The sequence below is a fragment of the Neolamprologus multifasciatus genome, chromosome 5 (genome assembly GCF_963576455.1).
Source record: "Neolamprologus multifasciatus chromosome 5, fNeoMul1.2, whole genome shotgun sequence".
Taxonomy (NCBI): domain Eukaryota; kingdom Metazoa; phylum Chordata; class Actinopteri; order Cichliformes; family Cichlidae; genus Neolamprologus; species Neolamprologus multifasciatus.
Window position 1 is genome coordinate 22059430 of NC_140443.1, and position 143077 is coordinate 22202506.

At 40.2% G+C, this 143077-nt stretch overlaps 8 protein-coding genes across 13 annotated transcripts; 5 read left to right on the forward strand and 3 right to left on the reverse strand.

Moving 5' to 3' along the window:
- Window positions 1–2189: 2189 nt before the first annotated feature.
- Window positions 2190–19799, reverse strand: LOC146518631 (uncharacterized). Of its 3 annotated transcripts, none has more exons than XM_085160275.1 (3): window positions 18897–19799; window positions 14919–17336; window positions 2190–6885 (listed from the first exon to the last, which is right to left on the reverse strand). In XM_085160275.1, exon 3 carries the CDS (start codon window positions 5193–5195, stop codon window positions 3093–3095), a length of 2103 nt encoding a protein of 700 aa, XP_085016401.1. In that variant the 5' UTR covers window positions 5196–6885; window positions 14919–17336; window positions 18897–19799; the 3' UTR covers window positions 2190–3092. The 3 variants fall into 3 exon arrangements, with proteins under 3 accessions (XP_085016401.1, XP_085016400.1, XP_085016399.1); XM_085160274.1 differs by lacking the exon at window positions 18897–19799 and adding an exon at window positions 17438–17706 and having other exon boundaries at window positions 14919–17399; XM_085160273.1 differs by lacking the exon at window positions 18897–19799 and having other exon boundaries at window positions 14919–17706.
- A 4941-nt stretch (window positions 19800–24740) lies between these two features.
- On the forward strand, window positions 24741–29311 carry tsfm (Ts translation elongation factor, mitochondrial). The gene is made up of 6 exons (XM_085159923.1): window positions 24741–24888; window positions 25157–25309; window positions 25412–25540; window positions 25661–25783; window positions 27098–27179; window positions 28724–29311. The coding sequence occupies exons 1-6, from the start codon at window positions 24841–24843 to the stop codon at window positions 29113–29115; spliced, it is 927 nt and encodes a 308-aa protein (XP_085016049.1). The 5' UTR covers window positions 24741–24840; the 3' UTR covers window positions 29116–29311.
- A 1613-nt stretch (window positions 29312–30924) lies between these two features.
- myl6 (myosin, light chain 6, alkali, smooth muscle and non-muscle) lies at window positions 30925–35476 on the forward strand. Its single transcript, XM_085159924.1, has 6 exons — window positions 30925–31088; window positions 31363–31390; window positions 32300–32443; window positions 33147–33320; window positions 33483–33560; window positions 35146–35476. The coding sequence occupies exons 1-6, from the start codon at window positions 31086–31088 to the stop codon at window positions 35172–35174; spliced, it is 456 nt and encodes a 151-aa protein (XP_085016050.1). The 5' UTR covers window positions 30925–31085; the 3' UTR covers window positions 35175–35476.
- Window positions 35477–37139: 1663 nt separating this feature from the next.
- smarcc2 (SWI/SNF related BAF chromatin remodeling complex subunit C2) lies at window positions 37140–45999 on the reverse strand. Of its 3 annotated transcripts, none has more exons than XM_085159921.1 (26): window positions 45856–45999; window positions 45107–45226; window positions 44924–45009; window positions 44721–44796; window positions 44098–44190; window positions 43933–44002; window positions 43777–43846; window positions 43527–43602; window positions 42866–43110; window positions 42616–42740; window positions 42399–42452; window positions 42184–42221; window positions 41965–42095; window positions 41726–41797; window positions 41527–41640; window positions 41285–41438; window positions 41089–41205; window positions 40919–40981; window positions 40542–40800; window positions 39982–40143; window positions 39794–39855; window positions 39502–39622; window positions 39251–39414; window positions 39009–39143; window positions 38516–38884; window positions 37140–37864 (listed from the first exon to the last, which is right to left on the reverse strand). In XM_085159921.1, the coding sequence occupies exons 1-26, from the start codon at window positions 45964–45966 to the stop codon at window positions 37781–37783; spliced, it is 3171 nt and encodes a 1056-aa protein (XP_085016047.1). In that variant the 5' UTR covers window positions 45967–45999; the 3' UTR covers window positions 37140–37780. The 3 variants fall into 3 exon arrangements, with proteins under 3 accessions (XP_085016047.1, XP_085016048.1, XP_085016046.1); XM_085159922.1 differs by having other exon boundaries at window positions 38521–38884; window positions 44721–44802; window positions 45856–45998; XM_085159920.1 differs by having other exon boundaries at window positions 44721–44802; window positions 45856–45998.
- A 5569-nt stretch (window positions 46000–51568) lies between these two features.
- Window positions 51569–72562, reverse strand: c1ql4b (complement component 1, q subcomponent-like 4b). Of its 2 annotated transcripts, none has more exons than XM_085160277.1 (3): window positions 71592–72562; window positions 69713–70368; window positions 51569–54585 (listed from the first exon to the last, which is right to left on the reverse strand). In XM_085160277.1, the coding sequence occupies exons 2-3, from the start codon at window positions 70250–70252 to the stop codon at window positions 54406–54408; spliced, it is 720 nt and encodes a 239-aa protein (XP_085016403.1). In that variant the 5' UTR covers window positions 70253–70368; window positions 71592–72562; the 3' UTR covers window positions 51569–54405. The 2 variants fall into 2 exon arrangements, with proteins under 2 accessions (XP_085016403.1, XP_085016402.1); XM_085160276.1 differs by having other exon boundaries at window positions 69713–70859; window positions 71592–72561.
- A 37409-nt stretch (window positions 72563–109971) lies between these two features.
- On the forward strand, window positions 109972–120398 carry pfkmb (phosphofructokinase, muscle b). The gene is made up of 24 exons (XM_085158916.1): window positions 109972–110045; window positions 111527–111556; window positions 111985–112089; window positions 114299–114372; window positions 114776–114853; window positions 115129–115318; window positions 115537–115702; window positions 115791–115835; window positions 116252–116360; window positions 116452–116547; window positions 116631–116723; window positions 116813–116938; window positions 117075–117139; window positions 117237–117300; window positions 117424–117570; window positions 117715–117785; window positions 117888–117975; window positions 118823–118975; window positions 119076–119240; window positions 119338–119399; window positions 119485–119596; window positions 119698–119797; window positions 119904–120009; window positions 120138–120398. Exons 3-24 carry the CDS (start codon window positions 112005–112007, stop codon window positions 120277–120279), a joined length of 2337 nt encoding a protein of 778 aa, XP_085015042.1. The 5' UTR covers window positions 109972–110045; window positions 111527–111556; window positions 111985–112004; the 3' UTR covers window positions 120280–120398.
- Window positions 120399–121243: 845 nt separating this feature from the next.
- On the forward strand, window positions 121244–136894 carry espl1 (extra spindle pole bodies like 1, separase). Its single transcript, XM_085158910.1, has 32 exons — window positions 121244–121436; window positions 121580–121668; window positions 121827–122129; window positions 122224–122976; window positions 123090–123191; window positions 123865–123976; window positions 124261–124388; window positions 124609–124802; window positions 124937–125179; window positions 125338–125482; window positions 125977–126136; window positions 126257–126396; window positions 127131–127265; window positions 127353–127466; window positions 127593–127767; window positions 127901–128038; window positions 128128–128284; window positions 128467–128576; window positions 128808–129952; window positions 130047–130440; window positions 130695–130826; window positions 131148–131361; window positions 131449–131642; window positions 131838–131965; window positions 132504–132626; window positions 132806–132955; window positions 133054–133221; window positions 133375–133479; window positions 133678–133793; window positions 133877–133960; window positions 134737–134901; window positions 136497–136894. The coding sequence occupies exons 2-32, from the start codon at window positions 121588–121590 to the stop codon at window positions 136696–136698; spliced, it is 6510 nt and encodes a 2169-aa protein (XP_085015036.1). The 5' UTR covers window positions 121244–121436; window positions 121580–121587; the 3' UTR covers window positions 136699–136894.
- Window positions 136895–138582: 1688 nt separating this feature from the next.
- Window positions 138583–142307, forward strand: pfdn5 (prefoldin 5). Its single transcript, XM_085158930.1, has 6 exons — window positions 138583–138719; window positions 138963–139065; window positions 139899–139930; window positions 140048–140122; window positions 140230–140335; window positions 142010–142307. The coding sequence occupies exons 1-6, from the start codon at window positions 138654–138656 to the stop codon at window positions 142090–142092; spliced, it is 465 nt and encodes a 154-aa protein (XP_085015056.1). The 5' UTR covers window positions 138583–138653; the 3' UTR covers window positions 142093–142307.
- The last annotated feature ends 770 nt before the right edge of the window (window positions 142308–143077 follow it).

A 143077-nucleotide genomic window follows, 5' to 3' on the forward strand; every position in this document is an offset into this window, starting at 1 on the left:
AAATGTTTTCTTCTCTCTGCTCCTTTTCTTTTTATACTGACCTTATTTATTTTATCTGGCAGTCAAGTCAGGTGTGCATGCTGTTTGTGAGGCAAAGCAGAGGGAAAGGAGGGATTATAAATGCACAAGGGGCTGATTAGACCATGAGACACAGGAGGGCGCAAAAGTAAAGATGAAAGCCAAACTAAACCAAACCAAACTTTGTCCACCACTTGGTGAGTAGTTGGCATCCTACATGCAAACTGCAGGTGACCATGGCAATCTGATTGCAACCAAAGTAATCACAATCAGTGTTGGTCCAGTTACTTGAAAAAAGGAATCAGTAACTAATTACTGATTACTTATTTCCCCCCAAAAGTAATCCTGTTACTTGACTGATTACTTATTTTCAAAAGTAATTAGTTTTTTAGTTACTTTTAAAAAACATGATTTACAACCTGAATAGGTAATAAAGCAATAGATCTTTCAGCCCAATTCTACCTTTTCTGCATAATCCACCATATAAAATGTAATCAAATGAAAAAGTCTCTTTCTAAAACTAGTTTTATTAGTTTTAATCTTTTAACTTTATGCATCAAGCAAAAATTAAATCATATGCAACATTCTCTGACTGGAAGAAATTTGTTTAACATTTAAACCTGTTTTCTGCACATTCCAGCACATAAAATTAAATAGTTTTTTGTGTTTACACTCACTCTTTCAAATAGATGCAAGTAAAACACAGCAGAAAAAAAATCAAATCAAATCAAAGACTCAGTGGTCCTGTTGCTCTATTTTCCCCTGCTTAGCAGGAGTTAGGCAGGCAGAGGTTTGCCCTGGTGCAGGTGTGCCACATGTCAGTGGAGGAATCTTGGAGTTTCTCTGTGAATTTCGCATTCCCGTGGCAGCGTACTCGGTGCTTGCTCGGTAGTTTAGGGGGGTTTTCGCTGTAAAAAGAAGTTTTCTTCCCATGCAGTGTACAGCGGACACTAATGTTTTTGCCACTTTTTATGGAATCAAACTCGAAATAAGGTCAGTACTTCCACGCTTTAAACGCTGCACAGTCGTTCTCTCTCCCGCACTCGTTATATTATCCATTTTTGATCTGCACACAGCTGTTGCCACGAACGACGCTTACATCATTGTCACAAGACACTCTCGCAAACGAAATCACGGTTTAGTAACGTAGTAACGCAGTAACACAGCGTGCTAATGGGAAAGTAACAGTAATCTAATTACCTTTTTTGCAATAGTAATCCCTTATTTTACTCGTTACTTGAAAAAAGTAATCGCATTATGCGTTATTGCCCATCTCTGGTCCACATACAGAAAGTGTCATAGAAAGATTTAAGGTATCATGCCACATTTGACCTCTGACCTCTTGTTCATTATTTTATTATTATTAAATTAAGAGTCAAAGTGAAAGACAAATTTGAAACTTTGTTACTTACTACCGTTGTTTGGAATAGATAGGAATATAGAGAATTATATATTTTTATTTAAAGACAGCGTTGTCAAGAGAAAGAGAATGACCTGCCTAGTTAATAGGAAATATACTTTACTATGATATATAATAAGCTCAAGTTATTCATGTACTTTATTATTAAACATTTAAACAATGACATGAATGTTACACATGTAGTATATCTGCATATCTGTGTAAATCAAAAAGAATTATGTCAAGTATAGTAAAGTGGGTTTCATCAGGACAAAATAAAAGCCCTTGCACTTGTTTTTATTTCAATACAAATTTCTTAAAGAAGGACAAAAAAAAGGAAATAAATAAATACAAAATATCACACTATTGCCCTTTAATTAGTTTTAAAAACCTGACATCTTTGCAGACCACAACTAGAAAGATAAGCACATCGGATTCAGATTTGATTTAAACTCACACCAGTCAGTCTCTAGAAGTCTAAAAAGTCTGTTTCTACCATTAAACATCCAATATACTCAACTTCCCAGAAAGTTTTGACTTCACGTGTGAAAATAGGAACGATTTTTGTTTGTTTTGTACCACGTGATCAGCTCAGATATTAACCTGCATAGCATTCAGCCCATGTTTAAACAAAATGTGGCATTTTCTGCTATTTCCTGTCAGGACAAATGGAAATGAAAATGTAATTTGCTTTAATATGATGGAACTAAAAAAGCTTGATTTTCATCACTGACTGAGAATTTTGGATCTGTCTCCAAGCCCGGCTGTCCTGATTACGATGATGTATAAACCTTCAGCTGAGGAATAGATGCCAAAAGCCAAGAAGACCATAGAATTGTGCTCATTTAGCTGTCAGTAGACGACATGAAGAGAGCTGATACTGAGATGTCTTTATTTCCTTGATGCCTTGTTGGCATGTTGAGTTATTGCCTTCCCCGTGTAATGTTTGCAAGTTTTAATTTTGACTTTGTGAAATTCCCTCATCTCTGTGGTGAGAAATAACTTTGCTATTGCAGAGCTAAATTATTCAACAAGTTAATACCTTCACAGCGAGGTCACCTGAGACACGAGAAATCCATTTTCATGTTATTTAATGTACCTCGGTACAATGACAGTCCTGTAATGAAGTGCCTAATTTAAAATGTAACATCACCTATTGGTGAAACGAGCTTAGATTATAGGACTCACATGTTTTCATGTATTGTCTTTAAAACCTGTCTCTACCCATCTAGTATTAATTCTTTCTGGGATACAAGTTAAGTATGTATATTATGCACACACACAAACACACATGCAGCTATTACACATTTCTTGTTTTTATACCTAAGATGAATTATTGTTGAATGAAGACATTTTTCAAACACATGTAAAATGTGGCCAATTGTATTTATTGGGTAAAGGAAAATGTAGAAGGGGGAAAAGAGGTAAAAAAAAAAAAAAAAAAGGGGATAGAAAACCCCAACAATCCCCTCTGAGCAAGCACCAGGCGACAGTGGATAGGAAAAACTCCTTTAAAGTGAAAGAAACCTAAAGGAGAAACCTATGGCAGAACCAGGCTCAGGAGGGGGCAGTCAACTGCCGGGACTGGTCGGAGGGTGAGGGTGAAAAAAGAAAAGGAGGGAGGGGAAGGGGAAGGGAGAAAATTAAGTTGGAATAAAGGTGGAGGAAGACAAGGTTACATCAGGTGAGAAGCAGCAGTGTCCCTCCTCCAGAACCAGAAGAAGCGTTTTTTCTTCTTTTTAAGATATTCTTCGACGAGCACCTTTTTCTCAATGATGAGGGTTTTCAGCTCATCCATTGTTTCTGTGTTTTCTTTCTCAAGTTTGTTGCATCTTTTCACCATGTCTTCTAATTGTTCTTGTTTTTCTTCAAGCTTGTCTTTCAGTTCTTTAACTGTTGCCTCCTCTATTCGCTTTGCCTTGTGCACATCTGTATTTCTCTGTTCTACTTTCTTGTGCATGTCTTCCAACTGCTGGTTTCTCTTCTGGATTTCCTGAAGTCTACACTGCAGGTCTTTATGTGTTTTCTGTTGTTCTTGCTTTTGCACCTGGATTTCAGTGTTTTTGCACTTCAAGTTCTTTGAAAGTTCCTCAAGTTCGGTATTTTTTCTCAGCATTTCATTGATGCTACTCTGCATCGCTGAGCATTGTTTTTCCATTTCTTTCTTTTCTCCGTCCAGTACAGTTGTTTTGTACCTCGTTTCATTATACAATTCTTGGAGTTCTTGAATTTTCCTCTGGAGAATAAGTTTTTCTTCTTCCTGTTGCATTTTCTGTGGGTCTTTTTCTTGAAGCAACTCTTTATTTCCATGCACTTTTTTATCAAGCCTGATTTGGAGCCCTCTGTGTTTTTCCTCCATCTCTTCAAGCTTGGAGTCCATTTCTTTCTGTTTCGTTTCCAGTTGTTTCTTGTCTTGAAGCAACTGTTGATTTTTGTGCAGAGTTTTGTCATGCTTCACCTGCAGCGCTTTGTATTTTTCCTCCATGCCTTGGAGTTTGCTCTGCATGTCACTCTGCTCTTTGGACTGTTGTTTCTTGTCTTGGAGGATCTCTTTATTTCTCTCCAGAGCTTCATCAAGAATTACTTGCAAGCCTTCGTTGTGTTTCTCGATGTTCCTCAGCTTGCAATCCATTTCTTCCTGTTGTATTTTCTGTTGGTCTTTCTCGTCAAGCAACTCTTTATTTTTGAGCAGTGTTTCCTCAAGAGTTATTTGGAGCATTTTCAATTTTTCCTCCAAGACTTCAACCTTGGAGTCCATTCCTTTCTCGAGCATTTCCCGTTGCTCTCTCTCTTGAATGAACTCTTTATTTCTGTGCACTTTTTTATCAAGCCTGATTTGGAGCCCTCTGTGTTTTTCCTCCATCTCTTCAAGCTTGGAGTCCATTTCTTTCTGTTTCATTTCCAGTTGCTTCTTGTCTTGAAGCAACTGTTGATTTTTGTGCAGAGTTTTATAATACTTCACCTGTAGAGCGTTGTATTTTTCCTCCATGCCTTGGAGTTTGCTCTGCATGTCTCTCTGCTCTGTGGGCTGTTGTTTCTTGTCTTGGAGGATCTCTTTATTTCTCTCCAGAGCTTCATCAAGAATTACTTGCAAGCCTTCGTTGTGTTTCTCGATGTTCCTCAGCTTGCAATCCATTTCTTCCTGTTGTATTTTCTGTTGGTCTTTCTCGTCAAGCAACTCTTTATTTTTGAGCAGTGTTTCCTCAAGAGTTATTTGGAGCATTTTCAATTTTTCCTCCAAGACTTCAACCTTGGAGTCCGTTCCTTTCTCGAGCATTTCCCGTTGCTCTCTCAGTTGCTTCTTGTCTTGAAGCAACTGTTGATTTTTGTGCAGAGTTTTATCATACTTCACCTGCAGCGCTTTGTATTTTTCCTCCATGCCTTGGAGTTTGCTCTGCAGGTCTCTCTGCTCTGTGGGCTGCTGTTTCTTGTCTTGGTGGATTTCCTTAAGTTTTTCTAGAGCTTCGTCAAGCTTTTCTTGGAGCTTTTGATTCTTCTTTTCTTGGAGAGCCCATTGTTTATCCTCAATAATACCCTCTTTTTCTTGAAGCTGGTAGGATAATTTTTCTAATTCAGCGCTCTTTCTCTCATTTTCTTCCCTCAGGATCTTAATCTTCTCTCTGTTCATGAGATTTTCATTTTGCATTTCTTCCAATCGCTGTTCCTCTAATTCTACCTGTTCGTCCCAAGGAAGAGAGCTGATATAAGGGTCTAGGGACTCATACCACGGAATAGAGCTGGGGTCAACTTCTTGTCTTTCTTGATCTTTCTGAGACATGTTGGAGTCTGTATACCGTGACTACGAAAAGGATCCAAATGTTTCAAAATGTTTTACTGGCGAACGTTTGAATGCTGCTAACATAAGTGCCGCAAATAACGGACTAAAAGTTGTACATCCTCACCCCTATTTAAGGATTCATGAGGATCAAAGCTTCAAAGGATCAAAGCTTTAGAGGATTGTGACATCAGAATTCCATAAGTCACATGACATTTTTGAATGAGGTCATATTTTTGTTTGAATCTTTTTAAATAACATCAACATTCCGTAAGCCAATGAGGTTCTGAATGAGGATAATGTTTTTGCCTGGAAAATTACCAATGAAGTTTCAATCCCTGTTACTTTTGTAAAAAAAAAAAAAATTAATTAAAAATAAAAAAAAGTGTTATTGCAATAACATACAAAGTGAGTACAGAAAGTATGTAAAAGGTAAAAGTACAGTTTTATTTATATAGCACCTTTCAGCACAAATTCATTTTGTTTGAGTTGTATTGGTAACTCGTTGAAGTGTTACTGGCTATCATATCCAGACAGTTTGCACATACAGTGAGTGAAAGCATTGGGTGGACTGAATCAGGCTAAATTAAATCGATAGAACTGAGTGGAGTTCTATCGATTGTATTGATCAGAGAGTTAGAACAACAACTAAAAGAAACTTTGATTAATCTGAAAGCAACTAACATAGGTTAACTGGTAGCTGATACAAATCAGGATGTAAAACCATTTTTTGTTTTTTTGGGGGGGTTTTTTGGCTCCTTGTTTCATTCAATATTGCAATTTATATGATAGTATTATGGGTTTGTTAAACTGTTCTGTGAAAATGTTAGGAAATGAAATATCACAGCTGGAAATCAATGAAAGTCTAAATTCAGAAGAAGTTTTGTCCTTTTCCTCATTAATGCACATCATAGATAACTATTTAATGTGTCTGTTGCACACTTTGTATGTCAGGAATAACCATAAATGTGTTGTCTTACAAACGGCTGCATCAGGTCTTTGCATCCAAAATAAGCGAGGATAACAGAACTCCTGGAAAGCAAAAAGAAAAATCTGGTTCTTGTTTTTAAGACAGTCACCTTTAGTTTCACGCTGAGTAATGCTGGATTGTTGCAAACAAACCTGATTATGTTTCCCACAGGGTTTTATACTTCGGAGGCAACACAGAGTAAAGAGAAGCATTGTTATTCCAGTTTAACTTTAGTCTCAATTTAGTTTTATCCCCTTGTAAATTTGATAAGAGCCAAATTCAGGAAACAAACTCAGTGTGTGGCCAGAAAATGCCATGGTGGCTTACAAACACATGTCACAACAAAATATGAAAGATAAGACATCACAACTATAACGGAAACAGACGCAGAAGAATTCATCTCTGAAATTACTCACTTTGTTGAACTGGCATTTGCCCGAGACCACCGGAATTGGTGGAATGGACACAAAGAAAATCAAAGGTAGACAAAAATCCATCAGGAGGGATCAGGAGAGAGCAACGGTCTGCCAAGCCATTCCCTGTTTCAGAGTTTTGTAGTTTTGTACCTGCTGTCGCTTTAATATTAAACTAACGAGGTTGAAATAGATTCACAGTGGTTTCTGCTTCTTAATTGGACAGATGTATATCCGTTAAGTATCCCAGTTCTCCATCACTGTGTCCGATGGGACAAATGAGGTGAATGGCAGAAGATTTTAACAATACCTGGTAGCTTTTTTTTTTTTTTTTTTTTTTTTTTCCGCCTGTCCCATTTGGTTCTTTAGCCATCAGAATTGTTGTCTGAAGACCAACAAGGATACCCAATGGATTTATTTTGCCAAATGGATCATCATGGCATTGCCGTATTGGTCCATTTGATCGACCTTTGTTTTTATTATTTATTTTATTTTCAGTTGTTACAGACGGGACAGACATGAGTGAGGGATAGGAAAGGGAGAAAGAAAGAGGAAGGAAAAGAAAAACAGAAGGGGAGAGGGACAGTGAGAAAGGGGGGAAGAAAAAATATCTCCGGGATCACCTGTTGAGAGAAAAAGAATAGAAAACAAGCAAAAAAAACCAAAACAAAGCAACATACTATACACAACACCATCGCATTAATCTAGCTAAGTGTAAACAGCAGTAAATACTAAATATTGAATGTTGTTGTGCAGCACGCAGGACAGACAGCGCACAATGTGCTTTGAAGTAGCAGCCAAGAAAGGTGTGATTTAAGTCTACGAACAGTGAACACCCATGTGCACACCTGTGTGGATCGGCGCGCTTGTATTCAAATGGTTTCCCCATGTAATGGTCTGCTAGAGGATGTAGAGAGCCATAGCCCCGTCCCCCAGGGCATGAAGCAGGCATGGAGGAGATCCAGGCCCCAGACATCCAGAGGCCCCAGAGTGCAAGAGCCCAAGGAGGACCACCGGAGGGGCATCCGTGCCACCTTCATGGGAAGGGCTGAGGATCCCCAGACGAGGGGTCACCCAGTAGCCACTGGGCAGGAGCTAGAGGGGGCTGCACCGGCGTGCCCGCCGGCTCCGCCGGCAGCCAGCTGTGCCAGAGTGAACCGAGCCGCAGGCACAGAGGCCGGAGGCCCGAGGGCCCCCCGCGCCCCGGAAGAGGCCTGACCGAGCAGCAGGCGCCAGGCCCCGCCAAGTAGCCACCGGGAGTGAGCCGGTACATACCCGAGCGCCCAGCCCCGGACACCAAGAACCAACAATGCACCGACCCCTGAGGGCATCAGTCACCGGCAGGGAGTGTGGTGAGGGGAGATAGGCCTCCACACTTTGGAGGGCCTTGGAGTTCCCAGAGAGGTGGAGTCTAAGACCCGACCTGACATATAGACACAGACAAACAGGCACACACAGACACAGACATGCATTCCCACCCTCATGCACACATATACAAACACTCAGCACTCGCCCAACGTAGGAATAAACGTAAATGGACATGTACACACAATCACGCTCCCCAAACATACTCTATACCCCGGGTCCAGGTATCCTCACCCCCAGAGATGGAAACGGCACCCAGACCCAAGAGATATTACCCTTCCCTCCGGGGTGGAGGCAAGCAGACCGCCCCAGGCTCCGCAGCAGCAGGGAGGCCAATCGGACAGCCAGCATCTCTTCCCAGCCCCCCCGCCCCGATGGCTAGCAGAGAACGGGGGTGTGTTAAGACCCCATACCTAGGAGGAGAGGGAGAGGGAGTGACGGTAAGTGAGAGGGAGTGACGGTAAGTGACGGAAGTGACGGGTAAGGTAAGCGACCCATGTTGTAGGTGACGTCAGACGCCGGAGATTTGGCGGAAAAAAAAAAGCGAATGGTAGCGTAGAGTTTAACAAAGTTTCCTTAAGCTTCAGTACTGCCAAATAAACTAACCAACTGTCATATAACTAACAACATCTGTCTTATCATCTCTAACACCCTGGAGGACAACGGGGAGAGTTTAGACGCTCTCCAAGAATACATCGACCGCTGCTTCCAAGATTTAGTAATGAAGAAGGCCCAGAGTGCATCTTCCCCGGCCAAAACCGAGACGCCGTCATCGAAGAGATGTCGCCCGGCAGACTCCCCCGGCACAACATCGCCTGCCGGCAAAGACATCGCAGATATCCTGGAGTCAATCGACAAGTGATTGTCCAGTTTCGATGCGAGGCTGTCCCTGGTGGAGATTTTACACCGGGAATTTAAATCTCTGAGAGAATCCCTGGAATTCAGCCAGCAGCAGGTGGAAACGCTTGCCGCTGAAAATGCCACGCTACGGGAGTCGGTCAAATCTCTCGCTGATAACGTGACCCAGCTAAACACTGAAAATAAAAAAATAAAAGAGTCCGTTATCGATCTACAAGCCCGTAGCATGAGAGACAATCTTGTTTTTTCTGGTATTCCAGAATCTACCGGAGAGGACGCGGAGGCAACGGTGAAAAGCTTCATTAAAATCCACCTGAAGCTGCCGGAGGACACCGTAAAGAACATCGCTTTCGATAGAGTGCATCGCTTGGGGGGCGTGAGGTCGCGGACCGGGAGACCACGTCCTATTGTGGCCAAATTTGGTCAATTCAAACAAAAGGAACAGGTGAAGAGTCGCGGCAGGGAACTGAAAGGAACGGACTTCAGCGTGAACGACCAGTTCCCCAAAGAGATCCTGGAACGACGCAAGGTCCTGTTCCCAGTCCGACGTAGCTTCATGCAGAAAGGCTCCCGCGCTGTCATCGCCGTGGACCTGCTCTACGTGGACGGACAGCTCTACCGCGACCCCGGCACCACACCGTGGTTATATTGACTGCACTCCAGATAAGAACCCGCTACACTCTTTTCTTATTCATTCACACTTTCTCCTTTAACATGGGTTTAACCTAGTAATATCAGTATGATGTCATAGCAGATATAACACCGTCACCCTCCGTCATTACTTTAATTGGAATGTTTCCGTTTCTTTTCTTTTTTTTTGTTGTCGCTCACAGTTTATGTGGTTTCTTTCTTTCTCTTGTCTTTCACTGCTGTGATCACCTACTTCCCCACTCACCTACAAACAACACCCTCTATTTCTCCATATATTCGCACCACGATCACGCAAACACACACGCTCAACGGCAGCACATTTACAACAGCCTCACAGCAAGCACAGACTTACAGGACACATACGCAAGCCACGCTTGTTCATATTAGTGAATAGTCACACACATAGTCAGACTTATGGAGCCTATCACCACACTTTTTTCTCTTTCTATTTACAAACAAGTGATGTTTCCACATTTTCTCCACCCGTCTAAACGAAACACCCAGCTTACATCATTAGACATACACACACAATTATGGGCATGCTGAGGTTTGTCACATGGAATGTAAATGGGGCTGGCACCAGAGGAAAGAGGTTAAAGATATTTAACCAGCTTAAAAAACTACAGGCAGATGTTGTTTTATTACAAGAAACTCACAGACCTGTTACAGGTTTAAACGAACTTAAAACACCTGAGTTTCCTAATGTGTTTGCAGCTTGTTATAATTCTAGACAAAGAGGAGTAGCAATCTTAATACATAAAAATGTTAATTTTACAGTACTCGATACAGTTATAGATCCAGAGGGTAGATTTCTAATTATTAAACTATCAATATTGAACAAAAAACTATGTATTGTAAGTATATATGGTCCAAATGTTGATGAACCCTCATTCTTCCACGGATTTTTTAGTGCACTCTCTGAACACCTTGATTGCACACTCATTCTTGGAGGCGACCTCAACCTTGGACTAAATGAAGAAATGGATAGGCTCAACACAACAGGAACTCAGCGCAATTGGCAATCCACAAATATAATCAAACAGTATATGAGCGACTATGGCCTTTGCGATGCATGGCGCTCCCTTCACCCCAACAGTAAGGAATATACTTTCTTCTCACATGTTCATCACTCCTACTCTCGTCTGGATTATTTTTTGGTCAGCAGCTCACTGCTGAGTGACATTTCAGACACTGAGATTCACCCTATAGCTGTCAGCGATCATGCTCCTGTATCTTTAACACTAATACACAAGAATAATACTACGCCAAGTAAAAACTGGAGATTTAACACATCACTACTTAAAGATGAAGACTTTATTAAATATTTTAAAAAGGAATGGACTTCATATTTAGACTTTAATGACACTCCCGGAACATCTGCTTCTGTTCTATGGGAAGCAGGAAAAGCTGTGATGAGAGGTAAAATAATTTCTTTCTCATCACACAAAAAGAAAGAAGAAAACAAAAATATTCAGGAATTAGAAAAAACCATCAAATCCTTAGAAGAAGCCTACGCGTTCCACCAAGATCAAGAAATAATGAACAAAATATGCAAAACAAAACTAGAATTAAATGAAATTATTAATAGAAAAACACAATTCCTTGTACAAAGACTTCGCTTGCAGAATTTTGAACACAGTAACAAACCAGGTCGATTTCTAGCAAACCAGTTAAAAATAAATAAAGAAAAAACAACTATATGTGCTACTAAAGATTTATCAGGGAACACAATATATGACCCTGGAAGAATAAACAAGATTTTTAGGGATTTCTATGAAACTTTATATTCACCACAAATAAACCCGTCTAAAAATGAAATTGATTTGTTTCTTGACAACGTAACTCTTCCAAAATTACTAGACAGTCAAGCAATGGCACTGGATTCGCCACTGATGCCAGGTGAACTCCAGGAAGCCCTGATAAGTATGCCCATTAATAAAGCTCCAGGTCCAGACGGCTTTCCTGCAGAATTCTACAAAGAATTCTGGACAATTTTGGCACCAGTATTCCATGGAATGTTGCAGGAAATCAAGAAAAATGGCAGACTACCACCAAATATGAATTCTGCTAACATTAGTCTCCTGCTAAAACCAGGAAAAGACCCTTTATTTCCCTCAAGTTATCGTCCAATATCCCTTATAAATGTAGACCTTAAAATAATCTGCAAAGCTCTCTCAAAGAGATTAGAGAAAATAACCCCCCTCTTAATTCATCCTGACCAACCTGGTTTCATAAAAGGTCGGCACTCCTCAACAAACACTCGTAGATTACTTAATTTAATAGACTACTCATACAATAAAAACATTGAAACCATAATATTATCTCTAGATGCAGAAAAAGCATTTGACAGAGTTAACTGGAAATTTTTATTTGCAACTTTACACAAATTTGGTTTTGGAAACTCTTTCATAAATTGGATAAGAATATTATACAATTCCCCAACAGCTCGTATCAGAACAAATGACCAGACATCCTCCAGCTTTTGTCTCCTGAGAGGCACCAGACAGGGATGCCCACTCTCCCCTTCACTTTTTGCAATTTTTATCGAACCTCTAGCAGCAGCACTTAGACAGGCTACAACAATTAAGGGCATAAAATGTAATAACGTAGAACATAAAATCAGTCTCTATGCGGATGATGTGTTGCTTTTTCTGCAAAACTCACAATTCAACCTCTCTGAGGTAATTACTCTAATAAACTGGTTTTCAAGAGTTTCAGATTATTCAATTAACTGGCCAAAATCTACAGTTCTTCCCATTAACTGCTCCTTCCATAATTCATCTTCTGCCCCACTACAATCTGGAAATATTAAATATTTAGGTATTAATGTTTCTCCTAAGCTTTCAGACTTAACTAAATTAAACCACATCCCACTTCTAAAGAAAGTAGAAGGCGATCTGACTAGATGGAAATCTCTACCCATATCACTCATGGGAAGGGTCGCCACTATAAAAATGATGATCTTGCCAAAAATAAATTACTTATTTTTAATGATCCCTAACAAACCATCACAAGATTGGTTCAGATCTCTGGATTCACATATTTCTAAATTCCTTTGGAAAGATAAACCCCCGCACATCAGCTTAAAAACGCTACAAAGAACCAAGGATAGAGGAGGATTAGATCTGCCTAATTTTCACCAATACTTCTTAGCCAACAGGCTTCAGTTCATCTCAGAATGGTTAAAATGTACCCTCTTAGATGAGCCCTGGCTAGATGTTGAACAGGCATTATGCAATGATCTAGAGATTTCAGACCTACCATTTATTAGCTCAAACATCAAAAGACATGAATGCTTTAAAAGCATCAACATCAGCTTTTCTCTGACAGCATGGTGGGAGTTTCTAAAAATAACGGAGTCTTCATTAATCCCATGCAAACGTACACCTATCTGGAATAACCCTGACATATTACAAAACAAAAATATGATTAATTTCCCAGAATGGAGTTGTAAAGGAATTAAATACTTAGAACATATATTAGAGGGAACAGAATTTATTCCATTTGACAGACTAGTTACACAATATGGGATCAACAAGAAAAGATTTTTAGAATATCAACAAATTAAATCCATAGTAAAAAAGAAATTTAACCTCAGTCAAGTTGAATTACAAACACCACCAAGTGTGGTTCAATTTCTTACTCTTAAATCCCCCAAACTATTATCTAAAATATACAGAACACTTTCTAAAATAGATGAATCAATATCCCTTCCTATTGCAAAGTGGGAAGCAGATTTATCAGTCAGCTTAGACCAAAACGTCTGGTCTCAGATTTGCTTAAAAACCTTTAAATTGATTAAAAATCCCAATCTGCAATTAATACAATACAAAAATAGAGTGCACTATACAGGTCATCGAATGTTTAAGATGGGCTTTACATCCGCCAACAACTGCTCACACTGTCAAGGCAATACACCAGACAGTTACATCCACGCTCTTTGGTTCTGTCCACCAGTGCAGAAGTTTTGGCACGAGATATGTGAGGACTTATCAAAGTGTCTGAAATGTAAAATTCCAACCTCCCCTTTAGTATGCTTGTTGGGAAATTTGGATGATGTCACTACAGAAATTAATACAGTCCACATGGTTTTTATTGCCCTATGCATCGCCAAGAAAACGGTCCTGATGAACTGGAAAAATAAAAATAATCTTAATTCTAGCCAATAGAATTATTCTAGCCACCACATTAGATCAATCCCTCTGGGCTCCTTTGATCGGCTCCATCACCTAGCGGGGGTAGGGGGTCGTGGTTTGGTCCCGCCTTGGCTATTGTGGTTGATGTGGAGGTTGGGATGGGCTTAGGGCACCTGGAGGACCCCTAGAGACGTTATCCCTGGAGGGCTTAACCCGGGGGTTGTATTCATAACCTGGTTAGTGGCTCTGGTCGCTCTCAGAGGTTGTTCTCCTCGTGGCCGCGTGCAGCGGGGCTGGAGGATGGTCTGTGCTGGCGGACGTAGGTTACTGGCCTGGTGGCCTGGCTGCCCCTGAGTGGATCCGGGGCGGGCGTGGGGGTTTGGGGTTCGGGGGTGCTTCGCCTCCGTGCTGGGGCTCTGGCTGGGCCTTGGGGGCTTCGGTCCTCGTCGGTGTGTCGCCGAGGTTGTGGGCGGGTGGGTGCACGGGGGCTCAGCCCTGGCGCAGGGGGCCTCTTGTGCATCGGCCTAACCGGGGGGCTCTTGAACCGGCAGGGAGGTTGTTCCATCTTTGCAGGAGTCCACTCTGCAGGTGGGGGAGAGACATAGGAGAGGTGGAGAATAAACTTAACCTGGGTGTCTGTGTCTTGTGTAGTCTGGGAGATGATTGAATGTTGGGGTGGGTACAGTTTCCTCTGCGGTGGGGTGGGGTGGGCTGCCCCGGGTCCTGTGGGGCTTGGCGGTGCTGCTGCCGTAGGCCCCGGTCTGGATGGGCCTGGGCTCCCTTGCCTTGGTGGATACCGGAGGACGGGGGTGCATATTGGGGTCAGCGGGGGAGCTGGCCCTAGGGAGGGACACCCTCCCCTCCCTTCTTTTCCTCCCCATCCCCGGCTGCCTCCCTCTTCCCGCTCCACCACACCCACCCACACAGGTAGGGCTTTGGGGTGCAGGTGTGTCACCAGGGTGCAGGGGAGACATTCCCCCCCCCCTCTGTCCTCTTCTGGCCACCTGTGCCTCAATTTTATCTCACAACTTAGACATCCACATTACTTACACTCTCATAACACACACACATATATATATATATAGGGCCTTGAGGGTGGGCACGTTAACGGCGTCCAGTAGACGGTCTGTGTATTCAAACCTACCTCTGGCGCCGGTGCCCACCTCTCAATTTTAAATCCATGTAGACATTGAGGGTTCTCGGGAGGGGCCGTGCTAACACCTGCTGCTCTCTGGCAGCAGCACCATGCTCTCCCTTGTTTTAAATACACTTTAGAGCAACACGCAGCAACACTACACTTGAGCGGGAGGAGGGAGGTATGGGGTCTTAATACCTGGTAGCTTAACACATTTTAAAATTTATTCAAGAAGGAGGTCTTGATGGAGATATCTGCTGACTACAATAGAAGCTCTGAAATATTATTTGTTCTTCCTAAAGACTAATTGGGTTTTTAAAATAACTTTGTTCCCATTTTGGCCAAGAAATAAGTCAACAGTCTTTGTGAGTCCAAAGAGGGACCTTTAATCTCAAGTGCAGGGAACAACCTTAAATGGTGCAGAAAACAAGCTGTTGACAGGAATTAAGAAAGAAAGGTTTTCTGATCACTTAAATGCTTAGCTTAATTTAAAAAAAATTCTTAATGATGTCACTAAATTGAAAGATATGAAAGAAATGTGAAATCTAACAAACTCTACAGCTTTTATAACAGCAAAAAAGTGGCAGCTTTTTGTCCCGGTCACCTCATGCATAAATCTGCCTTGCTAATTCAAACTAATGAGGAAGGTGTGAGAAAGACCATCACTGAGTTTGAGCTGAAAGCCACTGATGCAGACACAGAGGTAACACACAGACTACATACGTTTTCTGCTAATCTTTCACAGCTTCAATCACAGTATATGCGTGACATCATGACAAGAATCAGGTGTCACCTTCTGTGGCGGGAACAGAGACGCTTTGAGCACTTCGTCTTAAAGTAAAACAAAACAAAAAAACTTTTCAAATGTGTAACTGAGGTCAAAATACAGCATTCGAGAACTGATTTCTTCAGCAAGCACACTCATACTTCTTTAATTAATGCGAAACTAAATCAAATGTTGCCCTCCATCCTCTGCTGCATATATTGTAAAGTTAATAATATGTATGAAGTAATTTAAATTGGCTTATTTGCCTTTTTCCTTCTTTAAGCAGCTGATTCTCGTTATGAGCTGCACAATAGAAACAGATCATATCTTTGAAGCTCGGTATGATTTGTGAAGTAATTGGCATCATGTTTGGAATCATCCCAACGTTACCAGTTTAGAAAAGAGCTGGACCTCTGAATGTTTATTTTGAGATCATTACCTAAATTGGCTAAACTAAGCAGCCAGTTTAAAGGATAATCCAACACTGTTAATCCAATAAATCTGTAATTCTCAGTAAAAACCTGAAGATTTATTTTCTACTGCCTATTGTACAATTTTAGAGAATAAAACTCAAAAGTAATGTTAAGGTTTGCCACTATAGATATTTTGAAGCTGATTCCTGAATTTGAGTTCCCGCTATTTTGCTGGTTTGTTGGTGATATCATTGAGTCGTCCTTTCTTTCCCTGCATTTTCCCTCCTATTACACGACCTTCCTCCAGGCGGAATCCATTGTCTTCAGCGTCATTCAGGCTCCTCGACACAACACCATCGACCGCACCATCAACGGCCAACACTACCGACAGATCAGCAGCTTCACCATGGATGACATCTACCAGAACCGCATCAACTACAACCACGACGGCTCCAACTCGCTAAAAGACCGCTTCACCTTCACCGTGACTGATAGCACCAACCTGCTCTTCATGGTGGAGGACAACAGAGAAGAGGTGTGTGTGTCTGTGTGTGTGGACAGTTTTATTACATTGGGATGATTAAAATGGTGAGGGCATCTCTGCGAGAGTGTGCATGCTCTGACCTTTTGTGAATTTGTGTATTCATGTGCTTCTGTATTTGTGAGGACAGAAGCTGGGCACTTTTGCAAAGGGCGGGCACCTCCGGAAACAGACATTGAAAATATTTTTGCAAAGGACGTGTTTGGAAGGACAGGCTATTTCTGTAGCATGGAAGGAGCAGCTTTATGTTTGCAGCTCACCACAGGTTGAGCAAAAGAGTGGGTGAAGTTGTGCCTTTTCCCATCCTCCTGTAAGATTTGATGTTTTTTGCTTTTCCTGCTTCAAATATTCATAATAAATTAGGATAATTTTCCTTTTGTGTGTCATAGTGAATACTAATAAACCATATACTACATGTGCATTTTAAAAACTCACATCAATTGGTTGATGGTGTATAATATTAAAAGGAAGTAAAGGCTACTTTTTGATAAGGTATGCAGCAAATGCTTATCTTATCAGGTTAGTGTGGGATCACCGCAGTCATGGTTGGGATATATTGTGTACAGCTGCAGTTAGTGCCAATTTATGTTTCCAAATCAAACCCTTATGACTCCTTAAAATGAAGCCATGGCTTTCTGACTCCCTTCAAGTTCAATCTTTTTTCACTTCTGAGATAGGACTTTTTAATGCCTGAGGATTAGCTATTCCTCAGAGCTGTTGGGACTCACAAATTGGAAACCGCTGCTCCTGAGCTTTCCTTCTAAACTCCCTCACTGTTTGACATAAACCACAAAGACTTCTGTATCAGTGTAAAAAGAGCCACCTGTTTCCTTCACTGCATCCAGTTCAGTGTTGCATTGGTGCCCTCTTCCGTTCATCCTGCATCCTTCGTGCCACTGCAAATAAAACTCTGTTACTGTTGGAAGGTAGAGGGGGGGGGAGACTCCTTTACATTTTGCCTTCACAGTGAGAAGGAGGGCCGAAAGCTTGACCCCACATTCTTCACTCTGATCATTTCTCCTGAATGACACCGCGTATCTGCTGTATTTTCTGTTGCACGTGTTTACTCAGCTAATTTGTAGTTTAAATCAGCAGTTCTCTCATTATGAGCCTGCTTATGTGCACCTCAACGTTGCAGATGAGGATTAGTGTCAGCCTGATGTTTTAAAATGTTTATCCTCCAGGCTGGAGGATCAACAAACAGCCACTTATTATTGTGGTAACAAGCACAGTAACTAGTTATGGCAAAATCAGGAACACGTTTATCATTACCAGGGACTAACGCGTTATTAAGTAACGCGTTACAGTAACTACGTTATTATTGTGGTAACGAGCACGGTAACTAGTTATTATGCCAAAATCAGGAACGCGTTAGTCGTTACTGGGATTTAGATACGGTCGTTACTCGTTACTTCGTGTGGTGGCTATCGCGGAGCTTCCACAGATTCTGTAACATTAGCAAGTGGTGGAGGCAGCAGGTGGATGAGGGAAAGGGGACGCAGAAGGAAAAGAGACCCGAGGCGGCCGCCGGTCCAAGTGTGAACTGAACTTCAGGTAAGAAGTTATGACCTGCAGGCTATCCGAGTCAGATATAAACCAAGTTTAGGTGGAGTTTATTTTCGTTATTCTGACTTTTTCCGTACTGCGTACTAGCTAGCATGACGGAGTTTCTATAGAGCTGGGTGGGTGCTATGAAGTTAATGATGTTGAACTTTATTTTGTTCATAAGTTATTAGAGTTGCCAACCGTCCCGTCTGGTATTCAGATAAAATATTACGCGTTTCTTATTGAGGTGAAAAGGAACAGTTTGTCCCGTAATTCAGCTACAATGAAAAAGGCACAAAGCTGGAGTTATTCTGTGTCTTTGCTGCACAGCTGCCTCTTCTTCTTTCATTCTCTCCCCTCTCTCTCCTGTTTCTACTTCAATCATGAAAACTGATCAATGATCAGCTGATCGGCTCTCTTGTTTGTTTATCGCTCACTTTGCGCCAGAAAGAGGAAACCAGCCAATGTCACGTTAAACAACAGCAGCACGTTTAAGCTTGATCAGCAGTTGTTAGAATTTAATGATGGTCATTAAATTCAATTCAATGACCATCATTAAATTCAATGATGGTCCAGGCGTGGGATTTCTCTCGTGGAAATATGCACATTATCTTTTCCTTTCTATTGGTAGGTGGCACAGTGCACTTGTGGCAAGTAAGCAAGCTAGAAGACTGGCAAAGTTATGGAAGCAACACATTAATAAGAGAATTCTGAGTAAAACCAAAGTTACTTTCCCTAGTAACTAGTTACTTTGAAAGTAACGAGTAACTTGAAGTAACTGAGTTACTTTTGATAGAAGTAACTAGTAATGTAACTAAGTTACTATTTTAAAGTAACTTACCCAACACTGATCATTACTGGGATTTAGATAGGGTCGTTATTCGTTACTTCGTGTGTTGCGTTCGACTTACCTCGGAAATCAGAACACGGACCTGGGAATGATGTCACACTCGAGTAAACGGCGTTCTGGTTAGCCTCGTCAGAGAAGTCGGGATTCCAATATGGCAATGCCCTCGAAAACGGTTGTTTTGCTAGCCCTCTACAAAAACAAATTACCAATAAACACATATGCAGCTCATCTGCAGTCTGGGGTTACCTACATCTTCCTACTCGCAAGGCAAAATTTCCGAGTTTCGAGTATAAACGAAAGCACCACGACTGCAGTTTCCGTGTTGGACGTAAAAAGCGCACGTGACGCTGTGACGTAGGCTAGAATATTAGACCACTGAAGCGCTTAATCTACCATCATATTTTATTTATCTACATGGCCTGGCTGGAGGAAATATTATTTTGGTTAAATATCGACTATTTATGAGGCTGAAAATACTTATTATTTATTTAATGTTTCTTTGTGAGGCTCAAAATACTTTAAAGTTTGCCCATCATTACTGAACATGTCTCCAGTTGGTGCAGTTCAGCTGTTTTCAGTTAAGTTTACAAAGAATGGACAAACCTCACTGTGTTTATGTTGGACCATTTTTGCACTACATTTTTGCACTATTTTGATACCTACAGCTCCTAAATGGTCTGAGGCACAGTTTAATGTTGGCACTGCTAAAAGTATACTTTCTACCAATTTCAATGGCAAAAATAAATATACTTTTCAAAGGTTTCAACACACTGTATGTCGTGTTTTGTCATCCACTGCTTCTTCCTAGTGATATTACGTACAATGATTAGATTTATAACACTGCTGCATCAACTCCAAAATGATGTGTTTGCATTTATAGAGGTTTGAAACAATAGAAATAGATTAAAACAGACAGATTAAAAAGTGACACATTAAAAAAACATTGTTAATTTCAAATTTAGTTTCATTCATTTCATCATTAAATTGCACTCAATTCAATTTCAATTCAATTCAATTTTATTTATATAGCGCCAAATCACAACAAATGTCGCCTCAAGGCGCTTCATAGATACAGAGAAAAGCCCAACAATCATATGACCCCCTATGAGCAAGCACTTTGGCGACAGTGGAAAGGAAAAACTCCCTTTTAACAGGAAGAAACCTCCGGCAGAACCAGGCTCAGGGAGGGGCGGCCATCTGCTGCGACCGGTTGGGGTGAGAGAAGGAAGACAGGATAAAGACATGCTGTGGAAGAGAGACAGAGATTAATAACAGATACGATTCAATACAGAGAGGTCTGTTAATACATAGTGAGTGAGAAAGGTGACTGGAAAGGAAAAACTCAATGCATCATGGGAATCCCCCGGCAGCCTACATCTATTGCAGCATAACTAAGGGAGGATTCAGGGTCACCTGGTCCAGCCCTAACTATATGCTTTAGCAAAAAGGAAGGTTTTAAGCCTAATCTTAAAAGTAGAGATAGTGTCTGTCTCCTGAATCCAAACTGGAAGCTGGTTCCACAGAAGAGGGGCCTGAAAACTGAAGGCTCTCCCTCCCACTACTACACTGGCATTTTAGGTTCAGGCCATTAGGTGGCACAGTGCACTTGTGGCAGGATAGTGCTACCATTTAAGCAAGCTAGAAGACTGGCATCCTTGCTGGGTATCCAGTTAGGGAAGCAACACATTAGTAGAAGAATTCTGAGTAAAACCAAAGTTACTTTCCCTAGTAACTAGTCACTTTGAAAGTAATGAGTAACTTGAAAAAAAACAAAACAAAACAGAGCGTATGACAAAATACTCTTGAGTCTGCCTGGAAGTGAAAATACAGGGTGTGAGCTGTGATTGAAATTCAAATTTCCAAAAACTTTATTTATTTAATACAATTTCGTTATACCTACTGAACTTAAGGGGGAGAGAAACAAAGTACCCACCCCCAAGGGCCTATATGTACATCTCTAATTTTGAGTGCCATGCTATTTGAGATAACAGTGTTGTTATTATATTTGAGGCTTTTGCTTTGCACTGAAGTAACGGTACCTTTTATGGACATCTGAGTTCAGAGACGAATTACATTAGCAGTCACTGCATTGTTGCTCTTGCCCTTCATGCATTCATTAGATTGCAGGATGTTGTGTGTTTTCAGGTGGTTTAATACGTTTACTGTGTCCGAACAAACTCGATCGTGATCTGCTTCTAGAGACAAATTGTTTACCGTCTGCTGTGCCAGACATTTGAATTTTGCTTCGATGGTCTGTTATCTGTACAATACAATACAATACAATTTTATTTATATAGCACATTTAAAAAACCACAGGTATGCCAAAGTGCTTCACAGAACGAGTAGTTTATCACTGCAGTCAAGCACATTTGGGAAATTTCAAGTTGTGCAGTGCAGGAAGCAGCTGTGACTGACACAGGCAAGCACGTCATCAGGTAGTGACATAGGGAGCACTTCATGTTTGCTTTATGTTCTGTTGACAGACCCTGCATTTTCAGTATCGATCAATCCATAGTTTTCACGTGATGTGACAGCTACTGGGACATGCCCGCCCGTCCTTTCACTGTGCAGCCATTCTTTTAATCTCTTTCAGTTTAACTTGGCCTAAATGCTATCAAATGCATTAATCAATGTTAGAGCTGCTAGAACAGCGTAGAGTATGGCACCAACACGTAAGCACATCTCGCCTAACCCCACCTTACAGGTTCAAATCCCACCAATCCCTGCTTCTCCACAGCAACCACACCTGTCAGTGGCGGCTCATTTAAACTGTAGGAATGATTTAGCTGACATTGGAAAAATACTCGGTTAACTTAATTGATATGGCACGACATTAATGTGCCGAACTAAAACTAGCATAACGTTTCTGGTTCTACACTTTAAATGTCTCAGTCAACAAAATGTAACCTGTAGCACTTAATTTTGTTTTAACCATGAAAAATTTCTTGTTTCTTACCTCCCACAGGGCATCATTATTTACCCATTATTTACCCATTGGGATCAAAAACATACGTAGCTGTTCGCACTTTGAAAACTTTTATCCCGGCAAGGTGAGCGATTCTCTACAAAATATTACTAGATGTCACCAAATTGAAACTCTGGGAGACACGTCGCCGCTTTCAGGAGTTTTAAATAAAGCTGCCAGGTCAGAAAACAGATCACAAGTCCCCAAAATATATAATTTCTCTTTATATCTTTGTTTTTCCTATGATGTTGTACCTGCCAGTGTAGCGAGTCGGTCACATGACTGAAAACTATTAAGAGAACCAGCTCTCTTATTGTGTGTAGTTATAATAAAACATGAAGTGAAATAGTTCGATAAAGATGTTAACAGACTGAAACCTTAATCTTTAAAGTTTTATCATTTTCACAGTCAGAGCTGGGGTCACGTTCATGCAAACTGTAAGTGTTAGATCACATCAAGCTCAAAAAAGGATTCATCCCTCTCAAAATAAAACAAACTGAGGTGTCACAGCAGCATACATACAACATACAACAAAGCAATATATGAGTTATTAATCTTTAACATTCACTAATAATGTTGTTGGTTAAACGGAAGCATCAACTGAGTCTTTATTTCAGTATAGGTGTGGAAAGTTTAGGTGATGCTGACTGGAAACCACAGATATCATGGTTGATAACCGACTATTAGCTCTCTAGTCAGTTAGTTTCTAATTCATTTAGTAAAAGTTGTCTGTCTTTACATTTACATTACTATGTGAAAAAGAACATTTAGGCCTGTGTTACATTCTATGGGACTCTTTTGCTCTGTTTGCACATTTCAGAAACAATAAAAATATTGAACCCGCTGGTTTAACGGACTATAAACGACAAGCTTCTTCAATGATGAATGCCGATGCTTCACTGGCTGATGAGCTGAACACATTTTATGCTCGCTTCGACGCCGCAGCAATTAAAACAACAAACGGCTGCGCGCGCTCGGAGTGCACCAGTGAAGAAAATGCATTCATCATCACAGAGCATGCCGTGAGGAACACCTTCAGGAGGGTGAACACCAGGAAGGCAGCAGGACCAGATGCAATCCCTGGCCGGGTCCTGAGAGCCTGCGCTGACCAGCTAACACCGGTGTTCACGGAGATCTTCAACCTCTCCCTGGCCCAAGCTGTGGTTCCCACGTGCTTAAAACAGTCCATTATAGTTCCTGTTCCAAAGAAACAACAGCCCGCTTGCCACAATGACTACCGTCCAGTAGCACTGACCTCAATTGTGATGAAGTGTTTTGAAAGACTGATGAGAGATCACATCACTTCTTCACTTCCTGCCACCATCGACTCACTTCAGTTTGCTTACCGGACTAATCGTTCCACAGACGATGCCATATCTCACCTGCTCCACACATCCCTGAGTCACCTGGACACTGGCAGAGGGAATTATGTTAGGATGCTGTTCGTGGACTACAGTTCAGCATTCAACACAATAATTCCCTCTAAGCTTTTCACCAAGTTGACGGATCTAGGACTCAGCTCATCACTGTGTCAGTGGATCCTCAACTTCCTCACAGACAGACCCCAATCAGTGAGGGTGGGAAAACAAGTCTCCCCCTCCATCTCACTCAGCACTGGAGTGCCTCAGGGCTGCGTTTTAAGCCCCCTGCTGTACTCACTGTACACTTATGACTGTGTAGCCACATCAGACACCACCTCCATTGTCAAGTTTGCTGATGACACTGTTGTTGTAGGCCTGATCTCCGACAACATCGAGACGGCCTACCTGGAGGAGATTAGGAACCTGGAGACCTGGTGCCAGGAGAATAACCTCCTCCTAAACATCAGCAAGACTAAGGAGCTGATCGTGGACTTCACCACAAAGCAGGCGAGGAATTACAAACCCCTCATCATCAGTGGCACGCCAGTGGAGAGAGTGGAGAGAGTGGACAGTTTCCGATACCTGGGTGTCCACATCACTCAGGACCTGTCATGGTCCTGCCACATCAACACCCAGGTTAAGAAAGCCCGTCAGCGTCTCTTCTTCCTCAGAAGACTTAGAGACTTCCATCTGCCACTGAAGGTGCTCAAGAACTTCTACTGCTGGACCATCGAGAGCGTCCTGACGGCAAACATCTGCACCTGGTTTGGGAACAGCACCAAGCAGGACAGACGAGATCTGCAAAGAGTGGTGCGCTCAGCCGAACGCATCATTCAATCAGAGCTCCCTGACCTGCTGTCCATCTACACCAAGCGGTGCAAGTCCAAAGCTAGGAAGATTATGATGGACCTCTCCCATCCCAACAATGGACTCTTCTCACTGTTGAGGTCTGGGAAGCGCTTCCGCTCCCTTAAGGCCAAAACAGAGAGAATGAGGAGGAGCTTCTTCCCCCATGCTATTCGGGCCCTGAACCAGGTGTAGGACTGTACTCTCCCACACACATCACTATAAGACTGGACTCTCACACACATCACATCACCACACGCACCACCACACATTTCCTATAATTTCCTATAATTTATAATCTTTATAATCTCTCTCTGCTGTTTGCACATTTTTATTTATTTTTATTTTTATTTTTACTGTAAATTCCTAAGTTAATTTGTAAATTTTGTAGTAAATTGTAAATACTGTAAAACTTTTTTCTGTCATTTAATGGTCGGGCATTGCGCAGCTACAAGCATTTCACCCCCATGTCATACTGTGTATGGTTGTGTGTGTGTGACAAATAAAATTTGAATTTGATTTGAATTTTTATTTTAACTCTTTTCACCATACTAATATATAATACATATACATGCTAATATGTATAATGCATAAACAATTAAGCATGGACAATATGTAGTTAATAGTAGGACTAGCTGGGGACGGTGGCCCAAAAATCTGCCCAAGGCTCCGCAAAACCTTGGGCTGGCTGCCCTCCAGTACTCTAGGTGGCGCAGAAGTGCAATAAGCAAATCACTTAAACGCTTTTGTCCCTGGACGGCTTCCTTCCACGGCGTGGACGTCAATGACATTCTGAGCTTTCATAAGATTGCTCACTTCTGCTGGATGCGAAGATGTTCTTAACCTTTTTGTTCAGAACATTAACAAGAGATGTCGCAAAGGTAAGCGCATGATTGACGTTTAACTTTAAACTCGTGTTGTTTGTCTCGCTGATTTAGCCTCCTGCGTTTGTGGGACATCTTCAGTGACTTAACTTTGCTAATTCATTCGCATTTCGTGCATTTCATAGCCACTTGAAATCACAACAGAAGCAAAATTTACTATAAATTGGTATTTACTGTGACCAAGGTCATCGGATTGGTCCTCAAATACATAAATGCGGCTGCTTTGTTGAAGTTGTGGTGTGTGTTCCTCATCTGTGTCTCTCAGGTCAGTGTTGGCCAGCATGTGCAGTCTTTACACACGGGATGTCAGCTGCTGGCAGCAGAGAAAGCCCTCCTCATGAAACTGCGGAAAAGCACCGGCTACACTTTTATTAACTGTAAGAAAGCCCTGGAGAAGTTCGATAATGACGTAGCACAGGTGAGGGCCTCTCGTAATCTGTCAGGTGCTGTTCAGCGTTGTTACGTCTTTGAAACTAATGAGCTGTGGGACTGTTTTTAATGTAATTTGGCAAATGTTCAGGCAGAGACATGGCTGCATGAGCAGGCCCAGAAGGAGGGCTGGAGCAAAGCAAACAAGCTCGAAGGTCGCAAAGCCAAAGAGGGCCTGATCGGCGTGTTTGTAGGGGACAAAGCTGCGGTAATGGTTGAGGTAAGCCCACTGGTGCGGGGATTCATTAGCCATCTCCTCCTAGTTCGTCTCCTTTTTCCTTTTTTTCTTTTTCTCAACAACTTGGTCTTTTGTCTCTTTGTTTGTTTGTTTTTGATGCAGGTGAACTGTGAGACAGACTTTGTGGCACGCAATGAGAAGTTCCAGCAGCTGGTTAAGGATGTGACATTTGCCACCTTGGCCCACCTCAGAAATAAAACTCAAAGTCAGTCAGGATATGTAAAGGTAAAGATGCATGCTGAGGCCTGGGAGTAGAAATAAATGTTTTTTGTTTTTGTTTTTTAAATTTCATAAATGTTAATGGAAACAGGTCAGTGGATTGTGTCACAACTTCACCTACCTCTAAGGTGCATGGAAGTCTAAACTAAGACATGATTTAGCATGTGGCCTTCAGACAAAACATAATAGAGTAAGTATGAACCAGAAAGAAAGCACAGCAATACATCAGGAACAGGGTACATCAACATGCACACCAACTAATGGGGCACCTACAGGGACGAGCATCGCAATTGGTCCTGAAGCTTCAGGCAAACATGAGCTGTGTACAGCCATGACCAAACACTGCTAGTTGTTCATGTAAACTGAAACTGGTGATTTGAACATCCTGTTATGCCACACAAGTACTTGAACTCTTAAAACTGATTTGTGCAACAACTTTTTGATACACCAGAGTTTTTAATGTGTCAGTGCTGACAGAGTAACACTTATGACGCGTGCCAGATGAGAATATATTGCAGCTTCCTTCAAGAATGCTTCAGGGAACCTGGGAAACAATGATGATGCTACCCATCTCCTTTATTAGATAGTTCTGTTTCCTCTTGACCAGGTCAACCTGAAGCTGCATAACCATATGTCCCACCAAAGGTGAAATGAAACACACAGATTACAGAAATTATGGCAGTGCATGCTTTAACAGTGTTATCAGTCATTCACTGGGTTTGGTAGGTTAAAAGTGCATTACTACTTCAGTGTTTTGGTTTTTTGTTGTTCTTTTTGTTTTTTACTACTTCAGTGTTGCATACTTTTTCTGTGGTCCAACCTTAAATCTTCAATCTAATCAAAATATGAGTTAAAATGTTGCATTTCCTTTAAGAACAATTGTATTAAAAAAAAAAAAATCAACCTCACAGGCCTTTGGCTATACATTTTTTATGCTACCCAGTCATATGCAAAGTATTAGGCTAATGGATGACCCACCTGCCACTGGGACACCAACTTTAATACAAAAGCAGTAAATTTAAGTCAGAGTAATGAGTGATATTGTAAAGTAACCACATCCCATTACCAGTTTAAATTCCCTTTTTGTATAAATAAATAAATTGTATATAAATAGGTAACTGTACATACTTGTGAGTAATTTCAAACTGAATTTGTGTCATTACTGCGGCCCACCTGCAGAACCTTCATAGCCCACCAGGGGGCCCCCGCCCACATTGGGAATCACTGCTCTAGTCACTTAGACACTCCTGAAGAAAAGCAAAACTACACATTAGCCTTGTTTAGCAGTCCTTGCACTAACAAACTGGCTTTTCTTTCCAGAGTGTCCTGTCAAGCGATGACTTAAGCAAACTCAGCGTGGGTGAAGGAACTTCACTAGCTGATCAGGTGGCTCTCACTATAGGTCAGTACTTTGCCTAAGGGACATTGCTCATTGTAAAGCACTTTTCACACATGGGACATATAACACTGCAGTGTTAAAATTATGGTTTTCTGTTATTCAGGCATTTCACTTTTATGCTCACAGCTTAATAGAAATATAAGATGGAGAGAAATGTTGTACACACATAAAGTAAACTGCTCAAAAAATATGTTAAACACATCAGATCTCAATGGGAGGGGGGGGGGGGGATCATGTTGGATGTCTATGTATCTATAAGGATGCAAAATTCTTTGATGGAAAGGAAAATTAGCAGCCTGCAGAGGGCTGAATTTAAAGATGCCCTTGAAATCAAAGTGAAAACATTATGTGGCAGGCTAGTCTGTCTTACCAAAATTTTATTGGAGCAACTCAAAATGGTACTCACTAGTTTGAATGGCTCCCATGTGCTTGTATTGCATGCCTGATAACGTGGGGGCATGCTCCTAATTAGGAGTCTTCGGGCATCTCCCAGATCTGGACCACAGTATCACTGAGCTCCTGGACAGTCTGGGGTGCAGACTGGTGAGGTTGGATGGACCGAAACATAATGTCCCAGATGTGTTCTATTGAATTTAGATCATGCGAGTGTGGGGGACGGTCAACTGTATCAAATCTTTCATCCTTCAGCAACTGTCTGCTAACTCTCGGTATTCTTTGGCTAATGACAATTGAGCTCCACAGTACTGGGCAGTGAGCACAGAGCCAGCTAGGGAACGTTGGGCTCTCAGGCCACCCTCATGAAGTCTGTCTCTGATTGCTCAGACACATTAACATTTACACCAGTGGCCCGCTGGAGGTCATTTTGTAGCTCTGGCAGTGCTCAAGTCCCTTCTTGCACAAAGGAGTGGAGACCGGTCCTGCTGATGGGTTAAAGGACCTTCTGCGGCCCTAGCCAACTCTCCTAGAGTAACTGCTTGTCTCCTGGGATCTCCTCCATGCTCTTGAGGCTGTGCTGCCACACAGCGGTCCTTCTGGCAATGACACATACGAGTGTACCATCATAGAGGAGCTGAACTACCTGTGTAACCCCCCCCTAGGGTCCAGATATTGCCTCATATGACCATGTAAATTTAATTAACACCAAGCAGCTGAAACTGATTAACAGCCCCCTCTGCTATTTGACTGACCAGATCAATAATATACTCTGATTAAAAAGTGTTCCTTTAACCTTTTTTGAGCAGTGTATGAAATATTGTAACTATAAATTCAGACTTTGGTTGTTAAACTGATGCAGTAGGCTGGATGTTATTAGGCAGTTAAAGTTTTGGAGAAAAGTTGCTAGGCTAGGTTGTTCATTCAAGTGTAAAGCTGACATGTTTAGATGCTGTCAGATTGTCAGGAAGGAGTGAACATCTGAAAGTTGAATAAATTTAGCTGTTTTGGTTTGAAACAAAAAATGTAAATAGAAATATAAGCGGAACAAAATTTTAAATTGTCAAGTTTTTGAATTGTTGCTTAATAGCATGAAAATGAACAGTCTGTTGCAGCAGGCTTTGGTTTTTATATCGGTGCCTCTTGCTCCTCAGGTCGCCTTGGTGAGAACATGTCTTTGAAGCGGGCAGTGACGGTGGGCATCCCTGCTGAGTGGAAAATTGGTTCATATATACACGGCGGCATCAGCACCCAGACAGAGGTAGCCATGGGCCGTTACGGAGCCCTGGTCGTATTTCAGGGTGGAAAGGAAGGAGAGCAGGAAATGCTAGGTCGCAAACTGGGACAGCATATAGTGGGAGAGTCGCCTTTGTCTCTGGGTAACATGGATGACCTGCCCTGTGGCGAAAGTGAGACACGCCTGCTGCCTCAGACCTTCCTGGCAGACCCCAGCAGGACTGTGGCACAGTTCCTCAGAGGTCAGCAGGCTCGAGTGCTAGACTTTGTCCGATTTCAATGCGGCGAGACGACTGAAGACGCAGAATGAAGAGAGGGAAATTGTTCATTCAGCTGAATTTGACATGTCTTCATTTCATGTGTGAATATAATTCAGTTTTTTGTGTACTCTGTAAGACTGAGGCATCACAGTCACACAGCATCATGAATTTGAAAGAGTGTGCGCCTGCAAACACTGGTACCTGATGAAATGACCAATCCAACAATAAAATCTTTTTCCTGAAAAACCTACTTAGTATTTTATTTTAAACACTATTCTGTATTTTAACACATAAATATACTTTTTTTTTTTTTTAATGAAAAGGTTTAGTGGTAATTATTTTCTAAAGTTCTTTATATATGACGAACCTCTTGCTTTGTAACCTAACTGAACTTACCATCCATCCATCTTCTTCCGCTTATCCGGGGCCAGGTCGCAGGGGCAGCAGCCTAAGCAGAAAAGCCCAGACCTCTCTCTCCCAAGCCACCTCCTCCAGCTTGTCCGGGGGAACACCATGGCATTCCCAGACCAGCCAAGAGATATTATCTCCAGCGTGTCCTGGGTCTGCCCCAGGGCCTCCTCCTGATGGGACATGCCTGGAACACCTTACCCAGGAGGCATCCTTGTCAGATGCTTGAACCACCTCAAATGGCTCCTTTCAATGTGCAGGAGCAGTGGCTTTACTCTGAGCCCCTCTCGGATGGCTGAACTTCTTGCACTATCTCTAAGGGAGAGCCCAGCCACCCTTCAGAGAAAGCTCATAAAGTGCGCTTGTATCTGTGATCTTGTTCCTGAGAAATTGCCCAACCTGTTATGCATCCTCATTGCAACGAACAACATTTTTAGCAAAATCACTTTAAACCTTATCACTAAATTTAGGTTAATTTATATAGTACCAAATCAAAACAACAGTCATCTCAAGGTGCTTTATACCGCAAGTTAAAGCCAGTACAGTATTGTGGAGAAAACCCTAACAAACAACCCCCTTACGAGCAAGCACGTGAAGACGGTGGGAAGGAAGAACTCACTTTTGACAGGAATAAACACCTCAAGCAGAACCAGGCTGAGGGAGGGCAGCCAACTGCAACTGGTTGGGGATCAAGAGAAGAGACAGTATCAGATGATGGGGCCAAACACAGGCTGAAGAAAATAAAAAAACAAATTTAATGATATACTTCAGTGAAGAAGTGCTCTGTGCACACAGTATATCAAATGCCTCATCAAAAACAAGCCTAGATCACCCTATAAATCATGTCAAAGTCATTTTATTGTGGTCCACATGCAGCCCACACTCATCGTAAGTGGGCTGCACCAGTGAAACTACATGATGAATTTGCAAAACTGGGGGGAAAAGCTCTGGCAGTTCAAAATATAAAGTTTGTATTAATTTACAGAAACGTTTACAGGGGTTCCTGTTAATAGAAAAAGCTATACATGCGTCAAGTGCTGTTGCTTCAATAAAAATAGAACTGAGGAATTTCACCCATTTGATAACCTATTGTCAGGGTAAGCAGATGCAATGTAGGCACAAAGCTGTCAAGCTGCCTGATTATTGGCTCTTCACTGAGCCCGGGATTAAAAAGCAGGCGGTGTTAGGTTAAGTCTAAAGAACAGCGTCATCTGTCACAGCTTTATACCATTAATGTGTGGCTATAGCAGGACTCAACGATGGGAATTCCCCGTTAAAAAATATTCGATATTACAGCGTTCACGCAGTAGCTGTGCTTTACATTTGTGTGTTAATGTGTCGCATCTTATTTTTTCAGAAAACCGGAAGGGGGTGTGTAGCGTGCGTGCAGGTTATGGCTCTGCAGCACCGTGCTGCACCACAAACGAGCTGCAACCCTGCAACTATGCGAGAAATGCAGCTGTGAAATGGAGGCATGTGATTGGCTGTTGCTGCCAAAGCAACGGTGACATCACCGGGGATGTACCACGCAGGAGCCGTTTGAGTCCTCGGAGCTCAGAGGAGGTCCAGCAGCTTGAGCCATCTGTCATCTAAACCCTCTAAAAAAACAAACATGGTAAGTCAAAGATTTCCGCAGAAAATTTTATGGAAATATCGGCATTTTGCTGTATTTATGGAAAATGATTTTACCATCTCCTATTCCAGCCCAGGTAACGCTAAATGCGAATCTGCTAGCCTGCTTCACTCACTCGAGCCTTTAGCTCCGAGCCGTTTCTTGCCTGTAATTGATGCCATTGCGGGATTAAGTCATCTGTAAATGTCACTGAAGTCTCTGTCGTTTTGTCTCATCTAACTGTTTCTCCCCTCTCTCTGAACTGTGCCTCAACCAGTCCGACCTAACGGAGGACCAGATCATGGGTGAGTCTCATTATGAAAAGGGGTTAAAGGGGTTTATTATCCATAACATTCATCGGATTAATGTAACCAGTACATATTTAGAAAAAAAGAAAATAAGAACGCTCTGACTTCTGGCCCTGTACTTGTGTAGGATCGCTGCAGGTAAATGAGAACTGCATTGTGAAAGTGAGCTAAATTTAACTCACCTCACTGAATGGCATTCACTGTGTGGGAAACCTGAAGGCGCCTCACGACTCAAACTGGACAACCGTTTAACTCTGAGTTCATCACTAGTGCTAACCTGCAAAACAGGACTTGGGTGAAACATGTTGATTTGTTTGCATGCTTGAGCTTTTTAAATGTGTGATATGCTAGCAGACATAATAACGACTGACATTTTTGTGGTGTAGGTGTGTCAAACGGCACTGAAACACAGTTTACATTATTCGCTATGGTACGTTTGCTTTGTATTGGGTTTTTTTTTTCTTTTCTTATCTTTTCATGCTTTTGTAATTTTGTGCCGCACACTCACCCACTGACAGTGAGGAGAGGACTTGGTTTATGTGAAGCGTGTCAGTTTTTGATTCCAGTGGAAAAAACTACATTGTGTATTTTATAGTAATGAAGTGCTGTGTATTATTTTTAGTGTAAAAGCACCATTGATTGCGAACAAGTATTTACAGACGTGAGAATTTTATTGGCCCACTTGCTAACCTCTTGCTTTTTTGAAATGAAACGCACAGAAGCTGCTAGTGTTTACTGTATGAAAAACGTATGAAAAATCATGTTTTCCTTCCTACATACAGGGTATCAGTAAAGCTTTGGTGCATATGTCATTACCTGTGTCATGAAGGCCTGTCTGTAATTTTTGGGAACCTAACATGCTCTGCAGCTGAACTGGAGTTCTGCATTTGCTTTCCTTCTCACTAGAGTTTAAAGAGGCCTTCCTTTTGTTTGACCGGACGGGTGAGGGGAAGATCACCTACAGCCAGTGTGGCGATGTTATCCGAGCTCTGGGACAGAACCCGGTCAATGCTGAAGTACTCAAAGTCCTGGGAAACCCCAAGCTGGAAGGCTAGTATCTGATTCACTACTCACAACAAAAGCAGATGACTATCACTGCAGCATTAGTTTGTTTTGGTTAAGAGTGTGGTTAGGTGTACAATTACAAGGTCTCGTTATAACCTCCGCAAAGTAGTACAGGTGATAAGTCACTGCTTAGTGGCTTACTTTGTCAGTGTAACTTGTAAGAGTCACACCTGAACTAAAATACATGTCTTTATCTGCAGACTAAATTTACTGCTGTGTGCAAACTGTTCTGGACAATCTAACACTTGGTAAAGGGGCTCCAATGTCCCTCACATCACTAGAGAAACTCTAAATCTTGAGAAAATGTCTAGATTTTCTCACATGCAATCAAAACGAGTTTTGATCATAATAACAATGTGCACAAAACATTATTTATCCGATGCTACTGTTGGCTGTTCCCTTGCCCAAAGGGTCACCACAGCAGGTCTAAAGAAAGTGGCAGCAAGAAAAACATACATTTACTAGCTCTGCATGCAGATGAACAGGTTATTTGTGTCAGCCTTAAATATCATCCCCCACATCCATGTGACTGAACTCTGAATCATCACCATGAAGGCAAGAAACAAAAACCTCACAGAAAAACATCACAAAATTCTACTAAATTCAACCAAAAACTCACATTATCTCAAACTTATTCACTTATTCACCTTCACCATTGAAGGCTCACTGTTGTTTGTCCCCCCTGCAGAGATGAACACCAAGATGCTGGATTTTGAGCAGTTCCTGCCCATGTATCAGGCCATTGCTAAGAACAAGGACCAGTGCTCCTTTGACGACATTGTTGAAGGCCTGCGGGTCTTTGACAAGGAGGGAAATGGCACAGTGATGGGAGCTGAGCTGCGTCATGTCCTCACCACATTAGGTAAGACCTGCAGAATACATGAAGTATTAGTCACAATCTATAAATCACAGTTGGCCTGCGTTCCAGTAGTTATCTGTGTAAAGGCTGTGCTTTCTGCTTCTTTAAAATGTCTATTTCTTAATTATGTGCTTCAGTGCTAATATGTTCTTCTTTATCTTCCAGGTGAAAAGATGACAGAAGAAGAGGTGGAGACTCTTTTAGCGGGACATGAAGACGCCAATGGCTGCATTAACTACGAAGGTAGATCATTGTGCATAAAAACCTTCATAACAACAAACAAGAATCTCCAAAAGTTGATTCTGTTCATCTGGCCATAGCGTTTTCAGTGGGAGAAACGTTTCATCACTCATCCAAGTGACTTATTCAGTGACAAATAAGAACCAGATTATATGAGGAAAAATAATACTACTGCCATTGATTTTTACCCCTGAGCTGTAAAAGGCTGATGGGGTATTGTCATTACCCCGCTGGGCAGGCAGGCGGCATGGACCAGTGGCGGAACTAGAGTGGCACATTCCTCTTCAGTGAAGTATGTGAAAATCCCCTATGCATAAATGGAGTCAACAAAATGTCCACAAAAACACAATTATGGGGGGGACAGCTTTTAAAGACATAAAAGTTGCCCCCCTTGCGTGGACACCCAAGTTTGTGAATGCGATAACTTAATAATGAGGCGACATAGAATTTTGAAATTATACCAATTCATTAATTAAAAATCTTAGATGAAATCAAATCTCAAAGTCAAGTTCAAGTTTCAGTAGCTTTTGTAAATTTCTCACACGTAGCACAGGAGATTGTTTTACAGAGTGTTGGGTTTAGATGTGCTGTGGTGCCAGCTACACATATTTACCTGCTTTATTGTCACATAATCTTAGTGGGACTTCGCACAGCCTTGTGTCGGGCTAAAAACTGTGTGATATTCATTTCATCAGAGTTGGACATTTGAGTTCTCAGTTGCAGCTTTGCTGGGTATTGCCTAGAATAGATTTCAGGCTGCATTGGATGTATGTAGGGCCGCTGTACACAGTGTTTTTGTGGCTACGGAGGCCCTGAGAGGTCAAACACACTGCAACACTGAAATGCCAGCAAGCAGAATTGGGAGGAGGGGATGCACAAGTGAGAAGCTAGAACGGCTAATGATGTTATATGAATCATAAAACACATTGCATATTCTGCACATTGTTAATGTCTCCCCAGACACAGTTCTTTCTTGTTTTGTGCACTTTTGCAGTGTTTTTCTGTTTGCTGGTGTTTTCTTAAGTTGCAGTGTTTGACCTCTCAGAGCCACCGTAGTTGTGCGACTGCCTCATTCTCACTGACTCCTGTCTCATAGCTTTTGTCCATCATATTATATCTGGTTGAACAGAGGGTAGTGAATTAACCGTTTTTTTTTTTTTTTTTTTTTAAATGAATTGTGATGTTAGTCTGTAGATATTGAGCACTGATGGTGTTCTCTGACCTTTAACCTTTCTCTCCTGCGGTGCTTCTCAGCCCCACCTAAATGTGGCCTGCATGTAGCATCCTTGCACACCTTAAGGCTGCTCCCATGTTTAATGCTAACGATTTTGAGGGGGGGGAGGATATCAGGGTGCACCAAGTGTAAACATGAGCTAAAATGCTGCAAACAGACACGAATTGTTTATTTTAATTTGTCTGCAGAACTCAAACATTTCTACCACACTTTTTTTAACACTTTTCTTCCCTAGCTGTTTGCCTTTTTTCATAAATCTAATTATTCTAAATAAATTCAGGCTTTTGATCCTATTTGCTGATATGGCTGGTTAGGAAATGGCTTCTACCTGACTCTCCATCACTCTCCACACAGAGCTCGTCCGGATGGTGCTGAGCGGTTGAGAACTTCCGAGGACCACTTCCAGATTATTTTCTGTTGTCTTGCCCTTCTATCCATGTCATCCCTTCCCCAATAAGTCTGTTTTGTTTCTGTGACATTTTTGTGCCTTTTCTGTCAAATGTGAAGAGACACTTTCACCTCAATTTCCAAACATTCACCTGCAGGCACAATCAGTAGTATTATCCCCCCCGGATTGTTTAACTTTTGTCATCTTTATCTGTCTTGTCAGCAGTTTTCTTGTGAATGGAAATAATAATGGGATTTCTGAAAGTTTGAAATAAAAATGCTGTTTTACAAAGTGTCATCAGGCCTGTGAGTCTGGTTAAATACCTTTTAACAGGTTTATATTATATTTATTAAGTCGCATTACAAGCATGATGAAAAATATTTCACAATCAGATATCAGATGATTTCTGTGTGTCGTGTCCTGAGCTATATGAATTAGTGATGTTAGGTTTACACATTGAGCAAAAATAATTGGCTGATTAGCTAATTAGATACATCCAAATAAAGAGCATCAGCCAGGCGATGCCTCCTCGAGGTCCACCAGGAAATACTGTGCAGTCGTTCGTCATCAGATACTTTAAGTTAGTAAGTCAACAAACCACTCTGAACAATGTCTCCTCTTCACATCTTTATTTTTTCCCAAACATTTTGTAATTAAAACCAGTTTTGACATTTTTTTTTTAATACAAACTGCCAGAATAACTGTCAGCACTAATGTGATGATTTACAGAGGAAACCTTTCTACTGTATAATAATCAATGGAACTGCTGCTACCTTCGGCATAGTGAAAAACATATAGAAACTGAACGGACACTTATTTCATATCACAAAATCCACACAATGTAATAATAACACAGATAAAAGAAGTCCATTTATGCTCACAACTGTGGTGAGGACTGCAATACTGGCTTGACGGACATCGACTGTAAAGTTTCACCATCTGACTGGATTATATTTCATGATACTGACATGATGTGCAGAACAACACGTGTTTCTTCTCGTAAATTCTTCAAACAACAGATGGCACTGGAAAAAATTGTAAAAAAAACCAAAAAATCAAAACAAAATAAAACTGAACGGTAACATGGTTTACAGATCCTAATGGCATGCGTTCACATACACACATGCTCACAGTCACATCTCAGACAGATCCGGCAGTCCTGTCCAAATCACACACAACTATGGAGAGGGTAAATATCAGTTACAAAGGTAATATACAGTTACAATGTTGACATATCAAAGAAAGAAGATGGCAAAAAAGAGTAAAAAATATATAAATGTATAGGATACAAAGTGAGGATATTGTTGCAGATATTAAGGACACGATTCTCCATTGTCAGCTGTTTAAGGTGCTCCCTTGTGTTTTTACAGCGTCAGTATTTCTTACATCTTTAAAGCGAAATGCACCAAGCTGCTAAAAAACATCCTCCTCACTCACCAAGAAACCACAATGAAAGTCACTGAATAAATGTATGATAAACATGATTAGAAAAAACATTTTGGCTTAGCAGTTTACACAAAGTCCAAATCCAAATAAACGCGTGCGTGGTCGCTAACGGTATTAATCCCAGACTTTCTTTTCAAACAGAATTACATTCCTCACAAAAACCACAGCCTGGATGCTTCAAGTTCATTTGCACTTGCAAAACACAAAGCGCCACGGTCACATTTTTCTCTAAGTGCTGCTGAAATGTGGGAGGGAGTAACCTCCTATAACAAAAAGAGGCCTTTTCAAGACCTCAGGTTGTCATTACTTTCAAATAGTTCCCATATAATCATTAGAGTAACAAGAGAGGTGTTTGTAACAGAAAATCCAGTTTACAGTACACTTTTCCCAAACTGCATCCACTCTGCGTTAAATTTCAGTGTGGCATCTTTTGATTAGAATTGTCTTCATTCCTTTCAGACTTTATACGGGTTTTAGAAACATGACACAATTAAAAACAGAGAAAAAATAATAATTTTCCCAATTAGCTTTCCAAAACTGTATTTAAGACAAGAAAGAGATCATATAAGTGCTCAAGTTCAATTTCATGGTTGCTTCAAGTCTTTCAATGCGACCTACAGAAACATATTAAAAGTGCTTTTGTCTTACATATATTTTAATTAGTACCTACAGTACGAGGGGAGAGGGGGACGCTAGAGAGCGTAGGAAGTACGAGACTTCACTAGCTGTGACAAACTGTTGCAGGAAAATAAATGCAACAATTTCCAAAACACTGAAAACATGAGATGAGTCTTTTCTCTTCTTCTCACTGAGTGCCAGCATGTTGATAAGACCATCTAAGCTTACCAGATCTCCTGGTGTCAAGCTTAAAATTCCAAAGTGAGACGCAGTCGAATACGCAGGATGAAAATCTATTTTCTTCATTAGTCGGTTCAATTTGAAAAAGGACTTCTTTTCTAACAGAGAGTCAAAACAAAGGTGGATTGATATTGGCGTTTTTTTTTTCTTTCTCAAATCAATTGTCCTCTTGAAAACACACAAGCAAACAAAAAAAAGAAATAGAAAATGTAAAATGAGTTCTCTTCCTTCGGTTGATGACTTCTTCATTTTAGATAATACAGGCAGGATTCAAAGTGGTCAGAGTCATTCAGATTCTCAGGAAATTTGCTTTTTCTCACTGTGGAGGAGGGACCGGAGCTGAGGGGTGGAGTGTCTCTCCGGGGAGAGGGGCGGTGGGCTCTGTGAGGGGGCAAACAGGAGAAAAATGTTACGTATGATTTGTAACATAGTATCATTAATTTATTAAATTTAGTAATTTATATTCACAAAACGTGAATTATGCATAATATATTATAATCTATGATATAATCATGATATATTATAATACTAGACTAGAGTCGTAGTCCAAACAATACTATAACACTGATGTGTACTTGTGAAATAAAAGAATGATTGATCTTCTCCGTGTCAACTTTAGATTCTTCAATTCAGAAATAACTCAAGACTGAGACGAGTGTTGTTTCAAAGCTAGGTTTCAGAACATTATAAGCCGTCCCAAGTCATGTTGGCATGAAATGTTTGGTATTGTTTGATCATTTGCATCATGCTAACAGTATCTCACAATCAAGACAGTGAGAAGTCCTGTTTTAATGAATGAACTCCATTTCAGCTTTTTGGTCTTACTTAATATCTTGTTGACAAAGATAAGATAAACTGTGCAGCTTTTAATTGTCGTTACTGCACCACTGCACAATTTCATGTATTTCACACACATTCATATTATTGAGTTTGCTTCAAGAATAAACATGTCTGTGAACATGTCCATAACTAATGAATGTAATAATTATAAATAAATATTACAACTACGGTGTACGAGGAAAAAGCTGCTACCTCACCATGGAGTACAGATGTAGTGTTGGAGCTGGAGTGAGCAGCTGGGGTCTGCCCCGGGGGACAAGGTGGCGAGGTGTGAGCGCTTGGTGGTGGCTGGGACTCGGGAGCTGGGGCTGAAGCGGCTGGTGGTGCTGGGCTGGGGGCTGGCTGTGGCGCTGGTGTGCTGGGAGCTTGCTGATTTGCGGTCAGGGCTTGAGGTGCCGGGGCCGCGGTGGCCTGAGTGGAGTGAGGGCCCCCTGCCTGGCTATGTTGCTGGTGCTGAATCTGCTGGAAGTGCTGCTGGCGAGCCCTCATCTCAGCGTATTTCAGCTGCTCCATGTGGAAGGACTGACGGTCAGCCAGCAGTTGCTGCCGCTGGTACTCCAACTGCTCACAGAGACAGACAGACATGTCTATGATTTAGGAAAACAGCATACTATACACACTGCATTGAATGTAACTTAAGAATTTTCTTATTTTAATGCTACATATCCTTAAATTCCCCACTCACAGCCTCCCGCTCTCTATCCATGATGGTTTCCAGCTCCTCAAAGTGTCGCAGTTTAATCTCAAGCTTCTTCATTTGAGTTTCCACCAGCAGAGCCACCAGAGATTTGATCTTCCGCTCTTCCACTGCAGCCAAATGCTGTGAGGAGAAAGAAGAAGAAGAATCTCAGATTAGAGAAAATAAAAACAAAAAAAGCCGAAGATTGAAGATACGACAAGTTAAGACCTTGACTCAATTAATTTTACCTTGGCCTTGACAGCAGCAGCTGCTAGAGCGGAGGCAGCAGCAGTGGCCAGGTTCCCCTCTCCTACATCACGTTCCACCTTAGCTTTCCTTTCTCCTTCACTCTCCCCTTCCCTCTGTCCCTCCTCTGTTCCCTCTTTTCCATCCTTCTCCTTCTCCCCATCACCTATGAGAAACAAAAGTTTAATGTTTTTCACTGTTGACCAAAACCTTTATGTCTGCAACGTCTTATGAAGACAAAACCCTTTTGTACCCATCTCAGACTCTGTTTTGTCTGCCTCCCTCTCTCCTTCAGGTTCTCTTCCCCTTTCTTCTTCCTTCTTCCCATTCTCTGCCTGCTTTTCCTCTTCCTCATTCGCTCCATCTTTAGTCTCCTGTGTGGCAAAGTAAACAGCACAATATGATCCACAGAACTTTGAGGTGAGATAGAGATAATATATATATATATATATATATATATATATATATATATATATATATATATATATATATATATATGTTTATAAAATGACATTCTATTATGTTACAGTGAATTCTCATCATACCTTGGCCTCTCGCTTCTCCTCATTGGACTGGTTGTCACTCTTGCTTTCATCACTGCTTTCATCTGAAGAGAAGGCAAGCCACAATCTTTCAATGTGCTTTTTCCGACTACTCAACTTTTACAATCATTATTTTTAATTTTCTTTGTAATGCAGCGTTCCAAAATTTATGCTGTGTGCATTTATCCTACCAGGCCTCTCTCCCTCCTCCAGGCCGGTCCCTGCGATGCCACTGCCTTCCAGGCCATACAGAGGGTCCTGTCTGCCGCTGACCCTCGCTGCTTCCTCCACCCGCCGCACATGAGCCTCCACAAGCGCAGCTGGAACCTCCTCCTTCATACGCGAAAACTCCTCTGAGCAGGGAGCGATAAATCACAATTAATGATGCGAAGCAAAAACAAGGACACTGATGGATTAGTCACCTTTAGTAGATTGAAAATGAACAAAATTATTGCCTGAACAAAAGCGGTCTTATGAATGGCATGTACAGACATTTGGAGCTTCAATGATACAGGATTTGATCAAGTGTTGGAAAGGTGTTGTTTAACATTTAATGGTCTCACTGTAGAAAATTAAAATGTATTTTGCTGTCTTAATTTTTATCCTATTGGATTATTTACTGATTGATGTTTTCAGTGCCCTGTTGCTTCCTCTTTTTCCCATTCAGGCACTTACTATTAGCTCAACAACACAAAGAGACCATTTTTGTTTTCTACAGAGTTGGGAAATTTCAAATGGAGTTACTTCTCACCCAGAGCAGACTTGGCTGCGGCCGAGGCCACACGTGGGTCGACTACAGAGGCGAGGAAGGCCACGGTGCTCATGACAGGGTTTCCTGCTTGGCTGAAAGGTACCGGCTGGTAGGCAAGTGGGCCCAGGGAAGAAGAACTGTCCTCCAAGTATGGGTCTTCAATGGGCAACCGCAGGAAGTGCAGGATACACTCATCCTGCGTTCGGCTGCCCACGTGTTCGGACACTTTGTTCCAGTCGTCCTTATACATTTCCAAACCCTGAGGGAAGTAACACCTACATTTAGCTCCATCTTTCCATGATGACATTTCCCAGTGTGGTATTACAGTGGCTGCTTTTACACTCTCTGATCATGTTTAAAACACTGACTGAGTGTACCTCAAGTAGTAGTAGTGTTTCTTGCTCTGTCCACTCCCTCATGGAGCTGGCTGCACTCTTGCTCTGCACACAAAACATCACCATCACCTTGTTAACACAATTAAACCACCGATATTATGGTGAGTAAACAGAAACTATTCATTCTGTTATCCACCCTCCTGGACTTGTACCTTTGCAGAACTTGTCTTCTTGCTGTACATGTCGGTCCGCAGCCCAAAGTTTTGCAGATCTGCTGGCTTGTCCTTCACTTTGTCAGGGAATGACATCATCTGCTGGGTGGCAGGGGTCTACAGGGTCAAAAAGGAACATATGTAAAACAACCTTGAAGATGTGTGCGCACGTGTCCATGTGTGTGTGTATACAAACCTGAGATGTCTTGGGCTGCAGGGGCACCAGGCTGGATGGAGTGTCTGCCAGGACGTGGAAGTGCGAGGTGGGGGGAGGACCCATGGGTGTGGGCCGGCTCTCAGAGTCCACCTGGTAGTTGATCAACCCCCACTGCTCCAGAAAGGCGTGGACTCTGTGGGGGGAGAAAAAGTCTGGCGTATTAGTCGCAGGCAGTAAGTGATTTTGCAAACACTGGTTAGAAACACCTATCCTCCCCTTACCTCATGATTGCACACACATCTCCTGCCAGATTCCTACGGCAGGCAGTGGAGGTCAGGTACTCCTGAGGATTCAGTCTGTAGGTGTCAATCATGAAGTTCCTGTATGCTAGATAACTGAAACAAAGAGGCTTTTAAATATCTGACAGATAAACAGATTTAAATGATTGAGCACTGTGTTGTGCACTGATCAAACACTTACATCTCAGGCGTTTTGGATTTGTTCTTCCCATTGAAAAACTCTGGTAGGGCTCGGCGCTCAATGGCATGAACACTGGACGAAAAACAGATGCAAGTATGCAACACAAATTTCACTCACTCATGGATGACCCTTAAAACGTTCTAATACTACGTCGTTTTGCGTTGCTTTTCATTTCAACAAGTTCACTTTTCATTTCCTCATTCTGTTCTCACATGTGAAAAAAACATTTTTATTCTTACCTGTTATAGTCAAACCAGGCTGCGTAGCTCGGAATGATGATGTGATGGGTTTGCTCAGTCACATTGTCCTCGTGGAGGTCTGAGCCTTTCACTGGCTCGCCCTTCACACTCGGGGAGCCTTCCTCCTCTTCCTGTTGTTCATACAAACATACAGTTGGGCTCACCAACACAGAATCACAGCCATGATTTTGTCATATGTACTATTAATTGTTAAAGTACCTTTCCTGTTGTTTCCATGGACTCGTCTTCTTGCTCATCTGTTAAATCACACAAAAGAGACGCGTGCGTGAAAGAGTTAATAGATTAAGCAGTGCTTTATTACTGGAAATTATTGATGAATAACAGCCGAACACAACAAGCCTTTGCCATTTTTGGTGAAGCATTTATTAAACTGGTTGGCGGTGGTTAAATATGATTGTGTAGGTGAAGCTCACCCAAATCTGTCCCTCCTTTAACTGGGGTGGAATCAGAGTCCTTCTTGGTGTTATCTGCAGGGAGACAGAATTGGCTTGATTATTAATATTTTAAAAGAGGACCCATTAATATCTCTCTCTCTCTCTCTTTCTCTCTCTCTCTCTCTCTCTCTCTCTCTATATATATATATATATATATATATGATGTGTTTTCAAAAATATATGTAGACTTGTATACTTGTCTTTGCTGGGTTTCCCTCTTCAGATGCTGGAACAGGTGAAGCTTCATCCAAATCCTTGGACAGGTCCTCCTGTTCCTCCTCCCTCTGACCCCGTTTAGACTTGGTGTACGGGGTCGTTGGTCTGTCGACATGCACACAAAGGAAACAAATGTGTATTGCATTATTTCTCATAAACCTGTGTTTTTTTTTTCTCCAACAGGGAGTCGAAGAACATCATCATGCATCAGGACGTGACTCTTAACAAACCCTTTTTTGGTGTTCTTCTTCTTACTCTCCTGAGGTGGTGGGGTTGGGGAGGGTGATGGCGAGCGCTTCCTCTTCTTGGTGCTGCCAGGTTTCTTGTCCCTCCGCTCGTCTGGTGTGGTCACCTCATCTGTCAGGGTCTTGGCGGAGATCCTCTTCCTCTTAGGACAGCCCTCTCCAACCTCATAGTCCTCCTCGTTCATCCACTCGTTATACTGGTCCAGATCTAAAATCCACTTTGCATGGACCTGTAAATAAATAATAAATAAATGATAAATAAATAAACCAATTATTATCTGCCCAGAAGTGAAATATTTTCAGCAATCGTGTCAACCACCAGGATGGTAGAGGAGGAGGTGGAAGAAGGAAGACCTAAACTGAGTTATAATAAAGTTATAATAAAGTTATAATAAAAGACTGAAACTCATGATATTAACCTCTGTTATTAAAGACTTCATTTTGCAGAAAGGAATAAGAACAAATTAAAATTCAAGCTGAAATCAAAAAGGTTTCTAAAAATATACAGATGAATTTAAATACTGCAAGTATCATGTAGCATTAATAAAGGGGTCAAATACTTGATTAAACTCAGGGAGTATTAGAAACTCTGCTGTTTAAAGTCATACAGACTGACACAGACAGAAAAAAAAGCAACAACAAATACCTTCCTGGGCTTTTCCGGGGAGGGAGGATCTTCTACCGCAGCCTCAATTTCACTGGCTGCGATCCAGGTATCGTAACTAAACAGTGAAGGGAATGAGGTCGAAACTCGCATTAGGTGTGAAAAGCAAAAGTTTGGCCATGTAACACCACAGCAGGAGGGGTAATGTCAGCTTAACCTTCTAAAAACCAAAGATGTATTGAGAAAATAAGACAAGTAGATAAAAGTGAGCTGCACAGTGCTCAGAACAAACCTGTCAGGAAAATATCCCCAGTGAAGCAGCACTTGCTTGTCTCTCTTCATCACAGGACGAACCCACTCCTCTGGACCAAGAAGATCGGACGATGTTAGCGCAAATCTGACTCGTGCAGTAAAACTTGTAACAATGCCTACCGAGACAAAACCTCACCTTCCTCTAGACTGGCAGGAATAGGCACAACAACGTGGGAACTGGAGGCCTTGTCTTCGGTTACTGAGCCCTGCAACACAAGAAAACATCAGTAGAACCATTTGAATGTAAATTAAATCTGTCTGTAGTAAATGATCTGCCTGAAAGGCTCCTTTTAAAACACACCTGATGTCTTTTGATGATGTCTTTCAGTTTCCCCAGCAGCTTTGGCTCTATGTCAGGACTCAGGTAGATGACGGGCCTAGTCAGACAGTTGTTCTGGAAGAATTGGAGCAGATACATCACTTACACAACTACATTTGCGAGCACTGATTCAAATAATCAAGAAGAATCACAAAACAATACAATAGTCTAAACTCAGTTCTGCCCAATATTAGTTTTGCTATAAGCTTATTGGTACAGTCTTCCATAACAGTCCCAGTTTCTCATGTGCCCTCTTTGGAATATTAATTGTCCAGTACTTGTCCTATGAACTTGATTAAAAGTCGAAATCACCATGCCACAGCAGATGAAGAAATCTAGATGATCTTGGAAAACTGCAGGACTGATTAAGTAGTATTTCTGTGGATGTCTTTCAGTACATAATGATCAGGCAGCTTGATTCCCAGACTCTTTTGAAATTTAGCGTAACCAAAAGACACGGTGTTCACTTTGCTATCATTTAAATTTAATGCCTGCAGTAGGAAAAACTATCAAAAATGTACTCCTGTTAGATAAATTAATCAAAATATGGCCTGAAATTTTCTACTGTCCATTGACAACCATAAAAGCACTGCTGCAAAACTCACCTGCACTAAGGACTTCTCAATCGTCATGAACATCTCCACATTTCGGTCCATCCTCGACGGATTCTGGAAGTCAAACCTGCGCCTACCAGGAGTTTAGACTGGAGTTACACACGAAACGGCAACATAGCCAATATCCAACTGAGCACCGTAACTTAACAGCCACTAGCCCAGACGCCTAAACTCAGCTAGAAAGAAAGTCTTACCATCCTTGGTCACTTTTGAACTTGTAGGCTGCAGCCAGGATGTGGCAGAGAGCCCCTCCTGACTTAAAGTCCAAGAAGCATTTCATCTGCAGGGATACAACTCAACACATTCAGAATAACAGCAGTTTAAATTAGGTACCTATTTTTGAATTTAACAGATATACAGATGTTTAAGACACGTACCGGCAGCTTGGTGAGCGGAGGGTTACTGACATGCCGACCGAACACCTCCTCCTGGAACTGGAGCAGCTGGACCACCAGGCTGGACAGAGATTTGTTGGTGGGGGGCTCGGCCTGGATGTACTGTGCGCAAACACATGAAAATAAACTCAACTGTGCTGCTGGATGCCTTTATCGGATATCTCAAAGGAAGGAAATTTCAGTGAAAACTGCGACACGGATTGGTAAATGGGGAGGGGATGGAGTCACAAATATCGCTAACCTTTCATTTTTTTATCACTGTTTACTAAAAATGGTTTTTTTTTATTCGATTATTGTGTTTAAACACCAGCGCAGCGCTCAGTGTTATTCAACACCGGACATTGCTTCAGTCAGCGCGGCGCGCCACAGAGCCAACATCTGGATCCGAGCTGCCTCACCATTAGCCCATTAGCTTACTAGCTAGCTAGCGGGCTGGCCGGCTAAAGTCACCCTTCAACAAAAATCCATCCTCTGAGGTCAGACTGTGTGCTTGTTTTAGATCGGTTTAACTACAACAGTGCTCAGAGAAGCTGCCGTTAGTGGCTGCATCTGATGCAGCTGTTGGCTCAGCATCCTTTTGTATCCCGGCTCGAGTGAATCAAACAGCTGGACGCTCAGCAGCACCCTCCCTCCTCTCTTTGTCACTGCCTCTGCCCAATAGGTAAGTGGCGATATTTCAACGTGAAAAATGGAAGGTCTCTCTGTAGGATAGCAAAACATGCGGTGGGTACCTTTTTGTAATTCTTTCCCAGCCAGACGCGGACATTATCAAACTGAGAAACGGTATCAGACGCTTCGAAATATTTTACATTCGGGCCGCCGTCTTTCTTCCGCACCGCCATCTTTGCCTGCAGACAACTAGTCGAAGTTGCCTGCCGCCCAGCGACCACAGCGCGAAACTGCAGGTCCAGGACAGCATAGAGACTGTAGTGACAACCAAAGTGCAACAGGGGGCGCAGCGGTGTAGATAATGTTTTTTGTCCTTCAACAATAATATTATAAAAATGTTTATGCTACCCTCTCAGAACACACAGACAGACAGATAGATTTATCAGTGTTTTAATATTGCAGTTTGGTGATCTGGAGCTGATCTGGTAACTAACTGCTGTTTTATTTGTACAAAAAAATGAGTAATTTAGTAAAATGGAGAATAAAGTAGACTAAAACTGACAGCGAGATCTCAAGCTTGTTACTTTCCCTACTTTCTGTGTTTCAAAATTAAAGCACTCATTTTTACCCTATTCTTGATTTTATCATACTTTCATCAAACAGTCAGCAATTAAATTGAGACCAATTAATAAGGTGACTTTAAAAAAAAAATCATGTCCGGTAATGGATCATTTTGCAATTCGGCTGTCAGTTTTGAAGGGAGTCTTACATAAGAGAGTCAGGTGGATCCTTAGGTCATCAAAAGCAAACTTCAGCAGATCTTTAAGTTATACTGAAGCCAGTCTGGTTTTTTTGTGTGAGTAAAAGCTCAACAAATGTGGAACACACTAATGAACAAATCCCCAGGCGTGTGTAAAATGTACAGCAGCTTGCAGAGTATTAATAAAAATATTATTTAATAACCAGTATTAATAGTTAGTTTGACGCCTGTGCCAGTTTGTAAAATTCACCTTATGCATCCACTCTAGAAGGGATGAGGAGGCTCATTATGCTAGTGCCCTGAATGGGCTACAGGGTGAGTCTAAAATAAAGCACTTACCTGTAAATGTGTGTGGGGAAAAATGAAATGGCAGTGATTGGCCTCCTTAGCAGTTAAATGACCCCCTGCAACAGGATGTCAGTAAGAGTGCTCACGAGACACTCAAGAAAGAAGGCAGGCAAGTGGTATTTTTTTTAATCTTTTATTGAACTGTGAAAAATAAAAATGGAAAATGAACATTTCTGATCCAGTGCAACAAAAAGTGAGTAAATCCTGCTATTTGATGGTAATTCACATGAATCGGATATGTGTTTTATGCACTAAAGTCAATGATTTTAACTTAAATCATGAAAGCACTTACATGTTTCCAGCAGGTGTCCAGTCTCTATTTAACCTCTAGTTTTCAGTGTCATCAGAATCAGAATACTTTAATAATTTTAATTTTTAAAAAAATGATGTATATCATGTGTTGTTATGTGATTGTGGACAAATTAAATCAATTCCCCTCCTCAGCCTGGCGATAACTACAGGAAATGCGTTTGGAGGTGTTATCTTAACTTGGGGGTTAGGATCTCTCAATGGATTTTCAATTATCTATAAAAATAAAATTATTTTAACTTTGCCTGTTTGTCCTTTTTTTCATCTTTGTGTGTGTTTAGTAGGACTTTAAGTTTTTTCTTTCAATCCTCCAAAAACTACTCAAACGAACAATCTTATATAAACTCACTGTGTGGTAAAACCGAGCAGTATTTTGTATGTACCGCATGAGGAGTCTGAACTGTGCAGTGCTTCATTTAAAAAGGTCATGTGGGGAAAAGGTGGTGAGCATTATCAGAATTTGAAAGTTCAAATTAGATTCCAGATTTGGTTCAGCTAAGTGCCCCTAATATATATATATATATATATATATATATATATATATATATATATATATATATATATTAGGGGTGCAACGATACACAAAATTCACGGTTCGGTTCAATACTTTGGTGTCACGGTTCGATATTTTTTCGATACAAAAATGCCTTTTTAATTTGTCATCTATTAAAATTAGAAATATAGATTTTAACTCAAAAGTACAGTTTTTAAATTTAATGTTTCTGAAACAACAAAGTAATAAAAAAAATAAATCTATCTGATCGAGAAATCACTCATCTTTGGAAAAGAGAGTTTACTACAGAGAAATGGCTCTTTCCAAAATAAAAGCTATACTATAAACTTCTTCTGGGCTATACTCTCAGCAGCATATTACATATCAGGTCCCCATAAGGAGACTCATGTGCTAAGACTCAGGTAAAGTTTGTAGCATGCATGCTTGTTGTTTTTGTCTGCTTCCACTTGTCTTTGCACTAGGATGATGTCGGCGTAAATGTGCAGTCATATTCGTTGTGTTCCCACTAGTGCTGTCAGCGTAAATCTCGTTAAAATGACGTTAACGCCATAACGCGGCAAATCTCCGTTAACAAGTTACCGCGGATCGCCCTGTGCGTGGGGCTGGACGTTGTCAACACATTAACGAGCAAACTGCGCTAACGCAGTAGTTCCCATCAATTGAGCATTGCGTGGCACATCCGACACACTGTTTTACTTTTGTCCATGACGCGCTTACCATCAGGGTCATGCTTCACATGAAAACCAAAATAGTTCCAAACACCAGATCTGAATGAGGATGGAGGAGGTTCAATTTCGGGTAGCGTTGAGGCAGTAGCCATGTTGCAACGAGCTTAGCTTCTGTCTTGCTAGCTTGCGCTGCGCTCAGTGGCGGAGTAGTCGAACGCAGATCCACTGAGCGCTCAACACAGACAGCATCGTCAGAAGAAAAGTTGATAAAATAGCGAACGGTTCAATATCAATACGAGTATTGTTGCACCCCTAATATATATATATACAAAAGTCTTTTATGTGAGAGCAAATTCAGCAGCCATTAAAGTTCAGAAATAACTGAGCAAAATATAGATATGTCAGACTGTTTTCATGTTCCTGACCTTTAAACTGGTCCTCGTTTAGTCAGAGGCTGAATTAACCTTCATTAACAAAGAATAGGTGTGTGTGTGTGTGTGTGTGTGTGTGTGTGTGTGTGTGTGTGTGTGTGTGTGCGCATGTGTGTAAATGTTGCCTGACCCAGACTAATTTGTGAAAGTCCACAGACACCACTGGGCAGAGTAGCGCTCCTTGAACTAGTATTCCTCAGACTCTTGGTGTGTTTGTATTTGCTCAGGAGCGTGTGCGTGTGTGTGCATATCTTTGTAATGGTGCGTGTTTGTGTGTGTGAGCGTTGTACACAGGGCTGCCTGTGCTGAGGGAGAGAGAGTGAAGCCTATTGATTATTTTAATCCTCCTATTTGTGAGTCTGTGATCCTCTCGGCTCAGTCTTCCACAGGGGGATTGCTAATGGGGCTGAACGCTTCCCTCCTCAGCCCTCTCCTCTCCCTGTCCAATTAACTTAACGCTGGAATCTGCAAGGAGGGAGTGCTGGGACTCAGAGGGAGGGAGACACTGCCAAGATACATGCCCAACAACCCCCTGTGCAGCATTCCCCTTACCTGCTGTCCACATTCAGCAAGAACCTCCTCGTTCTGAATAGTATTAGCTCTCACCTTTAATTAAAGATCCATCTCCTTGTTTTTATTCCAGGGAGGTGAGACTCTTTCATGTTTCAATGTTTCACTTTCAGTGGGTGGCTTCGGAAAGGGCCAGAAGCAGCAGCAGGTGAAGAAACAAGTCTGATAATGGGAAAGCTCTCTTCAAACAGGTTGCTGTAGCAGCAATTAAGACAAATCTTTGACATTTCAATAACTATTTGCAACACTAGTACGTTCAGCTCACTCATGAAGAATTTTAGGCATCAAGCTTTTTAATTATAAACCTGAAACAAAGATATTCACCAGGCATTGTTTGATGCAATTAAATTCTATATGCAGGCTCCTCTGTCTACACTGGATGTTTGTAGGTAGTGCAAAAGCAACCATGTACAAACCACAGTGCATTTTTCTTATTCATATTATTTTTGATCAATAGTTGAATTTTGTGCTTAGTACAAAAAATGTTAGCATGCTAACATGGATGGGAAAACCTTCAAAACATCAACATGCTAGCATTCTAAGCCTGTTTGGAAGTTAGCATTGAGGTCAAAGCAACACTTTAAAAAAATCAAAATATTGTAAAAACAAACATGTCTACGTAAAGAAATACTGCCTGTTAAAGATATGGCAATTTTTTTTTTAACAGAACAAAATAGATCAGAATATCAAATATGTGCCCATTTGTCAACATTGTGTGGCTATGGATGCCTGTGGCTGACATGCTTCTGCTTAACCAACTCACTAAATTTGGAATACCTTATTCTTGTGTATGTTTTGTTTTGGGGATTTACTGCCACTAAAATCCTACAAAGAGAAACGCACAGCTAAAAATGTCCACAAATACATGTAGTTTACAGTAAAATCAATGTTTTTGCACACAAACAACACATTGCAATTCCACCTTTACAGTGCTTATTATCCTAAGCAATTTGCACATTGCCAGAAATGTAAACTCAGTTAAATTTAATTTTCCACATTTGCACGATGATTTGCAAAGCTCATAAACCCATAATTTATTCACAATAGAACACAGAGAACTTATTAGAATTGTCTTGCTGAAATATTATAGGCCTTCCCATTCTGGTGGGAGCACATGTTGTTCTAAAACCTATAAATACATTTCAGCATTTTCGGTGCCATTCCAGTTGTGCCAGCTGCCAATTCAATAGAAAATTAAGCATCCCCGTACCATCAAAGATGCAGAATGGTCCCTCTCTTCTTTAGACAAGACCTGTTCTCCATGTTTTCCAAAGAGATTTGTCTGTACACAGATCAGTTCTCCACTTTGTCTCAGTCCAGATCTCAGAGATGATGGTGGTGTTTGAGGATCCTGTTGAAGCTTTAATCTGCATTTGTGTACGGCACAGCAAACTGTGTTCACAGAAAATGATTTCTGGAACTGTTCCTCAGCTCGTGCAGTGATTTCTATGCCTGTTTTTAATGCAGTGCTGCCACAGGGCCAGTGATTTCACAGAGATTGCACACAGAGATTTCTCCATATTCTCTGAATTTTTTTGACATTATGCAATGTAGATGATATTGAAGAGATATTCAGTCTTCAAACTTTTATGTTTAGGACCATTGTCCTAAAATTGTTCAGCAGTTTGTAGATACCGTTTTGGGTTTGGATTTGCCTATTTTTACTTCTGAGAAACTGTGCCACTATAAAATGTTCTTTTTATACCCAATCATGTAACAGATAAACTAATAAGTGTTATTACTCCAATCTAATTAACTTTTTTTTAATTACCACCTACTTTTCCAGCCTTTTGCATCATCCCCCCCCCCCCCCCCCCCCCAACTGACTACTATCAAATTCAAAATGAGCTAATATTTTTCACTGGGCAGATTTGCTAAACAGAGGAAATTAAATAGTACTCATAGGTGTAGTTAGTTTTACAGGTGATTTTAAAAAGTTGCAAAGCTGTATTTTAAACACAGGTGTAGACAGATTATTATTATTGATGCAAATACCAGTAAGCATTAGGAAACCAGTTTGCTTTTTTTAAAGATTCTCCTCTCTCTATTTTGTGCCTTGAGAAAGGAGCATATACATTTTTTTGGAGTTAGGGTTGTATACTTAGGGTTAGGGTTGTATGTATATATATATATATATATATATATATATATATATATATATATATATATATATATATATATATATATATATATATATATAGTATATTTAAAAGTATAAAAGTTAAAAGTATAAATATATATATATATATTTGCTGTTCTTCTTTGTCATATTTATATACAAAAAGTGCAAGACAGAAAGCCTCTGCATATAATGCAGTCAAGCAGGGACACACACACACACACACACACACACACACACACATTGTTGTTCAGCATTTTGAGAGAGTTGTGCATCTCAAGGCAACTGTTGCAAAATTATGTGAGCAAATAACTGAACCTGAAAAATGTGTTAGACCTCAGCGCTGCAAAAAAAAAAGAGGAAAAAGAACATTTTTTAACATATAAAAAACACCCTGAAAACTTCAAAGACACTTTATCATAACAGGTCTGCAACAGCGTCTTTGTTTTCCTGTGGAAAGAAGACAGAATAAAAGCAATAAAGAAAGCACTGGTTCCGCCTGACAGTAAAATCATCCTGAATCTTTTTTTTAATTGTATTTCATGGTCTCAGCTCGCAAAGAACAGTAAGAGCAATGGATCTTTACTGCTCGGGAACAGAGGTAGCAGCGCCAGAAAACACACACAATAGGACGCATCGTGGCGCAGAGGTTAAATGAAGCTACACATGGGGGATGTCTGTGTACAATATACGACATTAAGATGGGTTTGTTTGTTTTTTTCAATTTCACCACAAGACTAAAAAGAGTAAGAATAATCCACATCCAAATATCTGGGTATGGTCATGCTACCTTAATAATAACGTCTCCTTCACACGGTTTAAAATGAAGCCCTCTACTTGCATGGCACTAAACTCTAACAAATGTGTTAAAAAGAGTTTTACGTTCAAGGTATATTATTAAAAACTGTTAAAAAATTAAACGTGAAAATTCAGATCCATTGAAATATTACAATTTTTGTGGATGCAGAGTTTCAATTACACCGTGTCATGCTTCTGTAATTGATTCCCACCATACAGAATTCATCTTGGTCTTAGTTTTGTGGCCTTTTATTTACAAGGGTCAGTAACATCCAGTTACACACAAAGATTCGTAGTCACTATTTGCAACATAAACGTGTGCATTTCATTAAGTCAGTATGCACTAACATTGTAAAGACAATCCCTCTTATAAGTAGTGTGTCTGATTTCTATTTGCATGACGTGGACCATCTTCTTCACTTAGCTTAACAAGGGAAAACCATCTCATGCATAAAAAATAAAAATAAATTGATAGTATAAGGCACAGAGAACCTATAGGTATGGCACATGGCAGTAACATCAAGAGATTTTTCACATGGATACATTCACATTAAAATTAAAAAGAAAAAAGCTTCACATTTTGGGAACTAGACTGGGAAACTGTTTTTCTTGCAATCACACATTTACAACCGCTTCACTCTTGTGATTGGCCTGCTGTGAGGAGGTAGGGAGGCTCTCTCTTTTTTAAAATCCATTGCACAATTTCAGCAGAGCATTAGCTCAGGCAGGCCATGAAGTCAAGCTCAGCTGCAGTCCTGACACATCAGCTGATCTCGGTGCCGGTCAGCATCAACTGATAGTGTTGTATAAGCTGCTTTAGCTTGCTCATCTGCAAGCCGCTTTGCCACCCACCTCTCATCCCGTCATGCATCAGTGTCCTATCTGTTGTTACTGATGCCTGCTCTGTTCTGTATGAGGGTCTTCCTGCTGCTCTCCCTGCTTTACGCACATATGTGAGTTGAAGGGTGGAGAGACTGATTTCCCGGCAAAGCCATGCCACGAAAAAAACATTTCTGCAGATAGAAAAAACACAATCTATCGAATTTAGTGGCCATGACTGAAGAAGTGGGCAGAACATTATGGAAGCCTTCATGTGAGACTCTCTAAAAATAAATAATATCAATTCTAAACCTCACTATGACAGCCGGCTTTTAACACAATCCATCAATCTCAACATTTAAGGTGGGCAGATAGCATGTCGAACTAGCTACTTCAGCTATTCGACTGCATCCCATGATCTTCATATTGAAAAATTACCATATTTCCCAAACTATCACTATTTAAAGAGGAAAGATTTGTGTGTCGCCCAACAGGTGAGGCTGTAGAAGAAGCCTCAGCTCATTAGCAGGATATGATGAGGCGGTGTCAGGATAAATCTCGAAGCTAAATCTCAGTATTGACATATTGGGTTTGTTAAAGGTCTGTTATCAACATCTCAAAACCCCTCCTCCTCCCTCTTGCAGGAGTCAGAGACTGTGCAAGTCATACCATTAGTAACATGATGCTTTTACACCTCAGCACAAAATAAAGGGCAAGCACAGGCATGTATGCGGCATCAACACAGACATACAACACACCGGATTATGACCATGAAGTTGGCTCTATTATAAGCTCTGATCAATATATTCATGACTTTTCTTGTTTGACATCTACGGCCGTATTGGAAATCCATCTCACGGTAAAGGTGATAGGCCGCAGCCGAATACGCACACTTCGGTTGACAGTCTACATTCAGATATCATTCCAGTCGATTTCAGAGCGGTGGCCGGGACGATCATCCTCTCTCAGAACGACAAGTAAATTTCACTTAACGTGTGGACACTCGCGTGTGTACAGGCAAACGTGTGCATATGAAAAAGATGTATTTAAATTGTGTTTTAGCCATGCTTACACATACTGTACATGGCACATAATAGTGATCACACAAGTGTATTATATTGAGTAAATGTTATCTGGTAATATGTACAATATTATACTCATTTTTACACAAATTCTCTTCAAGCTCTATCTATTAGCTGTGGTCATATTATTACAATGTTTCATTTACTGAAGGGCAGTTAAATGACAAATTACATTATGGCAGTGTTAGATGAAGAAAGGAGATGAAACTTTTTGCTTGATTACAGAGGGGGAGTATAGGAATGTGAGGACATTGTCAGTCAGGGTAGATGAGGAAGCCGGAGAAAGTGCTGTATTTGTTGGTGTTTCCCCCGTGAACTTTGCCCCCGTCCAGCTGCACGCACACTTCATCCCCCACGTCCAGGTGCAGGATAACACTGTTGGAGGCATAGTCGTAGTTCTGATCTGCGTCTTGAGCGATTGCACTGGCCCTCACCTGCGAAAAAGCACAAGTAAGGAATTGATAGGCAGCCAAGATTGAAAAAAGACCATTAAAGAAGAAAATGCCACGTGGAAAGCAGACGTTTGATGTCACGAGTGTGTTTTGCAGACACGTTGTTGTCTGCGGTGAGGCTGAATCATGTTTTCGTGGGCGACAATGGTCTGCACGCACTCTCAAAAAGGCATGAAACAGCAACTCTTCTTTCATGCTGACACAACCTGCTTTTTTCAGAGAAATTAAAGATTAGTATTAGCTAAAATGTAACTATGCTGCACATCCATTACATGAACATTTGTGTAAATAAAAAAAATACTGTTAAAAATATTTTCTGTTTTTCTAACAGCTTTTATGTATATAATCATAAACCTACTTATAGACACCAAAAGTGATTTTCAATGGCTATTTTTTAATATTTCATCTTCAGTATCCAGTCTCAACTACAAGTTTCTACAAATCTCTCTTTTTAATTGGAGGTCTCCTCTTATAGCCTTCAAACACTAATTATCACCTGCAGAGGAGACATGTTCACCACTGCCATCTAAATGTTAATTAACTAGTCAGCATGACAGAACTATGGACTTCACACTAGTCAAAAATGTGTTATACAGTCCAGTTATCTAATCCAACATGTTAAGAACGCATTTACTTTTATTTATATTTAAATTCGTTGTTGATAATAACTAAAATTCCTCTATTTTTTTACATTTTCCCTTTAACACGTTTATCTTTTTCACCACATTATCTCACCTACAACCAGTTTGTTCACTACTGCTGTTTTATTTCCTGTTTCACTCTGTTATCGTGGTGTAATGTAATCAGTGCTGATGCCTTCCTGTCCACTGGGTAGATAAATGAGATGTGCAGTGATCTTTGGCCTCACACTCCCGTCTCAGACCACCAGCTTTTTTAGTCACCATGAATTTTTTATTTTTTTTCCAGAGGATTGTTGCCGTCACACCTGATCCACCTGTTGCTGAGGACAGTTTGATGGGAGATTAGCAGAAAAGTATCAAGGAACACATCAGTTCATTTTTTCACACAAACACAGAAAACACAGTGAAGGTTCACACATTCTGATCACTGCTATAAGTGTTTGCTATTGCTCATCCATGTCAGCGTCATTAACTGCAAACAGCTTTCAGTTTTATTTACCTTTTTTTTGTCTTTGCTTGTCATGCATTGACTGTTTGTGTCAGAGGACAGTGCTGCTCTCATCACAAGAAAGGGATCGTAGACAAACTGTGAATACCACATTGGCTTATTGTGACCTTTCAAGTGGACGTGGTGAACTTGTCTATTTACACATCCAGTAGCTATCTCCACTGCCCACTAAAACTATTATTTGCTAAAAGCTCAACTCATCAATCCCTAATGCTACTTGGTACTGCTAAAAAAACAAGCAAACAAAAGAAATAACCCAGAGGCATCAGTGATGACAGTGTTGAGAGTTTACCAAAATATGTATTGCATGAGGCTTAAAGGCGCATGACAGGAGCTGTAACTTTAAATTTTTGTCCTGTCTCTCTTACCCGTTATCTTTACCTTAGCCCTAATGCAATAGATAGCTTCTTCTCTCTGAGCCTGGTTCTGCTGAAGGTTTCTTCCTGTTGGGAGTTTTTCCTTCCCACTTTCACCAAGTGCTTGCTCTTGGGGGTGGTTTCATTGTTTGGGTTTTCACTCTATTATTTTAGGGTGCTTACCTTACTTGATTTGGCACTATAAAAATAAAATATAATTGAATTGAATGCACTGAAAGTAATTATCACTTGGCTTTAAGGAAACACGATAAAACCATAGTTTCAAGACAAGCGAGATGATGAAAATGTCCGATGTTTTGATGAAAACATTCAAAAGAAGAATGTTGTCCCTGTTTGGCGTCAGATATGAATAAAAGGCACAGCCAAGGACATTTGAACGTCAGCACACTGCAGCCTCAGAATCACTAAACAATCTTATCAACACTCCTGTAAGACAAAACTCTGCCACCCACTAACTGCTGGTATACAGAGCTAACACATTATCCAGTGTGAAGGCTGCAAACCATGGAGCCTTGCACAATTTTAAAAAGTAAATCTGCTCAGATGAGGCATTATTTACTCTTCTATCAACATCTGGACAGCTTTGTGATTGGAGAAGGAAATGCAATCCACATGATGCTTGGTCTGTAATGATATGACCAGTCATTTAGGAAGAAGTCATTATATCTAACAATACATATTTACATGCATACTAATATGCAACCACTTAGCACTGCCCTTATATTACACGATGGCAATGATCCCATACATGTTGCAGAAGGGAGCACAATTACCAGACTTAATGTTGTGTACCTAATTCTCGAAGACCAATCCAGTATCCCAGGATTTAGTTGAGCAGCTTTTCTGGTGACAAAGGAGCGTCTTTATTTATGATGTTGTTAAATGTGCCTGTTATTTCATCCGCTCTCGGTAAAATCTGAGTTGTTTTCGCACTCGGTAAGCAAATCTCCTTATAATAAATTGCACTATCACTGGCTGGGTAACAAACTATTCAAGCAGGCAATCCATTTAATAGTGGAAAATAAAGTGCACATGTGCATACATATTAATGAATGCAAATAGGACGCCCTAACTCTATCCTTGTCTCCTCCTGTGAGTCTGACTAAGGATATGGTCCATCATCTCCGCCAGTCATCAAACTTCACTGATCTCTTGTGATCACAAAGACAAATCAAATCAGACTAAACTTCCCCCTTTCTCCTCCTCCATCCAACATTTTTATTTTGCCCCTTTCATCAATTTTATCAAATACATTTCTCTCTGTGGGGTTTTCTTTCACATCAAGAAGGTGAACATTTTTACTCCCCTCCTTAGGACAGAAATGAATCAATATCTTTCCTTTGTTTTAATTCAACTCACATCACTCCATTAATTGTTGTCTCTCCCTCCACACCTCACGCCCCTTCCATCATCCCTCTCTCATTTGCCACCCCATTCCTTTCTCTTCATTCTGGACCCATCTATCCATCTTTTTGTGTCCGCATACTGGAATAAGATGCAGGTCACGCACACGCTTTCTCTCCCCTGCCATGGCAGTGTTGGCGGGGGCAGCGTCTAAGTGTGTCCCTGTCCGGTCTAAATCGGATTGATTAACGACGTGCTGCTGTGGCAGGTCTCCTGAGAACCCCTACCCAGCATCCCCAACCCCACTTATATCCTTCCCCCACAACCTCTTACAACATCCCCTACCCCTCTTTACCTCGGGGCAGGCTGTACATAGCTGCTGGCTAGTAATTGGTAGGCAGACAGCTATGGCAGCTCCTCGCCTAATAGGTCCAACTCCTCAATAACTCCGTACAATCACAATAAATGGGGGCACAGGATAGGCTAGAGTGGTCAAACGGGCCCACCAAATACTAGCAGGAGGTCAGGATACATTATGGCACATTCACAAGCCACCCTGCCCTCTCTATGCATCATGATAACCTCACATCTCCTCCTTTTTTGTTTTGTGAATCTCAGGTGAACAGCTAAGGAAAGAACAAGAACAATGGAAGACATTTTGTTACTTTACAGTGCTAGGCTGCTTTGCTCTGAAGGGACTGCATGTCTCCCCTGAGGAGAACAAGTAGGTTTAGAAGAAATATTATAGTAGAGGGATTGTTACATCTTGTACATTCAACATCTGTCTACATGGTTGAACAGCAAGATTCCCCTGACAGTATACTGTCAGCTGAGGTAGAGGCTGGCCGGCTGCTGTGAGGATTGCTGTATAGTACACCAGTGAGCAGAAAACATTATGACCACTCAAAAATGGAGGGAATAAGGATTGTCTCATAAAAACTGTGCATGTGAAGGTCAGTTTTCTTCAGGTTTTCACCACTGGATCAATGAGTAAAGACTGAAGCACCTTTACCTTGTTATGGCCGGAGGGCTGATTGGAGAAAATGTAAATGTACCTACATGTTCAATGGAGGAGCAGGGGATGTGCTGGAAAAGGTGCGGCCTGCTCCTGAAGTCTAGACCCTGTAGGAGCGTCTAGCCCTCTGAACTGTTTTTAGGGTAGTGACAGACCAATAGAAATAAAATTACAGCTAAAGTGAGTTTACCTCTGCATGTACATTGACAATATTATCGTAAGCAAACCTAAACCATGCTTGAAATAAAATGATGTTTACCTGAATCAGCATTTAAGGATCACAACAAAAGTTGCAGCAGTGATATTCACACCACCTCATTGAATGGCCTTTTAAATGAACACCAGCTAATTATATTTGCCAGCCAAAAGGACACACTGTTATTTATGGCTTTTTATGGTTGACTTCTTTATGAGGCACGTAGGTTTACTTAGCCTCTACTCAGACAGTGGAGATGCTGACATTTAATGTGCTATGTTTATGATTAATTCATGGATCCCTTTCCCCTCCTATATACAGTAAACTAGTGGACAAGACGTATCTTTGTACATTTTATCTACATATTTACAAGAGTGTGACCTTTTAAATATTATCAATATTAATACGATTGACAGTAGAAGTAATTCATGGATGAACATAAGCTGCTTCACGAATTATATGTTACATTCATAACAACAAACGAACAAATATATCTGCATATAAGTTGAACTCTGACATCACATGATGAAATGTGTGACCTATTTTACTCTGTGACTTGTAAAACCTGAACCATGAGATAATTGCAAAAAAACCTTTTTTTTTTTCAAACTGGAGTTTATTGAATGTTTATTCTTCCACATTAAAAAATTATTAATTTCTCACTCTCCATATATAAGTTTTAATTTTTAATTTTACAATTTCTACTTAATTTAAACAAAAAAATATATTTATTTTTGTGTCAGCAACAAACTCTTTCAGGCACTAAAGTTGCATCTGTCCCCAACAGGGAAAACAAAAGATAAAGTTTTGTAATGCCTGTAAAACATCAACTTATTAGACTTATTGGAGACATGAATGGGGTTCAGTAAAATACCCCAGAGACACTTTTAGAAGAAAAATGGTGAGGAAATGTCGACAAATACAACAGCTCACCAATTAAAGAAAAGCATTTATTAATGTTTTTTTTTCTTATGTTGTATCATTAAAACATTCAGACAATTCAGAGAAATCTCTGTATGCAAAGAGCAAGGTCAAGTGGCACTGCATTAGAAATGCAGGATTATGTAGTGAAAAACTGGGTCTGTGCCATATCATGACATCCACAATAATTTACATAATTTAAAAGAAGTGTGATTTCTCCATATTAATGATATAGCAATGCAATGCATTTATGTTCCCTAGGACAATCAATGAACATAAAGCCAAACATGTCTGACAGCAAGAGTCGCGTGTTAGCATCCAGTGATGATTAAATACCTAAAAACAGAGTTAGTAGGAGCTGATCATGTTTTACCCAAAAGTAAACAAATGACTTCATCAAGGATTGTTGGAGTACTTGCTAGTTGTGCTCCATATTACAGGAAAAGCAGGCTGGAAAGTAGCAATGTGGTTACGTGGTTGTAAAGAAGAGCTATGAGCAGCTGGTTAAAATGCTCAACATCAGATACAACATCCCAGGAGGAAATAAATTGTTCAATTTCAATTTTCGTGACAATATCGTGCATCTCTTGAAAAGTTTCAATCTTAAATTACTTTAGTTGGTGTTTTTCACTTCTGTTCTACATTTACTTAAAATTTCCAGGAAAAACTTTACCTAGGCTACCTTTGTGTGTCACTGCAATTTCACTAATGCCGTGTCATCACTGACTGTAAATCATTGGAAAAGAAAAGTAAGAATAAATCAAATTGATGTGAATTTAAAAACTGAACATTCAAAATGTGAAATTCTAAACAGGAGAAGGATCACCCAGGTCGTCATAGTTTAAAAGCCAGCATCAGTGATGGTATTGGGGTGCATTAATCCACACGGAACAGGTCATTTGTGCATCTTTCGAACAACTTATGCTGCAGATGATGTTTTTCCTGGCTTTTTTAATCATGCAATGCCAAACCACACGCATGTATTCCCAATATAACAACTAAGTATGAAGAAAACACTTCATCTAACTCACTGGTCTCCATACAGTCCATAGCCACATGCTTATATTGCCCTGTCCAAGCTTTGTAGATATGTGCTGCATTAATTGAATTGTTATTTTCCCTCCTCATTATCTGAATATTGAATTTTTATTCCACCACTAAAAGGGCTTTATTTTTCCCCCATCGGGCCATACTAAGATCGTATTGTGTTGTGACACTGAAACCAGCACAGATGAGTCTGCAGGTTCAGCTGTCAGTAACAATCACAGTGAAACCTTGTTTTCCTAAAGTGGGCAGGAGGCACTGGGGCTTTGGGAGTGAAAACAAGAAGCAAAGGCAGATCAGGATTATTGTCAACAGTGGCGGAGATTGATAGCGACAAGGGAGTGAATTTCTGTCTGTTGGCCCAACGCTGTTCTGACGTGATCTGCTGCTGTTGGGAAGAAGGAAGACCCAAGGGACAATAGAGAAGATTACACTGCCTACACTTTTCATTGGGGCAACATTAAATGTGGAAAGAGAGCCAGAGAGCGGTGGTAGGAGGAGAGAGAGTGAGGAAACTGACAGCATGGAAATAATTCACCAACAGTCCTAAATGCTCAATAAAATCTACATTTTCAGCTGTGTGCCACTCATTCATGTGACATTTTTTTAAGGGCTGACACATGTATTTCACATTTATTTAGCCATAACGCATTCACCATATTTATAGAGGCATTCATAAAATGTCTGAGAAAATTGATGTAAGGAGGGCATGGGGCAAGGAGAAGAGTGTATGCGTAATGAAAAGGTGGGTGTGAGAGCAGAAATTTGGATTAGGTCGCACAGACGAGTAAGCAGCTGCGTGCACTTTAGTAGTCCGAGCACAGGATGCGAGTAAAGGAAGCCAAAGTTGAGGGAGGCCTTGAGTGATGGAGAGGGAGGATGTTGGATAACAAACTGATCAAGCATGCCTGTTTTAGAGGAGAACGGGGGCTATAAATGAGGTTTGGGAGGTGTGCTGTCCATGTAGTGTGTTATTTTTTCTCGGTTTTGTTTTGTTTTGCAGTGGTGCCTTGATCCTTTGGTAATAAAACTGACAGGATTCATTCACTGTGATGTACAGACCTCTCAGAGCGGAGCGAGCGATTGAGACGGGGTCTCTTAAACTTACCTGAGGGACCTCTAAAGGTGAACAGGGAGAGAGAAGAAGGGCAATTGAATTGGCCTTTTTTTTTCATAAAAGCGTCTGTTTTCTCTCAACCTCCACCCATGTGTACCAGCCTGAGGTTTCTTGTTTCTATTATGCAGGTCGACGCGTAACCCCTCTCCTGCACTGCAGACTCAGACACTAATTGGCATACAAAATGCTAATATTTCGCCATGACACTCAGGACCCAAGGTGTCAAGATGTTGATTAGAAAGTCTCTAATTGGCTCTAGACTGAAACCTTTGACAGTAGAGGGGATATCTTAATTGGATATAAATGTGTTCTCTTGATGGTCTACCTGAAGCACATCAGCTCCCTCAGCTCTGGCATTATTTAATGCCAGAGCTGAGGGAGCTGATGTTTTTTCTGTTTTTAAAACCAGTGTTTACTATCTTGCATTAACTGGAAAAAACTTATACTCAGAAATAGAAAACAACTAAACACTAAATCACCATGCAAACCCTGGATCACAGATTAGCCCATTCTGATAATTCTGCTCTAACCTCTAAAAATGACAATAACCCAGGGACATTTCAGAATTGTTCCTGTTAGTTATGAAAGCAGAAACACTGTAGCACACTGCTGCTTATGAAAGAGACAAAATACAGTTTCCTTGATGAGGAGGAATAATGATATAATGGGAAGGCAAAAGGAAAGCACAACAAAGGCACGGTTACACACAGTAACAACCAGCCAAGTCCTTTTAGTCTTTGGAATATAATGGCCTCGGCCATTACAACAAGAAACATATAGTTAAATAATGGCCGTGCACACGGACAAGTGCATAAATACATAGAAGACAAGACAAGAAGAAGAGAAAAAAAAGCAAGAAAAGCTGCAGGGTATATAGGACAAATTCTTTAAGTTTGCTCTACAAGAAATCTGTCTGAAAAGATGGACTTTCATCCTTTATCGAAAAATGTTCCCCATTAAAATGTCGGGCCGTTGTGACACTAATGCAATTCAAAACACAGGAGAAAATGTTTATTAATGATTCTAGCAAGACATGCACAACTGTTGGAGGAGGAAGAAAACAGCATGCCAGTGTCCCAAAATAAAATAAAATTAAAAGTGCTTAATGAAGTCATGAGCCTCATATTGACACCTTGTCTGGCTCACTGTAATTAGCAGCTTCCTCTTCTCACAGCAGCCGCATCACACCTACCTACTGGAGGCGAGTTCATCTTTCTCCTAATTGAGTCCAAGTTTGTCATAATCATGACTTTTTACTGTATTATTTAATTAACAAGTTAGCTCACAGACCTCATTATAGACACACTTTAGCTGGGCGTTTCAAGAAGATTTAAAAAAAATAATAATTAAAAAAAGTATTGGGGGCATGCGATGTTTATGAGTATCAAAATGAAAAGCATTTGAAAAAATATCTTTGGTGCTTTACGCTTAAGGACAAACCTCGCTATTTTTTTTTTATATCAAGACCTTTCTTTAAAAGCTTGAAACTGAAATGAAACTTAATCTTTTAATCCAAAGGTTAGGGACAACTTTTAATCAGTTTCTCAGCCTCACACTTGAGCTTTATATGGGCCCAGTTTGTCCACCAGCCTCAAAGATGCAACCAGTGGCGCTACCAAAGCGAGGTTGTCTGAGAAAGTGAAACGCAACAACTACACAGATGCAATCAGAACCACAGACTGACCAACTGACCAACCCTGATTCCACCATATTGGACCAGCTATAAATATTCATACTCCCACTCCATGCTCATCACTGAAAGGGCAAAGAACATATTGGTGGTGAATTATATATCCATTGAAAAGGTCATCTACCTCAACACCAATCTCTTGATGAGTTATGGGACGCAGCGAGGAGATTCTTTGCACTGAGTGCTTAATCTCTGCAAACGTGGCGTAAGCTTATCAGCTACATAATTCATTAGCCATTGTTTGAGATGAAGAACCGGCCGCACGTCTGATATTTTTTTGTCATATACTGTCTGGCTGACTGCATTGCTTTGTGGTTAGTCTTCAGCTCATGTCTTAATTTAGAGAACCTCTGTCCATTCTCCTGTGAATATCCATCCATCTCTGTCTCTCTGTCAGCCCGCTCGTCTGTTCTGTCTCACTCTGCAGTGATCTCTCCCCAGGATGTGTCTTGTTCTCTGCTCCCTTTGACAAGAAGTGGATCAACACTGTGCCCGTCAGTCTGACGATTGTCGTAGGCCCAATGCGCGCACACATACACACACGCACGCACACAAGTCACCTCATGCTGTGAAATATGTTAAAGGCAGACTTTAAAGGAAATGCTTTTTTTCCCTTCAGTACAGCAAGGATGCAACTGGACCCAACTGCCAGTGAGATCAGATTTTATCTGTTTTTTTTTAAGTGTTCAATTAGCACAGAGTAAAACCAAAAATCTGCAAAACATCTGAATAAAATGTATAAATGTCTACTTTAACCAAATGTGTTGTGTGATGCTCTGTAAACAATGACTAGAGACAAATTGCAAGTGCAGAGTGTCTATAGGACACCTGATCCTAATGACGTTATAGCTTCATTATAGCTGAAGTTATGGGGTTATAGCTGAAGCACACTTTAATAAAAATGGATAAGTATATTCACCAGTGACACATGGCCTTACTCACAAATGGGTTTTGATAGGCTTTAACCCTTTAAGACCTACCATAGAACCTAGTCCGCCAGAGCTTATATTATGTTTTTACATGTTGTAGAGCCATTTTTGGGAGCATTTCAAGTTGCTATACATCATTACAACCATTACAGCCTAAATTTTAATAATATGTCTGCATTAAGTGCATAGTAATTACATAAATTACAAAAAAGTGCAATAAACTACAAAAACATTGAAAATCGTTTTTGTTTTTTTAACATATATTTCTAATTAGAGAAATTTAAGAGGCTTATCCCTCAAAACTGTAAATACAAAAAAGTTGCACAAAATAGTTTCCCACCACAGGAAATTTATTTTGAGTTTCTTCGTAGTTTTTTGAAATACACCAATTTTTATATACTGCAGGAAAAATGAAAATAGATTTCCTGTGGTGGGAAACTATTTCCAGCAGTGCGATATTAATCCTAAGCATCCCAGAAACGACACAGAAAGTCATAAAGTCAAATATAACTTTTAAAATCACCAGTATAGGCTCATGAGACACTGATGGTAAAAAAAAAAACTACATTTCCGCGAAAATGACGTCACTTCCGGTTTCGGGCAGGTCATGGCGGACATGCGATAGTTACGAACAGCTGATTGGATCGGCAAAAGTGTTTCTGGATTATTATGTTTTTGTTGCTGCAAGTGCTTTTTATGCAGTTTTTGCAAAGCTATATGTGGAAGGAAACTGTGACTTAGGACAAGCTGATGGCATAAGATGTACAACTCCTCCGGTTTCATATGCAAAAAAAATTATTGCGCTAGCTCACGTGGTTGCAGTGCTACCAGGATTTAAATGTAGTTGCGCAAAATGGAGCGTGCCCACTCTGACCGGTTTTAAAGGGTTAAAAAATAGAGCCGAGCAAAGTAAAAACACTTCAGTCACTTTTTCGACTTATTACTCAGTAATAATGCTGGTTTAAAGAAAGTAGCCTCTGGAAAGTAAAGCTTAAATAAAAAGTCTTAACCTTATGTTCTTTTTAACTGACAAGGACAGATTTTCAGGCTAAAAAACATGTCAGGCTGTATAGAAGTCAATACACTACTGTTTATTTGAATTATAATCTCAGTAAACACTTTCTTAATGAGTTTATGATCAACGATCATCTCATCTCTAGTTTCAGGTCTTTTTAACTATAGCATGAAAATACTGGTCCCATTTAGAGAACAACAGGTGAAAAACCAGTGTATGATTTCTGAATTGGACACCTTGTAGTGTAGTACAAGTCGCTGCCGTGTGGATGTGCAATGTCTGTTAGTTTCTCAGCCCGAGCTGCCCCTCGCGCCTCACTTTTTACTTCAAGTACCTCCATCTTTTACTTACAGTCTGATTAGGTAATGAGTCAGTTTGAATGGATTCAAAGGTCTGGATCCAGTTCAAGTTTAACTAAAGATTTGGTTAATAAGCACATGAGCTGCTAGTAACTGATTATTAAACCATTCTTGTTCAGTAACAGGAATTAAGTTCAACATTACACAAAGCATCTTCAGCATCCTCGAACTTTGTCTCCACCCCTCGTCCCCTCCCTCTGATGTACTTATTTCTACTCCTTCCATCGTGGTCACTCCCATTGAAAATCTTAGGATCCTCAGCTCTGCCACCTCCAGATGGCCTCCTGTCAGTTGCACAATCTCAAAACCATACATCAAAGCACATCTCATTACCATTTTCTAAACCTCCCCTTTCACTCTTGCTGCCATCCTTCAGTTACAAATCAGCCCTGACACTCATCTCCGAGCATCTCCACCCTGGCTGCACTCTCTTCCTCACCTCTCCTATGCACTGTACATTGCTTTGGATGGTTGACCATAGGTACTTAGACTCATCTTCCCCTTACTATCTCTACTCCATGGTTCACCTTTCCACCTGTCTTCTGCTCATTCGCACACGTATGCTTTCTTTCTTCTACTGACTTTCATTTCTCTTCTCTACAGAGCGTACCTCCACCTCTCTATGATCTCTTCCAGATCACAAGAATCACAAGATCACAATGTCATCTGCAAACATCGTTATTCATCTATCTATCTGGAGACATACTAACATGGTCCACAGTAGCAGTAAACACCCTTTGTTGGTCATGCTTCCATTCAATGTATGAAAGAGCGTCTGTATTTTATCTAATAGTGTCCTTGTTTATTTTCTTGCCATATTTTGCTTATTTTACCGTGAATTGGCTTTAAATGCTGTTCTTTTGGTTTTCATTGGTTTTTAAAAGCACTTAGCCAACAGAAAACTGTTGAAAATCACCCATTTGGCTGAAACTGGCCTGACCTTGAAATGTGCTCTTAAGATTTGTAGTTTTGGGTAGGGTAATTTGTGATATGAAAATCTGTGTTTCATGTCACCGTACAGGAAAGAGATTGGTATCTATCTTTTCATCTAAAACAAACAAGGATATTTCTTCTTTTTTGTGAATATTTTAATTGATCATTATTTCTCATGTCTTATAAGAAACAGAATCAAATCTTCCTTGAAGAACAACAAATTCACAATAATGACCAATAATAACAATAGTTGTAGTGTAGTGTGGTGTAGTAGTTGTAGTGTCTTGGCTATCTCTCAAGAGAGAATTTCTGTATTAAAGTTTTCTCATTGACCTAGCAGCTTCACCAAGGTTCATGAGCACCTGTCTATTAGCAGAAGAATAGAAAAAAAAGGAAGGTGGGTGCAATGAAAAGGGCAAGATCAGCACTGAATTGGGTTTAATAATTTAGTTGTTGAAAAAGATAATTAATGGGGAAGGAGTCAATAGCTAGTGTGGACAGGAAAAGTGCAAGGTGCACGTGTGTATGTGTGTGTATGTGCGCGAGCACATGACTAAAGGAAGGGCACAGGTGAAGGGGAGAAGATCTCATCTAAAAGCTATGAAAGATTTAATAGCAGGAAAAGACAGGAATGACAATGTCTGTGAAGGCACGCTGCAACAAACCAGGTCCCCCCAATTATATCTGGCATTAAGCTGTCTGTCCTTTTTACTCTGCACCTTAGGTACATGCTGTCAAATCAATAATACTGGGAAAAGCTTTCTTTATGGACTCGATCAGTCACATAATGTATATTCAATATACTACATGTCTGGAAGCAGCATGAAACAGACTAACAGGTCTGAATTTGAAAGTAATGGTTAGCTCAAATGTACGTTTACACAGCATCAGCAAGTAAGATAAGATAAGATAAGACATTCATTTTAACTTACTGTTTTTATTATATGGGTAGACTATGTCGTTTTGGTGGAAAGTATGATAACTGGTTAGCAATATCAGTCATTATGCAAGCCAATGAACCAAATATTGTTTTCCAACATTTCAACTTTAAAGATTAGGTGCTTTCCCTGCAAACAATCATTTGGAAGATATACTATGCTGTTTCCAGGGCTAGGAAAAGGTTGTTTTTTTTCAAAGTGCAAAGTCAATCTTTCACAGGCTGTGATGATCAATTTGTCACAATAAAATATAAAATGTAGGCATAATAATAAATAATCAAACTCGCTGTGGCACTAATTTATAACTATTATCTGTCCTCAGATCTGCAACACACACACTACAATAGAAAATCAGGGGATGCCACATATTATATATTATATATCATTCAAAATCAGTAAGAAAAAGAGAATGTCAGGCTACAACAAGCACATTTTCAGTAAAAAAAAAAAAAAACTTTTATAAATAAATTTTAAAAAAAAATTTATTTCTTGAACTACTACGTCTCAGAGCTTTGTGACACAACCCACTAACCAAAAAAGAAACTGACATTGGGGAACACGGGCAACTTGTAAATATAGCTTTAGTCCACCACTGCAGCAACCCTGGGTTTGTTTCCTTGTAGCATCCTCCGTGATGTTGCTGCTGCTAAATTTTGGCCAATAGTGGAAAAGTTAGCAAGGTCAGATGTGTTTTCTTGCTGCTGGACAAGTGACTCCCAGTAGTTGACCTGGGGGTAGCTTCAGGTCATAAATAAGCAACAGCAATCTGCCGCAAGCACTTACACTTACAGTAGACTGGGCAAGGGCTGCTGACGAGGCCTACAGGGATGTTGGTGCTTCAGTATTGATGAAAACTAGAAATCAATGTGTCCTAATAGTTAAGACATGTACAGTAACACACATAATTTGTATGTGCAATGTTTGATTGAAGTAAGAATAAGATTTAACCCTTATATTAAATCTGCATCTGTCTGTTTCCACAGTGGCGATTCTCAAATTAGAAACTAGCCCGTGTTCTTCTGGTAAATCCTTCTTAGCCTGCTTATTTAGATGTAGATTTAATAAAGCGTACCAATGAATAGCAGCCCAGCACAGTGATGCTCTGCTCAGTAGCATATTGTTGTCAGTTCATGTACCGTGTAATCTGTGTGGACAAACTGTGTTACCATTAAACCTTTGCAACAATGCAAAGCATGCTTTTTTCCCCCTTCGTCTTCTTCTTCTCCAGTAATCCCCAGGACATCACTCTTCTGTTCTGTAGCACACATGTCAGAATCAGAGCGCCTCAACAGAGCGAGGGCTTAGTACTTCAAGCTTGTCACTGCTCTCCAGATGGAAGCATTCAAGGCTTTTTCCAGGCATTTTGTACTTGTTTATTTATTAGTGTTAAAGTCAGAGTTTCTCAGAGGACAGTAGCCAGCTGTTGCATTTTGGCTTTGCTCCACCGAGACGCAGAGGATTGTTATCCTCTTGATCGCTTGGCTGTCATTCTCTCTCCCTCTCTTTCTCTCTTTTTCCACATGCAAGTTGTGCAAATAACTACAATTTCTTCTAAACCATTTCTTACTCCCACCTCCTTTCCTCTTCTTTTTTGCGTCCTTGAAGTCTCTTACATTTTTAGTGTATTTCAGTTTACTTATCTCTGTCTATATTTGATTTGTCTAAAACTTCACTATGATTTTCTCAGTGGAGTATTGTTTAGAATTCACTTTTGGGGGATTTCTTTTTAACCATGCTCAAAATCTGAGTGGCAGTCACCACCTGCATAGCACAATGAAGTCCACTTCAATAGTAAATAACACAGCATCTTCCTGCATTTAAACTATATGACAATATGTTTCTTAAATTAGTGAATTGCATCTATTACCTGAAGTTCTGATCTAAGCATGTTATTTTATTATATACGTTATTATTATATATGTTATTTTATTATTATTATATACTTTTATATTTACTGCTCTTGTATTTGAACTCACTGATGCAAAAGATTCTTACTAATGTTTGTGTGTTGGTTTGATTGTAAGGGGAGGTCAGTCCAGTTCAGAAACACTGCAGCACAAACCCACCTAAACTCGCACTCACCTGTCCATTCTTCTTCAGGTCTGCCCACATGCTCGTCCCATCACCTCCTCTCATCAGGACATGGTAGGTGAAGTAGTAGATACCTGGCAGAGGGCAGGTGAACTTGCCGGTACTCGGCTCATAGTAGTTCCCTACATTGGTCACCACATCGTCAAATTTGAGTATTTCACTCCCTTCGTGTTGCTTCCGGAGGCCAGCGTAGAAGGCAATTTTGGGGCTGTAGAGGGAAGGGCCGTAACCACCAGGTCCAGGCCCTGGTGGGCCAGGTGGGCCGGGCTTACCGGGCTCTCCAGGGGGGCCTTTAGGACCTGGAGGACCAGGAAGTCCAGGGCTTCCTCTGAACCCCTGTTTGCCCCTGCGGTTTGAGAAGTCCGGGGGCTGAGGGGAGACAGCTGTCAGCTCTCCCTGTGGGGGGGTGAAAGTGTCACACACCATCTTGCAGCTACCCAACATCTCATAGTGCGTGCCTCCTCCTCCGGACCCTCCTCCCTTGGTGGTGTGGACCAATAGGGGAATGGCTACCAGCAGGACCAGAACCATGGCCACGCCGACTCCAGCCCCAATGACACGTTTCTTTCGGCTGAGCCGTGAGGCTGCCAGTGTGAGGAAGTCCTCCTCCCCTTTAGCTGGAATGGTTGTGCCGGCCAGGCTGAACTCTGGGTAGAAAGCAACCACTGAATTGAGAAGGTGGAGCAGGGAAATATGTGATTGTGCGGGACGCAGAAAAGAAAATGGGGTGCTATTCAAGGACTGGGAAAGACTGACGCATCACACAGGAGGAGAAAAAAAAATCAAAAGTCAGGGGGAGACTGAAATCTAGGGTTTTCCATTACTTGGCTTTCAGTACATGTGTATCCTTTTTATTTTTCACTTTCCCCTAGATCATTATGTCTTCAGGATTTTATCATCTTTAAAGGTATACATCATATAACACAACTATTCTAAATTACTTGGTTCAAAATGAGTAAAACCGCTGAGATGCTGGATTTTAGGCAAGCTGCTTTTTATACGAATCCACTTCTGTGGTTGTAGAAGCTCCAGTGAAAATCCTTCAGTTGCTCAGGCAGAGAGCTGTCAGGTGGGGTCTACAGTATTCCCACTGGAGTTCATCTCACCCACCACATACAGGGAAGGGCGCTTTACTTGTCTGTCCAGGAATGAAAAGAGAAGAACAAGGAAACTGCTAAATCTCTGGTCTTTTTTTCTATCTCCCTTACTGCTGGTGCTCCATTGTATTTATCGTAAAAACCCATTCCTCCACGCAAACAACAGATTTGTTGCAGCTCATAAGAAGGGCTAAGAATCTAAGTTTTTTAGAAGTAAAGGTAGAGCAACAAAAAAAAAAATCACAGATAATCAGCGAATCCCTTGCACTCTAAAAGAAAAAGAACACACACATATAGCCTAATCATAACAGGACTAAGAAAATGTGATCTCCTTATAACACATATTTATAATTTAAATGTTAAATATGGAAGGCATTTAAGAAACATTTCATGTTGCAGTAATTTCATATTTAAAGGTGTACAAAATTGGAACTAGTGTGACCCACACAGGTGGATTGTTTTTGTATTAATCACGTTCAGGTCCTCAAAATTCATGTTAAAACATTTTGTATTATTCATAAAAGCAAACAGGTTAACACTAGTTTAACACAACAGACACAAAAGCTACATGTTGATATTATTCCAGGCCTACTGCATTGTTCACAAGCTCTCTGCTCACCTAACAGCATAAATGCATGAATTATTTTAGCATTTTCATTTAAATTAAAATTGAAGTGACCAAGCTTCAATATGGCCAGGGTGGGTAAAACGATTCCGAAAGTTTTTTTATAAACTAGTGCAAAAATAAAAGTACACTGCAATAATCAGCTCACCCAGATGTCTTCTTTCTTTGCTCCTTTCTTTTTTTAACCCCGGTCTTCAGTGGGTTTTCATCCCACGGGTTCAGACAGAAACGCCGCAGGAAAGCTGGTCCAGGACCCGAGCGAAAGACTGAGGCGCGTCTACTGGCGCTTCGGCTGAAGTTGCGCTGCGGTCCAAACTCTGCTCGGCGGAAACAGAGTCATAGTAATACTACCAACTTACAGCATGTCATCCTGGAGTCCTGCGTGCTGGCGGGACCACACCAAAAAGAAAAAAACATTTAATTAAAAAAGAAAAAGAAAAGAAAACGCTCAAGGCAGCGGGAGCAGTGGAAGCGATGCCGAAGTGGTGGATCGCAGCTTCAAAGAGAAAACTACATATTCTGACCGCTTACTTTTGCAGACTTTCGCCGCGAATTAATCCGGCGCACGGCGACTTTATTTTCAGAGCAACAGTTCACTCACTTGTTGTTTTTTCCCATATCCTGCTTCTCTCTCTCTTCAGCATCTGCCCGCTACTGCGTCCCCCCTCATCCTCCCTCCTTAACACCTCCAGCCACACACACAAACACACACCCAGTATCGCCCTATCCAGCATGTGACCTTTTCACAAATCAAATGACTACATCTGTTTAACGGTTTAATCAAAGGTTTTACAATATTACTTGGTAGATTTAAAGCATATTTGTTGGATATTCTGTGATAGTCTTTCTTTTTTCTGCCTGACTGTAACCTTACAGATTTTCAGGTGGCGTTAAGAGGTATAGACACTTGTGGAGTTGTGTTTGCGGAGAACAGCAGGTGTGAAAAGACTAAAGTCTAAGTACAAAAACGTGGGCTACAGATGTGAGACTGAAACACATCAGGCAGGCAGGCGAAGTGAAAAGATCAAATGAAAGGAGGAGAGTGGTGTTCTCGGGGTCTGTTGTCAATGTCTGTGTTTTTGTAGCTTTCAGACCTTGTTAGAGATGAAAGATGCATCACTGCTGACAACTCCCCCACCTCCTCCATCTCGTCCTGGTCACTTTCTTTCCATTCTTCTCTGCTTTATTTTACAGTATTCATCGGTTAATTAATTCTCAGATTGGACTGAATATTTAAACTCTAAATATTCTGGGATTCCCTGCCGACACGGTCTATCCTTGTGTCAGCTCTCATTCAGCTGCATGAGAAATACACCTGACATCTGAAATACATCCGTTATGCAGCTCATCATTATTTCTACACTTGTGTATCAAAAATGTTGGTTTGGGGGTATTTACACATAACACAGCAAAGTAAAGCCATTTAGGCACTCCCAGTCCTAGTGTACTTGTATGCACTGTCAGTTCTGCTCCTCATTTATTCATCTCCCAACTTTACTGAGCTGGAGACTGTAGCAGATATTGAATATGGATCAATAGATCACTCCCCAGGATGCATACTGTCAGCTGACTGAGCCCTCAGGCAGATGCCAAGCCTCTGGTCACATTTGCATTTAGAGATAGAAAATAAGTACTGCTTGTCAGAAAGTGGGAAACTGTGTGGTCTCTGCATTTTATAAAACTGGTAAATCAGAAGTATAGAGGCTGAAGAAGTTTCTGTATTTTGGGTTGATGATAATTTACAGTCTTTAATTATTTCTACATCTATATAAGTAGACCTTGCTGGGCTACTCATGAGCCTTTATGGCAAGTGTGAACACCTGCAGGCACACATGTGTGAATACATCCACATGTAATTTAAATGTGGGCTCTGACACGCTGATTAAACACTAAAATAGCTCAGTGAATTTAAGTTAATATTGCAAAGAAGGAAAGAAAACTTTGAAAGAATCTTTTGTATAAAGCCCCCTGACTCTATTTCCTTACGATACATGTTTTCATGGTCTTTTCTGCACTGCACTATCCTCTGTTTGATTAAAACCAAAGAGTTTACAGGAATAACATGAATGTCATTTTCTGTTTTATGGTACAGGATTTTGGCTCATAAAATTTTACTTCAAAGTTCTTCTTTAACCCGGTCCTGCATCACATCTTTCTTGGCCTTGACTCTGTAATACAGAGTTTTAGTTTCTGATCTTCAAAAGTCTGAAGCACAGAAAAGATATGAGCTCTATTTAAGGCCAGAAGACCAGACGGTAATAGGAAATAGTTTTAAGTTGGACATATTTTTGTTATTACATTGGGCCACAGATTCAAACCCATGAATCACTTAAACTGAGAAAGCTGGTACGTGGTAGCTTCATGTAATCAAGGCATTTTATCATTTGAGGAGAAAAATTGTTTAAATGTCAAAAAAAAAATTAATTTTATTTATACAGCACCAATTCACAGTCCCCTACAGGTGCTTTAGATCAGGGGTCCCCAATCTCAGTCCACGAGGGCCGGTGTCCCTGCAGGTTTTAGATCTCACTCTGGGTCAACACACCTCAATCACATGATTCGCTCATTACCAGGCCTCTGGAGAACTTCAAGGCATGTAGAGAAGGTAATTTATCCATTTAAATCAGCTGTGATGGATCAAGGACACATCTAAAACCTGCAGGGACACCAGCCCTCGTGGACTGAGATTGGGGACCCCTGCTTTAGATTGTAAGACCACAATATTAGAAAGAAACAATCAAACAATCCCCTATGAGCAAGCACCTGGCGACAGTGGGAAAGAAAAACTCCCTTTTCACAGCAAGAAACCTCTGGCAGAATTAAGCGTTATATACCTTTGTAACAATGTGTAAAACAGAAAAAAATGAAAGTAAGCTTAGGCAGAGCAACACAAGACATCTTCTATCACAGATCCACCCAACCATCCATGAAATAAGTAAATGGTAAGAACTTTGGTAAATAAATTGCTACCACATATGAAAATTATAATCACACAATTCATCAAGCAACTTACTTTTAATTGCTGTTTAACCCAAAACCCAATGATAGATAACACTTTTGTCCACACAAGAGGCAAAATCCAGGGATGCAGTCGGTACACATTTGGAAAGATTCAAACAATTTAATGATTTTTAGATAGATTTTCACCACTTGCATTATCAATTAAAAGAAAAATCAAATATATACATTGTACATTTGTGCACATGTATGCAGATATGCATGCACATGTATCTGCACAAAACATTTGTGTGCAACTGTTTTATATATGGGTGGGCCTTTAGAAAAATCTGATTTATATTAGAGTATATACACATAGGAACAGATTGTGACATCTACATTGCTCTAATAGCACCATTCCCAGAGGTGGTGGGAAAGCTTTGCTTCTGTGAAGCTTCCGATCATGACAATTTGAACCCATGCCTGTGCAGACCAGTTGGCTTTTCCTCTGGATTTAAAAATTAAATAAATAAGTAAATAAAACAGGCTCCATGTGTTGGAATCACTCATTCCGGTTGATACTTTCTGGTCTTCCAGAAAGTCGCACAGTGAGATAGATAAGCCTGGACAGAGGTAATTTGCCAGGACAGTCACTCTGTCTGTTTAGAAGAATCAGTAAAAGCAATCAGGGCATGAGCAGAGAGTCACCATGTGATCAGAGAGGTTACCATGGTATTAACTGGCTCATTCAAGGTGGAGGTGCTATCAACGCTGTGAGACACACATACGAGCCAAGTAAGTAGCGGAGGAAAGGGCTTAACCTGACCTACAATCTCGCAGGTCAGGCAGTGAGCAAGAGAGCGAGAGTAAGAGGAGGGAGAATGTAGAGACAGCGGGGCTAATGGAAATGTAAGGGTCAAAGCATCACACTGGCAGTAACATGCAGTTGTTCAGCATCTCTGTTGTGTTTTTACAACCATGTTTTCAAAAAAAAAAAAAAGCTGGGGCACAGTAAAAGTTTGAAAACAGATTGCAAATGATTGTCAAAATCATTGCATTCTAATGAAGGCGTTTTAAAAGTTAACACTGAAATCACGGGCATGTGACGGATCACTTCTTCTTTTGTTGTTTGGCAACTGAGGAGACCAGATCTGCAATTCTGAAGGTTTGCCATCCTTTGTTGCTGTTGGACTAGCTACTCAACAGTTATGGTCATCTTTTATTGTAATTGTCATTTCATGAAGAGAAAAACGTTTATATCAGGCGGCAGTGTTTGGACTCTTTCATGTTGTTGTATTCAAGGAGAACGTGGTTTGGCATTCTCTTGCTGAAAAAAGCAAGGCCTTCTGTAATGGTTTCTGGGTCTTTGACACAGGGTTTTGAGTTTTTTGGGTGTTTAGTATTTGTATTCTCAGGTCTCCTTGGTTTTGTTATCTAGGTTTTAGTCTGTTTGTATTCTGTCTCTTATTTCTTTTATCTTGGCTCCCGTCTGTTCCCCACACCTTAATAAATTGATAAAGCCACCTTGATAAAGCCAGTTTGTCTTTGTGTTTGGTTACCTTTCAGTCTTTCATCAGTTCTACATTTCTGTTTTCATGTTCTGTTACTTCCTGTTTTATTTTGATAGTCTCTCATCTCATGTGTGTTACATTCAGTTTTGCTTTCCCTTGTCTCATCATCTAGATTCAATTCAGCTGTGTGTTCCCCAGGTGTCTCCACTCTGCTCTCCTCTTGTGTATTTAAACTTGTGTATTTAAAAAGTTTGCTTGTGTTCTTTGTTGTGGTTTTCATTATGTGGTGTCCAGTAAGAGTCTGTCTGTCTGATTATTTGTTCCTCACCTATGTTCTTTTTATAAACTCTCTTTTAAGTCCTGATCTTTGAGTTCTGCCCGCTACACAGTGAGCCTTGATACTTACACCATAAAATGTAATCTGGATATCACCATATGTTCCTCAAAAGCCTCAAAAAGTGTACTGCGTTAATGTATTACAATTATACTGAATCAATATGGCTGTGGCTCAGGGTGTAGACCAGGTCATCTACTAATCATGCAGACTGGAGCAGTCAGTCTGCATGCCAAAGTATCCTTGGGCAAGATACTAAACCCTGAGCTGCTCCCAATGCACTCACGTGCAAATGCTAAATTTTAAAAAGTGATGTGTGAATGAGACATGTTGTATAAAGTGCTTTGAGTGCTCGAGTAGAAAAGCACTGTATAAGAACCAATACATTTACCTTTATAGATGAGCTGTCCACAGACAGCAAGTTAGAAGATCCCTGAAGGAGATCTCTTCTTGTGTCCAATAGTTCTCATAGGGTCTGGATTCTCCCTCAAATATTGTAGGGTCTTTACTTTACAATGGATTTAAGCAATGTAAACACAATGAGAACTGTTGTTGTTCTGAATTGATGCTTTCTAAATAAAACTGAATTGAAGTGAAAAAACTGTAAATGAATAAGAACCACAAATCTTCCAGAGGCCTTTGTCACTGTTTGGGGAATTACAAGATCTAGTAATTTAGGTGTGTCAGGATACAGGACATGAATATTTACATTTCTGCACAGTTTTCAGCATTATACTGTTGAAATGTTTGCTTTGTGAATCCTACTAAAAAGTTTTTTAAAAAGAAAAAAAAGACAATCCTGTTTACTTGTACCCTTAAGTGGCCAGTTTAGTGGTAGGATAGTGACTCCAGCAAGGAACATAAGTGTCCTAAAAATATGTGTACGTGCACGAACCACACGCCGGTGCATCTACCTCTGTGTGCAAATCTGATTATGGTCCTTGATTGCGAGTGACAGTGTGCAGATTGAGTTGCACAGCCTCTCTAATTCTCTCTATTAATGAGTTGCGCTCCACACTGCTGCCCCGGACCCCATCTATTAATCACAATTTGTCATCTGTCTTGCTCTCCAACCCCCCACCCCCATCCTTCTATCCTTTCTCCTCTCTACCTCTCCTCCTCCTGCCCGAAGCACATTTTGCTCCCTCTGTGTCATTCCTACAATCTTCGGCTTAAATCTCATCCCTCGGTTTCTTCCTGACTTACCTCTCCGTAGATTATCATCACAACATTCATTGCTTAAATCATTATTTTTTTAAAAGCATCTTCTCTCTTCTGCTTTTGGCACCTGTTCCCTTTCTTACCGTTACTACTTGCATTTCCAGCATAAGCTCATGCGCTCCTTTTTTCCCCTCCCTTGCTCTCCTCCCATAGCATGGTCAAGCATACAGAGTGAGTTTTCCCCTGAAATCCACATTTTAATTCTGCCAGCACTCCAAGGTTAAGTAAGCCCTCTTACATCAGTAAATAATGATTTATCACTCCAATTCATATCCCTATATTGCTTCTTGGTAATTAGACATTTTTATAACACAACCTATAGACATTTGATAAAACTAATGATCAGCTCAGTTAAAGGTTAGCTTTTAACATTTTGAGATGCATTAGTGTCAAAAGTGTAAAAAAGTCTTTTAATAGATTATATTGGATTCGAAAGCATGGCTAACAATGTGATGTGACTGCTGTACTCTGTCTCTCTGTAACTGTACAGCTGCTGCATTACACATTGAGCAGTCACAACCCATGTGGGCATTGACTGGGATCTTCTGGGGGTGTTCTTGAGTGTCTTTGGATCTTGTGGATCAATCTTGTTCTGGTGAGTCCCATGAATGTTCAATTGGAGAGGCATCTGGCAGTTATTTGAATGGGTTTTTTGCTGTGTGGATGGGGTGTGTGCTCAAAAAAGCTGCTGCCAATGGGAAGTGCCATTACCCCAAAGGGTTGTGCTTGGTTCATGCCAGAGGAACAGCCACAAACTCCCTGCAGATTGCTGCATTTTAACCAGATGGTCACTTTACCTCAGTGATTTCAATGTTGTGGTGAATTGGTGCACTTCCAGTGAGTCCGGTGACTTTCTCTGTGGATAGAAAAAGGAGATAAAAATACTATAAGAGCCAAGTTCATTACTTGAATCGACTGTAACTACTAAATCCCTACTGAGCAACTGTGTCAAATCCTCCCCCCTACACTGAACATTAATTAACGCTCTTGTCTGTCCCAACAACCTGCTGCTCCCACCAGGATATCTGTGTGAGAAACACAGAGTGAAACTACACCCGAGTCATGAAACACAGACACACAAGCCTGGAACAGATGTGAAGCAGTACTGTAAATGCTGTTTGTTAAATAAAACGCTGGCATTTTATATGAACAAAAGCCTAGATGTGTAAGGGTTTCTGATTTCATGAGTTAAAAGAAGAAATGTCTGTAAGAAATGTCTGATGCATGAAACCTTAAATTTTTAGTTTATACCTCTTTTTTTCTATTTTTTTATTCAAATACAAAATGAATGAAACAACAATTAGGGGAATCATCACTAAAACTGTCATATTTTCTTAACTTTGTGGCAGGGATTACTTCCTCCGTTGATTAGGCTGATCACAATTAGAGAGACAACGCTGGTGATGTGCTGACATGTGAGCACAGTATGTGTTAGCAGGTTTCACACTTGTGCTTTTTACACTACTGCAAAGAGATGCCAGTGATATAAAGGAGAAACACTGAGATCTGAATGCGGCATGCTAATGTGCTAAAATAACACTCCACATAAAAACATTGCTACTGGGGAAATGTTTCCAAAGCCGAAAGCTTGTTGTTCCAACCTGTTTTCATCAAACAGCATCAGATGCTGCCATGTTGTTCTTGTCAGCACGAGAACTACTAGTTGGTTCAACTAAATATTTATGTTTTATTTCTGAATACAACACCAGTCATTTGTTGGGTTAGAGATGCATCGCAGTCACCTGCTACTAGATAAGGGTGTGACCTCTCTCTCCAAGATGGGAAGCAATAAGTGGAAACTATGACAGACGAAGGCAGCATAGTTTTGTACTATTTTGATCAAAAATATAAATAGTACTGAAACAGAGCCATTCATAAACACATTCTGCAAAGGACGTTTAAGGAAAGAAAACTGCTGGTGCTAGCCTCGTGAAGAGTGGCAACATTCAGCAAAATAAGCTCACAGTGTGTGAAGTGCTGCACAGCAACACATTTCAGTGTCATTTAAAATATAATGTGGTAACTTAAGAATTTGATTAAAATTTTTAATTGCATTTATTTGTTTGTTTGTTTTAGTACACATACAATATTTACACCCACCCTACAGGTTATATATAAGATCTGGTGCCTGTGGAGGCCATTTAAATACAGAGAACTTATTGGTGTGTAAGAAAACCAGTTTGAGATGATCTGAGCTTTTCATGGTGCATTATACTGGTGGAAACAACCATCAGAAGATTGTACATTGTGATCATAAAGGGATGGACGTAATCGGCAACAATTCTCAGGTAGGCTGTGGGAGTTAAACAATGCTCAGCTCATATTAGTGGGTCCAAAGTGTGCTACCACTGGATTATTAAGGGCAGGGTAAATCAATGCTTTTGTGTTGTTTATGAAATATAATTTGAAGCTTGCAGCAGAAATCAACAGTCAGCAGATGAGCGACACTTTCCAAATGTTCTATTGTCTCGTTTTAGTGAGCCCTTTGTGAAATATAGCCCCGGTTTCCCGCTTTTAGTTGACATGAGTGGCATCCTGTGTGGTCTTCTAGTGCTACAGCCCATTTGCTTCAACGTTTAGCATGTTGTACTTTCAGAGGAGCAGCTTCTGCTTGGTTATTATGAGTGGTTACTTGAGTTACTGTTGCCTTTGCATCACATGTTAACATGAAGTGGAACGAAATTATGTACACACGGTCCCGAAATGTGAAAAGAAACAAAAATAATGAAGGAGCAGAATTTTTTTTTTTAAGTTATAAATAAATAGTTAAGTTTTTTTTTTTAACAAACAGAAATGACAAGTAATAAGACAATACAATAAATAATACTATAACTAGTGTGCAACAACCTGAGTACCAGTATGGAGTATGGGTATAAATATATATAGGTGTAAATAAATACTTTAGCAGCAGAGGGCATGATGACCAGCATTGATAAAGTGACAGTGTCAGTAAGTGTCAAGTAGTGGTTAAGGTGCTACAATAACAGTTCTTGTCCATTTATGCACTGAGAAGTCTCACAGCTTCTGGAATAAAACTGTTTCTCAGTCTGGTGGTTTTGCATTTGATGCTCCTCGGCCTCCTGCCTGAGGGGAACAGGACCAAGAGTGTGTGTCCTGGGTGAGTGGGGTCCTTCATGATACAGGTGGCCCTCTTCCTGCATCTGGAGGTGTATATGTCTGTGACGGTTGGGAGGCAGCCTCCGACAACTCTCTGTGCAGCTTTCACCACCCATCTGTAGAGTTTTCCTCTCTGCTACAGTGCAGTTTCCGTGCCACACGTGAGCAGTCATATGTAAGCAGCGTGAACAGGAGGCGACTTAGCACACAGCCCTGAGGGGAGCCAGTGCTGAGGACTATGGAAGATGAGGAGACGTTGTGGATCCTCACAGACTGCAGTCTGTTGGTCAGGAAGTCCAGGACCCAGTTACAAAGAGAGGAGCTCAGTCCAAGGGTCAGTAATTTGTCAACTAGTGTCTGCGGGATAATTGTATTGAAAGCGGATGAGAAGTCCACAAAAGCCAATTACTTCACATCACTAAATACATAAAAGCACACTGGTGTGTCCCGCTCAGCAACTTTGAAATATTAGGTCAAGTATTAAGTAAAACAGAGGTGCTGTGAAAGTGAGAGTGGTTGGCTGTGCCCGAGTTTACAAACATTTGTAAGGTCACATTCATTTCAGTACATTGGCTTCCCATGTTATTTCAGATAAGCCAAATGCACACCCAATCCTCTGCTGCATAGTTGCAGTCACGGTATAAAGATGGAGATCTGTGTACTAAGATGACCAGAGGTGATATAGTGGAATTTATCTGTGAGAACCTGCAAGCTGATGCAGCTTTCAGTCACCTTAGATAGTAATGCTGAAAACAGTCAGATATTCATTTAAACCAACCAAACTGCCATGTAAACCACACTCTGAAATGCTGAAATGATTTCGCAACTGTGTAAGCAGGTCACAGCCTCTCTTAGTGACATGGATCTGGCGGTTCCATGCACGTCTTATTCTACTCAGGGATATGGTGACAAACCTGGGGCCCTTGTCTTGCGCTGCACTCAAGGTACCTCACAATTCTTACTTTTTCAGTTTACAAATACTTCCCTCCATGGACCGTGAATGTAGCAAAAATAAAATCAGTTCAGAGCAGTGGAGTTAAACAAGGAGCAGGATGCAATACTGCAAAAAAAAGAACGAAAAAAATGGAACACAGCAACCCGTGACGAAGGACAGAAAGACAGCCGGGTTGGAAGAGAGCACGAGGGATCATCCAGTAGGGATGACAGGGGCAACAGAGAGAGGAGAGAAAAGGAGGGAGAGATAGTGAAGCGAGACATCGATGACCTTCTTTTAGCTCTTAAACCATGCTGTTCATGCCATCGCATCACTCAGAGACAAGAACACCTCCTATACCCTGCTGCTGCGACATGAACATGACAGGGCTGTCTGATATACTGGACAATGCTCTCTAATAGACACAGCCACACACACACACACAAGCACAATGCGCACATAATTTTGCACCAGAGGCTTTCTGTGATTACATGTACAGTAAAACATCAGATTTTCACATTGGTTCATTTTCATGTTGTATTTCTAAATTGAATTGCCTCAATAGAACATTTTCATCTATGATGAAACATAAATTATAAAGACGACCTCACAGGATCAGCTGGATTTGTTTTAATCCAATATATCCAAGTGAAATTTATATAAAAATACATTTAAATTAGGGAGAAAAAGAGGATTAAATCTATTGCTTCATTGTGTTTTTATGTGTTTTAATGGGGTTTTTGTGTCTGTGTGTCACATGATCCTGAATTGGTGCATAAATAAATCTGACATGTTTCCAGGATCATTCTTTGATTTTCAGAGCACTGAGAGTCGTACCCCTGTGGCACAGGTTTGTATCATTTCTATTCATTTCACTTACTGGTAGTTTTGTGCAAATTCTATATTGCCGATACTTTCAGCTTATGTAGGAGAGAACGTGTGTCATGATTTATGACATCAATCATCATCAATTTGTAAATTCTAAACACGTTTTAATGACCATTGAATCACTGTGATTTTTACTTTCCAAAATAATGAGTTAACACAATAAAACACACTTTTCAGCTTTTCATGTATTTTGAGACTTTTCTTTTTGTTGTTATTTGGAGACCTGGAATATAACATTTTATTTTATTTCATTTTATTTTGTTTTTCATTTATTTAACACAATTCAGGGGGCTGCATACTGAATTTAGAGGTTTTTGATCCCATCAGGCTAGTCTCGATCTTATACCAGTGTTGGCATCGGTATTTGCATCGATCTGCCCACCTCTACTCACAGATATTTCACAACATTCAGAATATTTCACTTTTTTTTTTTTTAAATGACGTAAAAGACGTTACATATATTTGTCTGTGTTATTTATAAAGAAGATGGATGCATGGATGGTAATAATAATGGATTACATTTATATTGCGCTTTTCAAGGAACCCAAAGCGCTTTTACAATTCCACTATTCATTCACACACTGGTGGAGGCAGCTACAGTTGTAGCCACAGCTGCCCTGGGGCAGACTGACAGAAGCGAGGCTGCCATATCGTCCCATCGGCCCCTCTGGCCAACACCAGTAGGTGAAGTGTCTTGCCCAAGGACACAACGGCCGGTTACAGGTGCGCTTCCCAACCTTCTGAGCCACGGTCGCCCAGGGGGGTTGTTATGGTTTACATTACAATCACCCCTCAAGAATGAGTGCATGGGCACCAATATGACACCATATTAAAGATTAGAGTCCTATCTCTGTTGCTTGTGCATCATTATTATTGAATGTCGTATAGTAAACTGCGAGTAGACACCGTTATTAAAACCAAGGTAACTTTTTACATTTGGATTTATTTAATGCTACGGTGTAATGATCATTCTTTTATGGGATATTGTTGAGCTTTTATTTTTGCCCTCTATAGGTTTCAGACATTGTCAAAAATTTCCCAAAAACAAGGAGACCACACAGATAATGGAGGTTAAATAACCTAAAGCTGAATTAAATTAGGCTTACTAAAAAGTTGAATGGCTATATCATATTGTGATATTGCAAGTAAAGCGGAGATGTCTGCAAGAAGTGAGGTTAAACAAAAAGCAAACAAAACCAAGAGCAAGCATGTGCCTGCTGGAGAGAAGAGAGGGTTATAGCACATCCACAACTCCAACACAAAAACAGGGGAAAGTAAGAGGTAAACAGGGAAACTGGAAGGGGTCATCACCCGCTCTTTTTACATGGTTTACATTTTAAAACTGTCTGGGAACATTAAAATTGATCCTGGAGATGGAATTTCAAAAGATTAATTATGGAATTAAGAATTAATTTCACATAAAATATGAATTTAAAACTGAAGTGAACTGATTGGTTAATTCACTGCTACCAGATCTAAACTCAGACAAAATCAAACTAAATATTGTCACAAGGGTTTTGACTATTGTAGAGTTTCATTCTTTACATTTGGTATCATTTATACTTCAACAAGAGTATTGCTTCTTTTTGAGTACTAGTTACTTTTTGGTTTCTTGTATTTGATTTATGAATGTCAGGTGTGAATGACAGTGCGAATGGTTGTCTGTCCCTGTGTGTTGGCCCTGCGACAGACTGGCGACCTGTCCAGGGTGGACCCCGCCTCTCGCCCTATGACAGCTGGGATAGGCTCCAGCGCCCCCCGCGACCCTGAAAAGGATAAGCGGAAGCGAATGGATGGATGGATGGATGGTATTTGATTTATTACTCCTCTATGTTTGTCTGTAGTTTTTTTTAAATCCTAATTTAGTTCTTTATCTCCTTTCTTTAACTCTTTAGTTTACATTTGTTTAATTTGTTTTATGTTTGGATTTGCATTCATTAAATTTACTGGTTTCCTTCATTTATCATCTGGTGTTTTTCCTTCTTTAAAGCTCACCTGTGCTCAGTGCATCACTTTTCGTTTTGAATCACTTCCTGTTATCTTTATACGCTGTTTCTCTTCCCACCTTCATGCCCCTGCACAGACTCTTTTGTTGCTCCCCCTCTTTTTTCAGTGAGTTAGTTTTAGTTATGTTTCGCTTCCTGTTGTACTTTGTTAGTTAGTTGTCTACTTTTATTTCTAGTTATATGCCTCATTATCTTGATTGTTTTCAGCTGTGTTTAGTTTCTTTCCTATTTTCACCACCCTCGTTACCTTCTGTGTATTTATAGCCTCTTGCATCAGTTTTTTTTTTTTTTGTTTGTTTGTATTGTACCATTCCCCCTCTCTTTGTTTCCACGCATGGTCTTTCCTGGATTCTTGCTGCTTTGCTCAATTGTGGATTTTACGTTTGGGACACTGCATGCCTTTATTCCAACAATATCTGATTCTGTACATTTCATTAGGCTGGACATTATTTTATGTAGACTATTAAAAGTCTAAATAAGAATCAGCACCGTACACTAAGACTAAATGGTCATCCGTCCCATAATCTGTCTCTCTCACAGTGATGTATCCATCTGTGTCCTTCATCTAATGCCTCTACCTGTCTTCGCTCCTGGGTAAACAAGTGCTCTGGACACAATTACTGTAACAAATCCCCCCTCACCACCACCACCATTACCCTCCACCCCACACTATTTCTATTTTCCTCCTACACAGTCTCACCCGTTCTCCCTCATTTCAAGCTTTACCTCCAGCACTCTCTTGTTCTTGATCTCTCCTCACACCACAGTACCACTGGCCTCATTTGTTTTTATCTTGTGGTTATAATGACATTTCATTAGGCTCTGCTTGGCTGGGTAGGTAAACCAAAACTCTTCATTTTTCTCTGTCAGATGGAGAGAAAAACTTGTGCAGCAAATGGGCACTACTGCGGCTTTGGGGATTCAGATTTTCTTAAAAAGAAGAGGAGCCTAATTGTACCTTTTTCATGTCGAAACTTTGGGAGTGAATGCCTCCTAGAGTTCACAATGGGTTATTGATCTTTTCAGTTGATGCTAATGAGTCTTCACATATTTTTATTAGCTGTCTAATGGTGCATTTTACTGTAGACAAGGCTTTAGTGAGGCATTTTTAATGGACACACTGAATTAAGAACCCGGACAAACAGATGTCACTGCTTCATTTCTGAATACACACTTGGCTGTTGAGAAAGAAAAAAAAACACAAAGACACTGCAATCCTGACAAACAAGGATGTGGGGGCACAGGAGAATAAAGCCAAAAGCCAAAAAGGAGAAATGAGATGTGACATAAAAAGAAATCATTGTGAGAAAAGAAAAGAAAAAGACACGAGTACATTTGTGTCACCATTAGCACATATCGTGTCTAGAAGGGCAACTAGCCTCTCTAGTCTAATCTTAGCTCTAAATTAATGTACAAAGTCCAAAGAAGCCTTCCTCCCTCTGCAGCATTAACCCCTATCTTCACAGTTTAAAAGTGCATTGAATAAGTGTTTTTATTCTATTATGTCTCTCCTCTCTCTTAATCAGTGTTTTCTGCTCATTCTGGACACCTGATTAAGAAGCTGCTTGTATACCTGCGCCCTCTAAGTCATCAACTTTAGCATATGTGTGGTTCAGACGCAGCATCGTTTCTTCTGTTTCATATGCACAGCTTTTTCACTTCAGCTTTCCAGACTCTTTGTTAGTAAGTACCTCCAGGGCATACGCCAGCAGCTTGTTAAGCAAAATATTGTGTTTTACGTTCTTTTTCTTCCCATATTAAGTAATAAAAATGCAGCATGTGGTCATGAGGCCTTGGATTGTTTAAAGATATGTTTGATTGAGCTTGGCTTGAACTTGAATAATAAAACTGAACTAACAGGACAGCCGTAAAGCTATGTGCAGAAAAAAAAAGTAGTGTTCTTTTCATTTGAGTTGAACTCACAAAGAAGAACATATGCAGAGTAAAAAGGTTTAGAGCTGCAGTTCTTTTGCAGATTTTTAAAGATGATTAAAGAACCACATAGTCTACTTAGTCCACTGAGTTGAGGATGAACTTTAAATCACACTGAGAAGAATAAAGAAAGATTTAGTTGAAGTATATTTCTTCATTTTAAAATATTCTCACAAAAAGAAACCCCTAATTGACCATTAAAAAAACTGTGGCCACAATAAATAATACTTTAGGATATTTCACAGTTGTTGTTCACAGTCATTAATTAATATATGTGGCAAAAAAGGTATAAAGAGGAAGTAAAAGTGATTATTATTAGGGGTAGGATTAAAAACAGTTTATGCCTCTTCCTACTCCTCTTCGAACATGTTATTTATTAGGATTATTGTTTGATTTCTTATTTTTCTCACATCATCCACTTCACTTCAGTTCATCCACCTTTTGTTTCAGTTCATCATAATGCACAGCTCTCTTAAGGTCACAACATTTCACACATGTTGAGGTGTGGACTTTGAGTGGACCACTGTAACTCCTTTCTTTTGTCTTGACGCATGCTCAATCATCCAGGTAAATAAATCCCCAAAGGCTGATTCTGTTCCTCTGGACGTGGCGTTTTCAGTGGGAGAAACATTTTGTGACTGATCCAAGTGACTTCTTCAGTCTCAGCTGACTGCAGGTTTCCTCAACCTTATAAACAGAACATTTGTTTGTTTTCTTTTTCAGCCATTCTGTTGTAGATTTGCTGCTGTGTATAGGTCTATTGTCCTGTTGCATGACCCAGTTTTGGTCAACCTTTAGCTGTCAGACAGATGGGCTCACATTTGACTCTTCAATATTTGGGTTTACAGAGGAGTTCAATCAATGAGCACGAGGTGCCCAAATCATCACCTGTCCATCACTGTGTTTGACAGTTGGTATGAGGCGTTTATTCCAAAATAATGCTTGGTTTTTGCCAAACATTCCCACTCTGGTCTTGTCACTCCAAGGGACATTGCTCCAGAAGTCTCATGGTTTGTTCTGATGCAACTTTGCAAGTCCAAGCCTTGCTGCCAATATTATTTTTTAAAGAGATACAGCTTTCTACTAGTAATGTGCGGATCAATACTGAAATATCGATTCCTCCGATACCAGTCATTTATGTTCTAGAATCGATTCTCACATTAAAATATCGGTATTTTAGTAATTTAGCGTAAATGTGTAGTTTATCATTAACAGGAACACAGTGGGAGGAACCTATTTCATTCAGATTGTCTACATTGGAAGGAACTACTTCCTCTTTCGCCTTTCATAGTCATGTGCGAAATACGGCTGTATAAATGTGTCAGCTCCTTGGCGTGCGCACTCACAACAATGGCTGAGCGTAACTGGAGTTATGTGCGGCTGTTGAGCTCGAAGAGTTTTCTTCTTCTTCGGCCATGTTCTCTTAATAATGCACACACTTGGTTGGTTGATTACTTTTCCCGTTTCTTTTAATGTTAGCAACACAGGAGGGAAAACCGTACATACTTCAGCAGTTCGCGCTTCGGAACAAGGGAACAGGAAGTGACGTAATCTGTAATCACCAAAATAAAATCCTTTCCAAAATAAAATGACAATCAGAAAACGTCTTTCACAACATAAAATAAATTAATATATTTACTCATGAGAACACAAATCTAACACCCCCCCTTTTTCTCATGCTGTTAACCCATAGCATCTTATGCATTTCCAAAGAACCATTTTTGAAACTTTCTGAGTCTCACTCTTGTAACTGGTTTTGTTAGTATGTCTGCAGCCATTTCTTCTGATGGACAGTGTTCAATGCGGATTTTCCCTTCATTTACCACTTCACGAATGAAGTGATATTTCACATCAATATGCTTTGACCTCTGTCTGTTCACTGGGTTTTTACTCAAAGCAATGGCCCCTTGGTTGTCCCCAAACAGTTTTGTACATGTATACCTTTTTCTGTCCATGCCGTTTAACAGTTGGGTTAAGTACATGCTTTCCTGAGTAGTGGTTGCAAGACCAATGTATTCAGCTTCACATGTTGAGAGTGCCACTGTAGGCTGTTTCTTTGTTTTCCAAGATATTACTGGTCCCTTTTTAGTAAGTGCAAAACAGTAGCCTGTTGTACTGCGTCTGTCTTTTACAGAGGATGCCCAGTCAGAGTCACTGTAAGCAATTAGATCTAGATCCTCACTGCTTTTCTTAAAGATCAGTTCAAAGTCATTTGTGCCTTTTAGGTATCTGAGGACTTGTTTTGCCGTTACTAAGTCCTCTCTCGTGGGTTGAGCTAGTGTTTGAGATAGTCTGCTAACAACCCAGCTTATATCTGGTCTCGTACACGTCATGGCATATATCAAACTGCCCACTATTTCTCTGTACTCTCTTGAGTTAACAGTCTCATTTGCATCACTTCCTCCACATGTAGTAGTGTCCGTTTTTAGTTCACACGGTGTGGATCTGGGTTTGCATTCAGACATCCCAAAGCGTTCCAACATTCTTTGAATGTACCTCTTGTGATTCATCCTGATTTCACTCTCTTTTTGTATAAACTGTATCCCAAGAAAACTGAATATTTTCCCCAGGTCTTTCATATTAAACTTTGACCTCATTGTTTCTTTGAATGTGTTTAACAAGTTAGTATTGCTAGCCGCAATAATCAAGTCATCTACCCAGATGATAACCAGTAGAGTTTCATGTTCAATGTCCTTCCTGTATACACAGTGATCAGAAAGGTTTCTTTCAAAGTCATTTTGTTCAAGGTAGTCATTCAAGAGTTTGTACCAGTTTCTACCTGATTGTTTTAACCCGTAAAGGGATTTCTTTAATTTGTACACCACGTTTTCTCCTGACTCTGTTTGCTCAAAACCTTCTGGTTGGTCCATGTATATTTCTTCCTCAATGGGAGCATGCAAATATGCAGTTTTAACATCCATTTGGTGGATAATAAGATCATTCTGGACTGCTATTTGCATTAGGGTTCGCACAGATGTCATGTTTGCTGTTGGTGCAAATGTCTCTTGGTAGTCTATTCCTTGTGTCTGGTTGTAACCTTTTGCTACAAACCTGGCTTTGAATATTTGTCCTTGTTCATTTTCTTTGAGGGCGTAGACCCATTTTCCTCCAATGGTTTTTCTACCAGTAGGTAGATTAGTCAGTTCAAATGTGTCATTCTCTTTCAGAGAGTTGATTTCTTCTGTCATTGCCTGTTTCCACCTTGGTGCCTCTGGTGACATCAGCGCCTCTTTATAGGTTTGGGGGATTCCACAGGTTGCTCTGTAACAATAATCAACACTTACAGAAGTTGCATTTTCTAAATCTCTGCAGTTAGATGTGTAATCCTCTAAATATTTAGGAGGTTTCCTTTCTCTGTTAGGATAGCGCTCAGTTTGGTTTTGCTCATCACCCTCATTTCTTTCTATGTCAGGGTTTGGTTCATTTGTGTTGGTTTCCTCTTCTCTAGGAGGTCTGTTCTCTGCTGCATTTTCATTTTGTTGTTCTGTACTTTCTTTTGAAGGCACTACATGCTCATAAGTCTGAATTTCTGTGTCATATTCATCAGTCTGTGTTTGTTGTTCAACAGTGTTCTTCTTGATAAATCTCACAAGTCTGTGTTTTGACACTTTTCCTGTGTGAGGGTTATAAACCAGGTATGCTGGGCTATTTTTACTATAACCCACAAATATTCCTTTTTCACATCTGGGATCAAGTTTCTTGTGATCATGTATGTATGCATAACAGTCTGACCCAAATATCCACAGTTTTGAGAGATCTGGTCTTTTCCCTGTTAACATCTGATAAGGTGTATAGTTCTGTTACTGTAGCATCTGTTGCGGATGTGTGCTGCATTTTGAATGGCGTAAGGCCATAATTCTTTTGGCAGCTCTTTTTCTAGTAAAAGACACCTCCCCATTTCAAAGAGAGTTCTCCATTGCCTCTCAGCTGTGCCATTCTGATGGGGAGAATATGGCGCAGATGTCTCATGCTTTATACCCTTTTCCCTTAAAAGAGACTGGAAGGAACTGCTTGTGAACTCGGTGCCATTGTCCGATCTAATGCACTTAACACTGCCGTATGGTGCACAGTCGGCTAGAAACTTTGCTGTGGCCTCTGTGGTGTCACTTTTCTGTTTTAGAAAGTAAACTGACACTGCCCCTGAAAAATCATCCGTAAATAATATAGCGTATTTATGACCACTTTGGCCACTTGGTTCAATGGGGCCGGCTAGATCAGTGTGCACCAACTGTAATGGCTCATTCGCTTTTGGGTCGCTTTGTCTGTTTCTGTTGTTAGTGAACTTCCCTTCTGTGCACACATTACAATCTAACATGCCACTGCCTGTGATTTTCATGCCATCTACAACATCAGGTAGCTTTAACACTTCACTAACATTACAATGTCCTAAAATTTCGTGCCATGTTTTCACATCACATGCCAGATTAACAGTGTCACAGGACATCATGTCATTGAATGATGTTTCATTGTTTACCGTTTTCAAATAGTAGAGTCTGTTGTATTCTTCGATGGAGAAGACTGTCCCATCTTTGTTCACTAGTTCATTCTGTCCCTTCTTGAAGACCACCTGTGCTCCATAGGTTGTAGCTGCCTTCACTGAAAATATGCTCTGAGGGTAGGATGGGATGAACAGAGCATCTCTCAGTGTGATGGTGGTACAGTGTCCTTGTATGTCCCGTAGAGAGACGTTGGCATCTCCCCTCTTGAGTGCGACGTTGTTTGTCCTGGATCCATCAGCGAGCTCCATGTAGTGTTTCTCAGGATCAAAAGTCTCATCAAACTTTATGAACTTGTTCTTCTCCGTAATGATGTGTGTAGTAGCACCACAGTCCACCATTAGTCCTTCTCTTATTATGTCAGTAGGTAGAAGTCTTTGACTAACTTTAAATACAAAAGTCTGCTCTTCTTTCTTGTTCTCTTGTTTTACTACAGTTAGTTTTGCATCATCTCTGTACTTGGTTTTTCTTCTACATGTCTCATCACTGTGTGTCGAGCTTCTATGGTAGCTACACCACTTAGGTGTTCCCTTTTGGCGACAATCTTTTACAAAATGTCCTCGGTTTCCGCATCCATGACAGGTGATTGATGTTAAATCAACCTTCATCACATTATCCGCTTTTACTTTGTTGTCAAATTTCTCGGTTTCCTCATAACTTCGTAGGTTGCTTTTGAACTGTGTGAATGTTAAATCATCACTGCTTTGAGTTGTGTGAATAGCAAATGGCTTGTAAGCTTCAGGAAGCCCCTTTAAAATCATAGCGATAATAAGTCCATCACTGATTACTTCTTTGGCATTTCTTAGGGAGGTCACTGCTTTTTCAGCTCAGATAATGTAATCTGTCACTGTCTCATCTCAATAATGCACACAGTTGGTTGGTTGATTACTTTTCCCGTTTCTTTTAATGTTAGCAACACAGGAGGGAAAACCGTACATACTTCAGCAGTTCGCGCTTCGGAACAAGGGAACAGGAAGTGACGTAATCTGTAATCACCAAAATAAAATCCTTTCCAAAATAAAATGACAATCAGAAAACGTCTTTCACAACATAAAATAAATTAATATATTTACTCATAAGAACACAAATCTAACAGCGGCCATATTTTACATCCACAAACGTGGTTTGCGATACATGTGGCAAGAAAGTGAGGTGTTGTGGCAACACCACTAACCTCGTCAAACACCTCAGAGTAAATCATGTCACAGAATATGACGAGCATATGTTAAGGCGAACTGAAGAGGAGGAGTGGTCAGGTGCTGCTAGGGCGAGACAGACGTCTCTCACGGAGTCCTTTAGTGCTGCAGGCAGGCAAGGTGTTCAAATAGCGCACAACTTCAGGTTTTTTATTTCTATATGATGAACTCTGCATTATTAAGTGATAAGAACAAGTAATCTGATGTCCTGTAATCATTATGACGCTATAATTTGAGATACAATGAATAAAATACGTTTTTGTACAAAGTATCGGTATCGGATCAGTATCGTCGATACCACCCTGAATATTACTTGGTATCAGATCGGAAAGGAAATCAGTGGTATCGCACATCACTACTTTCTCCAAACAAGCCATACGTTCCAGTCTTTTTCTGTTTGTACAGTTATGAACTTTAACATTTAACATGCTAACTGAGGAATGTAGCTTCTGAGATGTAGCTCTTGGATTTTTGTAGTTTCTCTGAACACTGCACAGTCTGACTTTGGGGTGAATTTGCTGGAACGTTCACTCGGGGAAAGATCGGCATCTGTCTTGAACGTTTTGCACTTGTGAGTAATCTTTCTCGCTGCCGAATTACGGATTTCAAATTGTTTAACCCTTCACAGACCTTAGAGAAGCAGCAACAGTTGCTTTTCTAAGATAACTGCTTATATCGCCCCTCCATGGCATTGTGTTAACAAATACTGTACGTGCACATAATGCACCAAACCAGCAAACTCACAAAGCTTCCATAGACATGCTTGATGTTGATCAGTTAATCAAGTGCAATTGGTGCTACTTACCAATTGCACTGGAATTAATTCCAGTGGAAATAGTAAAAGTGTATTTCGTTTTCACACATATATATTTAGCCTATTGTTTGTTTAAAAAATGTCATAATGTAAAGTTTCACAAGGCTGTAAAATGCACCTTACCACAAAATGTCTGACAGGTTGGGAATGCAGGTTAATAATTTTACTGAAAAAAAACCTCTCAAACTCTTCTTTGTTCATATTCATCGCGTTTTGCCCTAGTTATAACTATACCTATAGCTTCCTGTGTACCAGTTTATTGCAGGAGTAGATGAAGGGGTAGGGGTTTATGGCGTATTGAAAGAGCAAAGACAAGACAGCCATGGATTTTAAGAATATATCAAAGCTGCTTAGCTGGTGACGACTTATTTGCTGCATTCACAGCCAAGACAGTAAATCTCAGCCTCCCCCACTTTTGTTCATCTATCTTTGTTCTGCAGCAATCTTCCAAAATTTCTCTTTGTTTCTTATGCTGCCTCTTTTTTTGAAAAATAACTTCATTTCAGGAGATTGCCTTATAATTATCACTTTAACCCTTTTCTCAAATTTTGTCAGATTATTCAGTGCAAATCTGTGGTGCATTGATTGTAAACTCTTTATTAGGCTAGCTAGATGCCCACAGACTGAAATTCAGCTCTGTCTGCGCTCAGTGTGAGTGAAATGTGGGGTTGGGTGGGCTACCATTGGACCTGAATAATTCATGCTGGCTCTGCCTCTGTCCATGTGTTCTAAATACTGGTTATAGACTAGAAAGCTATGAATCATTCATCAGAGGCGATTAAAGTCTGCTGTTAATTAACCCTTATCCTTTTGCAGTAGTGTGGAGAGGGTCAGTGACTGATCCCTGCCCTGACCTCTCAGACCACCTGCTCACTCCCTCCATCTTTCACTCCTGAATTTCACTATACGTCCCGTTAGCGTGTGAGGCAGTGTGCAGTTGTCTTTTCTTGAATCAAAACGGTGGATCCAATTGAGATACAAACAGTTTTTCTCATTATAAGTCACCCGAAACATGTTATTTTTTTATCTTATGACTTTCAAGAATATATTCCTGCGCTCAAAATAAAAGACTCTTTGAAATGTGTTTCGAGTGTACTGAGTATGTTAAATGTGTGTAAGTGTGCGAGTGTGTGTGTGTGTGTAATTGCCGTGACGAGACAAGATGTTGAGAACTCAGCGATGCATGTCGCCAGAGCGCTTGAACGCTCCACGGATGGCCCACAGAGAGGAGGAATGAAGGAGAGACAGAAGGGGGGTAGAATGATGAGAGGAAAAGTTAGGAGAGACAGATATATATGAATAAACAATGTGTATTCTTTAAACAACAGAGAACTTCACTGAGACACCACACCAAGCAGCTGCATGTGCAATTTCTATTTTAGCTCTTCAAACTGTGTGTGTGCCAGGTGTGTGAGGTCAGCATAATTACACTGAAAGTTCAAAGTGTCATTAAATGGCTAATAGCAAATTAAAACAGCTCCATTCTAGTGTACATATGTTCTTTGTGTGCATTTATATCATATACATTCAGATGTAGAAGTGATATACATGTAGCTACTATTCTTTGAAGCAGTTAACAGACAGGATGTTAATATTTGAGTCATGATTGTCAATGTATTTCTTTCTGCAGCGTAGATGACGCTATGCACAGGCTGAATGGTGATTGCTTGGAAAACAGGATAAATGTGAAAACACATCAAATATCAAAAAATAAAGCATGAGAAGCATAGCTAGTGGCTTTACTGGACACTTTTACCTGGTTTATTTAGTTACTTTTTATTGTTTTTAACACTTCATTTCAGACCTTCCTATGCTATAACAGCTCAAGCAAGCATAGCTCACAGACTGCTTGTTCATGATGCTGCCCCCTGGTGGCAGTAAACAAATAAAATATGTAGATCAGCGGTTCCCAACCTTTTTTGCACCACAGACCGGTTTATGTCCAACAATATTTTCACGGAGCGGCCTTTAAGGTGTCGCGGATAAATACAACAAAATACAAATTGTACTGGTACCAAAAAAAAAAAGCGGATTTATTCATAACACACGGAAAAAGACCCAGGGAAACTGAGTTAACGATAAAAATATTTAAAAACACAACAATAAAAACCCTGAAAACCATAAATTTTCCAGTGCTAAACGACTCGCGGACTGGTACTGGTCCATGGCTCGGGGGTTGGGGACCACTGATGTAGATGACTTTTGACAAAGCTGCTTGTAGGCTGTGCACTGCACGTCTGAAGAAACCATGTTGGCGCTCCTAGTCTGCGTGAAGCGTAATTTGCAATAGCGGACTCCACTCAAATGGTTGCCACTATATATTATATTCTTGCATAAAAGTTACCAAGTGCCAGTGTCATTTTGTAGTTAAATTCCTTTCCTGCGGCAACAACATCACCAACTGTGGAGGAATTTCTGAACATCTAGGAATATAAGAGAGAAATGCAGGTCGTCTACACTTGACACCGTGATTACGACTCTACATGTAAGATTACAGAGAGGCTTTAACAAAGTCATGCATTTCTTAAATTTTTCAGTAAACTTCCAGGCATTTTGTTAAAACTATATCCTGTCACCAGTGTTGCAACTATGCAGAGTATTCTGCGCTCATCTTACATGCTCTCATTTTGCAGAGGATTCATCTTTGTGAGAGACAGAGGACCCTGTTGAATTCTGAGTGAGCAGCATTTCAATTCCACATGCCACGGTGAAGCGACTCCACACAAACACCGACAATCGCTTTTTTACATGTACATTTCTTCTGCCTTTCTGTGTGTGTGTGTGTGTGACTGTCACACATGCACCAGACGTTAACAAACACACTTACTTCATCAGCAGTGCTGTTAGGAGCTGTTTGGAGGAGGTTGCTATTTGCCACCACGTTCTCTCTGCAAAGGCAAACCGTAGATACGTTGGTGATTCTACGGACAGTATTTCTTTGACAGGACTTGGGACTGATGGAGTGTGTTTGTGTATGTGTGTGTGTAGCTGCTGGTGGTGGGGGAGTGACAGGCAGTGACGGTGGGTACACAGCGTAACCTTTAGAGTGGAGCCACAGGAGCATGACGGCCAGACTCCAAGGTAACAGAGAGGGAGAGAGACAGGGAGAGGTGTTGTGGGGGTTGTTGGGAGGAGAAGGAGAAATTCGACAGGTAGGGGAGATAGAAACTTCAAGGTATCTGTGTCATCTGCTCTTCTGTCTGTTTGCTTTGCTGTGTCCCATTGAAAGATTGCTAGCAGCCAAGAGGTTGGAATACAAACAAAAAAAGTTTAACACTTTAGAAAACAGGTGTATTTTTACGACAGCGCCACTATACACATCAAATATCTGCTAGATATAGATAAATGTATACTTTTTTTCCTGTGACTCTCCTATGAAAGATACTGCACCCAACGCATTCTTGACATGGGGAAAAATGTAACTTAGCAGACATATAAGGTAAAAGAAGAAGGTAGAATATGTGTTTGCTCACTGCTATGTATCAGTAAATCTGAGGAAGTGTGGAAGAAATGGGCGAATTTCTTCTTTCCCACCCTGCCTTGATTACACAGAGTTTTAATCATTTCTCTTGTCCAGCAGGTCCAGTGCTAATTAATTTCTCTGTGCACATTTTAACACACACCCTCTACATATGCAAAGACATGGTGCCTATTTACGCTTTACACATGCTCATGTGGACGCAATGACACGGCTGAGTGTCTCCCTGCAACATTTTTCTCATTAGGATCTCTGTCCTGTCAATCGAGGCTTGGTGAATAATTTATAGACGTTGCAGAAAAGAGTTTACAGGGGGGATATGTGCATGTGTGCAGCCAAAGGCAGTGATTTCAGTTTTTAAGCTTCCATGAGACTTCTGGGGGGGGGGGGGGGGGGGGGGGGGGGAGGTTGTCCATATTTCCACAAGCTCAGATCTCCAATTCATTCATACAGACCACATATCCACATGCAATGTAGAGGTGAGCACACACACTGAGCAATAAACATAGATGCACACATGGGATGCAGTTTAAACAAGTATATGCATTCTGTACGCATTTAGACACATACAGCTCTGAAAAATAATTATGTGGAATTCACTAGTTTCAGTTAAAAGTCAGGTCAAAAGAAACATTTTACAGTCAACATTGCAACACTGTTATTTTACAGCCATGCAATCCAAAAAATGAAAGAAAAAAAAAACTTGGACTGCAGGGCTCCAGGGACACAGCTATGTGGGATGACTCAACAAAGGACAAGGGGAGACTGGGCCAATATTTGCAAAAGCTAATGAGAGAAGTAGAAATAGCTAAAGCTTATAATAGCTGAAGACAACTAAGCAAATAAAACATAGAACATGAGACATAGAGAACAACAATAACCAAAGTAAAACAGGAAGAGAGACAAAACTGAACAGGAAAAAAAGACAGATGAAAAGACCAACATAGAGATGTGACACTCCGGAGAAGTAATGAACCTAAAGTCATCTTTAACTAAACTAAGAACAAAAGAAACAAATACAAAAATGAAAGAACCCATACAAAGCATCAGAAGATAACAAAACTCATAGGACAATGAAATACAAAGCAACACTTTTAACAGGATAGTACAGAGTCATACTGAACACAGACACAACAGCTATGACAAACACTTACAGGTTTGTGGACAAGTGCCAAGGTTTTCAGGCTTCTGTCACGATGCTTTTGTAACCAGACAAAACCTTTTAGATAAAAGGGTAACTTGTTTTAACAAATCAGTTTTAAATCGTCTTCAGACCGTTCAGAGTGCTGCAACAAGACTCTTAACAGGCACCAACAGAAGATCACATATCACTCCAGTTTTGGCCTCCCTTCACTGGTTGCCTGCAAGTTTCAGGTTTCATTTTAAAATTTTAGTTTTAACCTTTAGGGCCCTACATGGTCAAGCTCCCCAGTTTATACCTGACCTGCTGAAACCGCATTAATTGTCCCGAGCTCTAAGGTCATCAAGCCAGAGTCTGCTGGTGGCCCCATGCACTCGATTTAAAACTCGTGGTGATCGGGTCTTTCAGGCAGTGGCACCACCGTTGTGGAATTGTCTTCCACTGTTTTTATCCTGTTACTGACTCCATTGATTCTTTTAAACAGCAGCTGAAGACATTTTCAGTATACAAGCTTTTAACTAATTTGTTGTTTTTATGTTGTATTTTATTGTTTTACATTTTCATTCTCTGTATTGTGAAGCACTTTGTGATTTTTATCTGTGAAAAGTGCTATATAAATAAATTTTACTTACTTACTTACTTAACAGTGTGCAGCTAGGTGGCTACAGCCGCCAGCTAATGCTAGCTCAGGCAAACTAGCTAGCAAGATGTAGTTCACTCTGAACGAATTAAATGCAATGCTAATTTTAGAAAATGCTGAACAATACAAAAGTCAAAGTGATTCTAATAATTTTAGGGTAATAAAAATCCACCCTACTTACTATGAACAGGAAAACTCTGGAAACCAAACCACATGTGGTAGCTGGTTGTACAATATTGTATTTCTACTTCTATCTAAACATGCGTGTCTACAGAGATTAACATGCTTCTAAAGATCAATGTTTGGCACGTCTAAGTTTTCTTTAGTTTTCCACCCTGCAGTTTGCTGCTTACCTGCCGTCGCTCTCCCACAGCTGCACCAACTGGGAACCACATCCATGACAAAAGAAGTCTGCTGTTGGCTTAAGATTCACCGACATACACAACATGCCATGTTTTATTTTAAAAACTCCAGGCCTATTGCATCCTCTAATAATCTTTCCCACTAGTGAGACTTTCTTTTTTCTTAATCTCTTCCTTCTCCACCTACTTTATTCACATGTGGTTACCATGGAATACAGTTTTTGAAAACCAGATGTTTTCTTTTGTTTTGTTTTTGAGTTGCAAGTAACATTTGTTATCATTTACTTTATGTTGTTTCTTGTCATCTTTTAGGAAATATACTGCTGATATCATGAAAAAATAATACATTTAATCTAATTTAATTTAATTAAACTTTTGGTCTTAAAATGATTAAATAATTTAAAGAAATAACAAAAGAAAAATGTGCATTAAATCAGTAATTGTTGCAAACAAGCAAAGGAATAGTTCATACAAAGGATGGTTACAAAATTGCCTAGTAAGAGCAAGAAATAATGTGAAGTGATCGAAAACAACAATATATGTTCAATGTATAAAAACATGTTAAAAAAAATTGCATGTTAAGTGTGTGTCAGAGAGTGATGGATATTATATTTCTGATAAAGAGGAACACATTACTCTCTTAAAGACAATGGTGTTGTTACTCGTTCCACATTTTGAGTTGAATAGTTTCCAAGTTTGCTAGTGGTGATGTTCAGCTGTGTCAGCTTGATATGGTTAAAGGGAAATTGGTTTCTAAAATTGCCAGATAAGTTCATTTAAATATTTCCTCATAAACTGACTTTATGCATATACATTTATCCAATTTAATCTATATGTCAACACAGACACATCTGAACATTATCACATTTTAAAGAAAATGCACATAATTACATATTTGTCGACTGGGACTGATTTATTTAAGTTTTCTTTTCTTTATTTGTGGGTTTTTTTCCAAGTTAAGATTTATTCATTCAGGTTGATCAGTTATGGTTTAGTTGTGCCAGCATGTCGACAAAGAAAAAAGGGGCCAAACGTTATAAATGAAGTGCACATACACATGTTAAAACACACACACACACACACACACACACACACACACACACTGCTTGGACCTAGGCCTGCGACTATGACAAGCCCTGCTGTCTGCTTCGGTCCTCTCCCAGGCTTTGGGAGAGGATGGGGAGGAATGCTAAAGAAACCAGGAGAAGCCAAGCATACAGTTTTGCTGTGGGGGTAGAGGGAGGCAGAGTGAGGGAGGAGGGATGGATGCTGCTCACCACACCACACAACTCTCTTTCTCCATCTCCCTTCCTCTCCTAGCATCCTTTCAGTCTGCAGAGACCCCATGTGTGTCAGCCAAGCAGTGGAGCATTCCTTCTGTCTATTTTACCTATTTTTGTTGTTTCTCCTGCTGTCTTTCTCGCGCTCCTCTTTTCCTCTTTCCTCCTTTATGTTTTCTTTTGTTTTTACATTTTGCTGCTTTTAAACGTGTTTTTCAGCAGAGGTGTTACAGACAAAAACATAAACTCTCAAGCTTACAGTGTTATGCACACTGAGATTAGAAGAGAACCAAACAGGAGGAGCTGTAACAGAGGACAAGAGTTATATGATGAACTCTAGATTCTTTGAAATTCCAGATTAAATAAAATAGAAATCACTAAAATTGAGAAGAAGGAATGGGTGGTCGTAGAGAGGCAGCTCTAGCCAGTTTGGGTCTGTCGATTTGTTTCCTGTTAAACTTCTCCACAGCAGGTGTCAGCTGAAGAAGGAGACTTGGAGGCGGAGACATTGAGGAAGAAGGCAATTATTGTTGGGGAGCATTTTGTTTGTGGAAGCAGCATTGTGTGGCCTTCTGCTAATGAGGCTAGCAAGCTTGTTAATAATGAATTGGGGGAAAAAGGTGACACAGAGAGTGTGTGTGTGTGTGTGTGTGTGTGTGTGTGTGTGTGTGTGTGTGTGTGTGTGTGTGTGTGTGTGTGTGTGTGGGTGTGTGTTTGGTGAGGTCATCTCACCAGAGGGTGTTGACATTCTCTCTGATAGGCCCCTAGGATGAATATGGTGTCACAGCACTGTTTGATATTGATCTGGTCTCACTCTCTCTCTCTCACACACACACACACGCACACACACACATTCTAACTGGTTTACTTCTATCAAAAACAAATTTGTTTGACGTACTTTTCCAATATTTGAATTTTAAAAAGAATAACCTACTGTAATACATACTTTCATTTCATTTCATTTATTTGTTTCACACATGGTTCAACAGTATTTCATTTCTTACTGACAAACCCTCGTTCCCATTAATATAACACTGCATTCATGAGTGAAAAGGAGCAGGAAGAAGAATAAATTCTTATTAGCACCTGACCCCTATCTGAAGTGCGCACCTACAACCCCAAAAGCACTCTAACATTTATCTACGCTTATCAATGCAAAATGTAATAACAAAACAACATAATCAACAGTATGCAATACCAATAGATGGTTGCCTTTGTGTGGTCCTGGCAAACTGATGCTTAAAATAAAATTTCCTTTTACAGTCCCCACTACCTGAACACAATACAAATAAACTTTGAACTTTGGAGGTAATGTATTATTTTTTGCTTTGAACATGATTAATTAAGTTTCTAATGTCACTAAATCTTCTAATTTCAACAATTTTATAAATAGATTATTTGTATGGTCTCTATATTTAACATTATGAACCATTCGTACCACTTTCTTCTGTAACAAGTATAGAGGTTTTATATTACTCGCATATGCATTCCCACAAACTTCAGCACAATAACTGAGATAGGGGAAAATTAGTGAGAAATATAGAATATGAATTGTCTAATAATCTAGTATGTCTCTAACATTAACCAAAATATAAATATTTGTAACCATCTTTTTTGAGATTTCTGTACTTTCTCTACTTTGTTTAATAATTGCCCAAAATTTTTCAATACATGTCAACATGTGTGAATTTCTTAAGGATAATTTTGTCTCAAATCAAACACAGCAAGTTGTGAGTGTCACACTGTAAATGGCTTCATATTAGTAACTTGTCTCCCTGCAACACAAAAAAGGCTGCAAAGTTTTTTCCTCATAAAAAGTCAATTTCGACTCACATAATGGCAGTACCTGGAATAAAATATGAAATAAAATAAGAGTAGAAAACACTGGGCTCAGATTTCAGGCTCATGTGTAGCCCTCTGTCCTACTGATGACATATTATGTGAAATTATTTAACAATAAATTAATGTTAGAGCTGATGATGGATTTCATTACTGGGTTGCTTGATCTGTAGAGCTGCAACTTTTTTTCCTACAAAATAAAACTAATCAAAGTACAATCAGTGTGTCAGTAAAAACCAGCAGGTTACATCACTAATGGTTCTCTCCGTGCTTTTATCCATCAAGCATTGTACTGTTAATTTTACAGTGTTTTACAATATTGTTTAGTTGTGACTACTAAAGTTGTTTGTTGGTCTTGCTCATCCCATCAGTATGGTGACCTTTCAGCAGGAGAGCCGTGCAGCATTCCACACTCATTGTTTTCACTGCTATAAGTCCTCTTGAAGCTGTACTTGTTAGTTTAAATTAAAAGCGCCAGAACCTAGAAGGTAAGAAGGGACCAGCTGACATAACTATCAAATGGGCCTTTACACATTACATGGGATGTATATATTTGCCGTCTTTAGTTAAATTTTACACATTATAAAAGTTCCAAAATATGTTTAGGTCACAGTTCTGTGTTGTGAGCCAAAGCCTAACTTTATTTATGCTGTATACATTTAACAAATGAATCCAATTTTAGATCAGAAAGGTGAGTGTTTGAAAGAAAAATCAGTCTGGACTTGTGTTATTTTGTCAACTGTCTATAGCTGTCCTCTTCATGTTGGTGGTTTACTCAGGTTACAGTGATGAGCACAAAAATCTGATCTTATATGAGAGGCGACCACCACAGTAAAAGTGCAGACTGCTTACCTTTGCTCAGCGTGTGTGGGTTTGTGTGAGCATGTGTGTGTACTTTGCCTCGATGGGTGTGTCTTTGCCAAGTACAAGGAGTGAGAGAGAGAATTATTGCTCCCCTCACTTTGGTGTCCAAATGAAGCCCCTTGGATTCTTCCAAACTAACACCTCCCCGAGGAGAGAGGATCAGACAGTCTGCAAGAGGAATGAATCTCTGCGTGTTTCTGTGTGTGGGTATCAATACGTGTGTGTGTGTGTGTGTGTGTGTGTGTGTGTGTGTGTGTGTGTGTGTGTGTGTGTGTGTGTGTGTGTGTGTGTGTGTGTGTGTGTGTGTGTGTGTGTGCACGTGACCAGCAGCTGTGTTAGAAGGTTTAGGTTAGCATGGACCACAGACCGCTGACAGCTTCTCCTCTGTTACATTTCCTTGCCTTTCTCTGCACTTTGCTCTCTTTTGTCGCTTTCCATCTTCATTGTGAATACAGCCTGATCCTTCCATTTCTCCTTTTAGTCTTTCAGTGTACCATCTGACTGTTAATAGCCTCTGTCAACACTAGCAGTCTTTTCTCTGACTATCTGCCTGCTTTTTTCCCCCTTACCTCTAAAAGGTGAATGTTTTCAGCATCCTGCTTTTGTCTATATGGCTGTCTGTTTTTGACACTCTCTTCTGTTGCTTTAGAAGCCCTTTCTCTCTTCCTCTCAGCACCACTGAGACAGTGACCAAAAATATACAGTCTTATTTAACTTGCATGGTTCTTGCTTCCCTCCAGCCATTTAGCTTTTCTCTCGTCTCGTGTCTCCTTTCATTTCTTTCTTTTACTCGTTTGTATCAAGCAGGCTGGAGGAGGACGTGAGGTGCATTTTCCTCCTGAGTTAATTTATTTGTCTCTTCCTATCATCTTCTTCACCCATCTTCTGTAGATCAAACTCTATAGGCAAATACTTTAGACATATTTAAGTGTGAATTTGCTTTTGCCATGCTCTCTAATGTAGGGTATGTGCATGATGTGACTACATAGTTTGGTTTTGCTTTTCTGAACAGCTTCACACATTTTGGAGGTTTGTTCTTTCTTACCATCTCACCAGCCTGTCCCCCTGGGGTGAGGCAGAGGAGAGCCCAGAACACCACAGCAGACCTTGTCTATTTCCATCCCCCTTTCCCGGTCGCTTCCTGACGACACAGGCGGCCTCCTGGTACCATGGCTGACCCCTTCAGTCAACTCTCTTCAGCCAGACTGACAGCTGTCAATCAAATGTCTGGGTTGCGTTGTGACATGCAGAGGCATTGATAGACAGCGGCTATGTTTGTTAGTGTGTATTTGTGTGTTTATACTCATTAGCAATGTGTGTCCTTAATATCAAAGTTGTCCAAATTCATTGATTAAAAAGCTGATGTGAGGTTCATTATTGGAGCTTTTATAGATTTAACATTTTGAAAACTTTTGTCAAAATAAAAGTTTTGTCCTTTCTTTTCATTGCTCTCCAATGTACAGCGATGAAAGACAAAGAAGTGCTTTACTGGACTGGTTGTATTTAATCAATATACTAATGACTAAACAGGCAGAGAGGTGGAATTAAGCTCAGTAGCTTTGTTCATTTTAAAAGTTGTGTCCTCCTGTGTTGTGTTATTGAGTAAGGCAGAAATTTCCAGACGGTTAAAGGTTTTGAAGCTGTTGTTGGAGCTCTGAAGATTTCTCATCCCGCCTCTTTTTGTTTGTGTGGGAGCAACAGACATTTCCATTGTTTATCTGCATTATTATTCTCCACTGGCACCTAAACCACTAATGGCACAGCATTCAGATCAAACGGCTCTGTTTATGGCAGCCAGGTCGGATCTCTAGTCATAATCAGAGCAAACAAAGTGAAGACTGTAGACTGAACTGTATCAGTGTGGGTCAAGGGCAAGAAATCATCTGTACCTTCAGATATTAAAAATATCTAGTTTGGATTTAAAAATTTTACTTTACACAACACCAACTGAATGTTATCTCTATAAATTATCAGATACCGCTGACTGAAGGTAAAATGAAGAAGCACTGAGATCTTTTCCTCGAGTACAATTTTAAAAATGCTCATAAAAAATAAGGCATTTGTGAAATAGTGAAACTCAGCTTTTTAGTGTTATGAAAATCACATGCATATAGATATACAGCAAATCATAATTTTAGGCCCATTATGTATGTAGCATTTCAATGGTGTCAAGCTATGGCTAATATTTGGCAGTTTAAACTATATCACATTTTTCATTTACAAGACATGAATTGGTGGAAAATTAGCCATTCAGCGGTGGACTTGCCAGAGTTTGGGATCATTGTCCTACTGCAAAAGTGTTCATGAGCTTCAGCGTATAAACTGATGATCAGACATTCTCCTTCATGATTTTGTGGTAGAGAGCAGAACTCATGATTCCATTAATCACAGCAAGCAATCCGGGTCCCCAGACCCAGTGGTTTCTGACAGAATGAAATTTAAAAACTGCACTGTATTTACTCAGGTCAACTTTGTCTACTATTACCATTTGTTGGATGATCTGAAGTACACAAAAAACAATTAAAAAAAAACTTTTTCCCAGCAATTTAGGTACCTAATATCAAAAAGAAACACCAATTAACCACATAAACCTAAAAACCTTCAAAGTAGTAGAAAATTACATCAAATCTAACTTCAGTTGACACAGTAAAGCTACTGAGGTGCAAGTCATTGTGATATAGTGCAGCAAAAATGTTTCAGTTCATTTAGGTTTGCTGCATGGACGTGTCATGTCTCACAGTGCTCAGAAGTGAGATGACCTAAAACAATGTTCTTAAGTGGGAACCACCCAGGCATGAATATATGAAAAGGGAACTGCTATCTTAAGATTTTTTCAAAAAGTAAAAACATTTAGTTAAATAATACTTTGTTATCATTGTGTAATGTTGTTATGTGTTCTCAAAAACAATGTTCCTTGGTAAATCAACAAATTCAGCTGGCTTAACAATTCATTATTACACGTAATGAAAATCTTATTAGCTGAGGGCAGTACAATTAAGACTGTGATTTATATAACTGCAAATTAACATATCAATAAGCCTTATAGGAAATGTCTCATTAATTAGTCATCCCTTAATTGGCCCTGAATGCCATTAGTGTGCTGTGTGTGTTAACCATGCGTTCATTAATAACATTACTGCGGGACACGGATCTGCACGGCCAAGCTAAGTTTAACTGTTGTCTCTTCAGCTGTTGCTGTGTGTGTGTGTTTGTGTGTCTGAGAATGGTATGACACTCATGGCCGTGCTGATGCGGGCTGGTTTTTCTTTGACCGATGGTGCCTGGCATTGGGAAGGAGGAGGGGTGGGGTGCTGGAAGGTGCGGCGGGAATGAGGAAGGGGTTTGAACCTCCCACTGGTGCTGATGAAGACGAATGAGCTAACAAGACATGACGGAATTGCTTTTGCAAAGAGGGGGGCTGAATGCTGTGTAGTCATAGTGTTAAGGGCGGCTAACAGGGCAGGTTGATTTATTGTTTCTGCAGCAGATAGCCACCATTTTGCCCCCTCCTTTCCCTACTTGTTCAGCAAGACCCCTCGGTCTTTAATTACAGCCCCCAGCTTCCTTCATTCTCTCATCCATGTCCTTATTAGAAGAGTCATACCACACATTATACATCCATGCTAGCAGAGGACAACTGTGTATGAGACAAAGCCTGAAGGGGAAAGGCTGAAGCCCAAAATGTCATCGCTACACTGAGTTTGCATTCCATTACTTTCTCATGGTCAGGAAAACAGGGAAGAAATACAGGAATGGGAGAGAGTAATGAAACAAGGGAACTGAAGGTCAAAACTAGAAGAAAAAAAACGCAGAATGGATAAAATTGAGGAGAGGGGGAAATGGAGTGATTAAGATATGTACATAATGGGAATGAGGGGATTGCGGATAACAAATGCAGAAATAGAGCAATCCTCAGAGAGAGGAGGAGGGGTAAATACATGTTAAATGGTGTTGGAGGTCTGAGAATAAGCTGGAACCTGGTGGCCCAACCTGATGAATTCATAAAACCCCCATGGAAAAAGGAGGAGGAGAGGATAACATGCAGAAAAAGGGGGAAAGTGGGAGCTGCTATCTCAACAACAACAAAAAAAAAAGGCTGAACCAAGAGCAAAATACACACTTCTTTCCTTTCTGGTTAATTACAGTTTAGTCTGTTTTAGCCTGAATATGAAAAATCTGGGTACATAACATAAGACTCCTCTGCACCAACAAGTGGATAAATAGCTGTGCAGGTCTACATTAGCAATTCTCTGCAGCAAAAAGGCAGGAGAGAAGAGGAGCGAGGTACAGAGGCTGTGGGGGGCAGCTCACCCCACAAAATTTATCACCACATGGCTTTTCACTCTCTGAAATATCAGCCTATTAAAACATTCATTGAGCTGATTAAACTGCAATAAAATCTAACAAAATTTCCACTGACACTTTCAGTGCATGATTCATTCGGCTAAAGCTTTGCGTGTGCTTCTCCAGTGCTCATAAACAGAGCGATGGGAAAGGTCTGATGCTGCCGCCATCTCTTGGCTGACTGTGAGTTTAAGCAAGGATCTGTCAGGGGTTTTTTCCCCCTTTATTTAAAGATCAGGGAGAGCAATAGCGTAACAGGATTTATGTTGAAAGGGAGCAAAGTGCTGACCTCAAAATGGCCTTTTGCTTCACTATCTATTTTTCATTCTGATTAATTTTTACCACAGTGGTGTTAACTTCATGCAATGCCAGGTCTAGAGTCTACAAAAGTCTACAAAATACTTCTAGGACAATCTAGGACAATATACTCGTCCTAGATTGACTTAAAGTAATAAAACACACCAATGAGCAGAGTTTTTCTGGTTCAGTATGGGCCTTTGAGGTCCTGACACAATGTTAATCATGTTCATTCACAAACAGCAAATGCAACGACTCTGTTTCACCATACCTGACAAAAATGTAAACATTTTCTTTTATTTGTGACCCCTTGGTAAGCAAAGATGTCAGTTTTACCTGTAACTACTAAACATGTAACCTGTAGTTAAAACGTTTAATGTAATAGTGCAGAAATTAAAAAACTTAATCTAAATTGTCTATACATTGTCTATACAATTGTCTATCTATGAAAAAATGTTTAAAAAAATGATTCTTTATGTCTACATAGATAGATAGATAGATAGATAGATAGATAGATAGATAGATAGATAGATAGATAATCACAGTCTTTTAATCACAACATAAATTACAGAATATGACAGACAACTGGATAATTAGAGATGGTGAGGGATCAGATTGCAGGGATATCCAGTCCACATATCACTGCATTAGCTGAGATGGAAGTGTTTTGTGTTGAACTGGTCTTGTATTGATCCATCTGGTTTATTACAGCCAGTGTGAGTGTTAACAGTGTCAGGAAGACAGGAGCAGGGATTACCTGGAAATGGTGCTATTGATTGGGGTTCGCCTCAGGAGAGAGCTGCATGTCACTCAAACCACCAGGGGCACACAATTTTTCGAAAGATGGTGCACAAAGCTGCCTTTTGTCCACAGTGATGTATCTGCTTTAGAGGTCATTTTACTGAAGGGAAGGTGTTTTCTTAAAGGGGCTGCTGTGAGTCGTGACCTTCACAGATGACATGAGTTGATGAATCACAACAATAGAAAACCATTTAACTTAAAGCTCTTTTTTAAACTATCATGATGCATGAGCTTGTCTGGTTGTGTATGTGCGCCCAAAGTCTTAATCTATTCCTATGACACAGAATTAGACTTTGAGACCTTGAAAGGGTTTTTTTTGAAAAAGGTGAGGATGTGGTGTTACAGTTAAGATTTGGCTTAATGTTAGGATACGTCAAACATTTGGGTATGCTGCTGAGATTATGGGTTGGGGCGTCCATTATATTAGTGGGGGTCCTCAAAAATATACTGTAGCTGTGTGTATAATGCATGTTCTTTGTCAGTCTGCCTGTGCTTCACTGCTGTAATCTTAACCTGTGTTGGTATGAGAGCCACTCCAGTGTCATTGTCACGTGGCTGCATAGCTTGCTGGCTGCAAAGTCAGCCATCGGTTTAAAAAACACTTACCCCATTTAACATGACACCACTGTTATAATGTCATACTGTACCAACAGAGAGACATTAAACCAGTCTGTCAGCTCTTTAAATAAATTTGGCAAAGTTATAATGAACTGAACTACAGAACACACCGTCTGGCGAGTTCAACTCTGTGCGGCATACGGCAATTTTAAAGGTACAGACAGTTGTTTTTTGAGGTTATTTAATCAGAAAAAATAATAATTCTATTTTTTTTATTAGTTTGTAATTAAATCTTCCAACAAACTGATGCATCCTCATAAACTTAGAATTAATCTATCAAAAATACATAGGAGGGGGCGCCATTTGTGGAAGCTCCACCACCTTAGATATTGTGGCCAAGATGAACATTTTTATTCTGCCTAGTCATGTTTTATGTATGTGGCTAGAGATCAGCCGACATATGTAGTACACCAAAGGCAGAGGAGAAGAGAATTTGTAGGCATTTGCATGCCATGGATGAAAATTTTAATTCATGTCTGCACCTTCAAACTCAAGATATGAAGGACTAAACCTATGTTTTATCATTGGCGAAGGAGTCTCCTTCACCAAATAAGTGAACACATGAAGGAAAGAGAAAGTCTGGATAAACGTCAGACCCTTCCTCCTCAGGTCAGGCCTCATCTCTTCAACTGAAGTCAGAGCTCAAGTGCACATAAAGTTGTATAAGCATGCTTACTTGTTTCAGAAGTCACAATTGCTAATTGTCAGCAGATCAGACATGAATTTTAACCCTGGTCCTTTGTCTTCTTCAGGGCTTCTTTGCAGTAGCCAGTGTGCACATTTGGGGCAGTGTGGATCATGATGCCACTTGGCTTTGTACTGGAATTGTGTGAAGTAGTATTGGAGTGTTTTAATAGCTTATATGTCCTTATTTCCTAACCTAATATTCACCAGGACTGGTGGATTTTAAAAAAATTTGTTTCATTAATTGATTTGCATTTAGTACATATTTATATAATTAATAAAATTGCTTGTAACTGTGCTTTTACTGGACATTTTTGACTTCAGTATTTGTATACATTTTATAGTTGTAACCCCTCTTACGGTGCAAACTACAGGCAGCTACAGGTGGCATTTTGCTAGGAACCAAAGCAATTGCAAAGAGGATTTTTGGTACAATAATGTGTACCTCTTTGCAACCAATTTCACCTAGCAACTGACTGGTCTCTAGGCCTGAGTGACTGGGGCCAAAAACATCCTAAACATCTTCTGACTATTTTAGCACTTTACGAATTCCCTTTTGTTTTTGAAGCCTAAACCCGCTGTCTCACTCGTTAACACAAACCAAAACATGATCCTAATACATCCACCCAGCCGTCTGACTGCTGCAGACACTTGCAATTTGTATATGATTACCCAACATGCTTAACCGATGAAGGTCACTACTCCACAATGAAGAAGTGATATCAAAGCTATTAATACAGATCAGAATGGTTTCAAAGGAACAGAGGTACTGGGAGGATGTGGCACTCGGGGCTCCTCATTGCTCTGTGGCTTCTTTGTGCCACCCTGTTGGCCTGCTTGCTCCTCTGGATAAGAAAGAAGTGCCAAGGTAAAATTTGTTCCTTTGTGTGTTTTGGGATGGGCCCATATGGTCTATGTTTCACTCTGTGTTTTATTCAAATGGCAGTATGAGACCGGTTGACTGGTCGAATTTGTTTTCAGGAACTTTTGACGTGTTGTTTTTATTTTTATTTTGGTAAATTGTCATGCCTTGCCGGGTAGTAAATACAGAAAAATTACACGGTTTGACATATTCAGTTAGGATGACTGTGCATTTTCACAGTAATGGGGGAAAGGAAGGGAGGGGTTCCTGTGAGGTTTATAGATAGCAGCTCCTGCGTCTATTTAAAGTCAGCTTCAACAAGCTAACTGCAACAGACGAAACTGTTGCAGTTAGCTTGTTGTCATATTGATCCTTACTTTTCATATATAATCAATTCACACATGCATCGATATCAAAAATCGACATCTCACACATTGGTGTTTTGTTTAACTATTGTGGGTTAAGTAATGAGTTTCATCTAGCTTTGTTTTGTCTCATTTTTCATCTAACACATAGCAATATAGTTAATTCAACATTAATTTAGGAGCCCAAAAATAATGTATTTCGTTCTGCTGTGCTGGTTCCTCAATTAATTCAGCTTCTTCAGCTGTGATTCATCAAACATTTTTAAAAACTGCAAAAACCCTCTGGACTCATACACAAACAAGCCCGTACCCACATCTGTTGGAGGTGTAATACTGTGCTGCATGTAATTACTCATCTGATTCATAACTGCGCATGTCAACAGGGGACTAACAAGGTATAATGTGAGTGCAGGTGAAAGAAAAAAATGGGCACAGTTTTGTGGTGCAGAAGATTTGTACATTTTCTTGCATACAAACAATACAAACAAGTGTAAATTGCTGTGTGAATAACAGGCTTTGTGAGCAGTAGTCATTTATATGGAATACCCTAGGGTCTTGTTGGTTCAGCACTGAATTGGACTTATTGACTGGCTGAACTGAGAGGAGACTTTTTTCTTATTATAAACAAAAAAAAAAAAAAAAAATATATATATATATATATATATATATATATATATATATATATATATACATATATATATATATATATATATATATATATATATATATATATATATATTATCATGTGTTTTTTGTTTGTTTTTCGGCATTCATTCCTAAGGAGCCAGCCTATCAACTGCAGCCTGTAGCAAAACACAAATAAGATAAAGCCTGTGGGAGTAAACTAACTGCAATGTACAGATAGAGGATGTTGCAGAGGGATCACTAATGTTTTAAATTACAAAATGGATAGGAGAGAAAATGCTGAAGGATAATGCTGGAGAAGCTCATCTTTTGTAGGGAGGGTCTGTCATGTGAGTGAAATGCCAGTTTGCACTTTAAAGTGACTTATGGGTGTGCTTTTTGTAAAAATTAACCAGCGATTCATGTACAGTTAAGTCACATACAGCTGTGGTAGGATCACAGTTTAGATAACATTGTATTCTAATTCTTCCTCCACAGGTGGTGATGACCTCTCAGCAGAGGTTGCTGGTAAGCCAGACTGCAATTAAAGTAAACACCATCACCGCCAGCATTGATCTGTGCAGCGTTCCTCTGACATGGCTTGAGAGTACAACCTTGCCATGCTCCTATTCAGTGGCGGTGGACATTGTTAGATTGGCTGTACTGTGGCCCAATGGCCTCATGGGACAGCATGGGGACAAACCATATTTTGAGGAAGGGGGGTTGGTAGAGCGTGTGTGTGTGTGTGTGTGTGTGTGTGTGTGTGTGTGTGTGTGTCTAAATGCGTAAGCACAACTATGTGTGCCTCGAATGTCTGCCAACAGGATAGTTGGGCTGTGCACTTTTGCAACTGTTACTACTTTCCATAACAGGCAGGCTGACTTAGAGGCTCCTTGTACTGTACACAGTACAGCAGGGTAGCAGGGATTTCTGCACTCAAGGTCTCTTTCTCCCAGTCAGCTTCACCTCCAGGACCATGGCACAACAGAGTCCTACCGACCCCACGAAGATGGGAGTGGGTCGGGCAATTGCCGTGCTTACCTCCGGAGGCGATGCCCAGGGTAAGTAGATGGTCTCCGGGGAGCATGGTGTGCCCGGGCAGTATTGCTGTTGTTTTGCTTCAGCAGGTGGCAGATATGACTGGTGAAAATCAGCGCTTAGGGACTCATCAGCAGTGACAATACAGTCTAGAATTTAAGTCTTGTCTTTGAAACTGTTGTTGGTTGTCAAAGACAAATAATAAATATGATGAATACAAACTGTGCATATATAACAATGAATTTGACTTAACACTGTAAATTAGTTTTAGCTAAAGTACTAAGAATGGCCCAGACAAACTTCACTGCCAAGTTTAATCACCACAGTAGCTCTATTTTAATATCAACTGTAACTACTCGCAAATTTTTACTCACTGATCATATTTAATGATTTTCCTTCTAAGGAGTTACACTACTGAGCTATCCACTCTTATGGATAACTTATGTAAAAGGGCAGCATGAAGGACTTCACCCAGACGTGGTAGAACTACAGACAGAGATAGATGCTCCCCTGACCTTTAACTTGATGAGGAATATCTCCACTGTGACCTTTGGGAGGCGTGTCAGTGACCCCACACAATCCTGTAGTGTAAGCATGTGAGGCAGTGAGCTATTCAAATGATTCATTTTTTTCCATCTCAAATGTATAAGATCCTTGAACAGAGTGCAAAACTGAATATCTCTAACCTTTCTTTATTTTCCTAAAATACATAATCCTCATTAGAACTTGTATGTCATTTACCAAGTTTCTTCCTCCTCTCCTTCCACCTTTCTCTGTAGAACTGTATCTGTTATGGGGGCTAATTTTAGAGGCGTGACCTTTCTGTCATGTGTTTGTAAAGGGGGGAGATAGAGTGGGAGTGCAGTCCAATTTTTCCTTACTCTCCTCTCCTTTTTTACACCATAAGTGGAGATGCTCTTGACACCCTTAAAGTTAATTTAACCATATCTTGTCCTTTAAACAACCCCTTCAAAAGAGCAGACACAGGCCCAGTTTCCTTTCCAGCAGTTTACCACTATCAGCTCTCTTGTGGTTCTTGATGCTCCCATTTGGTGTTTATCAGCTGATGAAGCATGTTAATATGAAGTCTAAAAAAAGAACTGTCATTATACTTGCAGAGATTAGTTGTGCTAAATCAGTGCAGATTATTATCAAAGAAAATGGTGCCTTGGAATGAGTAAATAGCCTACTCGAGTTACCACACTAACTTAGAGACAACCAGACAGACTTTGATGTAAAACTAAAAATAATGCAAGCAAGGGTGGAATATTCTTAATTGATCCCCACGAGGCTGAGGTGTAAAAATCGGTTGTGAAAATATGCTAATCCAGTTATCATAAGTTTTTAAGAAGGGCATAATTTTGAACTTTTAACTGAATTTTCATGCATTTTACAACTTTTCCTATCAATAAAGACCTCTCTTATGGCCATTTACATACCACCATAATAGATAAACAAATAACAGAAACCTTCCTGTTGTTGTTTTTTTCACTCCTATTCTCATTTCAACAATGTGTCCAGTAATAAAATAATAGAATATTTTTGTTAATAAATATAAACTTGTATTTGATAATTGCAGGACAGTCTGCAGAATGAGCTACCAGAACCTCTTCTGTCTTTTTACACAATTTTATTTCTAACAATTTATGCCCAAAGAGTTGTGGCGACTTTGTTATGCAGAAAACTGGGATATATTGTTGTAATTGACTTTGCATTGCTTTTTCTCATACTAAATTATTTTAAGGATTAAATGTGCAGTTAAACATCTCTGTACTGATAGAAAAAGGTGTTTCATTGATCTAACTTACCCGAGATTGAAGTGGACCGTATGACCCCCATATTGTAAAAGGAGTGTGACATCCCTGCCATAGGTAAAGAAAATCTGTAGAATTAGGAGCGGTGGATATTCATGCATGTAGCTTCTGGGGGCCAGCTCCACGTGTAACCCAGCACCTTAGCCAAAGGCAATCACAGGAGAATTGCTCCTGTGTGTTTTTGATGGCAGTGGGAGTACGAGGAGAACAAGAAACCTCTACGCAAAAGACCTTTAGCCCAGGTTTGAACCCAGAACCCTCTGGCTGTGGGCAATGGTACAAAACTTGAAACCACTCAGACTTTAAATCATTAAACATACATATGTTAGGCAGGAAGTTGCTGAAGTGCCGCATCTATCCCAAAAATTTAAACCAAACTTTTGTGCTGTCATAAGTTTCCTATACATTATTCCTGCAGGTATGAACGCAGCTGTGAGGGCCGTAGTCCGAGTGGGAATTTACACTGGAGCCAAGGTCTTCTTTGTGCATGAGGTAAATTCTGCTTTTAACTTCATTTGGTTTCTTCAGATTAATCATTGTAAACACAGATTCAAGAGCTCCAGGTGGTATGTTCAGTTTCTGCATGATGTTTGTGCAACAAACCAAAACTACCATACCTAATATTATTATTCAGTTAATACTACCATTAACAGTAAATATATAATAAAATAAAAAGTGTATGCTTGTTATTTTTCCTTTTAAATGTTAAAAATATTATTTGATTCTATGTTGCATATATTCCACTGCCTAATATCCCCATCATAATAATAAAATCAACTGATGGAGTAGAGTAGCTGACTATATAATCACTAAGATTCCCGTGTTATTAAGCCCCAAGCTTTATCCAAGATATGACCCTTGTCACTGAGGTGATATTGTTCTTGTTTGTTAACAGGGTTACCAGGGTCTAGTAGATGGAGGAGACCATATCCGCCCTGCTACGTGGGAGAGTGTGTCAATGATGCTGCAGCTGGTGAGAACACACAAGGATGCAAAAACTGCTGGGTTTTCATTTTTGTTTGTTTTATTGTTTTTTATGTTAAAAAATGGTCACAGACTAACTTTTTGCTACACTCTAGAGCAGTAGATCAAACTAGCAGCTAAATATCAGCATTTTTAAATTGCAATACTAAATAGAAATTAAACATTTGTGCTTAGATTTTGTATAATTGCAGCTGCCATTCTCCTTATTAGCCTCTTTGTGATTCTTGTCGGGGTCTGAAACCCTTCTTCATTGCCTGATGTCAGGGTGGGACTGTGATCGGCAGTGCCCGCTGTCAGGACTTCCGAACCAAGGAGGGTCGCACAAAGGCTGCTTGTAACTTAGTCAAGCTGGGTATCACCAACCTGTGTGTGATTGGAGGTGATGGCAGCTTGACGGGTGCAAACCAATTCAGAACAGAGTGGAGCGAGCTGCTGGCAGACCTTGTTAAAGCCGGTGAGAAACACAGAATTCACTTTTCTTAGCGACACAATAAACTCATGTTGTTATGAAACATCCATCATTTTCTAAACTACTTATTCGGGTTAGGGTTGCCTATGCCTGGCACCGATTCTGGATCACCAGCCAATCACAGGGCTAGTTATGGAACGTGGCGTGGTGCATTTTACTGCTGTTAGCCTATTTGTCAAGTGTTTTGTCCTTTTGGTCCTCAGGTAAGATCACGGTAAATGAGGCCAAGTCCGCTTCCCACCTTAATATTGTTGGCATGGTGGGCTCCATTGACAATGACTTCTGTGGAACTGACATGACCATCGGCACTGATTCTGCCCTGCATCGCATCATAGAGATTGTGGATGCCATCACCACCACCGCACAGAGGTATGCCCAGAGGCATTTGCATTTTTAAATGTGAACAAAGGAGACAACTGATTTCAGAACTCCTGACCAAAAATCTGTTATTGTGCAGTCACCAGAGGACCTTCATCCTGGAGGTAATGGGCAGGCACTGTGGGTAAGTACAGCTTGTGTGAGTGTTTTGTGCGCATCAGTGCAAGTGTCAGTTCAGTGGTCACAAAGCTGTAATTACATTATCTCTGTGGAACCACAGAATATGGCACTGACACCAAAATAGATAAAAATGGAGGTGATGAATTGTGTGTGATATATGTGTGTTCAAGTTATGTCATCCCAGTTTCTTTAAAAAGAATCCACAAATTCTTGATATCATCTCTAAAATTGAGGACGATATTTTGTTTCGTTTTATCCTATGTTTACTTGGTCACATTGCTTTATCGTGTTTGTTATTATCATTATTCTAGGAATTCGTTTTACAACAAAAATCTCATTTTAATATGTACCCAATATTAGCGTTAGATATTTTAAAGTTTTAGAAAAAATATTACTTGGTTTTGTTTGTTTGGTTTCCAGTTACCTGGCTTTGGTGACAGCTCTAGCCTGTGGTGCTGACTGGGTGTTCATCCCAGAGATGCCCCCAGATGATGGATGGGAGGAGCATCTGTTCAGAAGACTAACAGAGGTGGATTTCACATTCATGTTCACTTTGGCTTCATTACAGTCCATACATGAAAAGTGAATTGCGATACTGTGTTTTACTCTGTCCCTCTTAGCAAAGAGGCCGTGGCACCCGCTTGAATATTATCATTGTTGCAGAGGGAGCGATGGACCGCCAAGGTAAACCAATCACCTGTGATCATGTCAAAGAGGTCAGTATTGGCAGTACTCCAGAATACCACGTTAAGCTCGACTATAGTTAGAAAGACTGCTCATAAATCATCTGTCTGTGCAGCTGGTATCAAAGAAACTAGGTTTTGACACCCGCACAACCATCTTGGGCCACGTGCAGAGAGGAGGGACTCCCTCTGCCTTTGATAGAATCCTGGTAATGTCTCAGTAAGATCTTCACAATGAATCACCGGCTGGTATTGTTTTCTTTATAAAGTTAACTGTGTAAACAAAAATGTGTTTCAGGCAAGCAGAATGGGAGTGGAATCAGTTATGGCTCTACTGGAGGCCACACCAGAGACTCCTGCTTGTGTGGTCAGCTTGTCGGGAAACATGGCTGTCAGACTTCCGCTCATGGAGTGTGTGCAAGTGGTGAGTTAAGATGCTAAGCACACAAAAAGTCAGATTTTGACACACGGGATCTTCTAAGATATTTTAGAATATCTGACCTGGATTTGGTTTTTTTTAATTTACTTTTTTTTTTTCCTTCCACCTTCACCTATATCAGACTAAAGATGTCACAACAGCCATGGCTGAGGGGCGGTATGATGACGCGGTGAAGCTCAGGGGAAAGTGAGACATGTACTTTTGTGTTGCTAATACGAAATGCTCATGTGCTGCAATAATTTTTCAATGTCTATATTTTTTTTGTTCTAATTTCTGGCAACAGGAGTTTTGAGAACAACTGGAACACTTACAAGATGCTGGCTCATGTCCGCCCCCCAGAGGCAAAGGTGTGAAACTGCTGTGCTACCAAATAAATTGTCTTTCAGTCATTAAGCCTCATTGAAAAACGATATCTCTCTGTAAATATTTTTAATAAAAATCAAATATCTCTGTAAATATTTCTTTGCCAGAGTAATATCAACATCGCCATACTGAATGTGGGAGCTCCGTGTTCTGGAATGAATGCTGCAGTCCGTTCAGCTGTCAGAACTGGACTCCTCCAGGGCCACCAGATGTTGGCTGTGCATGATGGCTTCGATGGCTTGGCCCATGGAATGGTAATCTAATTGCATGCAAAAAATAATAATTAAATAAATAAGCCAGACCAGGGACCGTTTACTGTTTAAGCATTTAAACAGCTGTTTACCATAACTGTGCACAACCATGACATACGATAGAGCACATGCTCTGTGACTCCACAGATTGAGCCCATTGGCTGGTCTGGAGTGGCAGGATGGACTGGAAAGGGGGGCTCCTTCCTGGGCACAAAGAGGTGTGACAAGTGCAGTAATGACAGTTACAAGTCTTACATCTCCATAACTTTTATCTTAGGGAGATATAATCTGTTATCATGTGGCTTACTTCTGTTCTGAAGATCCCTGCCTCAGGAGTCCATGGAGAAGATCAGTCTGAGCATCACTAAGTTCAACATTCATGCTGTGATCATTATCGGAGGCTTTGAGGTGAGCAGCATTAGACTGTGATAATGCCACAGGTAGATCAGTATTCACACCATAACCTACATATTTTAGGTTTGAGCAGGGATAAAGAGTAAATGCAGGTATTATTATTATTATTAGTAGTAGTAGTAGTAGTAGTAGTAGTAGTAGTAGTATAAGTCGTTTTATTTAAAAGGGACCATGTACAGTATTAGCATAAATGTTGCCATTTAATGCATTGTATCAGAGTAAGCTTAAGTTGATTTCTTTTATAATTTAAAAATATTAATACACAAAACAGTACATTCAGGAAAACAAACAAACAATGTATTTGATGCAGCATTTCACATCTCTTTAACACAGTAATAACGTATTTAACATGTGTTTACATTTGCACCCACGAGGGAGCATCCAAACACAAAGTCCAAAGCTAGAGCCAGCTGTGCCATAGGTCAGCTACCCTCTCTATTTTTAACTTTCACAGTTAAAAATAGAACCCAGACCTCTTACAGTGTAGGTTGCCTTCAGACTGCAGCATGTAGTAGGCTCTGGCCTACACAGAAAATCAGGAAAATGTGACAGCTGAGCTTGTAGTGTAGAGCATCTGTGCACTAGAGTGGAAGCACAACCCAGTACATGCACCTTCAATTAACCCAAAACAAGCACAGAAACAGGTTCACAGCAATTGCAAAACATACACACACACACACAAAACCAACCCTCGGTAAGTGCCAGTTACCCACAACAAATGTGGAGGTGAGTTTCTGTGTGGATGAAACCAGTCTACTCTGTTTCAATATCTTCCTGTCACATTGAGAGCACATAAACAAGAACGACAGACACTCATTCTTTTACTGTTTTCTCCTCATAGGCATTTTTGGGAGGTCTGCAGTTGGTGCAAGCTAGAGAGAAATATGAGGAGCTGTGTATCCCACTCGTTGTTGTTCCCGCTACTGTGTCCAACAATGTTCCTGGATCCGACTTCAGCATTGGTGCTGACACTGCCCTCAACACCATAACTATGGTAAAGCTCTTATTTGGCACACTCTTAAGCACAACAAAACAACAAAGCATCAAAGTCCTATGCAGCACATTGTTCTCTTCTCATGTGTCTGCATTTGTAGACATGCGACAGGATCAAGCAATCTGCTGCTGGAACCAAGAGAAGAGTATTCATTATAGAGACTATGGGAGGATACTGCGGCTATCTGGCGACCACGGCTGCTTTAGCAGGTGGAGCTGATGCAGCCTACATTTATGAAGAGCATTTCAACATTCATGACTTAGAGGTTTGTCTGTCTCATTATGAGAATCACTGATGGATATGTGGATATTTTTAAACACAGGTTTCTGATTCTTGACTTCAAAAAAATAATTAATTTGTAGCTAAATGTGGAACATCTGGTGGAGAAGATGAAGACTACAGTGAAGAGAGGACTCATTCTGAGGTTTGAGGGAATTATCAACATTATTACATTCATAGGGTTCACCATAGGATGTCATATCTTATCTGTTATTCTACTTTTGTTTTAGAAATGAGAAGTGCAATGCAAACTACACCACTGACTTTATCTTCAACCTGTACTCAGAGGAGGGTAAGGGCGTGTTTGACTGCAGGAAGAACGTCCTTGGGCATATGCAGCAGGTACGCTGCTTAATGAAGATCTTCTTGTTTTTTTGTTTCCAAGATCATTATTTGACACCCAGTTCAATATTATGCATTAAAGGAAACCTGTATGTTATCAGGGTGGAACCCCTAGTCCTTTTGACAGGAATTTTGGCACAAAGATGGGGATGAAGTCTGTCCTGTGGTTGACTGACAAGCTGAAGGAATGCTACAGACATGGTGAGATTTCAGTATACCTCAGAAAGCAAAATGTTGTATTGACTTGCTGACCATCGATGTTCCCTGGGCTAATGCCACTTGTGCTGTTTAAACTTTAAACCTCAAGGTCGCATCTTCGCCAACTCTCAGGATTCAGCCTGCGTGTTGGGCATGAGGAAGAGAGCTTTGGTTTTTCAGCCTCTGGCAGAATTGTCAGAACAGACTGACTTTGAGTGAGACCGCATTTCTATTCTTTTCTGCTATCTAGTGCGCTGAAATAACTAAATGCAACTTCAGAAAGAATGTTTTACATATTTACTCAAGAATCTGATCTCTTGATTTCATTGATTTCCCTCTGCAGTCATCGTATTCCAAAGACTCAGTGGTGGCTAAAGCTGAGGCCCATCTTGAAAATCCTGGCCAAGTACAAGGTCAGCCTGGACATCTCTGAAAAGACTGCAATGGAGCATGTCATCAAGAAGAGAGGCTTAGTTAATCAGTAGTTCAGCTGTGGGATTATTTATAAGGCATGGGCACATGACCTGACTGTCTTCTTTGAAAGCACTTTGTAAACCATGTTTAAGGAGAGTGCAATATAAATAAAGATATTAATTTTAAAAAATTGTCTGACAGTGGACTCCTTCACCAAATCCCAAGGGTGATTACTTCCCTTCATTGCTTATCTCACTGCTGCTGCTGCTGTGCAAAAAAGTTTTTTTTGTCAATTTTATGCAACCAAATATAATGCCTGTCACTTTATTTCAATCTGAAGTTTATATAAAATACAGCTATTCAGTTATCTGTAACTGTTTCCCTTTATATGAGAGCTGTCCAATATTACATCAGATTTCTTCTCCTCTTTTAACCACATTTTAGACTCAAAATGTGCTCTGAAATACCATTGTCACTGTGCATTATTATTAATTAATAATTAATTATTATTAATAATTATGATAATTAAGTACAACATGGCACTAATACCTCCTTATTTCAACATATAAATGAAATAATGAGCTATCTTTGATTTATATGGGCTGAAAATAGATTGTGATTGACTGTTTCATTTGAAACATGTAAATAAAAGAGCAACAGAAAACAAAGTAAAAATCGAAACAAAATTAAGTCACCATGAATAACTCCATATGCCACACAATTTAAATGTCTAGTAAGGAGTAGGATGAAATACTCTTTACACCCCCATGACGCTATTTAATAGTTTACAAACATGTGTTCCTCAATATAATATATAGTACGACAATGGACATGTATAATTATTTACAAGCATAAAGTTTAATTACTGCTTATAATATTTTTCTTAATTTAAGATTTTGACAATGAGTTCTCAGTGTGATTTCTGCATTTTTCCGGCTAATGTACGATTTATATGCAGTGAGACTCAATAAAACTACGGTACCCATAACTCATTCTGTTTCCGGCTAAAACGGATGTCTTGTCGGATTGGTCTTCAACGATCTTTTAAAAACAGTGAGCGGGGGAGTAAATTCTGTGAGAGAAAAGCGGCGGACATTGATAGTAATTTTTTTTTAACGTACACTATTAAAAACAACATTACACTATTGTGGAAATGTTGCTTATTGCGGGCAGCTAAAAACCTGTTTATCTACACACAAAAAACATTTTTAAAGACGTCGACCTTCAAGTAAGTCGCAGTAACTGTTCTCGGTTAAAATTCTGTTATAGCGTCATAGTGTATTGACGTTGTTGCTAACGCTAACTAGGCTAGCCACTGTATTGAAGTTTAAGTTATCTTTTATTTACTCTTGGCTAACGTGTTTTCCACAGCTGTCGTCATGAAGTGTTTAAAGGTGGACGAATACATCAAGCGGACTGCTTCCGTGAGAGAAACGGAACTTTTATTCCACGAACTCGAGGTTGGGTTTATTAAGAAGAATACTATTAACTTTAGAATTCACGTTAAATTGCTAGTCTGACACAAGCTGTTAATGTACCTATGTTAATCCATTATTAATTGCCTCTACGTTCTCGATTTGAAAGCTGGATTTATTTATGTATGGTCTTTATTTTGCAGAATTATGTAAAGGGTAAGCCCGGGCTTCAGGGTCGCACACTGTGTGACCGGATCATCAGAGCTTGTAACCATCAACTTGGAGTTGGAGGCCTTGACTTGGAGCACATCGCTCAGTTGGTGAAGCTGATGGAGCTTTCTCTTCATGGCTATGACATCTTTGCAGCACTTGTGCTTCAGAGCAACCCCTTATACATGGAAAAGATTGTTTTCCATATTGTCAAAAAGCTAAGCAGCATAGAAGTTCACACTCTGTGCAGCCACATAGCTGGACTACTTTACAGTCGTCTTTCTAAAGCCCAACAGGTATGCGTTGCTTTCTCTACAAGAGTATCTTGTGAAGTATGTCTGACATTGAGTTGAAAAATTAATACTTTAACAAGATTTGTATTTTCTGTAGGATGAAGAAGACTACTGTGTTCTTGTGAGGAGCTGTTTTTCCGTGCTGTGGAACGGACTATGTGCTGCCAAAGACAAGAAAATCTTAAATCCTCAAGACAAACTGCGCTGCCAGATGCAGGCTTTGAGCTTTCTTTTGCTTTTGGACACTGAAAATGCAACTCCATCTCTGCCTAAAGCTGTTGTATACATTGAAGATATCATCACTGAATTTGAGAGTAGCTGTGGAGTGATGACAAAGGAGGATACCTCCATTCTTCTACAGGAAATGAACACACTTTTTAACACATGTTGGACTGGTGATCAAGACTCTGACGGGGATGGCTCAAAGCAGCGTGCAGCGTCACGTTTTTATGTGCTTTCTGAAATGGTGCTGATTATATTGAAGGTGCTGTGTAAGGCTGGCCACCACAGGCTGGCTTCCTCCTTCCTGAGTGAAATTGAGAGAAAGGCCTCAGAGTTTCTTAGCTGCCAGTGTACAGCAGTGGTGCTTGCCAAATGGGGAGTAATGATTCATTCAACAGTGAAAGCAGGTGATGAGGCTCGCCAGGCTTTAACAGAGTGTGCTAGGGCCGTGAGATCAGTCTCTGGTAACCTGGGTGACAGAGAAGGTCATGCACTTCTGGAAGGGTGCAGCTTTGTTGTGTGGGCTGTCGACAGTGGGTATGACAAGGGTTTAAGTGGACCGGTGCTACTGGCTTTGTTTTCTTTTTTTGAGGAACACCAAGAGTGCGTAATGAGGATACTAAACAAGGTTAGCATTGCCTCTGACGAGTCAAAATAGGTTGAAGTTTGGAAGAACAGACTTTTACCTGATTATAAGTGCTTTTCTTTTTTTCTTTTTCTTTTTTACATTTATTTTTTCAGAACTTGTCATGCCAGGCCGAGTGCAGCAGACTACAGAAGTCGCTTTGCTTCAGTATTTACAAAGGCTTTGAGTTTGCCTACGAGAGCATGCTTGCATCTGAGGTAAGTAGGGATGGATAGAGTGACAACATAACATTGTTTTGATTATGTTTTTCAAGGAAAGTAACAAAACTAAGACCCAACTAGATATTTTCTCTTATAATTACATTGTGCTGTTAATAACTTTCTTTTGCTCTTCTTCTTTTACTGTTGTTGTTTTGTTGTTGTTGATTTTGTTTTTTAATTTAGCAAAGAAGAAAGAGGGAAAAAAATATGTACTTTGTCTGCCAATACTTATACCAGTATGCAGTTAGAGCTGTGGTTCTCTAACTGTGGGGATTAGTGGGGATTAGAGCCACTGCAGGAGGGGCATGGATGACCAGGGAAAAATATAGAATGATTTTGATCTTTTTATATATATATATATTCTCTTAAACTGAACTTGGAAAGTTCTTGCTTTATAGCTCTTTTAAAAAAACAACAAAACAAACAAAAAAAAAACATTTTGGTAAACAAATTCAAAAAGAGAAAGCTGCTTGTTAACCACTGTTATAGATAATAGAATTGTTCTGGTTTATTACTGTTTGACTTGTGCATGCGCATACAGTCAAAAGTGTTTCTGTAGATGATGAGGACGGTGTTGGCAAAACTGAAAAATCATATATTTCTGTGTTGTTGTTTTTTTCAGTTCTGATTGTACTTGGTTTAACTGTTGGTTGTGATTTGTTGTACGTAGCTGGAGGACAGTGACACACTGGAAAGAGTGCTGCTTTACTGCCAAGCCACAGATGGACTGATGATGACAGAACTGCATAAACTGTCTAGTGAAAACCTTGTCATCAAAGCAGGTGATTTTCTGTTATTAATGTTGTCATTTCACTTGAAATGAAATTATATGAAAGGGTTCCTTAAATTATACCATACTTTAGATAGAAGGATTTTTCCTGACGCGCATAAATGAAACATCAAGTAACAAAACTGCTTTTAAAGAATATAATTACATGAAAGTTTTGTTGACTTTCTTTTGTCTCTAGCTCAAATAAGAAATACCATAAGGTAAATAGTTCAGTTTATTTGGTCAGGGTTTTTGTGACTTTTTTTATTTGTCATTTTGTGTTCATGTGTCTTCTAGTAATTGCTGTGAGCAACTTGGCTTGTGGGTTGTACAACAGACGTCTCTATGACAAAGCCTTTATCCTAGTTGAAATCCTCTGCAGGGATCTGTGCAAAAATTGCCCTGCCTCTCTCTCTGTGGATAGGGTAAGTGTTCTTTAATGATTGTGTAATCTTATATCTCTGGTCATATTTTGTAGTGAGGCACAGCTAGGGGGAAATTTGGGGGTTTATGACTAACATTGGTATGCAGACTGCAGCAGTTGGTTTACGAATGAAACCAACATAACGTATGGGAAATTTATTATGTTTGCTAAATATTTGGAGTACTTTCTTTAAAAAGTCTGTTTTTACGGTTTGTGAACAGTTGAGCCGGCCCTTCATGTTGGCTGTGCAAACTTCACGGCGGACTGGGCAGTATGATCGAGCTCTGGACTGGGTGATCCTGTGGCTGAAGGCTTTGGGGGACAAAATCACTGCTCACATGACTGAACCTGTATCGCTGTGGGTGAAAACAAAGACTGATGCAGCATGTAATTCTGAAGGAGACATTAGGCTCAGGTACCAACAAGGACTAATGAAGTGACTTTTATTGTATGCTTGTCTTAAATTTGTCTTTTCTAACAATATTAAATGAGTAGAATATTGATTTAAAAAAATAAATGTTTGTTTTGTGTTGGCCATTTCTTGAGCAGGACGTTGCGTGACGGTTTTGGTCCTGATGTACCTGATGAGAATGTAATGCTGCACCTTTTGGAGGAAGAGCTTAGTGCTTACAAGGAGATGCCAGGAGATACAGCCCAGGAACGGTACAACACTCTGTGTGATCTGTTGGATATCTGTCACGAGGAGAGTTCCCATATACATCTGCGGGCTGTTTACCTCTGTGAAATGGCCAAAGTTGTGTGCTTCCAGGATTTCAGTGAACAGACTGACTGGTAAGAACTTTTTTTGCACCAGTTCTAATGAACTCTGGCCCTTGAGAGACAAAACACATTCTTTAGTGTACCACCAAACTGTGTACTTGGGTTATCACCATCTATGGAAAGTAAATGTTTTCTCTGTGCTCATTATGTCATATTATTTGTGTACACAGCTCAGCAGTGGATTTTATTCACGAAGCTCTACGACTTCTTGATGAAGAACCAGAGACTCCAGAGAATGCAGACAAACTGAAGGATGACAAAGCCCATGCTTTGCTATGGCTTTACATCTGCACTTTAGAGAAGAACCTTCAGGAGGTGAGCGCTGTGTCATCAATCATCTGCTTGTTTTTGTGGATTGCTGTTGTTTGTTTGCACAAAGGTGTGAGAAGGAGTAAAACTGAAAGTGTAAAGTCCAGTTTGCATAGTGGCAGCCATGAGAGGTTATTTAGAGGTCCCTATGAATGGGAAGAGAGACATATATTTTAATTTTAAGTGAGCTGTGTATGGAATCAGCAGTTGAGTCCAGTAAAGACCAGACATCAAAGTCTGATGGCTTTGTCCCGAAATACTTTTTAAAAGCTTTATACTCTGCATGTGCACGTGCACAGTTTCATGATATGTTTCACGAACATAAGTGGCTAAGCTGTTTCCCAGTTCAGCAGTCGATTGGCTCTTTAGAGAAGGACAGCAGCCATATTAGCTTGCCTCCTCGTTTTATGTAATGTTTCTGGTGTTAGTTTGATACTTCTTATTTGTTTGTGTTTGGATTAATTGTTGTTTGTTTTTTTTTTTCTTTTTTTTTTAACCAGGCCATTGATAGTGACAGAAAAAGGAAAGAGCTGCGTGAGCAGACACAGTGTGTGACCAATTCCATAGGAAACAATGATTTTGATTATGAAGACAAGCAGAAAACACAGGACAGTATTCTGGTTTATGAAGGGCTGCATTTCAACCTGACTGCAGAGCACAGTAAGAAACTTTTTTTTTCCCCGTCAGTCAAATCTAAACTGATTATTGTTTGTTACTGGATATGTTTGTGTGATATTTACAGCCCTCTTTTTTTTTTTTCTTGTATTTTTTTGTCTTCAGAGTTGTGTCAGCCGTTGGAAAGCGCTTTGGATATTTGGACCACTATTTTTCAGAGTGAAGCCCTGCCTTCTGTCAGAGAGCCAAAAGAGACGTGTCGCTCCATTGGTGTGACTGCATCACTGTTCAGACTCATGGGAAAGGTAACAGCACAGGATGTGTAAAATGTTTTCTTTATGCTCCGTTTTGCTAATATCAGTCATTCTAGAAGCACATTTTGCCACTTGGTAACCACTTTCAAACACTCTTTGGCACTTTAACGCTTATCAGAATCAACTGTATTGTCACTTGGATACAAGTATGATGTATATCTACCAGTCAAATTTTATTAAACCACATTTAAAAGGAAAAAAAAAAGTCTCTCTATGCATTTAACTTTGGGTTTTTTTTGTTGTTGTTTTTTTTTATTGTACAAATAGATTCTGAGCTTTTATATAACCATGAAATGTAAATTTTAAGTTTGTCATTGAGATCATTTTAATGAATTGCTGAACCTTTTAAAGCTGGATTTGGATACAGTAAAACCAAATCAATGAAAAATTAATTGGTTGAACGTGTTTTTGTTTTTTTTGTTTTGTTTTTTTTATTTGAAGCTGCACTGCAAGTAATGGTATGTTTGCTGTGTTGCAAGAATATTCACTGACCATGTTGGGCCATTAATCCAGTTTTCATTAAAATTGCAATTTTTGTTTCCAGCAAGTTATCTAAACACCAATTCATCCACTTAAAAAAAAAAAAGAAGACAAAAAAAGACATGATTGAATCCTTTTTGTGTGTTAAATAATAATTATGTTAAATAGTTATGATCTCAAACTTTACCAGAATAAGTGTATGTCCAGAGAGATTTCTTGTAACTGTTTGGTTTTCTGTTGTTTAGCCTCTCCAGGCTTTGAAGGCTCTCCAGATTTTGACGGACTTCTCAAGGCAACTGGCTGATAACGAGGCCTGTGCCAGCTCGCTCATTCATTCAGCCAGTATTCTTCTTGATTTGGGCTCCACAGAACTGGCGCAGGTAATGCATGCTGTTTAGTAACCTTTCTTACTTTATATGCTTTCGTTTAATAAGAGGCAATATCCAAATGCACCATATTGTTTTTAGACACAGCTAGACCAAGTGGAATCAGTTCTCCCAAGTAACACAGCAGAGGGATCTTCATCCTTGTCCTTACTGGCAATCCTGGTGAAAGCTCAATGCCATTACAACAATGGGCAGGTATGTAGCATTCTTCACATTAATCCACTGATTTTGATTTTCCTAAAACATATTATTCTTGCAAGTTATCATTGTTGGCGGGGTTTTGTCTTTTAATTGCCCTTCTTGTGTTTGCTCCCATTTCAGATTGACTGTGGACTTCACTGCCTTATTGAAGTGCTGAAGGAACTAAAAAATCAGCAGAAACAGTCAAAAAGCTGGTACTTGCTGCGTGCACGGACTCTGCAAACATGCGCTTCTTTTTTGAGCATAGATGCAGCTCTGCTTCCCCAAGTTCAGAAAAATCTTATAATGGAACAAGGTTAGAAGCACTTGCAACTCTTTCTTGAGCCAGATGGCCTTGTGTGTTTTTAATTTTGCATTGTTAGAATATGGCGAAGAAGTTTTCACCTATAGTATAATCAGGTAAGGAGCTGTGTGTATGTATCTCTTAGGTATAAGTACTTCAGATGGTGCCCTGTATGAGAGCCTAAAGCTTCTTTGCAGCCTTCTGGTCACTTTGGTGGGAAAGGGCCTCTATGGGACTACCACCAGCAGCAACAGTAGCACAAACGTGGCTTTCATCAACCAGGGTATGTTTGTCCCTCATTCTGAAAGTCATCGGTGCTTGTTTTGCATCTTGTAACTGTCTTCCCATTCCCTTCTTATCCCCTATGAGCAGGAGATAACCTGGCACTTAAGTGGCAGCTGCTTGCAGAACTGCTAAACTGTTCTAAGAAGATGGTGTCTGTGAGGAGCGACTGCGGGGCCATTAATGACGCCAGACTACAGTGTCTAGAAGCCTTGAAACTGGCCATAAAACTTCAAACACTCAGCCAGTATGTACATGGTAGTGAGTTAAAATGCAGTTTTTATGAGATATTTGTCTATATGCTTGTCTACATTGGTGATGTTAATGTATTGAAGTGACATTTTTATTGTGGCTTGTTTTTTTTTACACTGAGCACAGTAAAATATGAATTCCTGTTAACAGTGTTTTATTTTGTTGTTTGTTTTGTAGATGTTCCGAGTTGCTGGTGATAAAAGCTGAGTTGGAGCTGATGCAGGGAGAAAAAGATGAAAGTAGAACTGATTTGGACATCGTCAGAAATCTTCTGGAGCGCTCCACAGGTCTGTAAATGTATAGCTCCGTCACATGGGGCCAGATGTTACTTTAATAGTGTTGACTACCAAAAAAAAGGTAATGATATGATCACAACTGAAATGTTGCTTTTCATGTTATTGAGTCACAATAGACAATGAGACTGGACTTACCAGAGGCCACGTGAAATTATAAAATATGTTGCAAGGTTGTTGTTTTGTTTTGTAACTTTTTTTTTTTTCTCTTTTGTTTTCCCAAAGATTTTTCTGATCAGGTGCAGAGGGCTGAAGTGAAAATCAAGCCAAGGAAAGGTCGTCCTGTCCAGAGACCTCAGTCTCCTCTTCCAACCATAGAGGATGATCTCAAGGACATCTTGAGCACCAGGTGGACCTCCAAAGAGCCTATAGTGAAGGATCTGTCCGGCTCTCCACCTCTCAAAGCCCTGCCTCACCGCTGGCTGTCGTCACTGACCCATGAACCTGAATGTCAGTGCCCTTGCTGCTCCGAACCCTGTCTAGGCCGTGCCACTGCTCGCTGGGCAGCTGCACAAGCTGATCTGCTTCTTCAGCTGGATCCGAATGACACCAGTGTCAGCTCCAAACTTCAATGGGCAACATTATCCCGCTCTAAGACTGTTACTGCCAAACTTGGAGTAAAATTGGCTAAACTCTTCCCTCTGTACGATACTGGCAAGATTATTTCTAAACCCTCCCTAATGCAGGATATAGTTGGCCGTGTTTATCTGCACATGGCTTTGTCTGGGGTAGATCCGAGCCTTACCAAGGTCTGTGCTATATGGAAAATACTGGAAGCTGGGTTAGCTTTTGTTGAGTCTACACCTTCTCCAATGCTAAGGCCTGTGAGAGCAGGCCTAATGACAGCCAAAGCCATTGCATCCTTGATAAGCTTGGCTGCCAAAAACGAATGCACTCCTGAGGAGCTCTTCTCAAAAGCTTGGACTTGGAATATGCCGAAAGAGGGCAAAGACCTGAAATCAGAACAGAAAACTGATCCTCCTGCATCTGTACTGAAAAAATCTAAAGACGTCATTAAAAACTCAGTTACTGCTGATCCAAAAAAGGAGGCAAAGAAGACCAGGTCTGTCAAACCTAAGATTCGAGTCACAAGCTCCTCAACAAAAGAAAAGAGTCAGGTTCCTATCACACCAGTAACTGTAAAGTCTTATCCTTTTGTTAAAGAGCTCAGCTCTTATGACTTCAACACAGCGGTACCTACTTTGGCCCTTACTCCTGTACAGAAGGTAAGATGCCCTGCTTCAGCGCAGAAACCATCAAGGACTGCTCCTAAGGTACAGTTTCATGTGTATGAAGAGTTGTCTCCAGTTCAAGGCAAAGCTCAGCCTGTGCCTGCTGCTCCTAAACGAACAAAGAAATCCCGTTTCAAGGTAAGCATCTAATGATGTGAGGTTTTATTATTTCATGATGTGCACTCCAATTTTATGCAAAAATAAGAAAAATGTCTTTAAATTTTAATTATAGGTGGAATTTAGTGATGAAAGCGACTCAGAGGCTAATGCGCAGGCAGAGCCCAAAGTAAAAGCTGAAGCCTCTAAGACACGAACAACTGCTAGGAGAGCTGGCCACAATACCAAAACAACCCCAGATGCACCTGCAGAGAAGGTTCCCCCCAAGAGGCAGGTTAGAGGGAAAAAAAGCACCGTGGTTCCTCGTGCTGCTTCTTCTGAGGACGAGACATTGGTCTGTCGGCCTGGTTCAACAAGAAGAACCAGAAAACAAGTTTCCGCAGATGCTGTGGAGGAACCAGACACAATGAGGACCATTGAGGAGGAAACTCCAGAAATTCTGGACATGAGCATTGAACAACTTAGGACATCAGATGCTGAGGACAATTCAGCTGCAAGTAAAGATAACAGTATGTATTTTGTGCACATTTTGGAACTTAAAAAAAAATCTACATGTCAGTCATTCACATGTATTGCTGTTTTGTTTTTAAATTACATCAGTGAATTCAGATTACAGAGAAGTTTCTCCCTAACTCTCTTGTCAGCAAAGTGCGTAGTTCTAGTTTTCACAACATTTACTTGAGGAACAAATATCTGCAAGGAAATACAAATATCCATAGTGGTCACTATAGTCTCTAACAGAATATCTTGACTGTTTCTCTAGACGTGGATTTTGAGGTGCTGCGGAGGGATATGTGTGGTAATCTGGAGAGAGATGAGCTGTTTGTTCTCAGAAGCAGAGGTCATCTGAGAGAGAATGCACAAATCCACCTCTCTCATGCAGACAGCAGGCCAGGTGAGCCAAAATCAGATGATGCAGTATTAATAATGGACTGGATTTATACTTGTATCTTATGATTGGGTGCCAGCAAAAGGAAAACAATGTAAAATGAGTTCAAGTACTATAAAGGAAGGGTTGCTTTATAAAGTAAAACAAAGGCTATGATACCTCGACTGTAAACCAGATTTGTACGTTAACACGGTTTTTAAGTTTTAAAATGTAATTATCTGATCCAAAGTGTCAAAGAAGGACCACAACAATAGAAAAATAAACATGGAAGTTATATATTAGATGTGGAGTTCCTAATGAAGTTTCATCCTTAACATCTTTTTTCAGACAATCTCACTTTGGAGGATGTTCAGTCATTGCTCCGTTCAGCGTGGTTGACTCTTCAGCACTTCCCCCCTCCCACTCTTTATCCGACCCTGTGTGCTCTTTTGGCCTTGACTATGGGACAGCAAAACTCTATAACCACAGCAATGCTACATAGCCATTCTGTGGGCATCACAAGTCGGCATCGCACAATCAGGCATATAGCCAGTTGTCTCAAGTAAGCACCTGTAATATGAAGTGTCAATTTATGATTTTCCACTCATGACATTCTATTTTCTGATACCTGTCATTTCTATTGTAATAGAAAGCTGAAAAAGGCTTCCAGTGAGCTGGAGGACAAGATTCATACTCTGAGTCTGAATGAGCTCACTCAGACTGTGTGTGAACAGAGGCTGACTCAGATGGAGAACATCTTTTCATTCCCAACAGCTGACCCCTCGACTTTTCCAGAGACCCACGGCCAAGAGTTTATCCAACAAATCCAGCACCTTCCTTCAGGTAGAATAATACTTTCTTTGATTTCTCTTGCTACCCTGACAGCAGTGAGCGTCTTCTTTTTTAGCATCCATAACCCAACTATGTCAGAATCTTTAGCATTTGAAAGGCTAAGCTAAGTAAAAGCAGAATTTGCATTATCAATGTGACCTAAATAACATCATTTGACAGTTTCTCTGTCTATACTTTCTGTTTTAGGAGTGACGGCATGTGTGATGTCTGTAATGGGAGTCAAACCAGGAGAAATGGGCAACAGCATCATGCTGACACGTCTGGAGAAAAGTTCTGCTTCTGTCACAGTTTATATTGACACATCTAAACAAAAGGTGAAGGTTTTCAGCAGACTGTTGATCTATTTTTTTCCGTTAAAGCAAATACATTTACAGTTAATGCAAAATGAAAATGTAAACTAACATAGTTTTTACCTCTTAGCCATAAAAAGACTGATGGGGTATTACCACCCAACTTTGTGAACACAATAACATGAACAAGGAGACGTAGGATTTTTATACCATAAGTGTATCTATTAAAAATCTCAGACAACTTTTAATCTCGTCAACGTCAGAGGTCAAGTTTTCTAAAAATCTTGTGAATGCAATAGCTTAAGAAAGAAGTCACTTAGGATTTTCACATTTATAGCATAGGTGCATCTACTAGGGAGCTTAAATCTAGAAACAATCAAGTAAGGGAATTTTATTACTGTCATAATCTGATGCCTGAATTTAAATACTTTGTTTGGTTCTGTGACTTCATGCCTCAGTCGTGACACTCAACAGCACCCAGTGCTTTGTCCAGCTTTGTTTATAAGACCCTTAAATCATATTTTTAACAGATAATGACTAACTTTGACTTTCTGTTGTGCAGCATCCCATTAGCCAGTTAGTCCAGGAGATGGATAGTATTCTGGTCGAGCAGAAGGTTGTGAGCTGTGTGTCTGAGAAAGCCAAGTGGTGGGAGGGCCGCAGGACTCTCGACTCTCGAGTTGAGGTAAGTATTACAGATAAATGATGTTGCTGGACTTCATAGTGCCTGCATTATTCACGTACTTTTGTTAAACAGTCATTTAGACCAAAAAGTGTCATGGAAACAAAATTTCTATGAGCAATGTGAATTGCTGTTTTAGAGTGTTCTTTTAAAGTGGAAACATTTTGCTATCTCACCTTCAGCAACTCTTGAAGGACATGGAGAGGTTGCTTGGATGCTGGAGAACCTTCCTTCTACCCCTTTCACTGGATGCTGAGCTTTCCAAACAGACCCAACACCTTTACAAGGCATTATCTGCAAGAAGAGTGCCAGTGCAAGAAGAGATGTTGAAGGTGGTGTTTTTTTGTTTGTTTTTGTTTCATTTCTATGGATCTTTAACATCAGGTTCTAATCGATTATTCTGACCACTAATGCCTCTGACTTGTCTTAGGTTCTGCTTTCTGCATCTCCTGTGCTATCTGAAGACGATTTGAAAAGATTCACTCTAGGAGTTTCTCCACAGTGGGACACTGAGTGTGATCAGCTTCTTCACACTGCTGTGTCCCAGCTCTTACAGAGGGATGAGCCCCGAAATCACGTGGTTCTAATCCTTGACAAGGTTGGTTTCATCATCTCTGTGAAATACTGGATTCACTTTTATAGCTAATGCAGGCATGTGTGTCACTAAGAGTTGAAAAACATCACTGCAATGTATCACTTGTAAGAAGACAAAGTATTTGCTGCTTATCAGCTTTTGTGCTTTTTGCTGCAGTACCTTCAGAAGTTGCCGTGGGAGAGCATTCCCCTCTTAAAGTCTAGCTCTGTAAGTCGGATGCCTTCTCTGCACTCGCTGCTTGGACTGAGCATTCAAAAAGAGGTATGATTAAGCTCTATAACTGTCAGGTAGGACTCATACATGTATGTTAAGGTGTTTAACATTCACACCTCTCATTAACTGCAATGCTAATAAAGACATTCCCATGCTGTCAAGGATTAATGCAAAGTGTCTGTATTGCTAATGAAATAGTTGATTTCAATAGTCGCAATGTTATCCTTATTTCAATCATTCTTTTAGACTGACTCCGAGTCTATTTTGAGGCGTGGTGTGGATGCAAAGAAAGTGTTTTATGTGCTCGATCCTGATGACAATTTAGGAAACTCCCAGGAGCGTTTCAAAGACTGGTTTTGCAGGTGAGACTGAAACATATCAGTAATTAAGCACAAGTCCATGCATAAATGTTTTTCATCAGTTCAGTTTTCTATTCTCATCAAAGTAAACCGGACTGGGAAGGAGTGTGTGGAGCTGCACCTGCCTTGGGCCGACTAGAAGAAGCTGTTGCTACAAAAGACGTCTACATGTGAGTTTCAGTTTTTCAAGTAAAAATTAACTACAGATTCAAACCCCTTTATTGTTTGAACATTTTTCTCTCTTCAAGATTCACTTTAAAATTCTTAAAAAAAAAAAAGGTCTCCCTTAAAAACGCATCAAAACCAATAATGTCAACCTGAATGAACTACATATATATACATACTTGTAAAAATTAACTCTGTAAGCAGACCACTAAGCACTGTAATGGACTCCAAGGCACTTCATCACTTGGGTAATACTCTCATCTTGGCAGCATCATGCTATTGGTGTACCTGTCAGGGCTTAAGGGAAAGAGGTTGGGGTGAGAGTTTATCTATTAGTAAAAATAATTCAACCACGGTCTTGTTGGAGTAGCTTGAGGACAAGTCTGCCTGTGTCTGAGTTACCCAGGCAAAGAACGAGTCCAAATCTATGTGTACATAGAGATGTGTACAAAAAGACCCAAAGCTTAATGTGCTACTTTGAGGGCCTTCTGGAGATAAGTAAGGGTCAGTATGCAGAAAGTGAAGGTGTCTGGATGGTGACCCTGAGCTTTACTGTAGATGGTTTACACTGGGACTGATTTCTTAATCAAAAATAAAACTTTCTCTTTGTCAAACATATAATAGTCATTCTATTTTACATAATTAGGGCTTGTTTTTCGTAACATTCAGTTCTGTCATCAGATTTCCATCCATCTTTTTTTACCTTGTATTTCTATTTTTTTTTTTTTTCTGTTCGTTTTGTGAGTTTCACTTTTTTTAATCTGTCTCTCCATGATTTTAGTTATGTGGGCCATGGAGCAGGAGCCCGGTTCCTGGACAGCCAGGCTGTTCTCAAACGGCCGCTGAGGGCAGCATCTCTGCTGTTTGGCTGCAGCAGCGGAGCCCTGGCTGTCCGGGGACAGCAGGAAGGAAATGGCATTGTGCTAAATTACATCATAGCAGGCTGGTAAGATATTTTTGCATTTTCATTCATGTGCAGCTGAATGAAAACTGGATAACGTGATCATATGAAATGCACAGCATTTCCTTTTGATGGCTGAAGCAGTTATAATAGCTGATGTGAAACATTTTTATTGTATGCATTTATTTTTAATGTGTGCACTACAAACAAAGCACTTATGATTACAACCTAAAAACAAAAATTTAAATAAAGAAAAATAAACATAAATAATTTTTTTTTTAATTGCAAGTTTTTGAAACAAACTGTTGTTAACAGAAGGAATATTTGGGAATCTTATGTACAGGGTGGGCCATTTATATAGTACACCGTAATAAAATGGGAATGGTTGGTGATATTAAAGTCCTGTTTGTGGCACATTAGTATATGTGAGGGGGCAAACTCCTCAAGATGGGTGGTGACCATGGTGGCCATTTAGAAGTCGGCCATCTTCTTTGACCCCAAAGATAAAAGTCTAAGGGGGTCAGATCGGGAGACCTTGGGGGCCATTCAACTGGCCCACAACGACCAATCCACTTTCCAGGAAACTGTTCATCTAGGAATGCTTGGACATGGCACCCATAATGTGGTGGTGCACCATCTTGCTGGAAAAACTCAGGGAACGTGCCAGCTTCAGTGCATAAAGAGGGAAACGCGTCATCATGTAGCAATTTCAAATATCCAGTGGCCTTGAGGTTTCCATTGATGAAGAATGGACCCACTATCGTTGTACCCCATATACCACACCAAACCATCACTTTTGTTGTTCCAACAGTCTTGGAGGGATCCATCCATGTGGGTTAGTGTCAGACCAATAGCGGTGGTTTTGTTTGTTAACTTCACCATTCACATAAAAGTTTGCCTCATCACTGAACAAAATCTTCTGCGTGAACTGAGGGTCCAGTTCCAATTTTTGTTTTGCCCATTCTGCAAATTCGGTGCGCCGATCTGGGTCATCCTCATTGAGATGCTGCAGTGTTATGCTGTGGGCTCTTGCTGAATGAAGCTAGGACAGCCACTGATGTTTCTTCATTAGTGACAGTTTTCTTGTGTCCACATTTTGGCAAATCCAACACTGAACCAGTTTCACAAAACTTAGCAAGCAGTTTGTTAACTGTAGCATGGGAGATGGGTGGTCTCATAGGTGTCTTGCATTGAAATCTACTGCAATGACCTGGTTACTGCGTTCACCAGATATCAACACAATTTCGATCCACTCCTCACGTGTTAATCTCCTCGACATGTCAATGGCTGTGAACAAAGAGAAACTTGTAAATAACTCACGAAAGAATAAAGCTACGTTGAAACCAAGCACACCATTGTTTTTCAATAAGTTTGATGTGTCACATGGCCCTCTTCCTCTTGAAAAAAACAAAAGTTGTATCCAAGATGGCCGACTTCTAAATGGCCACCATGGTCACCACCCATCTTGAGGAGTTTGCCCCCTCGCATATACTAATGTGCCACAAACAAGACTTTAATATCACCAACCATTCCCATGTTATTACGGTGTATCCATATAAATGGCCCACTCTGTAGAGTATCTAGTTTGTAACATGTCTTATGGTCATTATCTTTTTGATTTTTTTTTTTGCTTGTTTTAGCCCATTCATCTTGGGAAATCTCTGGGATGTCACAGATCGGGATATTGATCGCTTCACCAAGGCCTTGTTAGAGTCGTGGTTTTCTGCTGGCTCCGGGGCACCGCTCCTCGACTTCATGGGGTCGTCTCGGCAGGCCACTCACTTGAAATATCTGATAGGCTCTGCGCCCGTGGTATACGGCCTGCCAGTGCACTTATCATAGGGAGCCGCTGAGGTGGGTTTTTTTGGGGTTTTTTTTTTTTTGTTTTTAAATGCATTTTGAGTATAACATTATAAAAATAATGTTATATAACCATTGTTTTGATTTTTTTTTGTGTGTGTGTCAATGTTTTAAATAACTTGGGATTTTTTATTTTTTTTTATTCATCATTAATGTATAGAATGAACTCCTTTTTAAAATATAATAAATGTTTTTTCACACAAAATCTGTCGGTGCCCTGTTAATTACGTAAAGACATGAAGCCCAGATCTGTCTCCACAATTATCAGATCTCAATCTCTGGGAGTTGGTTGACCAGGAGATTGGTATGATGGATGTGCAGCAGATAAATCTGCAGCAACTCTGTGATTCTTTCATGTTTAAATGGAATAACATTTCTGAGGAATGTTTCCAGCACTTTGTTGAATCTATGCCACGAAGAGTGAAGGCAGTTCTGAAGGAAAAAGAGGGTCCAACCCAGTACTAGCAATGTTTGTTTAATAAAGTGGCCAATTAGTGTACATTGAACCTGGTGTCTGTGGTACCTGACATATTTACATAAAGCTCTCTACCTTAAACCAATACAAAAAAAGAAGAGTAACAGTATAAAAGTGTTTGACACAAAAAATGTCTTCAGGAAGGAGCCCCCCATAGTCCATCTTCTCGTATCACTGCTGAATGTTTTTCTAGTCGCTGTTTTGAACTTTGCACCCATGGGTCATGCATGGTGTTATTTCTTTGGAATAATTTATTAGTTTTTAACAGCAGTTGGTGGATGTCCACACTTTCTGGGTGCTCTTGCAGTTTTAGTTTTATTTTGTCACAAGCACAAAAAATAAATTTTATATAGAGCCTATATCCAGCAATATTTTTCTTCTTGTTTTGGCCTGAGCAGATTGAAAGCAGATCATCTGCCTGCATCACACTCTATCCTCTGTCACACAAACCCTCTGCATACCATCCTTAACTACATCCATGAATATTTTCTGTTGTCTTTCTCTTCTCCTGCTGCTTGGCAGTTCCATCTTCAAGATCCTTTGTCTGATACATCTGCCATCTCCCCTTTTCACAGGTCTAAACCATCTCAGCTTTACCTCATCAAACTGCTATTCCCTCTGTGTACTCATTACTAAATCCTGATCTCTCCCACTGAAAACTACATCTTCGATTGTCTGTGAAGGGTCTCAGTTATCCAGGTCATCGTAGTCTATGGAGCTTGGGGGGAAAAAAAAGCATCTGGACTTGCTTGAAGACATTTCATCTTTTATCCAAGAAGCGTCTTCAGTTCATCTTCGATTCTGCCACCTCCAATTCGGACTGCTGTGTTTTAGTCATTTCAGCTATCTCCAAACTATACATCAAAGCATGTCTCACTACCACCTTGTAAACCTTCCCTTTCACATTCGTTGATATCCTTCTGTCACAAATCACCCCGGACACTTGGCTCCACCCTGCCTGCACACTCTTCTTCACCTCTCTTGTGCACTGTCCATTGCTTCAGATGGTTGACTGCAGGTATTTAAACTTCTACTTTCACTACCTCTGCACCTCTCTGCCTCTCTCATTCACACATATGTATTCTTTCTTAGTTCTATTAACTTTTATTCCTCTTCTCTCCTGAGTATATCCTCACTTCTTCAGGCTCTTTTCCTTTCTTCCTGCTCTCACTACAGATCGGTGCCATCTGCAAACATCATAGTCCACAGAAACTCCTCCCTGACCTCATCTGTCAGTGATCACCATTGTAAACACGAAGGGGCTCAGTGCAGATCCCTGATGTTATCCCAGCTCAAACTTGAACCCATCTGTCAGCCTCACATACTTCTCCTTGAAGAGGCATAAGGAGCTGGTTCACTTCCTCACTTCTCCGCAGTGGGGCGATGTTTCAGACTAGTGACGGTCCAGCTCCATAACCCGGAAACAGCATCACTAAAGGTCTCTTAGCATCACGCTTCCAACATGGCGGTGAATCTGACAGACCTCTCCCTGCCTCAATTAGAGGGACTGAAAACCCAGCTAGACCAGGTAGTGTGCCTGGTTTGTCCGTGTGTGTGTGTGTGAGGAATGTGTCCTTATAAAGGGGTCTAATCAGAGCTTTAAGCGTGCTGAGAACGGGCCCGGGTATTCAGCCGGCTAGCACCACTGATGCTAACAGTGCAAACCCATTGTTGTTGATGTTGTCGGCACACCTTATCAAGTCAAGCATAAAACCATTGGTTGGTAACCGTGTGCCACTTGCTTTCTACACGTTGTGGTGTCTTTTTGCAGGAAGTTGAGTTCTTGACGTCTTCGATAGGTCAGCTCAAAGTTGTCCAGACCAAGTATGTTGAGGCAAAAGATAGCTTGAATGTCCTAAACAAAAACAATAAAGGTGAGTAATAATTTTAACTTCTGACAGCGTATTAATTCAGTGCACCTCTGGTAGATTGAAAAACATGTTCATCTCAACACTCAAGAGGCGTGAAACTGACTATATCGGCAATTACTCGTATTATTATATATTAGATGAACCGGTATTCAAATGAAATGCAAGTAGCAGCTACTACCCTGTTTATTTAGTTCCCCTTTTAACCTGCCAGTTAACTGATAAATGTTATGTAGTGAGAGTGAGGAGGTGGACGAGAGCCTAGAGAGGTTTGAAAGTCAGCACAAGTGTGAATGTGAGAGAGACGGATGTAACGGTAAAGAGTATTGGAGTTTAAATGCCACAAATGTCCAGAGTTTCCAAAATGAATGCCATGTTGATGTCAGAGTAGAAAGGTCAGACTGCTTTGAGCTAATGGAAGAACAACAGCAACTCAAATAACCACTCTTAATAACTAAGGTCTAAGACATTCATCGGACATCCTCTATTAGAAATCAACTACACATCCTGGATTATAGTGTACATGACTGAGTTTGTGGATATTACCCCTTTTGCAGTTTCAACAAAACAAAAAAGCAAGAGCAAAACACAGAAGGCCTGAGGCACTGATCTGAGCTCATATGTACGACATCAGCTTTGCTGACACAGCGTCACACTCTAATGATATAACCAGTCATCACATTAAAAATGACACTTGTTACAACCTTATTAGTTCTTATGACACCCCCCACGACCATTTCTGGCCAAAAACAGAATTCTGCTTTTTCAGTAATGTTTGCTGGAAATCTGTGGCTTAATTTGATATATTATTACCTCCTCCTTTCTCCTCTCTCATATAGGAAAAGAACTCCTTGTGCCTCTTACCAGTTCTGTATCCTTTTGTTTGCACTGGACAGTAAGTGTTTTGCTGTGTTGTATGATGTGCTTTAAATTACGCCATGGTTATCTTGAGCTATGCATGTTTGTCCTTGACATTCCTGTTACTCAGATGTATGTCCCTGGGACATTAAATGATGTGGAACACGTTTTAGTGGATGTGGGGACAGGATACTATGTTGAAAAGGTAAAAAAAAAAAATTGCAATTTGAAAAGCCATGAATGGATTATAGTGAAACAAAATGTTTAAATGTGTTTGAGTTGTGTTGAGATTTCTCTTTTATGTCTCTGCAGAACGTGGAAGACTCAAAGGCATTCTTTAAGCGCAAAATAGACTTCCTCACAAAGCAGATAGAGAAAATTCAGCCGGCCCTACAGGAAAAACATGCCATGAAACAAGGTAACTTCCTTATCTCGGTGCACCATCATTCCATGTGACATTATACTGGTTGATACCAGTACCAGCATTGATACCAGCACTGTATGAGTCAGAATTCTGGCTGGGTTGAAGGGGGATGAATTACTTATTTTATTCAATGACATGCATGTTTCTGTACTTTTTATTTGTTGTTTTCTTCAATTAAAATGAAATTATCCTAAAAATTAGACGACAGCAATTATGATTATTTTCACCACGTTAATGTCGACTCTTTTTGAATGGATCGAACCTCAGTCTTGAAACTTTACCTTCATTTTGATCTCATCGACAAAGCTTCATGTGTGTATCTTGCAGAGTTGTGATACTGTTGTGGTGACAGATTGTGCCAAATAACAACCAAATTACTCATAGTGCCTTTGCAGTTGTTCCCGGTACAGAAGGTATCTTCATAAACACATTTTATCATCATTGACAAAAACACAGACTTACAAGGTGAAGATGATATCAGCTAAAAATCCATGTCCACTCATGTGATGTGTTGTCCATTGGATAATAAGTTTGCAATGCAACATAACTCCCCCACATCTTCACTGTGTCTGTGCCAGGCATCATACTCGTCCTCATTCTGTCTGTTTGTTTTTTTTAGTTCATTTAGCCTTGGCTTTTTTACCGTACAGTTTTTGTTTTATACACTAAAGAGTAGTAAACTAAATACTTAAGTAGCTTTCAGCATAGCTAGCTAATATGAATTTTGATGAATTAACCTATAAAGATGACATTTGATGACCTCTCCTGTACCCTCAACCTAGTACACTAATGCTGGGTGATTTAACCCATGTGTAAGTTATATAAAACAGCATGTTATTGTTGTTGGGTTAGTAACGACTTTACACCTTGGCATTTATCAATGAAGATGTGGTTCAACAACCATTAGAATAGTATTCGGGTTTATCCAGGGGTAACTAGGGGCAGAAACCCCCTCACTAACTTTTGATTCAAACACACTCATTTTGTTCTAATAGGAATTAAATATGAGAGAAACCACTCAGGAAAGAGTTTCAAGGGTTATTCTGAGTAAGCTATGAAGGGTAATAGAGCTAAAATACAATAAAAGTCGTTCATCAAATCACCTGAGTGAATAGTTCAAATGTGAAGAAAAGCAATGTTTCCAGCCTCTCCCATCCAACAGAAACAGCATGCTAAATTAAGAAACAGCTCAACTGAAAGTCATTTGTATGCTTATGAACTGCCCAATCTTTAAATTTGGCACATTTCCTGCCCCTCCCTGCTGTCTGTATTGCAATGCAATTCCTGCACTACACAGGGGTGAGTCTAAGGAGGGGCCAAATGTCACTTTAGTGACTATTCTTTGGGATTTGGATAATATAAATTATTAATCTAGCAGGAATTTTATGTATATTCTTATTGATTAAACTAGCAATATATAAAGAAACTAAATATGCTTTTTCTGGGACAGCAAATGTTTGATCAGTGGACTTACGAACCATGACTGTTTTTTTTTTTGTTTGTTTTTTTTATGAAGCCAAGTGTTGAGTCTTTAACATTAAAGAATAACAGTAATTTCCAGTGTCCATGCCATTACAAAAGATGGATATGAGTGCATATCGGAAAATGTTATGTAATGTAATCGATAGCAGCGTTGGATTTATATTATACTTGTCTTCTTTTTTGCAGCTGTAATTGAAGTAATGAACATGAAGATCCAGCAGTTACAACAGAGCCAACAAGCCTCGCAAATGGGGACCACCAAGGCATAATAAGAACAGCTGTTTGAACTCCTTATGAGCGGGAGGATTTTTTTAGTTTGTGTTGAGAAAACATGCTTCAATCTGATGAGCACAAACCTTGTTTCAAGTATATTACAAGTAGCCTGTTGTTATTGTAAAGCAGCCATATGCGCTTGGTCAATTTTAAATTAAATTGGGTGTCCAGCATGTTTGATTATTAAAGAGGTCACTGTGGATTCAATGAACATTGAAGTGTTTGTGTTATTGTGTTTATCAGTGAAAGTTAATAAGGACAGCTGTTTTGTTTGTAAGACTGAACATTGTAAAAATGCACTACTGGACTCTACTTTGGTACTACTTACAAGACGCTGCACTCCCACTCCCATGTTTTTATTTATTCTGGTTAATTAAATTCACAGGGGCTGCGCCATCCTTTCTGACTTGTTTAGCTGGGGTTTAGAAGGGGTTGAGTTAGAATGAAGCTTTCAGGGCTTTAAAAGGCAGACAGTGATCATTGTTTCTGTGTTGCAGTGTTTCAGGTGTTAGCAGGGATTTTGACTTATTGCACAGGTTGGGTAATCAGCAATCCACTAATCACATAGTGTTGTGTAAATTGTGTTGCTTTTGAAAGACTGTGGTAAACGAACTCCCTGTAATAAGTTTGACTGAGGTAAATCTCAAAAACAGTGACCTCTACAGGACATTTTGACTGTTTCAGAGTAAACTACAGCTTCTCCCGACGGCCATGTGCTTAGCTTCACAAAGTGATCATGAGACTTTGACCCCTTCAGGCTGAAGGTGGGCAGGGCCATACTTAAATTGCAAGGTCACTGTAGAAAGCCACAATTGCCCTAAAAAAATAGTAATGTGACATCATTAAATAAAATTGGAACTAGCTTATTAAATGTTAAGTTAAATGAATCGATAACTTATTTATATTGATTAATTATTTCACTTTGTAATTAATAGCAGTTTTCTAATTTTGTCACTCCTCCACAGTTCTCTGATTCAATTT

Bases quoted from the DNA above. Each gene is read 5' to 3' on its own strand.
- LOC146518631 (XM_085160275.1), bottom strand. From the start codon at position 5,195: ATGTCTCAGAAAGATCAAGAAAGACAAGAAGTTGACCCCAGCTCTATT.
- tsfm (XM_085159923.1), top strand. From the start codon at position 24,841: ATGTTCTTAACCTTTTTGTTCAGAACATTAACAAGAGATGTCGCAAAG. The intron at 24,889-25,156 runs GTAAGCGCATGA...TGTGTCTCTCAG, and splicing joins TAACAAGAGATGTCGCAAAG to GTCAGTGTTGGCCAGCATGT. The intron at 25,784-27,097 runs GTAAAGATGCAT...TTTTCTTTCCAG, and splicing joins GTCAGTCAGGATATGTAAAG to AGTGTCCTGTCAAGCGATGA.
- myl6 (XM_085159924.1), top strand. The intron at 31,391-32,299 runs GTGAGTCTCATT...CCTTCTCACTAG, and splicing joins AACGGAGGACCAGATCATGG to AGTTTAAAGAGGCCTTCCTT. The intron at 33,561-35,145 runs GTAGATCATTGT...CTCTCCACACAG, and splicing joins TGGCTGCATTAACTACGAAG to AGCTCGTCCGGATGGTGCTG.
- smarcc2 (XM_085159920.1), bottom strand. From the start codon at position 45,966: ATGGCGGTGCGGAAGAAAGACGGCGGCCCGAATGTAAAATATTTCGAA. The intron at 44,803-44,923 runs GTAAGACTTTCT...AACTCCTGGTAG, and splicing joins TTCAAAAGTGACCAAGGATG to GCGCAGGTTTGACTTCCAGA. The intron at 42,096-42,183 runs GTACTTTAACAA...TATGAACAACAG, and splicing joins CCATGGAAACAACAGGAAAG to GAAGAGGAGGAAGGCTCCCC.
- c1ql4b (XM_085160277.1), bottom strand. From the start codon at position 70,252: ATGGTTCTGGTCCTGCTGGTAGCCATTCCCCTATTGGTCCACACCACC. The intron at 54,586-69,712 runs GTGAGTGCGAGT...GCTTTTTCGCAG, and splicing joins ACCTGAAGAAGAATGGACAG to GTGAGGGCCAGTGCAATCGC.
- pfkmb (XM_085158916.1), top strand. From the start codon at position 112,005: ATGGCACAACAGAGTCCTACCGACCCCACGAAGATGGGAGTGGGTCGG. The intron at 114,373-114,775 runs GTAAATTCTGCT...GTTTGTTAACAG, and splicing joins AGGTCTTCTTTGTGCATGAG to GGTTACCAGGGTCTAGTAGA. The intron at 115,836-116,251 runs GTAAGTACAGCT...TTTGGTTTCCAG, and splicing joins GTAATGGGCAGGCACTGTGG to TTACCTGGCTTTGGTGACAG.
- espl1 (XM_085158910.1), top strand. From the start codon at position 121,588: ATGAAGTGTTTAAAGGTGGACGAATACATCAAGCGGACTGCTTCCGTG. The intron at 122,977-123,089 runs GTTAGCATTGCC...TTATTTTTTCAG, and splicing joins TAATGAGGATACTAAACAAG to AACTTGTCATGCCAGGCCGA. The intron at 132,627-132,805 runs GTAAGTATTACA...TCTCACCTTCAG, and splicing joins CTCTCGACTCTCGAGTTGAG to CAACTCTTGAAGGACATGGA.
- pfdn5 (XM_085158930.1), top strand. From the start codon at position 138,654: ATGGCGGTGAATCTGACAGACCTCTCCCTGCCTCAATTAGAGGGACTG. The intron at 139,066-139,898 runs GTGAGTAATAAT...TCTCTCATATAG, and splicing joins CCTAAACAAAAACAATAAAG to GAAAAGAACTCCTTGTGCCT. The intron at 139,931-140,047 runs GTATCCTTTTGT...CCTGTTACTCAG, and splicing joins TTGTGCCTCTTACCAGTTCT to ATGTATGTCCCTGGGACATT.